Source organism: Patella vulgata, chromosome 1, assembly GCF_932274485.2.
Source record: "Patella vulgata chromosome 1, xgPatVulg1.2, whole genome shotgun sequence".
In the NCBI taxonomy this organism is placed as follows: domain Eukaryota; kingdom Metazoa; phylum Mollusca; class Gastropoda; family Patellidae; genus Patella; species Patella vulgata.
Genome location: NC_065879.2, coordinates 22,803,092 through 22,918,845, shown reverse-complemented (window position 1 = coordinate 22,918,845; position 115,754 = coordinate 22,803,092). Strand labels below are relative to the sequence as shown.

Here is a 115,754-nt window from a genome sequence, read left to right as displayed (position 1 = left end):
ATCCAAGCAACTCTTATCACTAAGAAATCCATGGTATGCGTACCAATGTCAGACATCTATAACAGATTGATTGATAATAATAATCACATCATAATAACTCCTGTTTTATATAATTTACACTGGTTACCTGTTAAATATCGAATTGATTTTAAGATTTTATTACTTACTTTTAAATGTTTAAATAATTTAGCTCCTGTTTACCTCTCAGATCTTTTAGAACTTTATACACCTGGCCGAACATTACGTACATCAGATAAACTACTTTTAAAGCCCAAAACTGTTCAACTAGTCTCCTATAGTCAGCGCTCTTTTAGTTATCAAGCACATGTTTTATGGAATAATCTACCATTTAGTTTAAGATGTTGTACATCTCTGTATTCTTTTAAAAAACAACTTAAAACACATTTATTTAATCAGGCTTTTAACTGACTCTGTATACAATCGTTAACATGCCCATAATCTTGTTGTTTATGTGTGATTTACATTGTCACTTTGTAAAGTGCCCCTGAACATGTTATATGAAAGGGTGCACTATAAATATGCTGTAATAATAATAATAATAATTGGGAGAGTCCCTTTTCAGGTCAGGGAATTTCCAACAAGCCTAGTCAGATTCTACAAGGGTTCAGGGTAGGTAATACAGACCCGAACATTACTCCCCTAATCCAGGTAGATTAATTTTCCGTATGGAAACGGTCGCCTGCAACTGGTCTGATTTGTTTCCCAACAGGCTTGAAAATAGACAACACCACTATGGCAAATGATAGTCAAAATCAAATGAAATGAAATGGGGTTTAATGTCATAGTACTCTACTCCGACAGGGCTAATGAAGTCGGGCATATGTCATACTTTGTGCTATGAGGGAAATTTTGTCCGGACAGCGGCACTACAGTCTACTTTTACATCGAATTCCTACTGTCATGGATATTTTATGTGCACACCAATGTGTACACAGGACCTTGGTTTTTCCTCCCATCCAAACAACTATACACTGTCCCTTGCCAGGACCTCCTTCCTGCACCAGTGACACGGCCAACAAATGAATCAAACACGGGACCTCCCAGTTAACTAACCAACATCTTACGCACTGAGCCACCGTGGCTCCTAAATGACAGTCAAGGGATAGTTGTGGTCTTTAGGTGATGAAATAAACAGAATTGTAGGTAAAGATTTCATAAAGAAAATATATCTTTTAAGAACCCACCAGAGGCGATATAGAAATCCTTGTCCCCCTAAGCCCGATCGTCTGTGCAAGTGCCTTAATATGCTGCAGAGGTATCGCCTCGGTGGAAGCGGACGTAAAATACAACTAACCCATCATCATACATCAAAAATACATTCAAAGGCTCTGGATTCCATGTTTTCATAATACATGTAATAAAAATGGGATGCAAAAGTCAAACCTTTTTATTTTGGAGAAGCATGCCATGTTGTCTGCGGCAATATTTATACATCACCTCTTCCCGGATTTTCTATAACCACCCCAGCATATATCTTGTTGAAACAGATGATGGCATTTTATGTAACATGGGATTATTATGTCCCCAGGCTGACATTAAATTAACCAGTGCTTAGTAGCTTTATTAGCATTAATATACACATCTACAAGATAAGATGGATTTAGATCTGCATCATAAAACCGTTTATCCTAACCCTTCTATTCATGATCGGCATCATATAACTATTTATCCTAACCCTTCTATTTACAAGATCTGCATCATATAACGGTTTATCCTAACACTTCTAGTTGCAAGATCATAACCCTGTTATCCTTCTATTAGCAAGATCAAAACCCTGTTATTAGCATATTCAAGTGTGTTTAACAACAGTTAGCATTTGTCACGCCATATTCATGTCAAATTGCAATTATTCAATACACTTTAAGTAAGATGAAAGACAATAACTAAGAGTTCATTGTGTTTGGCAGTTCGCAAGCTCTACCAAAATGTGTTAAACATAAGATCGAAATCGAAGATGAATTTGTTTTAAGATCGAAATCTGTCACAGTACTTGGAGTTATATGAATGAAATCCTTTCCCTCGAATCCCATATAGCACCAAAGGCTCGTGCTATGTTCAATATAAGGAAAATTAGGCGCTTTTTGGACATGTTTAAAACTAGCCAATGCTTTCATTTATTTTTCAAATTTAGACTACCGCAATGGTCTTTTAAATTTGCCAAAAGCTACCATAGCTCCTCTTCAGCGAGAGCATAACGTCATTGCTAAAATGATTCTTTGACAATCCAAATTCTTCAGTTCATTTGCAGGACCGGATTAGGGCACATGCCAAGCTCTCCTCTCAATAATCTGCTAGTACAGTAGAGCCCTGATATAAGCTATGGGTCAAAGCAAAGTCTAAATTACTTATTTTATGGGATTTCTTGGTAAATAAATAGAAACTTTCATAGTATGGAAGCCTAAATAAGCGTATACTTTGCTATGTGTCTTTTATTGAGTAGTATTTACAGTACAGTACGGATAAAATCAACAAGAGATAGTTGCACTTATGTAACACTTTTACTTAAAATAGCTACACTTCATGTGCTGCTTGGAGCTGTTATGTGCAGGCGTAGCCAAACAAATTTACTTATATGGATGGACGGATGCCCGTGTAATAGGCCCCATGAAATATTTTGTCCTAGGGCCCACAAAACCTTAATCCGACCTTAATCATTTGAGGCTCTCAAACAACTACATTTTCTCCGAATACATGTCCGTGCTGAATATAAAACTCTACTGAATATAAAACAGTATTGCTCCAAAGTAACTATGTGATCTTCTAACTTACAACCCTGATCAATGTTCTACACGATCATCGACCGCCCAGGGGTTTTATGTTCTCGAAACAAAACAGAAATATTTTGCTTGTAGACCAGTTAGTGTAGCTGGACCAAAACTCTGGAATAAACAACCGCGCAATCGTCAAAATAAACCCTTAAAAACCTATCTGTTTCCAATAACAGTTCGTGTCATGTTTTTATTTTATTTAATTCTATCATTTATTGTTCATGTAATAAATGAGCTCTATATTAAATTCAATAAACATAAGTTCTACAACACAGACGCGTAAATGTGGGAGGTTGTGTCACTGCAGTCAGTCTCAGAATTATGCATCGGCGACTAAATGAATTAATGAGATAAACAAACAATGCCAAAAGAGAAGGGGAAAATCACAAATACTTAAAACATACGAAAGTGAAGAAAATGGCATTTCAGCGACTCGTAATTCAATTCGGTTCGTGGCTGAGTCACTCATTATTGCTAAGCACCCATCCAAACAAAATCGAATGCACGCTCCTAATATTTAGCTAGATCTGCAAGATATCGTGGTTTATCTTAAAGATACATTCTGGGCGATTAGATAAAGGGCTGGTAGTTCCCATTATAATAGTTAAAAACTAGATAAAGTACAGGCAATTTGCTGAAAATTTCAGTCAAATTGATCGACTTTGAACCGACATTTTAGCGATTGAATTTTCGGCCTAGCCTCAATCATCATAACTAAAGTCGGTACGATAAAAAAAACCCATAGTCTCGATTATCCACTTCATGATTAAATCATGAATGGAAGTCGAACAGCAAATGGGAACCTAATCCAATAAACATCGCAGGCTAGCGATGACATCGAGAGTTGATTATGGGCTGGATAAGTTAATTAATGTCTAATCAATAATTAAGATAACATTTCAGGCCTAAGGAAAGACCTGCAATAGGCAGATTTACCTCTTGCATAATGTATATTTAATCATTCTATCAGCGAGATCTACTACTACTTGTTAGTTGTGTTTTACGGCCGCTTCCACCGAGGTGATATCAGCGAGATCTGCAACATTTATTTTTTATCCTAACCGTTCTAATAGGAAGATAGGCAACATATACCGGTTATCCTTGCCCTCTTTTAACAAACACCGTACATGTTTGGCGCAGTATAGCCTGATTGATGACTAGGTACCAAAACACCATTTCATTTCACATTTCCATGACTAACACTTTAATCAACAAGATCCACCACGTGTCAAATATTAACAAAATCTACAATGTAAATCGGTTTATACTAAAACTTCTATTTACAAGATCTATAACGTCATTCTTGAACCACTTCAAAAACAAACGATATTCTCTAAAATCGTTGCTGAATAGGACTCTTACTTCTTAGATCGAATTGATATTTGGTATAATGAATAGCAAAGCTATCCAAGTCCTGATAATACCGATTCACTCTATAACCATTTACGTTATCTATTTCCTTTTAGATGTTGTAAAGACAGAATAAACCTGAATCGGATAATGGATGGGACATAAGTACTAACCTCCACATTTTATGGCAATCGTCAGAACAGAAATGTCGAGGTTGACGCAGTACACACTTGATCTGGTCCCTTGTGCATGGGATGCGAGTGAAAAAATATCAGTTACGTACTTATTATAGAGTTCGTTTGGTTTCATATATATAATCCTTTATAACAGGCGAGGATGGGTTATTTATGGTGTTTAATTGTTTCGGTAACTGGGCCATTTATAATTAGTATAAACCCTTGATTGTGTGTTATATTTCTGATTTAGTTACGGTTTTTCTTTTGTACTTTTTATTTACAGGTTTATTTTAGGTTTTTTGTATATTATGTATGAGAAATTAGACACCGAGCCGAAGCGGGTACCGGTTCAAACCGCGACACCGGTACAATTATTGGTATTTGGTGTGTTTTCTGACGGTTCGTTCTCAAGAGAGCGTTATGTCTGTACATAATGATCAGCGTTGTATTATGCCAACCCCAAACACTTATATAAATGACCATTCTCCCAAGAGATCGTGAATTGATCATTATATGAATGGTTCGTTAATGGTCAATCTATGTCCTATCAATAAAAATATCCCATAGTCCATGTTTATCAACTTCAAACACATCAAAAACAGTTTGGAGATCCAATACAACTGATCAAATATATTTTTCTAAAGGTCTCAGGATTTCTTATCTATACGTCCACATTAGTATGTCACGATTTACTCCCCTTCCGCCGTCAAGAGTGTCTTGTGAACGCCCCAGGGAATATATTTGTAATACCACATTGCTGAATATTTAAATGCGTTGTTTATTGCGGGATGTTCAGCTTTTTTAATAGTTCATCGGTTCCTGAATACTTCCAAGGTCACCATAGGTTATTGTGAACGCAATAGCTGTTGTGAAAATTATTAGCATAACTGTCCAGTTGTCTGAAATTTATATTGTTGAGGTTAGTGCGGTGCTGGATTACCTATAGGCTTAGCAGGCTGGAGGGGGCCACCGGCCAAGGTGTATACTATTTTTAATACTATCATGAGTCCTTTCTTACATGCACTGTGGTCTTAACCATCCGTCAAAATCCCCGGCATTGCTCAGTTGTGTTGAAAGCAAACTTTCAGCTCCCTCTCAGTGTGGAGTTGGGGGATTGTAAGGGACCGCATAAGTGGGGTAGTATGGAAGCCTATAACTACCATTCGTAATTTCTATTTTTCGCCCCTTCAGAACGTAAAGGTCGAATAGTAGAAGTTACGACAAAATTTGAGGCGACAGCACGCTACACAAGTCAAAATCGACTCGAAAATAAAAAGAGGCAGGTCTTTATGTCAATATCATCGACAGAGTTCGACATTGCAAATAAGACTTATAGGTCAATTTGAATCAACAGTGATGAAAAGTTTAAAATTGTGGCACGAATCGCGTGCTAGAATGCTATCGAGCGCCATTTGTATTGAAGCGACTCGATGAATGAGGCTAAACTTACCCCACAGGAGAATACTATCGGCGTAGACTGGAATAACCAGACGCCAAAGACTGCCATTCAGTTTGGACTCTTCGCATATTTCGCCGAACGTAAATGATTAGAAAATACAATAAAAACAGAAAAGAATGAATGTAAATCACTTTATATATATATACATTCATATTATATTCTTATATGCGTTGCGACCCATCTGTGTCCATTTCTAGGTGCCAAAAAATATAGACATTTAGCTCCTTAAACCGGGCTAAGGAAGATGCACCGCAGTGTACTAGCATCCCAACGAGTAGTGGACCTCGTTTTTCACATTACCTGAAGGACTTGTGAAAATTACTTCTAAAGTTATTGGTATTTTCATAGCTTACGTTGTAAAGCATTATCAACATCTAGAGATTTTTATCGGTATAATAGTTTCCTGTTAAATTGCCTTTATGCGCTGACAGCCTATCTTTGAATAGTCTTCAAATACTATGTTCGGCTAGTTTTGGTTGAGTTGCGAGGTCCGTTCCGGTATATAGATCACCCGGGAACAGCTAGCAACTTAAACTTTTTCATTTGCATATTACGTCCATTAAAAACAGGATACAAAACATAAACATACCGGTACATCAATATACATGCATACAAGAACATGAATAATACATGTATATTGGGATAATGTGATATAATAAAATGAAAATATAATGAGATATATACATGTACCGTTGGGATAAAAATATAGCAATGAAAATCGAAATGAAAACATTAAATATAACATTGTACATACATGTATAATGATCAAATATGGAGTAAGAACATGCAGCAGAAAAATAGACCAAGCATTAACAGAATGAGATCGACAGGATGCACCACCTTCCTTAAAAGCATGGTATGTATACATTGCTACTGCTTTAGCAAGGAAATCTGGCGGATTAAAAAGAAGTTCAAAAGTTAATTGACAAGATGATATTAAAGTAGGGTAGATATATTTGAAGGGCGGGTTTTAGTATCTAGGACACTGGAACAGAAAATAGGATTCATCTTCTACGGGATTAGTGGTAAATGATAAGGCCAGCTCAGTCTTTCGTCATAGGTCTCGAGATGTAAACAGGACTGGCGCTAATCCCAACCCTAACGAACTAAATTAACATCATCCTAGGTCAGTGCTTATGTGGAGAGTCTGGAGACTTAACCTCTTCCCTACAATTCTACAATCTCGTCAACAATCAGGTGACCTGACCTTATTTACATCTCAGCGACCGTGACAAAAATTGAGCTGGCATTAACAAATAGATTTAGCCTCTTTTACCTTAGACAAAGAACATTGAGTGCATAACCTTTGGTCAGGTGGAATATTCTTCTTTGTCCTCTCTATTTCCAATTTGTGTGAATTATACCACTCTTTTTTCTACCCACAACAACAAAGATCAATGGTGTCGATGTCTGTATAATTCTGGGGCCTTGGGTGGTAGTTTTAGCTCATAAGGTCTGTCATTGAGTCCAGTGACGTGGTTTCGATTCCCAAGTCCAAACTTGTGCGTGGCAACGGGTAGGGTCACCTCTCCAACCTCATGGGTATTCTCCGATGCTTCCGGTTTTCTCCCACTGCTAAAGACCCCCTACGCGCAAGCGAATAATTGAAATATAATTAATATTCTCAGAAAAGAAATCAAATGAAATTGAAATGTGATTTAACTTCTTTAAAAAGAGACGTGACAAGGAGTAGGGTCGCCTGTCCACCCTCGTGGGTTTTCTCCGGGTCCTCCGGTTTCCTCCCACTGCTAAAGACCCCTATGCGCAAACGAATTATTGAAATAAAAAAATTAAACCATATGTTAGTCCCGAAATGACCTAGTTTGTGTCGAGTGGACGTTAAACCCCATATCTCTTTCTCTCTCTCTCTCTCTCTCCCTCTCTCTCTTTAAAAAGAGACCAAAACAATGAACAAACGGTTACAGTAATATCTACGGACAAGAGCAATGAACTGTCATGCGGTCAGATACGGAGGTGTTATACAATTGATTTTCTTAATAAGTATAGCCCGACTGCCAACAATCGTTATATTTCCCTATTGGCGTTGATTAATCTCAGCGCATCTCCTTCAAGCACATTACCACACATAGGACGCCATTTTTTACTCTGGCTGTAAATTGATCGATGCTTATTGGCTCCTTGACCAAGATCATTATATAATCAAGGTCCATTAAACTACTTAATTATAGATTACATTACGGAGCTACCAATAGAAGACTACCATTAATAAGTTTACATTTGTTATAATAATAAGTTATTTATAACGACGATTATCATGGCTGTTGACTCGAGAAGCTATTTCCAGAAGATACGCAAATAAATGTGAGGCCCAAGTTCAATAGTCTTTGATAAATCTAATGACTGCTGGCGTTTCCTAATGGCAAATCGGTGCATTGATAAGTTGAGTTTGAGTGAACGGCCGGCCTCCGGATCCATCCACTGAGTTTTTTGGACTTGTGTTGTTTATTACTAGCAATGTCCGGTTGGGCTTCTCTTTATTTATGTGTGGTGCGGTTCTCTATTATTACTATTAGGCCTAGTGGGTATAAATATCGTACATCACATAAACCTACTTTTTTAGGTTGCGCATTCATTCACCCTAAAAAAACGTACCACGATTATCCCGGCGAAAGTATGACGATTTATGTTCTCTAATTTTGTTGAGATTTTTTGACCAAGAATATTAAAGTAGAATTGACTGCTTTTCAAAACAAATATTCACCAATGATATATATAAAAAAGATTAGCCTATTAAATACAACAATCTTACCGGGTCGATTACCACTTACCAAGGACAATTTCTTAGTCCGGAAAATATGCTTATCGAGTCGAAATCCAATATACTTAGACATTGTCAATGCAAGCATACGATTGTTTTGCAGTGGAATTCAGACAGGGAATTAGACAGGGGTGTCACTTTCCCCGTGGAGAGACACCCTTAGCATTATACATGTAACATTTTATTTAATTAAAAAAAAAACAAACCCAACACAAATACCAGTCTCAATACACGCAACCTTCTTTTAAAATAATAACACAAAACACAAATGTCAGACTCAATATATGGGAAGTGCCAGTGGGAAGTTCAACTAAATTCTGCGCCGTGCCATTTATCTTTACTTTTCGTTGTTATCTTCTGATTACAAATGTCGAGATCCAATCCGATTATAACCTTGCTATTAAAGCTAGACATTATCTGACCGAGCTGTATCGATGAACAATCCTGATTTTACATCCGTCACTAAATTATTTCAACTATTATACACGGTTGCATGACCAAAAGCATTTCATTAGAAACTCATCTAACATTTCCACTTTTTACGTGATAGCTTTATAATGTAAACAAGACGTTTGGCCCAACATCACGTAATTCGTTTATTCTTGAGATCAGGGAATTGCCCGAGATCAGATCGACCAATAATTAGTTCGGTTCTTGAACTATTTCGGTCTCGGTTTTAATGGCATATATCTCTCTCTCTTCTTAAGCGACTTGAGTTCGCGGTACGTGCTGAATCCTGGTTGAAACGGTGCCACAGTGAATGCGGGAGAGCACGCATAATGACTACACTGGTTAAAAACGTCTCAGAATCCACAGAAATCAATCTGCGTCATATTTCTTAGAATCTCTTGGATAAAACGCAATATGTAATATTTTATATTATAGGTTTCTAGGGTAAGATTTGAGAAGACAATATTACTTTCGCTGTTAAATAAAACTACTGCGTGCCCATGACGATGTTTGGCATAAATTCTAGATGTCAATTACACTGAAAGAGGCCGCAGTTGTCTGTTTAGAACATGGGGCCCACAAATATGTCTCACATTAAAATTACCAGGGCGTGTGCCAGAAGAAATCTTCGATATTTTTCAAGCATGCTACCCAGTCGTTTTGCTCCTAGTCGTTTGAATGAAATGAGGTTTTACGTCCTACTGTTCTGCTCCGACCTGGGCTAATGAAGACGGGCATACGCCATACAATGTGCTATGAGGGAAATTTTGTCCGTACAGCGGCATTACGGCCTACTCTTATATCGAATTCCAACTGTCAAGGGATCTTTTACGTACACGCCAATGTATGCACGGGACCTCGGTTTGTTGCATCATCCGAACGACTAGACAGCTATCCTTGTCAGACCCTCTGTCCTGCATCATTGACAAGGGGGGACCACGCATAAGAAATCCTGTAACAATTGAACTAGTTAGTATCAGAATTACCTGAGTATGTCAGATTAAACCAGTACAGACTGCGCACTTCTTAGAATTTCTTGGCGGACAGGTATAAACGCTCCTAATTACACGGGAAAGAAAGTGTCCGTTTACTGTAGACGATTGAACTAACAATGGCGACGGAACTGGTGAGTAAAGTTTTGAAACAATGTTATGATACTATTATTGCGAGAACGTAGCGTTATACTTCCTTAAAATACAGATGTGACGTCATCCTTTGATGTCGGCGTATCATTATTTCCAATAATGGTACGGACAACTTGCCAATTGTACATTATCTATACTAGATGGAATATTGGACTCGCGTGACGTATTTCATTGAAAAGCACATGCGGGAATAGTGTCTGTATTTTAAGTTGTTTAATGGTCTCGAGCTAAAGACATTGCGTAATATATTGAAACAATTATCAATTATTACTTAATGTCTCGCTCTCGACCATTAAACCACACATAAACAGGGTCGTATATTATTCAGTATTCGAATTAACTGTATAGTCGTCCAGGTATGTATATATATGGAATCTTGTAATCAGGTAGTGAGGTAACCTATAATAGCCCAACAGCCCTAACTTAATTTTATCGCAGTGGTATTTAGTTTTCAGGAACCACCTTTCGATATCAATTATTTCAGCTCTAGCATTATTCCTTATCAAACGATTTAGATTTAGCTTGGTTTAACTTGATTGCAAATGTAAACCGTACTAAACAATACCACAATACAACAAATAGGACTCAGTACTACCAAATAGGACTTAGTACTACTAAATACCACCCAAAAGACATACCACCCAGTACTACTAAATACCACCCAATGGATTAATTCTCGGAAAGATTGTAAAATATGTATGGGAAATGTGGTGGTCGATGTCGAATGATCTGTAATTCTTTCCAATGATTAGGTATTGTGGCATTAGGGGCATTGCGTTCAGTTCTATCTTAACAGCATTATAAGCCCCCACAACCACCCATAGGAGTAAAAATGCAAATGGTTGATATATTTATTGTATTGGTACTTCCAACAAAATTCAGTGTTTAAACATTAAAAGGCATACTGTAATCAACACAAACATTTGAACAATATTACATAAGTCTTGAAAAACACAGCATATTACATAAGTCTTGAAAAACACAGCAAGTCACACAAAATGTATAGATCAGCAATAGGGTCCACATGCCCGGTGTGCCCATTTCTTAAAACGTCCCTTATTGCGTTAGTATTGGGCACATCCTCCTGCAGTCCCACAGTTTACGAACAAAGCCAGACAATTCGAAATATGATGTGATCGACAAAGAAGTACACAACGACATCAAATGAAATTAAAAATGCGCAAAGTAACAAAGTTAACACAGGTATCTAATGCGATATCACCCATGAACGAAGTTGCAAGTGGTACTATTGTGTGCTAGGCAAAGCAAGGAAGGATAATAACCGACCTCGTCCACGACACTCGTCAAAACCTGTTTAAATAAAACTGGACATTGTCGCGATGGGATGAAAAACAGAGGTCCCATGTATACGTTGACGTGCACGTAAAGGAAACCTTGGCAGTTGACAGCGGAAGGTCGTAGCGTTGCTGTACGGGAAAACTTTCCCTCATATCCTGGTTGGTGCATAAAAGCAGGACGTTAATCATTATTTAGAATGGACAGTACACAAGTGTAAATATTCAGTGATATACGCTCGTACATCGAACTAAGGCTCACGCTGTCGATTAATATTTGATTTCGGTGATAACGTTTTGGGGTACTGGCGATTCTTTTTGAGAACTGGCGGAAAATATCTTAAAATTCTAATCGTATATATCCGAGATCATTACATTGAGAGTCAATCACAACCACGTGACGGTATACTAGCTATAACTAATCAACTCGCTGATATATCCATGAATACTAACCAATATTGTCTCGGATTAAAGATTTATTGATTGAAAATTGCCAGTGATCTATATAAAACCCATCTCAAGTCATTATTTACTCCTAATAATTAATCTAAGCAGTGATTATTAAATTTTGATGTTTCGTTTCGTCTTTAAAAAAATGGAAATAATCAAAATGGCCGACAATTCTTTTCGAAGAGAAATAAATATTTTGATAGCTGAATTTCGTTTACTATGGCTTCATACGGCATTTAAAATATACAAGCATGCATAATCGGGTATTATTATTTCAAATTAAATAATCACCATTGGTCGGAAACGTAAGAACGGGTTGAATAGCGACGAATCTCGAGTGAGAAAACGATCCGCCATATCATTCATTACGGCCGCCAAAATGCTTTAAAGTGAACGATGAGTTTGATTGTAAGCATCCCTTGAAATTTCTACCGGGGATTCAGATTCTGATACCGTTACGGTACCTGAAAATAACAATAGGCTTATTTTACACGCAATATTAGCAATCCTTGGGTGATATTAGACGTGTAAATACTGAAAATATATTATTGTGCATTACGGTGTGCGAAAAGACTAAGGTCACCAATTAGTGAATCATCTGAAATCTGTGCTAATGTATTATGTAAAGACATATGTTGTAAGTTGTTGTGTATACCGGTAATTATTTTATAATAGATCTAACCGAGGAGCAAAAATTGTTACATGTCTTTTTTAATCAGACATTTTTGGCAGATATAAAAATTATTATACATAATTTTGGCAGAAAAAAATTGAAAGCCAATGTGAGCCCAGCATCCAAGCCTAGAAACATCTCATACAATCGTGTGCTTGTGCACTTTTGTAGCATAGCAAACAGTTTTCCTGCCAAATACCAGCTGACAAGGCCAAACCTTTTGCGAAGTCTAACTTCGTTGCATTTGAATTTTATATGTTAGTCTCAAACTGATCGAAGTATTTTGTTGACGAGACATCAAACGCCAATCCTTTATTTTAATAGATTATGTATTATGATAGGTATAAGTATAGCTTATATATAGCTATAAATAAAACTCTATCTTACAACAAAACAACAGAATGTTTACATCTGTTTCAGATATGTATGTATATTCAACGATGTGCAATTTGACATTTAAACGGGGCAACATTGATCGCATATTTGGATAGTTTTGATATACGCACATAGCCTGGGGGTATTTACCTGCGCGATGTACACGTTTTATTTGCATTATAGATTCTTTTAAACGAGAAGAATGTTTTGTATATAAATTTAATGACCCAAATAATATAATTATTATATTATTAAAGTACTAACATTCCAGAAGAAACAGCAAATATAACCGCCCCATACATTAAAGAATAAAAAGAATTATACAGAGGGTACGTCGGCATGGTATCTAAAATATGTTATTTGTAAGGAGTCTGTAAGTGGAGGGGGGGAGCGATGTCTTCACACCCCGGGGATGAGAAATATTATAAATTTCGGCATATTTTAGAGGAGTTTTGGGATGTGAACACCTTGTGCTTTCTGTCACAAGCGTGGCATTTACAATGCTATTTTCCATCTCTCAAATAGTACCAAAAAGCGTTTGATTTCACTTGGTATCATGAGTATTGGCTATGTGCTTTTTAATTTTTGTTTACTATACTTTTTCTTATTTTAATCGTCTATAATCATTACATTGAAAGATTCATTCCCACGAAAGGGTAGTTATCTTACTGAATTCCCCGAAAAGCCTGCATTGGGAGCGCACGGATTCTTATGTGTTAATCTAATGACTAACGAATCCCGATAATATTTTGGAGAATAAAACTGCTTAGTTTTGTGTTAAAATCCCTTATAATCCTCTACCTTAGGCCCGAGCAACTAACTCAATATATGTGATACCGGTGTCCCAAGCTGTATTATGCGGTATCTGGATAAAACCAGATTTTTATTTTATAAAAATAATGTGTAGGTGAAATTTACCTTTCGTTATCAAGTACAGCACATTGGCCATTCACTGTATAGACCCAACGAAAAAATTGATCCAAAATCTTAAAAGGGTTACGTGTCCGGTTAAGCAGTTTTGGCGTTCTCGTCCAAATGATTCAATATTTTGAGCTAAATTTTTGGGACAAGATAAATACACCATTCCTCTATATTTTGGCGCTTAACTTTTATACTTACTCGGACTTTTATTTTTGAGACTCTGTTCAAATCGGAATAGTCCCTTTAAGCGTCCAGTAGAACACCTTTCGGACCTTATGTGTTAAATTTAAGGGAAATATATATATATTTTTAACCTTTGGTGCATTGCGTCTTTAAACGCATATCTCCCTAACTGGCTAATTGTAAACATGGTACAACCCTGTATTTTATGTTTATCGACTTATTGATCAGAATGCGATCAGTGTAACCACGTGTATTTATGCAATATATCAATAATCAATCAGTGTTGAATTGTATCGCCCTAATTATAGTACCGATGAATCATAATCATATAGAGGCGGTTGGTGTATTCATGCATAACATCAAATTTTAAAAACTTGATATATATTTTTTTGATTGTTAACTGTGCCCAAAAAACAACTAGGAATGCGAAAATTGTAAATTGCAGTTACGTTTTTTTATACGCCCACATGGAAATGTGGACGTATATTGCAATGGCCCATATCCGTCCGTCTGTCGGTCCGTCCGCCGTCAATAATTTCTTGTGAACGCTTTAACTTCAAAAGTTATTATCCGATTGTTTTAAAATTAATATATACGTGGTTTACATTAGTGAGATGAAGAAGCCTAGTTAATTTCAATAATTTCTGTTCATTACGTCTAGAGTTATGGCCCTTGTTTCACTTTGTTGAACCTTGTGAACGCTATTACGACAAAAGTTATCATCCGATCTTTTTGAAATTTCTATGCATTATTTAAATTAGTAAAACGAAGACGCCTATTGAATTTCAGCAATTTATGTTTATTACGTCTAGAATTATGGCTCACTTCAATTTATTGAACCTTGTGAACGCTCTAACGCCGAAAGTTACTATCCGATCCTTGTGAAATTTATATGCATTATTTAAATTAATGAAACAACGAAGCCTATTGAATTTCAGCAATCTACAATAATTACTTCTAGAGTTATGGTCCTTGTTTCACTTTGTTCAACCTTGTTAATGCTCGATTGATGAAAGTTATCATCCGATATGTATGAAATTTATATGCATCATTTAAATTTGTGAAACAGGGGTCTATTGAATTTCAGCAATTTCCGTCAATAATTTCTAGAGTTATGACCCTTGTTTTACTTTGTGAACCTTGTGAACTTTTGAATGGCAAAAGTGATCATCCGATCTGTATGAAATTTATATGCATTATTTAAATTAGTAAAACGAAAAAGCTTGTCAAATTTCAACAATTTCTGTAGACTACTTCCTTGTTTCAGTTTGTAGAACCTTGTGAACCCTCTAACGACAAAATTATGATCTGATCTGTATGGAACTGTCTTGTAAAGGCCCCCAATTACCTACAAAGGAATAGATATGCGACAACCCTCGTATTATATGAAACACACCCCTTTGTATATTGAACTTGGTAGACGTAATGTCTCTGCCAGGGCAGAACTACCATCAATGACACTGTACAAGTAGCTGTGGAAATACAAATAACCATGAGTGTGTTTCAGAATAACTTAATATCAATAGACAACTTGGGGCAAAAGCACACCCACATCGGTAAAGTAAACCTTTTTATACGATTACAATAATAATCAACCATTTAAGGTAAGGGGGGGAACTCCATTATTCCCCGGAAATGATTTGGCACAGGAAGAAAACTAAAAATTGGTATGAAAAGGAACAGAAAACAAACATTCACATTTAGTGCCTGTATTTTGGTGTTCCAAATGTGCTTGAGTTGATACTGAACAACAAAAAATGGATGGAAATCAAAATTAATGATTTTGGAATTGGTAACTTTAGAAAATATAGGATAAACAATACAGCTGGGGAATCACAAAGTCTCACAGAGATCATCAAGACTTCATATTTTGAAAACTGTCTTAGTTTAGCATACCAAGTCCATAACAGGGGCCGCGGAACAGGGGGGGGGCTGCGGGGGCTTCGGCCCCCCCTTTTTTTTTGCAAAAAAAAAAAAAAAAAAAAAAAATTCGTTATTTCGTCCCATTCTACATTTATAATAATATAACTAGCATTATTCTCGACATGGATAACATGAGTGGTGAGTCATGGTCAGTTTTTCTTTCGTGATAGCAGGAGGGTTTTGGGTTACTTAAAAATGCAAAAAATCACATCAAAGTTTCGAAATTTTCTCGGGGCCTTTAAGCGGGCCGCAAACCGCACGCCAGAAGCTTCCAGCGCCTGCGGCGCCTCAAGCAATACGCTCTCACGTCGCTACGTGAGTCGTGACGCTTCGTTTTCGGGACTTCGTCCCTCAATTATTTTTGTCAGACCCCCCACTTCAGAAATCGCTCCGCGGCCTCTGCATAATATAATCAAACTTTCTTTTTCAAAATATCTTCCATTTCCTTGAAACTGCTTTTGTGTTCAGCTATTTCTATAATGATACACACTGTTAACATTTTATGACTTCTCAATTCAACCTTCGAAACTCGACTGTGCCTCGAAACATGTAAAGATACACTGACAATTAAACATTGGACGTATTAAGTTTTGTCATAAATTTTATCCAATATGTTTAATCTTAGATTGTACACTAACAGTCCACTGTTGAATGCGGAAATGTCCAGCTGAATGGTTGGTTGGAAAATATGATATGTTGCAAATGGAACTCCATAGAAAATGATTTGCACCACAAAAATTATATCTATTTAACAAATTCTATATCAAACCCTCAAAATGATTATTATTCGAATATAAATGAATAATAATCTATCAAAAATTTAGAAACGAGCCTTTTTGTTAACATTTACCAACACTTGACAATGGCAACCATGATAGTTTAGATTTTGACAGTTCAGTTTTCATCAATTTATAGACCGCTCCATATGAATAATGCTGATATTAAAAGATGAGACAGTTATTACAAATGAAGGTCAATAGTCTATAATATTACGATTTACCACCCGATTTATCGATTATTGTGATAGTATAAGTTAAAAAAGTATTTACCTAATCTTTATTTACCTTTCCGTGTCGAATTGCTGCTCAACGGAAGTGCTGATTACGACAACGAGTTCAGGAATAATTTATTTTTAATATCACCAATTCACGTAAATGACACCTCATTTGTATTCTGATATGAATTTATCTTATTCCGTAATTGTTGAAATTAAATATTTAAAAATTTGTATTTTGAATTAACACTGGGCTCATTTAGCATAAGTTCAAGGACGTTTTGAAATTAGGAGGCGACGATATTACGTGAAGACAATGTTTACGTTTATAAAACGGTGAAGTCTTTTATTACTAAACGGAGTCTCTAACTCAATATCATCAAAACATTTCGACATTGAAAACACGAATTATTTGTCAATTCAAATCAACATTGGTCTGGTGATCTTACAGAGAAAAGATGGGCTTCTGATATCCAATATTCAAGACAAAATAAACATTTTACCATCGTGTACCATAATGCGTTTCAGCGCCATTTGGAACAGTCAAGGGACTCAAAGAACGCGGCTAGACATATTCCACAAGTCATGTCAAATGGTGTCGCTATATTCTTATCTGGAGAGCATGCACAATGAATGACATAGGTGTAGACAGGAATAACCAGACGCTAAATATTGCCATTCATTTGAGACTTCTGGCGTATTTCGCCGAACATAACTGATTAGAAATTACAGTAAAAACAGAAACGGTTGAATGTAAATCAGTTTATATACATTCACATTACATTATTATATGCGTTGCAACCCATTTGTGTCAATTTCTAGGTCCCAAATATTAGAGATTTAGCTCCTTTAACTATTATTCGCATCGTTCGTCTAAAGATATAAAGGGTCATTTTCAAGATTGAAAAAAAAAAAAAAAATGGCGGACCCGGCCCGCGTGGTAGCAAGGATGCGGAAATCTCACACTACGTGGAAACGGGAAAGCAACTCGACAATCTAAGACTGACTACTGTAATACATGTATGAGAGTATCAAAAAGTGATCATGGCTGTCCCCATGATAACACGCCGGTGTACCATTTAAAGGGGTATATTAACAGTGAAATAGTGTATTGTGAGTAATATAGTAAATTTTAAACTTTTAAAAAATGAAATGAAATGGCGTGTGTGTGGTGGGTGGGGTGGGGGCTGTCTCTCTCCCAGAGCTTGGGGGTTATTGAAAAAATACTATAAGATAAATGGTCTCTAGCGTCATTTTGGCGTATATTTGGGGTAATTGGAGGCAAGGGCGTGGATTTGTCATAACTTTTTTTTTGGGGGGGGGGGGACGGACGAACCCTGGAACCCGGAACATTTCATTACCAAACGAAATAAATAATTACGAACAGTTTACTGTACCAGTGTTATTTCAATGAAGCCTGTAACTAGGGGTCATATGATGACAATATGGAAAATTTGACTACCTACATCAAATATATAAATATTAATTGTTCATGAAGGTAAGTGAATCGTCCAAAGACATTCATTCTACGATCAGGACTGTTCTTGTTGAATATCTTGGCGACATGAAGGGGGTCATTATGCCATCAAGTGATCCAGTCGGTTTTGCGTCATGGAGTTGCGCAGCCAAGTTTTTATACGCTGAAGGATCGCTCGACTGAGCAGGAACTAGCAGGGTTCAGCAGTGTGAGATGAGAAGAGCTTTGACGGATGGGAACATCTGCCTCACTTCAGGTAACATAATGAGGAACGCTTCGTGCACTAGTGAAATAGATTTGGCCGAAAACTGGCACTTAAAGAATGGCAATTCTTATTCCAAGTCCCGATTCTGTTCCAGATACGTAGAAACAAGCTCACCATCATGTGGATATAAACCTGAAAATCTGTCCTGGCGATCAAAATCATGGGGGGGGGGGGCAGAGACCTATTCGTCCCCCCTTCCGATTCTAAAGGCGCCCCCCACCCCTAAATCCACGCCCATGATTGGAGGTCACTTGGTTCAAACGCATTGGTCTGAAATTGGGAAGTGTATCGAAAAGACAAAAGTGAAAGTTTCGCTTTCATTTTCATTATTAAAGATAGGATACCAGTCAGCCTACCTAGAGCGACCGATAACCGTGGACGTGATCATTGTAGCGTTCTACAGGCCCGGACTTGGCCCCGAATACCTGCCGAGGCCCGGACGCCCTGTTAGTGACAACAGCCTCAAACGAAACGAAGTCGGGCCGGGGCCCACAGCGCGAAGGTCCGGAAAGGTGGCTTTTAGTTTTTAATTCACCAATTTTTCCCAAAAAGTTGACTGACAGAATTTGAGAAGATTCGGACAGGAGACTTATAGTTTTTAATTCACCAATTTTTCCAAAAAATGTGGACTGACCAAATCCGATTCTAATCCTACCCAAGCCACTGGTACCCATGCACATTCAGAAAAGTCACCGGTAATCTTCTGCTTTACGATCAAGTAACAGTTGTTGTTTTTTATTTATCAATTTCTACTAACAAATTGCTACCAAACATTACTCGGTATACCTCCGGGTCCCTCTAGGCTCCTGGACAAATATCCCAGTTGTTCAGCCGCCCCCTTCACCCGGGCTCTGTGGTCAGACACAGTGGCAGAGGGCCGAGTTGTGAAGAGACACAAATGGACTAAGACTAGTAATGTAGTGCGAGTTATAAATAGACAATTTTTCCCTTAATTTTTTTCTCCCCTCTTCCTGCATTTTGGGGTTGACTTTTTGGTCTAAAATTGGAGAAAAGGGATCAAATTTGCAATTTCATAGCAGTTTTGGGTAATACTGATGATATTACAGCGGAGGGATAGGGGGTGTAAAGTTACTTTCTGCAGAGCAATCATTGTGTCGGAAGTGAGATTTTCACCCCAGTCAACTTCAAATCCGTGTAGCAAAAAATCTAAATGGTCAACCCCCTACAAAATTATGATGAGGAGATTGCCAAATGTTGTCCCCATTGTGCCTATAAAGATTGGAACCAACGGATGTTGAGAAAAAAGCTACAGCCTGTGATGTTACAGCTATTTAACATTGAAGTCAATGGGCAAATAATTGCTAGTCTGAGACCAAATTATCCTACTTATAGTTAGCTCCCCTTGATGTTTTAAAATGTGGTTATCTCCCCTTTCACTCTCAACGAATCGGAAGAGATACGAGAATATCCGTATGACATTAATTGGCATAGTGTACAAATTAAATGCTATTCTTTCCAGAACAAAGCTGAATCAGTAGTACGACTATATGAAAGCAAAACGCCGTCGTTGGGTGAATAACAACATCAAGATGACTGTATTAAGATTTTATGAATTATAATCTTTATTATATATTACTATATAACAGGACAAAATTTTACACGTATTGGATTAGTTTCAAACATTGTATTGCTTCATCTTTAATTTGACATACATATAACCAAGGCAATGACAATACTTATTTTTTCTCATTGTCGTTTCCTTGTTATAATGAAGATGACACAAAACTGTAGACTTTATATCGTCAACACAAAATACAATATAAGTAACCATTAAAGATATATTCCTCTGGCAACCAGCATCGTAATTATGCAACAGTCCACTAAATGACGGATCGATCTTCATCTTGGTCGTACTATATGGCAAATTAAAACGCACTTGAATTGATAATGAGATTGGTTGATGTGGAGATTCGAGATAGGTATATCATGTTATTCCTTCAATTACAAGTTTACCACACTGTAGGTCATTAATAAAAATAAGTAATGGGGTTTAACTGATGACATATTTATCACTAAAGGAATATATCTTTAAAGGCCTCTGATTGCTAAACTAGGTATTTATACAAAATACAATGGCAAGTTTGTCAATAAATTACATTTATAATATATGTCAATAATTATATTTCAATAAATGTTACTCTTTAGGTGAAAGGGGAAGAGTGTGTAAATATGTATGGGATAAACACATTAATTCAATAATTATATCAGATCTTGGCCTTTCCTTCGATCCATTATTAAGGTTGGTAAAGGTGGCGATATAATTGTCGTATAACTAGATGATCGACACTGAAAACCATTTTATCAATTTGATAACTATCACAAAAAGAACGATATGTTCGGGTCTATTCAGTATTGTAGACCTACACCAATTATCCCAACCTTACCAATTGAAGCTAATGCTTACCTGAACCGCGAGAAAGGTTGTGATTCAATGGGTTTTTTTTAAATTAGCTTTAAATTTGAAAAACAATCTTAATAGCCTCACTGATATGGGTTACAATATACAGAACAATCTAGTACTATTCAGGCCCTTGGTGAAATACTAGCACTAATACCTACACATGACTAGTTCAGTAAGCAGGTCTAAAAGTACATTGTCCTTGAAAATGTGCGACTGGAACTCTGTCATCCAGTTTAAATTAAATACATTTATTTAGGGACACGACAGTGCTATTTGTGGCGAAAGCATGAGGTCTACAAATAAGACTTTCAAGTCTTACGGCACCAGAGGGTAAAATAATGAACTGTATTATATTTACAAGTCGTAATCAAACATTGTGTATAGACACGTAATTCTACAATAGATACTAAATGACGTATATGCTCAAAGGAGGAATCCCAAATATATTTTAGTGAATACAACTACTTAATTTTGTGTGACAAACTAGGAACTTTTATCCTAGTCCTGTCAACTATTTGAAATTCTGTGGTCTTTTTTCCAAGACATACCAACTTCCAATTTCTACGTGATCGAGGCGAATATCATACATTTGAACAATAAAATTCCTGAACACTTGGAGCTGAAGATTTCATACAAGGCCAATTTGGTATTTGATTTGTATTCTTGAACTCACTTTTATCAACGTATACCCTATGGTTTTGTTAACAAAATGGCCGATTCCCCACTGGATGACTTATCAATGCCATGATATCCAGTCTATCAATGAGAACATGCTGGCCATATTTGTTCAAACCAAATATAATGTAAGGCTTATTTTCATCACCAATTCCTGACACATAAATTGAAAAAAAAATCGAAATTTCTTTTTGATTGCTTGATAATTTTGTTTGCTAAACTGACAGAGACATGACCCTGCCCTGCGGACAAAAAACTTTATTTATTCGTAACCCAGATAGATTATTACAAAAAGATTACTAAAAGCAGGGAACATGTACATGCGTTCAGATATAACTTATCATGAAGCCCCGAACACTTTCTATACTTTAAAGGAGTTAAACCTCTTTCAATTAGGTCAAAACTGGGCATTGAATTGGGTTGATTTGATATGCTTGATTGAGAGTAAGTATGTTTGGTTGCCAATATTACTTCAGTTTTGAGCTTACCCTGCCTCAAAAATGGCTTTACCTGCCATCCCACCAAACAAATAAACATATAATATCCAATGAAATCGCCAAATGCATTTTTGACCCAAATCAAAAATAATTCTTAGTCAGTTTTAGAAAGGTTACAAATTTGAGTAAAAAATGTCTTGTCCTGACAATACCTCGCCAAACAGGGCTATACGACCTGATAAAATGGGAGTGGGTGCGACAAAACAAAATCTAGTCTGGGAAAAGCCTGTATCAATAATATATAGCCTTAAAGGTCCGCGAGAAGATTAACTGCAAAACATTATTTATTGTATGTCTGCAACCCGTTGTGCCAATTGTATGAAAATTCCATCTCTTAATGATCGAGCTAAAACACCGACACCTCTTATTTCACTGTATAACTACAACATGAGGTAAAATCATATTATTTCACACAACATGCAGTGTTTTTCAGCCGCGCTCGAGCTCCTTTAAACACTCATTTGACAAGTAAACAATACGTTTGGAGTTGTCACAAACCAGACAAACGTACATGATAAATTGTATTATTAAATATTACTACAATAATGTACACAAGACAACGTCGTAATCATAGATTAATCAAATAATTATACTTCAATATATATAAAGAAATAATAACAAAAGTTTCTGAGGTTCATTAGCTCTTTATCAGTCTGAGTGTCACTCCAGTTTCAAATTCACAAAAAGTCTTTTCACTCAAAGAACTCTTTGACTTACCCAACCTCATAGTCTCGATTATCAAATAATATAAGTCCATTATACACCCGACATGAACAACACCGAACTATAGGCAGTATCAAATAAATTACAGCATTAGGGGTTACCATAATATATAGTCTCTGGCACAATTTCAAAACTTTTAAGTGCGCGTTGATGTTACGTCACACAGTGACGTCACTATTTTTGTTAGTCCTCTCATTTATATTTATTTTTAATTTTATCTGCATTTGCTGAGGTTGAGCGTTTTTACACAGGTTTTACACTTCACATAACAACACCAATAATATTTACACTCGCAACGCTCCATAACCTCCATCTTAAAATTGTCATAGCCACGCCCACAACACATGACGTCACACCCGCCTGAACCTGGACTAGTGTTATCGCATAATCTGAAATGTAAAATCATTTAAATATGTATTAAAAGTGCAACAGATGTTTGTTAGATATGTGAACTCCCAAAATGATACAATAATCTTAACTGGAGTTTCAGAAGCCGAAGTTACTGAGCAGAAGAAAGCCTGGGGCCAAAGGTCATCACCCCCATGTGGTCACTTGTCCAGGGGCGCGGAGCTTAGAAGGGTCCTAAGGTATGCCGAGTAATGTTCAAATAAAAAATGTTGGTATAAATTAATCATAATAAAAAAAATATACTGTTACTTGATCGTTAAGTAGAAGAAAATCGGTGAAGAAAAATCGAAATCTTTCCCAATTGCGGACCTTTTCCCGACCAATTCATCATTAATATGTTCGGGAGAAGCTTGTTATTCGTTCGGCAATATGTAAAATCTCAGTTTCTGTGTTTTAGCAAATTGACCTCCAGTTACCCAAGATTTACGCCAAAATTACAATTGAGACCATTATCTTTCAAAACATTTCAAGCCCTGCCCCTCCCCAATGCAAATCCGTATCGTGTTTCAATCTCAAAAAAGATGACACGCTTACAAATCAATGGATAACTATTTTAATCCAAGATGTTAACTAAGGCCCCAAAGATGGAAAATATGAAACCTTCAAATGTCTTATAAGAGCTTTATGACCGCAACGAATCAAATAATAGCAGAACAGTGACAGGTAGCAGGAATTCACACATGAACTCCATTTGTCCGAACTGGAGAACGATGCATCTTTTTAAGTCAGATTGAAAAGGCATTGCTCAAAGAGTTTTCAAGTTTTGGGATCTATAGTGACTTCAATAGACAGATTGGTTAATTTATGTTAACGTTTGATCCTTCATATCACTAAATACTAGTATCGTCTAAGGACATGTCTTAAAGGTCCTTCACTTAAGTGGTCAACTAAGAGGGGATGAAATATCTTCCCTGAGGTAAGCCGTGACTTGTTGACCACACACCAACATTATTGGCTTGATTATAATAATAGCCATAAGGAAAGTTCAGTTCAATTCAAAACCCCTGTCGATAAACGATATCTATACACTCACTGGTTTTATACGTTCTGAAAAGGGAACACATTTATGTTTTGGCCAAGAAATTCTCTGAAATTTTTCTTTGCTCATCGGTTTTTGTTTTCGGCAATACTGTTCATGATATTACATTTTGGGCACAATAAGAATTAAATGTTAGTAAAATAATTAGTTCAATAATTTGTTCCATGGTTCAAAACCACTGTGTAGTTTCGCCAATCAAGGGACACATATCTACCTCTGTGACATGGTTAAAATGCACTTCCTAAAGGGAGGTTATTTGTTTTAAATAAACCCCAAATATCTCGATTTCTGATAATATTTTTGTCTTCAAACACATTATATAATAAATAAATACAAACCTATTCTGTGTTCCTATGGAACCACTTTTAGGATCCGGATTACAATAATCTGGCGACTTAGTATAATATATAAGTTCATCTGATCGAATTGATTTTTTATTTGCCATAATAGGAACTAGAACTTTTTGTTTTTTCTTTCGTTTTCTTTTCACCTCCACTGCTAAAGCGTATCTGTTTTTTAACGTTGCTCCGATAGAATCAAAATCTGGCAGTGCTTTCCAACACGTTTTTATTGAACACGATCCAGAGACACCGTGACACTTGCAAGCTGTTGTTAGACTAAATTCTACTACCTAAAACAGACAAATAAACATTTGAATTACTCCAGACACATCGTTCTAGTCTATACGACAAACAATTACCTTATTTATGTAAGATACATAAAGATGGCAGTGTGTAATGAACAGAAAACCGTGCAATCATAAGGGAAACGTTATTACATTCGTTTTTTTTTGTGTAGGATAAAGCATAACCGACATCGAGGATTTTATCTTGCCTATAACCCGTATATGCTTACATGTACGTAATATGAGAATATCCCAGAATTCCAGTATGAAAAACCATATATCATGTTTTCTTATGGGAAAAGCCCAGTTCGGAGCAGAACAGTCGGGCGTAAAACCCCATTTTATTTCTTATGGAAAAAAAACCTACCCTGGAAGAATAACCCGTTACAGGTTTAAAAAAAAACATTCAGAAGAATAACCCCAAAGTCACCTGTATATATATCCCCGCGACTTTCAGACCGCAAGTTATTCCGGGCATAGAATAACTCCAAAGATCAAAGAGATTTGCCGTTATAGGTTTATAAGTCAAGGCAAATAACCACAGAACTTTTAAAAAAGAAGAAAAAACCTTGAACAATCAATGTGTAACGCTAAACGTTTAAAGGGTTCTAGGCATTCGTAGAAACTATAAACGATCATAATGTAAGTCAGAAATGGTGGATTTTATGGTAATACTCGGACGAAGAGTACGGATAGCCTAGTAATGAGTTTTAATTAATAAGCATTTTTATTGATAAGTAAGCCAGACGACACGGGCCGTAATCACAATTTAAAACTATTCAATACAAAATGTCAATACATGAATTGGTAGTTAAACATACATAATGCAAGAGCCAAATCTGCCCATCGCAGGTCTTTCAATAGGCCTGCATTGTTATCCAAATTATTAATTAGTCATTAATTAACGTATCCAGGCCATAATCAACCCTCGATGGCATCGGATTTCTTCTATATTAAATGGATTAGAACAGTTCAGCCATATTTTGATTTGAGCGAGACTTAGCTTCGAACAACCAGTACGGTGGTTGAAATTATTGCACACGTCTTGTCAAACCTTCAAAGGCTAATGTCCTCGCTCGCAATAGAGTAATTTGAATGAAATTTTCAAATTATTCATTTTACATTATCTATTTTAGAACTATTATAGCAAGAATGGCTAGCTCTTTATCTAAATCTTACATAATGTATCTTTAATACATTTGCTTTTCAGTCGGCGAAATAAGCGAACACTGGGACCATTGGATCTATTCGTGCATTATTATTATACTGTTACCATGACACCCCTTGAATATCCTTAATTTCTGGAGACATTTCTTAGGGAATATGTTCTTTGGTCGTTATTGATTGAATAAGTATGCAATTATCATTTCCGTAAGTAGGGATGGATGTAGGCTGGTTATTGAATAATAAATCAGTCATCATTTACGTATATAAGGGTGTAGGCTGGTTATTGTATAATTATTCAATCATTATTTTCGCATGTGAGGATGTATACTTGTTATTAAATAATCTGGAAATGAAATTGGGTTTGACGTCCGATGTTTCTGCACCAACCGGGTTGATGAAGACCGTGTGCTATGAGGAAAGTTTTCCTGAACAGCCACGTTCCTGTCCACTCTTCATCGTATTCTGTGTGTGCAAGAAACTTCTGTTTGTCGTCACATAGGCACCATTATTAACCATCTCCAGTTCTACTGCATATGGGAAACCAGTCGGACAAATCCTCAGATACCATAAAATCTCGGTCAACTCCGGGACTGAACTCGGGACTGCATGGTTAGTTAATTGAGGTTTTATACTGTCAGGGTACGATCGATATACAACAAAGATCAAGGTTATGACTATAGGTTGGGAATTCAGAATTACCAGAAACGATGTCCATTCTAAAAAAAATAAAATTATCACCACTCCTGAGTGGATCCGATCGTGTCTAGAACCGATGTAGACACGTGTGAAAGGTTTACTGCCAATTCTGGAAAGCATTTTAACAATCGCCAGTACACAGAGGATCCGATCATGGTCTACTCTAAGCAATTCTGAATGTCACATATCAAATAAATATATTCTAATATCAATAAAGATAGCCAAAGAATACAAAACAATCAGATCGCAGGGATGTAACAGTAGCAAAATATTGGTCCCCTGAACATTAAAAGCACAACATGCCAACACGTTCATATTTATTACAAATGTCAAAAATAAGATTGTTATTATTATTGAATTACGTGTATACCAATTTTATACAAAAAACCTCAATGAAGAATGGATTGGTTTGTACGACAAAGGTAGCATAATTATTATAAGTTTATTTATCTAAGACACAAGAAGGTGGCGTGTACAATTAATAGAAACCAATGTGAACTTTAAATGTATGGCAAGATCTTAAAGATAGAATTAACAAATTTTAATAGAATTTACTTTGATTGTAGTGTATGGTCTGAAAGGGACAGTCCAAGATTTCATGGGCTGATTTAAATAAAGGTGGTTTAAGTATGAACAGAAATAGTAGGTTTACTTCGTCTGAAAGTTCAAATCAAAATGTTGAGCTGTTTGGAAAAGATCGCTAAATTGTTTTAGTGGGGTTACGTAACTCATTAAGGAATCTTATTAATCATTATTCAGATATTTACACAGTGTGAATATAAGTTTCTTTCACGTAGAATTAATAAGTTTCATTCACTAAAATATATTTGATATATATATATACAGTTACTTTAAAACTTCACATTCAGGCCTGGTGGGGCTCTACGGTAGTAAGAGGCAATACACAGTAAGATACTTCACTTCATATTCCCTATTATACTTACGTTAAGCAGATCAAGATTAAAGGCTGTAGAAGCTTTTTCATAACCCCACAATCAATTGACATTTATCATGTTAACGAGCAGGGGATAGTTGGTGCCCAGGTAGCGTAACTTCTCCTCTAATATCAACAAGATGTGAAAGATTAGATATAATCGCTCTGTAAGGTACTTATCTAAACTATAATACATTACCATATTTCTGCCATATAGAACACCTTGTCGTTTTCCTTAATCATATTAATATCATTTCTCCAGGCTTATCAGATGTATGTCTACAGTTAATAGTCTAACAGCCTTTTATAATCTATATCGTTAATAGTTTGTGTTAGTGAATTTTTATATAAGTTATCCTATTTTTTAAAAGATTAATAGGTTACAATCTTAAGATGTCACCCTGGAAATGCACACTTTCAATGCCTTCTTTACTGACATTATCCATTTTTAAGTATTAATTTACACACATAGTCTTGTTGAGCTTTTACAATTTTAAACTGTATAATTTAGTAATTTATTTCATTAATGGTAGGTCTTTATCCAATTTTGTAAAGTCAAAGGATCATGCGTTTAGTTTAGATCTTGAATATCTGCTGACCCCGAATACCAAATTTCAGCGCTATCTTTTATAAATAAAATTTTATAGAAAAACTACAACTAATCATTACAGTTGAATTCCTAAACGCTTTAATGTCCAATTCTTTCAATCTCTAATTGAATACGATGCCCCCATTTGAATTCCACTGTTGACACAAAAATATTCAAGTTATCAGAAAGTTTGTTTTTGAATGACAAGAAATATGTTTAGATGTTATGGTACCAACACCACACCCCCCCCCAATATTTTAATTGAACTTTGTGATGAAACATAGCTATTTTCGCGAATACATGGTGAAGAAATATACGGCGGTACTTCAATATCCAAACTGGATCCTCGTCTAAAAATATCTGAGTTTACACATCAATATATCCTCTAGCTCTAGTCAGTGTGATAAGCTACCCCCGATAACATGTCAGCTAACAATTTGTTGCAAATAATTTATAAAAATATTGGTACAAAACCAAATGTATTTTCCCATCTTCCATTCCGTGCATAGTTCTGTAGATTCCACATTTATCATGAATTCCGTTCACGGCGAGTGCAGGTGGCAGTGTTGTGAAATAGAAACTACCGTATTGTTGTGCCAGAGGCAAGCATAGTAGTAACAATCGATGAAATACTCCGCGAAAGAAAAGAAGACCAGATGTTGATCCATTTTGTTTTTGTAATAATTGAAACAAAATATCAAACCACAAGGGCAAGAATGTATCAAGCAGATACCGCAGTGCTCATTGGAACTAACAAATTACAAAGTAACGCTATCTTCCGCAATAATAATTGGAATGGTAGAAGACGCTGCTATCAAGTTAGTCCTACTCAATCTTGATTTTTTTTCTGCTAAGGCGTCACTATCGTGCCCTGCTAAATTTTCCACGACGGGACCTCTTGTTTTGGTTCCACCAGAACGAATTGACACAGGCGTTAACTGTTAGGAAACTGGCTTAAAAATCCCTACAGTCCTTCTGCAGAACGCGCGAAGATGTACCGCCAAGGTGATTGCTCAGAAGGGATACGTTTAATCGTAAAGTAGTTCTGCGAGAGTGGTTGTTGCAAGTTCTTACAAAACCTAGTTTTGTGTCGATCTAAATGGCGATATGGAGGTTGACAACGATTATTTTGATTTACTACAGAAAAAAATGAAATGGCCAATTGGGATTCAAGCCATCTTATTCAGTCGTAAGTCACGTGCCGGTTTATGACGCGATATCAAGATTTCACACCTTGGTGTTAAAATGAGGAGGATTTAAATTTACCCGAAAGGAGAACATTTTATTGGGTATAAATTCTATTTTAATGTTTCGGGTAACCAAGAAGTTAAATCCTTATATGAAATCCAGTTATAATTTTGTTTATCGGCCGTAAGGGTCAATGATCGTACTGAGTGTCATGAATGTCAGGTCAGCGTTTGGTTAGTCTGTACCTAGAGCAAACATATCCTAATGTGAACTTGCATTGTGTTCAGTATCCATGAAGTCTTTGTGGTTTCAAATAGTAAGCACAGGGGGTCAGAACCACATATAACTAGAAACGCACAAGACAAACACATTGACAAAGAAAAGTGAGTCATGGAATAATGATATATAATCAAATGAATGGGTTCCTGGTCGAACGCAATAATCCACTACCCGGACGCAAGCCTAATTGATCGTAAGCGAAATAAATGACTGAAGTCAACATTGGAAAAGGGAAATCAGGACTCCCTGACCAAACGAGAATTGATGATACCGATCCCTTACCCTGGAGTGTCACTTGTCCGTAGCAGTAACAAGTCTTTTTGACCGAAACTTCTTCTTTGGAGTACATTTGTTTTATACACCATACGTTTTCTCCAACTACAACACCCGAGGGACACGACTCGATGATAACTACGCTGTCTTGGGGAATGAGTGATATATTTTAAATATTGCCACCCATTCTATAGTCCAGACAATCCGTTTAAAGGTCTCAAAATATTGTTTGATTAAAAAATACAAAAAAATCCTTTTAGCTATATGAACTCTTCACATAACTCTGCGCGCTGTATCATTAAGTCTGTCATTGAGTCAACTGGCGTGGTTTCGAATCCCCGGTTGTACGTGACAAGGAGTAGGGTCGCCTGTCCAACCTCGTGGGTTTTCTCCGGGTCCTCCGGTTTCCTCCCACTGCTAAAGACCCCTACGCGCAAGCGAATTATGGAAATAAAATTGAACCATATGTTAGTCCCGAAATGACCTAGTTTGTGTCGAGTGGACGTTAAACCCCATTTCTCTCTCTCTTTCACATAACTTGACAGTTGGAATTCGAAAGAAGAGTAGGCCGTTATAGAATTCGATATAAGAGTGGGATGCTGTCCGTGCAAAATTTCCGTCGTAGCACACTGTATGGCGTATGCCCGTCTTCACTAGGCCAGTCGGTGCAGACATGTAGGACGTTAAACCCGATTTTATTTCATTACATAGGAGAAATGTTATCGGATGTTTAGCACGACACCCATCACCACAATTGCTAACAGGGTCGGTCGATTTCAGACCCTTCCATCATTAAAACTGATACAGGAATGTCACCAATAATATGATATTCCACGCACAAGTCAATTGCGCAGGATCACAACAACACATTCCCAATACAAAACTTTAAATTTGAGAATTACTTACTTTTCTACCCGCTGCAAAATTATGTCTGTTCATCATGGCTTTCTTTGAAGATTTGGATTTCCCTTTTTTTGATTTTAAAGAAGCATCTGTAAAAGCTTTTCCCCACCCTAAACCGAAGTGAACGTCGTCCCCACAACCACCCCATTTAAAAGCTCCATTGGGTGCTGTGTTGGGTAAAGCTCCGCAGCTACATTTAGTTGTTACACCAATACTGCATGCTCTAGCTACAGAATGAGATAATGCTGCTGATGCTATACCATAAACATAAGCTTGTTCACGAGTACCTGTTTAAATACAAATATATCATATTATTATATATTTAATCGTATAAAGGCACGCACATATTTTTGTGGACTGTCATTGGGATTCATAAATAGTATCACGTGTTTTCGGAGGAAAGATACACCAAGCATCGTGTTCTTCTGCCTAAATAATGCATTTTCTTAAGTTTCTGCAGTTTAGGAAATACTATATGTGTAGACAATCTTTCAGCTACTGATCATATGCAGAGGCTTTCCATTACTATTAAATAGGCTGCCCTGTGAACGACACTCGACAATGTTTTTTTAAAACATAAGTTTAATCGCATGGAACTCGTATCGCAGTATAACTCCAGTCTCGAGATCTTAAATGGTATCCAAGATTTGGAAACTTTGAGACCTCCACGTGTTTCATTGTGGATTATTGTGATGAGTGTGATAACTTTCGAAAGCTGAATGGTTGTTCTTTCTCGATTTTTGATTGTGCTGTATATCGTTGTTAGCTCTGTCTGGAAATTCATAAAAACTGTATATCGTGGCTTTTGAAGGGTTCAGCTATTTTGGACTTTTGAGATAGAACCAGAATGTAACATAACGATTGGTATACTTAACCACCGCCAAATTGTAACATATTGTATACATCAAGAAAAGTTGTATGATAATGTGTGTTAAGTCTTTTTCTCGTTATGTGGTTTTGAAACTTTATGAGTTGCTTTATCACATAAATAATGGTAATGGTCCGAGAAACACACAGTCCATTTTTTAACTAATCTGCTGTAGGTAACTGGATTCCCGGTTGTCGAATTTTTATATAAGTTCAGTAGAGATTCATATTATCCCTTTAACTAAGGTTACTGACTTTTTTCTCGGAAATATATGATTGTATAATTTCCACACAAACTTACTATACAGTTTTAATTAATCATTTCAGTGGATTTTCTGAAGATGAATCTAAAAGACTGTCCATTCTCGCCAGGTCGAGCAACTCACATGTTATATTCCAAATCTTCACCATTTCAACAAAACGATAATTGATCTGAAGAAAGACTTACCTCGTGACAAATCTCGTGGAATAGTTGGAACTTGAGAAATGGAGGAACAGTTCCATCTTCTGTCTGAGAATTGACTTTGACATGTTTCTATTGACAATAAAGAAGCACCTACAATCGTAGGCATTATTTCTAAGTGGTCTTTACATAAACGTCTTTGTCTGGGCAGAAGACCAGATGCTTTTACACAATGTTTTTGACTTTCCCACTCTTTATGTTTGGATTTATATAATGCCCTGAAAAAAATGCATAAAAAGAATAATTAATAATAATAATAGTGATTTTAAATTTGGAAATTAAGGTCTAAAGTCATGAAATATGGCTTGTTTCTGGTAAAATATGTGATTGGTAGTACGAGTAGTATCCACCGAGTCCGTTTTCCTCTCACTGTTAAAAGACCCCTGTATTGAAATAAAATTGAACCGTACTATTTTAGTGTGCAGTGGCGATTACCCCCCCTCTCTCTCTCCAAACCTCTCTCTCTCTCTCTCTCTCAACCTAGCTAATGTAATTATAAAATGATAAATTATGTAATTGAAAGTAGTATCAAGTAGTATGGTGCCGTTTTTTTTTTTTAACAATTCTTTTTTTATTGCATATTATGTTGTATTTTGTGTAAGTAATTACAAATTACTAAAAAAAGATGCGAAAATGTTCATTTTGGAACATCAGCTCCTATAGTGCACACATTGTTTAAGAAAATTTCTCAACGAGCAATATCATGAAGTATTTCCTTTAAACGCCCACATTTTGCAAGAGATGGATACAGAACGTGCTAAAAAAAAAGCGATTTTTCGTACAATCAGTCCATCAACCAGGAAGTTGGGGTCCAATACGTGCAAATATCGACAGGTACCCAGATCTTTGGGATATGAACATATGTTTTAAATTTAATCAAAATCGGATAAAAATTGTGATCTCTAGAGCGTTCACAACCTTCGTATTACAGACTTATACACTATTGGTCGGGCAGTTTTGGTCCGATTTTCAAGAAATTCGAACTCAAATGTCATTATATTCTAACGGTGATACATTTTAATGTTTTTTTTTTTAAATCGGATCAAAATTGTGACCTCTATACAGTCCACAAGCTAAAAAAAAAAGTGATTTTTCGTATAATCAGTTGCCATAATCCAAGCAGTTAGAGTCCGATACGCGCAAAAATCGAAAGGAAGCAAGATCGTTGGAACCGTATATTCCAAGGTTCATGAAAATCGGATTGAAATTGTGACCTCTAGGGAGTCCACAGCCTTGGAATTACATACTTTTACTTGCGTACGGGGAGCAGTCACTTTGTCGGCCAGTTTTGGTCCGATTTTCACAAAATTCGAAGTCAGCTGTCATTATGATGTAACGGTGATATACTTTAACAATTTTTCGAATCGGATAAAAAAATGTGACCTCTAGAGGATCCACAAGCTAAAGACGCGATTTTTCGCACAATCAGGGGCCATAATCGAAAGGTACGAGATCTTACGGTTATAAACGTACACTTTAAGTTTCATCAAAATCGGGTAAAAATTGTGACATCTAGAGTCTCCACAAGCTAAAAACATGATTTTTCGTATAATCAGGGGCCATAATCGACGAGATTACGATCCGATACATGCCAATATCGAAAGGGGCCGAGATCTTTGGGATATAAATTTATATTTCAAGTTTCGTAAAAATCGGAGACATACGAGTAAGTCCACATGTCTGGAATATATATATTAAGGAGCGATTTTCCTCGAGTAAAAAGCATCAGGTACGTCGTAAGAAATTGGTTCTCTGTTTCATACGGAACATATTTTATAACAGCAGGGAATTTATTTATCATGTTAGCTTACTTTGTTTGATTGCCTTTACGAAACACTCTGCTACAAAGTTTTTTTTAATAACCCAACTGTTTATTTCACGTGCGGAATTGTACGTTTTAGTGGCATGGGTGAATTTATGAAATCTGGCTTAGGCTTCCCGGTATTAAATCCTCAAACTTTATAATGGTATAGCGTTTGTAGAACCAGATTTCAGTAGACTTAGCCTTGTGGATTATGTTAATGAGAACAAAGAAAAAAAATAAACATCATTAAAACAAATAGTTTTATCAGTATAAAACTAGTAAAGTATGCACATATAATCGTCTGATATCAGGACTACAGACACATTACAAATACACAACAAAAATTGTGTCCTTTTTCCTATCTTTTTTGTTGAGAAGTTATTTGGCATTAGCTTTTATGATCGCTGCACCAAGAGTTATTTAAGAGCAGAACTAGGTACGAGGTTTAAGATTAATTGCTATACAATAGATAAAAGCAACGCAATTAAACGCAAAACGTTTTCTTAATTCACAACCCAAACTCATAACATGTGGATATTCACTAAATAACATGATTGATATAAAGTCTGATGTAAAATATGGACGAGGATCGAGTTGACTAGGTAAAACGGTACTTGTATTTTACAGTTTAATATTCCTAAAGTCAGACAGTTACTGTCCTTTTTACGATCAAATATAGAAATAAAAAGCTAAAATAATTTCCACAGTTGCTGCATTTAATGACGGAGTTTTACGACCGGAAAAGCGCCTGAGTGAATTTTCAGCAGACGATCAAAGATGGCGGCGCCTGAAATGCGAGCAAATGTGTGATATCAAACACATCCCCAGTCAGTGGAAGAGATTATTAAAAAAACGAAATGCATAAAACTTTCATAGACGACCACATTATTACGGGTGATATGAAAAATGTTTTACTGTTTCGCTGTATCAAAGCATTCTTAGATTCCTAAAATCGATTTCCGCGAATCCAGTGAATTTGAGATTATGTTAGGCAATGCCCATCTATAGACCTTCAGCCTAAACTGTCTCTAAATCCTCAATATAGTATCTCAACGGTCTTAGAATGGCGATAAGTAACAGCATACAAATAAAATAATCTATTGGAATTTCATTTTGTAAAGGGGTTCCTGGAATAGTACATCTATAAGGACGTATAGAGTTGGAAACATCTACATAATACCAAGTATTAAATCAATCCAAAGAGCTTTAATATTTCCGTTTGTTGACCAATCAACCACCAAGTGAGTCATATGTATTACAAATAGTCAATCATAAATAATACAAGTACACACAACTTTTAAAACCAAGGACATTAACATACTCCTCGCAGTGTTTCGTTTGATTAAAGCTAATCTCATTTAACACTGCTGTAATGGAAGCAAATTGCTGTTCCAAATTATGACTGGTCAATAGTCCGATTAACAATCAATAGCTAACTGCGTAACAATATCATTACGCTTTAAACAGAGCTCCATGCCCAATTTACCAGTGCATAGCGAATATTTCAGAAAAACTAATTGTGTGACAAAGGAGGCTATCAACACGCATATAATATAAACATTACTGTTTGGAGACGAACAATACTTTCACCGTTTTTAATACCTTAAATCACTGTCCAAAGTTTTAGGGAAGACCTCAGATTAAACGATGGGCTGTCATGTTGCTGTACTTGAGACAGATTTGATTGAACATGAAGAATATACACACTCCTTCAAAAGCTCAAGTATCAGAAGCCAATCCAGCAATGGCCAGAGAGTAATTTCTCGGGCTATCGTTTCGGGAATAATGAGGACTAATTACGTTCAATTGTTTTCACATGTTTTATCTGAATGTAGGTCTTTAATTTAGCTAGAGAGCATTTTAACATTAACCAGTTAGTTCACATGTTAGCATCAGTTAGACACCCATTCTGTCGTATTCTATGGTTCAAACGTCCATCCGCCAGGGTTTTCCTTAACTCCCACCACTCGCAAAATAATAGAGAATATCACAGGCACGTTCCTAAAGAGTATTTAGATATTTCTAAAAAGACCACCAACTTTCACAACTTATCGATGTGGAAGAAGGGTAGTTGGATCTCGAAAAGTAGCTTTAGAGTAATGGCCAGCAAGATAAAGTATTCTGAGCGAAGTGCTAATATAAACAATGTCTCGATTAAACAATTTTAGATTAAAGAAGTCAAAACCAAGACCTGCAATAGGCAGATTTAGCTCTTACATAATGCAACTTTTAAAAAATTCAACTTTGACACATAATCTACCTAACACAATGGATTAAAAGCAATACCTTCTCAAGAAAAAACACAAATCAATAAACGTAAACTACATAATTAGTTTCAACGTCATCTCATTTGTGCCCTTCCTGGTGAAAAATTCTCCACGAGGAGAATAAAACCTCTTCAAACAAATACATCTAAATATAATTAGGGATTTCGTAAACATTTAAAAAATTATCGATAAATTTAAAGTGTCCATTGATGCATAAAATACCCTGTTAACTTCAGAATGGTCTACATATGGACAGTTCACAAATCACGACATATATTTCATTTACCTAAAACGTAAGCGCCACATTTTGTTATATATTAATGCGACTTTTGAGCACTGAGATTCGTTATAGATGTGGATCATTTTTTAGAAAGCGCAAAGTTTAGATCTTAAGGATTATTTCTGCAATGAAAATAAATAATAAACAAAAACCGACTTGAATCTATTTAAATACAAGATATTTAAATATAAACAACAACAATATGATTTACAAAACAAAAATAGTCGCCAATACGTTTAAAATTATCGTCCGAATCGTGTACTCAGTCGAAATATTTGAATTTATTGTTCCGATATGATATTTTGACCTGACGCTTCGGTTTCTTACCAAAAAGTTTATATCGAACTATTCTATAGAAATCAAGGATTCATTTGTACTTTTCATTTGATCAAACAGAATTAGTTTTAAAGCAACTAGTATTTCCAGATTTAGCAAATCTTCCAGTAATCTATATATATTATTTTTATCGTCCGTGTACTGAACGATTTATTTTAAAATAATTGAAACGAAAGGTTATATTTTAAAATAGTTGGCAAATATTTCAATAAATTTGTGTTAAAAGAAATTAATTCAGGAAAAATAAATTAAAAATAGGTTTAATTCTATTCTTTGAATGGCATTTAGTAATTGGAACATAATCAAAAACACACTTTTATGGATAACAATTACTATGGTTTAATTCTCTAAAACTGATTGGCATTATTTATATTTAGAAAAATGACAATTTAGAATCTAAGAACATATAATAAAATATAATTTGCTTATAGGTCCGCTGTAATAAAAAAATTAAAATATATAATATATAATATAAATATACACGTCATTAGTAGCTTCATAAAAAAAAGGAAGAACACATCCTTAAGTATTTGTAAATGGACATCTAAAACACGTTTACATTTTTAAAATTTTTTTAGCCTATTCATTTCAAAACATAATTTAAATTAGCTTATTCTTTTTAAAATAAAATTTAAATTAGCTTATCGTTTTTTAAAACAAATTTAAATTAGCGTATTCTTTTTAAAACAAAATGTAAATTAGCTCATTCTTTTTAAAACAAAATTTAAATTAGCTTATTCTTTTTAAAACAGATTATAAATTAGCGTATTCTTTTTAAAACAAAATTTAAATTGACTTACCGGTATTCTCTTTAAAATAAAATTTAAATTAGCTTATTCTTTTTAAAACAACATTTATATTGGCTTATTCTTTTTAAAACCATAAAACTCTGCCAATTGTCATATTGTTAATTAAATGAATATAAAAAAGTGCGTGTCAAAATTTTAATGTTATTCTTTAATTGAAATGTTACAAAAAGAGAAGAAAATACCTAAAACAATGTTATCTATTATTCGCGAAAGTATAAACCTATTAATATATAAATAACAAAATTATACGGGAAAGAAGGTTTTAAATTAATCTGTTTCATTTTATTAATCTTAAAGTTTATCTTCTAAAATTTTATTTTCGTTATTATTTACTTCAACCATTTTAATTCTATGTATCTAAAACGAATCATTTTCTATTTGCAAACAAAATATTATTCTTACCGAATGTTTACAATTTTTTCAAAGCAATAAAGATTCACCTTTTTTTTCAAAATATGTAAAAAGGTTGACGAGTAAACATCGGGAATTTTAAAATATATGTATTGTTTCGTATTTACCAATAAGTTATCAACACTTTGATAATGAAGGCCTACTTAAGTTGTACCCTTTTTATGAAATAATAATTTAAATATGTATGATGGGAAACTACGCAAAAAAAACCACCCCCCCTCCCCCCAAAAAACAAACAAAACAAAACAAAACGAAACAAAAAAAAACTATCATAATTACCGAAAAATATTTAAATTAAGACTTCTGTCTCCAGGAACTATGTTTTCAATTAACACAAAACCTACAGGGCTTCAAAATCGTAAATCAAAAACTTTACGAAGTACATTATCGTGCGGAAAAATAATCCACATTAAAAAAGATTAAAATATAATTAAATGGATTAGAAAGTTAAAAATGGCTGCTTCTTTTTTTAAATAGCCTATCTAGCAAGAATAACGGTATTAAAAACTGGCTATTTCAAATGTATTTATAATATGTTTATAACTTATTTTAAATTCAGAAATATTCCGGACTTTATTAGAAAAGAATACTTTTCCAACTTCATTCAAAAGTCGGAACTTACACATTTACTGAACTTACCTTAATTAAGAGGAATAATTAGCATTTCGATCGAAGTTAAGGAGATTTTCCTAAATTATTAATATAATTTAACTTATAATTGGACCCGGATCAGTATTAATCTCTAAACTTTTCTTATATAGTCTTTACACTTTTCTCATTTATATTTAGTATCGATGCGGTTTTGCTTATCCTAAATTGCGTAAGATTTTAATGCACGATTATTCATTCGTCTGTTTGTTTTGCATATCTTATTCATGTTCCAACGATTTTAATTGATTTAATCCGTCGACCTAAACGAGATAATCTGTCATTCTAATAGAGAAACATCCACAATTAAGGCGAAAATCCTTTAGAAGAATGTGGTTCGGAGGTTATGTGGGTAGGTTGGAGTGGAGAGTATGACTGATGATGCTGCGTGACTTTCACCCCTTGGTTTCCGTTTAAAATATGTAGATTATCGATGCCGACCTAACTGACCCCCTGTCAGATTCTTGTACGACACCGCCTGTTGTCAGCCAAACATAAATCAAATGAAAAGTATTCAGGAAAAACAGCTATTCTGAAACTTTATCCTAATTATAGACCACCAAGTTGAACGAAATTCATATTTTATATATGTAGGCCTATTCCCGTTGCCCACATAACATTTCAAGCAATTTCCTGTACATTTTTATGAATTCTGATTATCCTACAACTAAAGGGTGTTGGACTGAAAACAAGGCAGCAACTTTTAATCTTAATATCATATATTCAATTGTTTCTCTTTATCAAATGCCAACTGTCAAGGGTTTTTCAACGCGCACGGGCGGACCTCGGTTTTTCGCCCATCCAAACGATTAGTCAACACATTCCTTGTGAGGTCTTCGATTCCTCGGTTGTACGTGACAACGAGTAGGGTCGCCTGTCCAACCTCGTGGGATTTCTCTGGGTCCTCCGATTTTCCTCTCACTGCTAAAGACCCTACGCGCAAGCGAATTATTGAAATAAAAATTGAACCATCTGTTAATCCGGAAATGACCTAGTTTGTGTCGAGTGGACGTTAAACCCCATCTCTCCCTCTCTCTCCTTGTGACCTCAACATGCGCTACTATAAACCTCTCTGATATAAGTGAAAACCCGGCTTGACTAATCCCAAATTCTTCACAGCCTACGCCAGGATTCAAACCCCCGAACATGGCCTTTACCACTCCAAAATGTTTATTACAAATAAATCTATATTTTTAGATCAAAAATTCATGGCAAAAACAGAAAACAAACTCCCGAACTCTTTATCACTGATTCTTTTCTGTGTCAAAAATGCGAAGCATTTGAATAAATGGTTGAGAAAAGCTGCTTATCTGTAGATTAAGTGTTTATTGAACGTGAGTTAGTGTTTGATCACAATACTAGTGACTGACAGTTGATGACTGGGGTCGTTTTCTCTATCATAGAAAATTAAAGAGGCTGTGAAATCAACTGGTCTAGATAAGACTGTTATTAGCGGCTGTCAATAAACAACATCACCTAGCCGATATTAATATGCTGCGACAAGATGTAAATATATGCAAATAACCAGGGCCCTGTTTCTCGAAATCTTAACTATAGATAAAATCCAAATTTTTTACAGATACTTCAATTTTGATTGGCTAAGCACTAAAACCAATCTAATATTATCCAATCAAATTACTAAAATTTAGATATTTATCTTAGTTCAAATTTCGTGAAACAGGCCCCTGCTTGTTAATTTGCTGCGACATCAGAATCAGCTTTATCAAATAACAAATTGTAAATTCATTTCCGTCCATCAGTCTATCTACCTTTGACCTGCATTAGAAATTAAACTACCAAACACATATCCAATTCTCAAAAGAGGAAACACAAAAATCCCCATCAAATTAATTAAATCAACAAAATCAATGGGGTGTAGCCCATTTAAGCTCTTAAAAAATCTTTATTCGCACGGCTTCTGAAAACAAATCCAAACAATCGCTTTAAATTAGTTCGAAGTAATAAAAGTATATCTTGCGTGAGGACGAATATTCTTGAACATGTGATGCCACTTCTCATTTATTTGGCAATCTTACATTTCTCACATAATCGTTCTGATGGGACAAATACCGAGGCCCCGTTGAATTGACAGTTATGATTCCATACAGACTAGGCTTAAACGCCTAGGTCAGGGCAAAATTTGCCCCATACACACTGTCTGTCGTATAGCCGTGTGCGTTATCCCTGTTGGCGTAGAAAGTAAGACGTTAAACCCCATTTCAAACTAAATGGAGCAATGATTCAGGGAAAGTAATATAACACAGATCATGTACTGTTTTTGTATGCAGTAAAAACGTACTGAACTATTACCAAAAGCTATTGAAAAAAATACAATGGTTATTTCTTTTATATATTATATTATATTATATTATATTATATTATATTATATTATATTATATTATATTATCACGAGCCTCTTTTGTCCCAAAATCAGAGAGGGTCTGAAAACTTCAATTAGACCTTCCAAAATGTAATTTGTTTACAGTAAGCGGCTTTTTCGTGAAATAAACACGGGGGCTGACAGAACTTAATTAATATGTCTGTTTAACATTGGTATAATTCATATGTCTATTTAAACATTGGTATAATTAATACGTCTATTTAAACATTGGTATAATTCATATGTCTATTTAATATTAGTATAATTCATATGTTATATGTCATTAATAATATGATGACTTGCACGGAATAATTGCTATTTAAACATTGTTCAATTTTTTGTTTTATATTTTTAGTGCGTTCCAGATAATAATTTATATGAGGTTGTTTTTCTATTTTATGGTGGGGTGGATGACTGTTAAATCTGTACAACCTGTAACTGTTGTATCATGTCAATAAACATGTGTAGAACAACCTCTCTCTTTCTTTTATTGTCTTTGTGATTCAATGACTATGAGTCAAGTTTGATTCATCTTTTTTATCACCGTTATTCATTGTCTTTGATACTGAACTATGGAGTAACTATTACGCCAAAATGTAAAGATATGTTGCCATATAACCAAATGAAATCAGATGATAAGATATGAGGTGAATTAACGCCCGATCAACTGGGCTAATGAAGATGGGTAAACGCCATACAGTGTACTATGAGGGACATTTTCCCCGGACATTAAGGCCTACTCTTATTTCAAATTCCAACTGTCAAGGATTATTTTTCGTGAATGCCAATGTGCACAGGACCTCGGGTTTTCATACCATCCGAACGATTAGACCCTGTCCTTGCCACCCCCAATCCCGTGGCCATGGGAAACCACTCTGGAAAATCCAGGGAAAATTTCTGGGCCATTACCGAGATAGTACCCCGGACCTGATAGTTAGTGAGTCAGCGCCTTACTCATTGAATCGCCGCGGCTCAATGCCAAACACAATCAGAAGCTAAGTCCTCCGAGGAATCTATACAGATTGTTGCATTGTGTTTCTTTAGGTAAATTAAACTAAAAACCTTTATTTCAGTATGTAATCGAAACTAAGGATATAAGTAGATCAAATGATTCATTTGAAGGTTTGCCTTAACAACACATATACATGTCAAGTAGATCGGATAACTTTTTGTCACTAGAATTACAGCTAGGGCAACCAATAATTTTTGAAGTAATTTACTCAAATTGTTGAAATTCAATATGCTTCGTCATCTCACAATGTGAAATGTATACGTCAGATGTTGTCTGTAGAGCGATCACAAAATTTTACAAAGTGAACAAGGGTAATATCTCTGGAAGTAATTATCAGAATAAACTGTTGATCACTGATCTGAACATTTCATCGGATGATAACATATGCCGCTTGCGCTTTCACAAATCAGTAATTATCGGAAAACGCTGAAAATTAACAGCCTTCTTTGCCTTACTAATGACATCAACACACATAAATTTAAAACAATCGGTGATTAAGAAGAATAACTAAACAATTAGTGAAATTCAATAGGTTTCTTCATCCTATCAATATACAACATGCGCTAATTTTATAATGATCGTATGAAAGATGTTGTCTATAAAGTGGTCACAAGATGGACGGACGGACAGGAGCAATGGCAATATACCACCATATTTCAGTGTGGGGTAAAAAGAAAGGCCACAACGAACCCAGCGAAAAAGTTAATAAGATCTACCCATAAATCATTTAATACTTTGAACTGAATGTTAGATTTAAGCCAAGAATAATTATTATGTTGAAAATTAAAAATATAAACGTCTCCTACATCATATTTTGACAAGAGACCCTTAACCTTAAATCACATCAGAAACGCTATATTATATATCTGCTTCATCAATATTCAATTTTTGTAAGAATGGTCACACTTAGGTTATAAAACATGGCTATTTTTAGCTAAAGTTGTCCATAAATGTAATATTTTCAAAGATAAACCAAGATTTTAAACTACAATTTTTAACATTTTCACCACGTTTTCATGGGTTATAATGATTGTAAGGGAAAAAATGAAGAATTATTTTACGACTGCATAACATTAGCTAATGGATTTACCACTTTCAAAACATTATGTAACGTAATTTTTGTAAATCAAGACAACTACTTGATGGTTTTAAGGTGAAAATTAGAAATACTAAAGTAAAGGTTATCTTTTCACTCTGCCAGTTGATAAATTTTTTAATGTTGATGCAAATACCCATTCCCATGTATGACCAGGGGAGAAATCATGCATCTGATATTAACCCATAAAATAAAAAGTCAAATGCAACGAGTCATCTGGGGATATTAATGAATAATAACAATGAAAAATTTGGTTTGATGTTTCTAGAACGTTATGTTTCATTGATATTAAAAATCATTGATTGTGTCTTGTCATTAGCGTCTTAATGAAAATGTAATGGGTTTCAAGACAAAGCACACATTTTTAGGAAACAGCTTTGACAATGACAAATAAAAAATACTTCAGAAATCCATATTTTCCGGAGATTTGAGAATTTGTGTTGTAATCATTGGGCATTCTTACAACGAATACAATTTTAAGCATTAACAACAGTTATCTTCAGTTATTGTGAAGTTGTATTATTACAAAGGTACAATTGCTATAAGAGATAAGTTTATATTTTTAAACACGATCCTCGGCTCTATGTCAAGTCGAGACAGCGCATAGGAACTTTACCTCTTCATTTATTTTGGTACCAATCATGGACAATTTTCATAAGGTATTCTATTATAGAATTGCAGGACAATTTTTTTAAATACTACCATCCTTTGTTATTAGACGACACTAAAAATGTAGTCTCTTGTCAGAACAGTTCACAATTTTCATAATGCTCGGTACCAGAGGTAATGTGTAAAGTTGGGAGGTAGGGGTGGGGTGGGGCATCAACTGATCTGCCCCGTTCAGATTCTGCATTAAGGTCGTACCTCCAGTCTGAGATAAGCTTACAACATAATTGTATTAATGGTCCGAGTTGGTTTGGAGTCATCCTCCATATATACATCAACTACAGGGTTGATCAAACTAGATAAAAAGCACACTTAAGCTATAAGTCTTTCTAGTAATCGTTGTGAAGACCCACAAGGTTTGCAGGCGATATTACGTTTGCGCCACGTACACGGTTGGGGTCGAAACCACGCCACTTGACTCATTGACAGACCTTTTGATCTGTTAGGTCATCCGATCCCTACCTCTTTGCGAAATTGAATATCAGGTGAATTTCAAACCCCAAATGAAACTATTACATGTTTTAACGTATTAGATATTTCACACTTGCGTGTGATTGTCGTGCTCACGACCCATCGATACCGGAGATGGACTTCAGTTCTGCAAATAGTTGAAGAATTGCATATTGACTCTCTACTCTATCAAAGCTGAATTTGAACATTTATGAAAGGAGCTAAATCGCTAATATTTGGGACCTACAAATTGACACAAATGGGTCGCAACGTATATAATAATGTAATATGAATGTAAATAAACTGATTTACATTCAATCGTTTCCGTTTTTACTCTAATTTTAAAGCAGTTATGTTCGGCGAAATACGCCAGAAGTCTCAATCGAATGGCAATCTCTAGCGACTGGTTATTCCAGTCTACACAGAGAGTATTTTTTGCGCATGCTCTCCAGATAAGAACATAAGGTCACCGTTTGACATGGCTTGTTGAATATGTCTAACCTCGTTCTTCCGAGTCGCTTGTTACAAATTGCGCTGAAACGCATTATGGTCCACGATTCGTGTACCAATCGTAAAATGTTTATTTTGTCTTAAATATTGGATATTAGAAGCCCATATTTTCCCAGTAAGATTATAACATCAATGTGGATTAAAACTGACAAATAATTAGTGTTTTCATTGTCGACGGTTTTGGATGATATTGAGTTTTGAAACCATACCATTATTGCGGAAAGTAGAGTTTTAGAATAGCGAACAATAACAATCATAGTATGTCTCTCCTCAAACTTTTAAATCTGGATTTACTAAACTTTGAGATAACGAGGTTGAAGTGTTTAAAAAGTTAACCCTATTTCTATCTCTATAATGTATTTATAGTAATAGCAACTAAACGTTTTAAATGAACTTATCTTAACTATTATTGTGAGATCTGAACAGACACTGATATCTACCTTATAATATCAACACAGAATTTAGTTGAAGAGCCGTGGGGGACTTGCACAACTTGACAGCTCGGCTTAAGTGTTTGGAGAATGTTATCATTGATTTTGACGGGTGGAGATTTTATCAGTTATACCATGTTTTTCAACAAGGTGTTTCTATTAAAGCCGAGTATTAAAGGTAATGTATCAGATACGGTTTACCGTTACAAATTGTTCAGGGTTTCCGTTACTTATTTTGAATACAAGTCGAAATTACTATCAATTGCAGTAACGGCTTCTAAAATTCGGGGCAAATGCATCTTTTCGGGATATCACATCTCATTTGAGGTGTTCACACAGCTAACCTAGAGTTTCCGTTACTTAATTTTAATATAAATCGCAACTCTTTGAGTTCCCTTTTCACAAGCAAAAGTTATTTTAAGTAACGCTATTCTTTATGAAAACGGGAGAAAGCCATCAGAAGAACGCAATTCCGTAACCTCAGTCACGAAATCTGAAATCTCTTAAATGTTTACTGTTGTAACTGAGGGTTTGTGCATTTGGGTGATCTGGAAAGATAAAGCCGAAGAACAGTACTTTTCAAAAGTATCAACGCATAAGACGGGTATCGGGGTGGCCATAATACACCACTGATACTTGACAATGAACGTGTACATTTCCGTGAAAAATGTTTATTAAACATTTAAAATGTGCCAGAATTCCGTGTGTCAAATCACCACGGCATTGTAAATATCGACTAGAAATAACCAAAAATATCATCTAGAACTTAATCTTAGACAAATGTTCACATTTAAGTTGTAGAAACCTTATTGTAATAACACCCTCTTCAATAACTGTGGTAACTTTGACTGGAAATGCAGTTATTGCGCTGTTGGGTTGTAGAAACCTCAACTTTGACTGGAAAACCAAAATAAAGGAACACAGTTATTGCGCTGTTCTGTTTTGTCTTTTTTTTTAAACGCGAACACTTTTGTCAGGGGCGGGCATGTGCCTGATAGTTTGAATATATTTTACAATAAATGGATATGTATTTATCATTTCGAGTATTGAGAAAATATATCTTTAATTATTATTGCACTAATTATATTCATTTAAAATGAATTAACAAATACATGTTTGTGTTTTTCTCCACAACAACGGAGCCACGATGATGAAGGTTGACTAGTCAAAGGGTCCAAGATTTGAATTCAGTGTTGGCCAAGAGAGTTTCTCGGGATTGCGAAGCCAGGTTTTCCCCATTCAGTGTTGCAGAAAGGCCTGGCAAGGTAGAATGTCTAGTCGATCGAATAGGGCGTGTATGTAAAAATGTCTAGTCGATCGGATGGGGCGTGTATGTAAAAGAACCCTTGAATTCGGTGAAACGTAGGCGGGTGAGTTTCCCTCGTCGCACATTACATGACGTATGTCCGTCCTCATTATCCCAGTAGCATGGTACACCCTATTTCACGTCGTTTCTGAAAAATCAGACACCGCCTGTTTAAAGGTAGTCTATTATTACCATTGACTGATTTCAACATGTTGTTTCTACCTCACTATCTAAGTTAACAGTTATGATAAAATAATCACCTGAATTCTATTATAATGGACATCTTTATCTGAATAAGTAATAAGCACGTGTTATTAACATAACTAACATGGTTACTCTCCTTACTACCTACCTCTACACCCATTCTCTTGACCGTATAAAGATCGAATCTCTATATTTACGGAAATAACACGAGAAAACACTTATTTTGTAATAAACAGATTTGAAGAAAGTTTTGTTTTAATCTGTTATGTAATTCTGTAATTTTTTGATATGTAAACATGTTTAACTGTTTGACCAGATTTGTAAATATTCAGAAAGTTTGCAATTATTGGGTTTTGTTAATTTGATGAACATGTAGCTCTACCTATTTCCTTAAAGCGATAATTTCATATTTTCTAAGAAAGTCAAGACATAATTATATCTATGTCTTTTGCTCAGTAGGATGTCAACATACTATTATACGATTATAGGTATTATTCTCCCTCTTAAAAATCCTTTGACCCCGGAAATAATAAATACCATCTATTTTAGGGCTTTATTTTAATAAATTTTAAAAATATAACTTAAAAATATGAAATTGCAGCTTTAAAAGATAACCCCAGCCGTGGAGAGATTTTATATTTGACTTATTGTCTAATATTGAAATAGTTTCAACAATACTCAGCCCAGAGTACAAATGGCTTTAACTTTAACCCTTGTGTGGATATAAAGGGTAAGTCGGGACCCCACGACCATATCCTTAACATTTCGGAGGAACTGGTTCATAATTCTCTAGCGAGAATTGTATACATTGTCAGCTACTTAACGTCGGGTATAATGCTGCAAACGGAACGGAAGTGGGGCAATGGCAACATTTACCATTTGGCAAGAAACTAATATCATTACATTATTGGAAACAAGGGCTCTACAGGACCCCCTTCCCCCTCCTTTAAACATTTTGCTGGTTACAAGTGCCTAATCTGTTCTGGGCTCCGTACCTGCTTTGGATTTGGACTCATTCTTACTGATGATATTGTGTTGATCATTCTAGTAATATAGATCTGAAAACAAATCTAGGTACTCTACCAACCCCGTCAAAATACGATTCTACATAAAAATGACAATTAAGCTATTTGCATATTTTGATACCTTATAATTCATATCTTCACTATAAATACCTCAAATATTTTGTTACTGTGATTGATTATTCTTCAGTCTTTATATGAAGCATAGTTTGATCGTGTTTGAATAAAACTATGCATACAAAAACCCATTTAAGTCTGGGGTCTTAGATTACCCATTGTTGCCGACAACGTTTTTCGTGCGACGTGTCCGCACAAGGGTTAATTTACCAAATTAACATATCGGCTGTGACGTTATTGACAGTTACCCCAATGACCTCACATCCGGTGTCAAAAGATGGTCAGTACAGGTGAAATGACCGGTACTGAGTATTGTGATAGATGATAATGACATTTTTAAAAATAACCTGCAACGACCAAACTGATCATTTAGTTCTTTGATATGTTTGACGCCTGATTTAAACCATTGTTATCAGTTAAAACCATTTTGCTAAGAAAGAAATCAACTTTTCATTTGTTAGATGAGAGGTCAACTATAAGGACAGCAGAACAAAAAAAAGAAGAAAAAACAAGGTCGTAGTGTTTGTAAGCAATCTTTCTAAACTTTACAAAGATGAATCCATCCAAACATTAATTAGCAACATTTCTGGATGGATTCTAATCATTTTACGTTGCCTTTAATTTTAAAATAAAAAAAAATCTTGCACTAGAAATGTCAATAATTTGCACGTACATGTAATTGTTTATGTGGATCTTTACGACCGTGTTGGTTCCAATCTACCTTCTAGATAGACTGATTACCTTTAACGTACACATAAAAACCTCAAAACAGTGGAAGAAGTTGACTTTCTTTAACCAGTTGTTAGTGATAAATAAGAATGAGAAGTTTAAAAGAAAACTTTATCAGTGAACGTTGACTTATTGAGTGTAGAGAGGATTTTTTTTCTGAGTTCTGGCAAACATCGACAGTCTACCAACTATCACCATCAAAGAGTTTGGTTCCCATTAAAACATGTTTCCACTCGATTCCAGTACTTCAGTCTGTACAGACAATAGATGGCATTGAAACAATGGGATTATTGTTTTATCTTTTCTTATTCTATTTTATTTACATTAAGGATAATTTGCTTCTTAATAGCAGATATATCTTTATATCATTTTGGCACCATATGTTTTATCTTCATATTTAAAGATCTGTTCCTGTGGGGTTCATTGGGTCATCTAGTGCCACCTGAAAACATATTTCGAACTAATAATTCTTATGATCCGGAAGAATAAAACTGTAAGCAGTGTAGCGTATGGCCATAGACTACAACATCTTCACCTATCGCCAAGTGCCATTTTGGATTTTTCCTTCATATCTCGTTCGAAATGGTTTTCGCTGTAAGTATGGTCTCTAAACAATTGATATATAAAAAAGGAATCGAACATTAAAGGAATGTATCTTTAAAATTGTATAGTAAATGAGAAAGATAGGCTGCTACACAATTACGCTCACGGCAGCTAAGACGTCCGTGCGGTCTATATATATCTTCGCATTATGATTCCTTTGGTAAACAAAGCAAGTTAAACAAGGGCAACAACCCTAGAAGTAAATAACAGAAAAGGATGTAATTTGATGTAACTTATTCACCACATTAATATACCGATCGTCCGTCAGAATGTAAATTCCGGCTAGACATGAGTTACACGATGATAACACTAATATAATATTAAAATGAGCTCATGTAACACTCACTGTACTCTAAATGATTTATCTTTTTTAAATAATGTATTAAAATGTATTAAATGTATGGTATTTCAGCTATTCGTCATTAATAAACATTTATTCTGTTTACTCGGTTCGATCTGTGACACCCCTACAGGTATAGAGATAATATCATTAGATATAAGAGATTATATAAATAAATAAATTAGATATGAATAAATCATAAACAGTATATCATAATCAACTCTTTATCGATTATAATAAAACCACAAAACATATTAATGCAAATAAATTTATAAAGATGCATTATTTAGGAACTAAATCTGTCTATTGCAGATCTTATATCTGGCTTTAAAAATATTTAGACATTTATTTACATAATCAACTCAAGATGGCTTAGGTATTAAGTGAATTAGACAATGTCTGCCATATTTTCGTTAAACGCTAAAATGGAAAACTGAGCCGTCGTTTATGTTCGTAGCATGGTTCTTGACAATCGAGATTATTTACGATATTTCATTTAAAAACTTCAAACACTAATATTTTGTTAGTTACTATAGCAAAAACGGCCAGTCCTCTATCCAAACCTTACAGAATGCATCTTATAAACTTATAAACAACCGAGTTCATCTTTTAAATGTTTTTAGAATCATTACTAAGGCCGCAGTGAAAAATTTCGTTTGGTAAATCAATGCATTACATTGTCTCACTTTAACGTTTATAATGAGAAATTTTATTTTGAGTAGAACTTTATAAAAGGTTTTTGTTATTCCTTTACAGCTGTCTATAGATCTGAACTCATGGCATGTGGGTGAGACGTTTGACCAGGCGGTCAACAACAGTAAGTACATTTATATGATATAGTAAAGTTAGGTTATCAATCTAACCTCAATGATTACAATCATACTAATTGAACACGTGTAACCCACAATCTGTAATCACAACCATTATACGGTACCAACTACCATCATAGAAACAACTTGCCACAGAGGCATGAAATAGATAAATAACCCGTGATCGTCTGGAATTAGACAAAGCTATTTCAATCGGGAGCATCTAGAACAATCGCCTGAAGTTAATTAAGACATCCTACAGACTTTAAGAGGCTGTAGATAGCCGCCATATTTCCTGGAAATTGGAAACCATCAGAGGAGTTGATTTTACATCTGTACCCATTAATCGGTCAAATCCCTCGCTTCTTCTTCGTTCACAATTGAGGCGTTCGGAATTTCTTGAATCAAAATACGTTCGTTTATAAATGTTTATACAGATGGAAACAACTTATTTTACCAACTTACCGCCGATCATAAAACATCAGACACGTTTAACAGCCCATAGTACATAAAAACGACTGCACTCCTATAATTACATATCAGTAACAAATATGGCGGACAGCCCAGGGAGAACTTCCGTTCAAAATAGAAGTCGTAAATACTGAAAGCAGATTTAATAGCCGAAGATATAACTTTACCAAATTTACGACAATATCAATGGCATGCGACCTAGTATTTTTTACACGAATCTGCATAGAGCTGATACAGCTATAAATGATAATGATCTCGGCACTTAGCATGAACACTCCCCTTACAAACTGGTATATCAATCAGAGACAATCCACTCTGACATTGCACTAACTCTCATAGATTAACAGAATAGAAAGGGGACCGAGTTAGTCCCGGGTTACAATTCCCGCGTGGACCCAGAACCTTGACAGGGGTTCATGGCGATGTGTCCTATAAAGCCATTATCTTGCCACCCTGGTCAACCGCATTTCGTTACCGAAAGTCCTGTAATTCTGGAGTAAGGCTACGATAAAAAGTACTAAAATCTTATTTTCCATAATTCATTAGAAGTAACAGAAATATAAGTGTTTATGCTCAATAGGTTAGTATTTTATGACATGCTTAGTCCAGTTGTTCTGGAATATTACATCCATGTCGGCGGCATCGTCATAGCTTACTTCATAATATTATTTTACTTACATTAAACATGGTGGATAGAACGCGTTATGGATTAAGTTCATTGACTGCGAGGAAAAAACAAAGTGGTCAAATGAATTATGTTACAGGGTAAACGGACCCCAAAAAGGGCCTTTTAGTTTAAAGGGTAAAGTTACAGTTTTCGTACCCGACTCCAAATTTAGCCAGTCCACCCCACCTCTATCAGCTATGGATGCAATGGCATAATGGCGTCAGAGAAGGAGACAGCGAAACATGCTACTGTTTACCTCGTCAATTTGACAAGTGTGTATAATAGTTTAGAAGTGACTGAAGAAAAAGAAAAATCTGAGTGAACTTTAAACTATATACCTTTCTTAACGCCATTGATAATAAATATATCGGAAACCTGACCAAGACAACACAACTAATATAACGTTTTAACCGCGTTATGAACCGTGAAACTATAAAATCGTAAATCTTAGGAGTGGGCCTCTGGTATTTTATCCTAACAGTTACTTGCTTTTAACGTTTACCTGAAATTTTGCAGAGTCTTTTTCTCTTCAACAAAAATATTCCAGTATGCAAAACCATAAACAGAATGCCTCATGATTGATTTCCGAACATTATAAAAACAGCCCAACAAGTGTGCGTATTTTCCATCCATATATGCGGGATAGCTGAGTGTAATATGGATATCATGCCTTTGATAGTTTTTAAATTCACATATTTTACGAAATCGTTTATATATAAAATCTAGATCAAGAATAAATTAATACCTGATACACGAGGACCAGGTATCCTTGCTTTTATCAAAACATCTGACGCGGCTTCACGTCCGGAATACAAAGGTACATGCATGTGATAACTTATAATTTACAATGCTACTGGATTAGAAGATAAAATTATTGTTATATTGCCACCAATGGTTTGACTGTTATTAAATCTTTAAATCTAGATCAACAAGAAAATATCGGTTTTATTGTTGATTTGTTTTGTAGAAGGACAATCAATATGTCTTATTGCAAAGGTCAATATCGAGGTACAAACATTCAGTATTCCTGTATCAACGCTGATGAAACTAAAATTATTACATAAATGTCTTTTAGTATACCCTGCCCATCAGTCGAAGTATTTCCCATACAAAACAAACATTTTCTTATGGATCAAGTAATGTAAACAATAACTATCAGAAAACAAAGAAATGCATGATGGTTAAAATACAAAGAAATACGTGATGCATAATTATTTCATTCAAAGTGGATTGAATGCATTAGATCAATGTTGGTATATGTTTTCTTCTTCAAATCTTATTATTGCAATTTGAACGTCGTCTATAGTATAATGTGACTGTCGCTTTAATAGAGTGCGAATACCTACCATGTAGTAAGATCATAAATAATACCTTTCTTTAAACTACATGTATTCAATTACACAAACTACAAAGTCTTAATCTTTTTCTTCTCTTTACAACATAAAGGTAGAATACTTAAACCCACAATAAATCTAGGCTTTCATTGTTTCTATGAATGTGTGGTAATAAAACGGGACCGTGTTCAGTTGAGGTTTTTTATGAGGGAAAATACTGGGATGAGACAGCACATAGCGTTTTGCCTTCCAACTGTAAATTACAATCAAATAGAGGAAAAATTGGCAGACATGCTCCATTAAAGCCATAAACAATTCTATGGTGACATGTTATGTCTGGGAGAAAAATTCATTTGGTGTTAACAGTAGGAAGGATGGCGGACGTACTGAGTATTATGGGTAATGGCCATGTTAAAAGCTAAACGTTATACAGAACCAAGAGAAATGTAAATTGGTTTAATTCAAGTTCTATGTATTATAATGATATAAACCCCAGTCTTTCAAGATCATTATTTATTTGTCCGTATAGAGGGAAATTTCTTTATTAGTTGGTATGTGTCATCATTGTTGGGAGCCACGGTGACTAAGTGGGTAAGACGCTGGCTCGCTAGCATGGAAGTCGCGTGTTCGATCCCTGCATTGGACGAGAAAATTCATCGAGATTTTTCGTCGTGGTTTTCCCTTGTCAGTGGTGCAAGACGGAAGGCCCGACAAGGAAAGCTGTCTTGTCGTTCGGATGAGACGAAAAATCGAGGTCCCGTTTATACATTGGCATGCACGTTAAAGATCCGTTGCCAGTTGAAATTCGATATAAGAGTAGGCCATAGTGCCGTTGCCCGGGCAAAATTTCCCTCATAGCGTATGCCCGTTTTCATTGGCCCAGTCGGAGCAGAAACAATCGATATTTTCAAAAATATAACTTTTCACTATTTAAAAAACCCTATTACGTAGAGTTATCGCAAATTAAATCTACGTTCCTTGTGCAAATTGTGGGAGTGTGATTAGACTAGTTGCTACTTCTCATTATTACGATTTTTCCAAATACCCCAAACCCCACCAACATTCGACCGACACAAACTAGGCCATTTCGGGACTATAATTCGCTTGCGCGTAGGGGTCTTTAGCAGTGAGAGGAAACCGGAGGACCCGGGGAAAACCTACAAAGTTGAACAGGCTACCCTACGCCTTATCACGCACAAGCGGGGAATCGAAACCACGCCACTCGACTCGACTCAATGACAGATCTTCTGATCCAATACGCACGCGTTAACCATTTGGCCGCCTAACCCCCCAGTTGAAAGAGAAATGATTTGTCTATTTTCCCAATATCTGGTAACGAAAAAATAGTTCAAATCGTATTGTATATATTGGAATCTGGTTCGTTTGTACAAGATGATACCATTATGCTACCACCAATCGCAACGCCAAGTCATTGTACGTTGAATAATTCACAGAGGTAATTTAGACCAAGCATGACAGCAAAACGAAGATTTATAAAATACCAAACTAAACTGTGAAAATAGGTGTCTTTTTTCTAGTAGTATAATTGGAAGCCGTGAATAAACTCACTCGTGTGAATAGTTAAGAGAGAACTGATTTGTATGTTTTTGTATCTGATCTGAAGGTAGGACCTGTGTTTGGTTACAATAAATGTAACTATTTGACACCCACCCATTGTATTTACACACAACTGTTTCATCTGTATAACTAGACAAATACTTAAAATAAACATTACTCATCAACGAGTTTTCACGTGAACGTGTTGGCTGTTTCTTCAAGACAAGTAAACTGTTACTTAACAATGCTAACTAGAGATGAGCGGGAAGCACCTTTATTCAGTGACAATAGTTTGTCTTAGACTAGCAACAAACCTGTATGATAATATAGACTGTTGATGTTCTTCTAGGACAATAAATTGTGAAGAGAGATAAGGATTACACCCCTGATTAGCATGTACCGTCTATATAACCTTTACTCTATACATTATACCCTATACAAACAACTTACATCAAAGCTTCCTGTGACGTAGTACACATATATAAGGTACACAGCTCCTGCTACTGAATTTTGGGAGGCTCCCAATCTTGTTAACCAATAGTAGATTTATATTAATTTATATTAAGTATTTCAGAGAGATTTCTGGAAATAAAACGAGGTTTAACGTCCAACTTTCTGCATCAAACTGGGGCAATTAAAACCGTCATACGCCATGCAATGTTCTGTGAGTGAAATTTTGCCCCGACAGCGGCGCTACGACCTACTCTTGTTTTGAATTCCAACTGTCAAAGGTTCTAGGATCTTAGGAATCTTTCGAGATAGTGTCAACCGTAAATAGTATAGGTAACTAGGAGACATCCTAATTGATATTCATTTTCAACATGTTGCATACAATTGTATTAATTATCTCGTACAACTTTTGTTGTAGTTTTGTATTGCTGCCTCACGTCTTCATCAGCCCAGTATAGGAGCAGAACAGTAGGACGTTAAATCCCATTTCATTTCATTTCATATTGCTGCCAATAGCAAAGGACATTTAAAGTTTGTTTTGTTTAATGCTGTCGCATGTTTCATGTAAGAGTTATATAATTTTAATTCACTGTTATCGATTTCTTTTAATTTTTATCAAGTTTCTGAAATATCAAAATGAAGATCAAATTTGATTCTTCGTGTAAGATGTATTGTTTAATTAGCTAAAGTGAATATCATTAGATGGATTTCAAATATTTGCACGCTGTAGATGTTGCTTATGACAAAAAAAACCCTGATTTTGTTAGATGTTGACGATATTCATGAACAAGTCGTATTGCTCTTGGTTGTATATAAATCTTCAAAACGTTAAGTAATTCAATGTTTAGTGTATTATCATTTATCATGAAAAGAAATGGAAGTTCTATTTCCAAAATGGCATCAATTAGAATGCTCAATTTCCTCAATAGTACCAGTTAGAAATGCTCAATTTTCACAACATTGTTAATTAGAAATGTTCAATTTCCACCAATCTATCAATTAAGAAATGCTATCAAGAAAAGATTGTCTTTTCATTTTCGAATGTTTTATATTTTACGTTGCTACGATTTGTAAAACTTTTTTCAACCAACTACCACACCAACAAAATGCTATAGTTTGATTAAACAGTATAAACCTCTTACATACCATACAAAAATTGAAACCACTTAGCAAAACTGTCTACGTATCAGTTACATACAATTCATAAAAAATAATAATACAAATATCATATGTATCGACCTTTTCCTGCTTTAAAGAGACGGTACACGTTCGACAACTTGTGAAAATAAACCCTCGATTAATGTATCATTCTGTTCTTCAAAGTTTGGGCTGCTATTTTATTTAAAGGGAATATTCTCGTTTGTAAATCGCTGTGAGAGAGAATACCCAATCCACTGGCTTGTTAATCTAAAAGATCTGTATCTAAACACTTTCGACATTCCCGGATACTGCAAAGCAGTGGGGACCCCTTTTATCCACACACTCCAAGAAATGTTTATGGCCGACATCCCCATTTCTCTTCCGCGACAGTGTGTCGGGCAAAACATTCAGATCACGCCATACGGATTTCTGGTCATCGTCGTTTCGTCGGCGATGGTAGGTCGTGCACTCGAATTCCCCACCGTTCTGAGGTAACATAGTGGTATCCATTAAATGTTTAAACAAACAAACAATATCTCTTATAAAAGCGAGTATTTGAAAATAAATTTGATTTACCCTGATGGTTTGTAGCCAATTGATTCTCTGACAATAACTACATTATTTCATCAAGTAACCCCACTTTAAGACAGACAGCACCCAACACGCATGAAATTCGTTCTACATGAAAGTGTTGTTTTCTTACCGTTATAAGTAAATACAGAAAATTCCGGTAAGCTTTTATATATGTTAAAGCCACCTGTTAAAATTAGAAAATATTCTTACATTAAGGCGTTCAACATACTACAACATCTAAAGATTCTACTCAATACCCATGTTAAAATATAAATGTTCACGTTCACCGTTGCAGTAAAAAGACATTTTTTTCTTCTGAAAACGGGGCGTTTGAAGTCAAATCCAAGTACTAAAAGACACGAGGTGCTTGAAAAGAAAGAAAAGTTAAACTAAAACCATATATTTAAAGTAAGAATAAAGAATGGATAAAGGACTTGACAGATATTAAATCCATATGTGATAACATATTCTATAGGCTGGCACCAAATACAAATATTTTACAAGTAAAGGATATGATAATATATTTTGTTCTATGACCCTAGTGACTCACATCACTGCTATATGCATATTTTATCATGAATTTGAACATAAGTTTAGACATCTGCTGTTACCATATAATGTTCGTTAAGCATATCTATGATCCAACAACTACGAGCGTATTTTTTGAGGCCATGTGATATATAGAACAATAGTATTTGATAGAGTATGAATATCCTCCTTATGCACGACACCTTTCATCATGTAACCAGTCACACAGTTCGTAGTTGGATTTAGTTCGGTCAATGTCCAATTACGCCACGATTACCTTCTAGCTTCCTATCATTTAACTAATATACACATAGCTATTCGGAAACGGCGCTGCCCGGGCAACATTCTCCAACCTCGTAATGCACACGTAACCAAAGGAATAAAAAATACCATATGATTATGTTTGTCTTACGTTTTGTGTTGACCAGACATTAAACCTCATTTTATTCAGACAGCAATTAGTCTATTCGTTCGTATATACAAATCTGCTACACAAAAGTTAAATAATAAAGTGTGGACCTGTCAACGAAGACCCAATATCACTGACAGCCAGGCAGTCCCAGAAACTTCTCTCAACATTTACTTTTCAAACTGGCTACAATTAAATTTGTATTTTTAAAATATTTTATAACCTGTTAAAGATATACGACCGTCTTATCGCAATTAAAATAAGACTCATATTATAATTATAGTCACCTTAACACCTTATGATGTATTAAATGTCAAACCTCTTAATGATGAATAATACTCTTAACTTCTGAATACGTCTTATCTTTCATTTAAAATGTACCGTTATAATACAACTGTCCTCAAATCACGGTGCATGGAGCAGATTGTTCGCGGATATACGTGCAATCTAGACCAAAACACCCGAAAAACATCCTTCTCGAGCAACTCCAAATTGTTTGAGTTCACGAAATACCGGAAAACAATACGAAACTAATCGAATTTAACCGAAACCAGAATTATTGAAAAATGTAACGCTATAAAATATGGTATTCCAGTAACGTCCCATGTCACTTTTTCAATGTTAGGCTATAGAGAAAAAAAAAAGCGACGCTTTTTAAAATTGTATATTATTTATAGAGTGACTTCCCTTTGGCAGACTTCATTATTTTACATTTTACAATTTATTATAAGTGGCTAATAAACCGTTTTTTTTTTATTTAGCTGCACGTATATATATAACTATAATTCACCATTCACAAACGCCATCAAATGAAATAAATATACAATGCAAATACCTTCCCTGTGTCCAATAATTACTGCATTGTAGAAACAGTGCTAAACGGCAAATGAATTCTCCTGGTACATGCGCATTTCATCACCAAAACTATAAACTATAGCCATTTAGAAAATGCGACGCGAAGGGCGACGTCGTGTTAAAAGATCGACGTCGCTTTTTTTCACTTTAGATTACAAAAGACAAACCATCAGACTAATTGTGATTTGCACCATTTCCTTGCATCCAAAATTTTTCTGTGTATATTTTATACGTCCCTCTTAACAATGTTGTCTTTAATAAGTAATTTGTTAATTATTTGTACCTCATCAACAATGATATAGTAATTTGTTATTTGTTGTGTAAAAACAAGACTGCTCTTAAAACATGTTGTCCTTACAAATACTAGTATCCTTTCAATTGGCATTAAAATTTGTTTTTACTTATGGTATTAACGAGATTTTCTCCGCATTAATGAAAAGCTTTTTTTTAGCGTGCAGATCGTGTGAGAAAACTACTATTTTAAAGAAGCATTGCCTTATTTTAGAGTTAAGAATATTTCTCGGACATATGTATATACTATACCTTGAGGTTATGGAACTAGAAGACGTCATATTTTCGCCAAAATTATGTTTTCCAAGCAAATCCCAAAATGTATCTCCCCATTTCTGTATTAGCTTACGCCCCCCTGAACGGGGGTTGAAATATATCACCCATCTGAATAAAAGCATTAAAACGAGCGCCGTGATTCGTGCAACCGGTGAACTTCAAGCTCCATTCATGAGCTTTATTCGTGTAACTCAGTAAAATCTAGGTATGGGACGTATTCCCCGAAACGAATATTGCGACAAATGAATTGTCCATTTATGACTAACGTCTTCAATAGGTTAGTTGGGACAGAAAAGTAGGACGTTAAACCCCATTTCATTTGAGTCTGCCAATCTGGTTTTCTCTTGGGAGTATTGGATGCTTCCGGACCGTGCACAGTTTTGTGTTGTACTTTGAAAATCTATTGAATCTTTTACTAATGCATCTCTTACAATGTGTCATTTGCCTTTAAATCTGGCCGAACGACTTCAGTCGTTCAACATCAAAAGCATATCTACATGTAAAGGGGTCAATAGAGCACAGTAGACAAGCGCCTTGTTACTGTGGGCTCGTGTGCTTTGAGTGCAGAATCATCAAATACCCAAATACAAAACGTGCAATGAATTCTTACAAATTAGCATTCTTTGTCGGAAATACTTTACACGAACTCTAAAACTTTGATGTCCATTTCTCCGTTGTCCAGTGAAAGGGTCAAGCAACTAAGACACACCCCTGCCAAAATACTTATGTTCTTCGTGGTGTGGACTTGTAAAAAAGGTAAATGTACATAGATACAGACATTATTCTGTTTTTATTGTTGTAAACACGTATATAGATAAAGCGCCTAATCTGGAACATTCCATGCAATAATGTACGTATACACAACATCTGGAACATTTCATGCAATGATGTACGTATACACAACATCTGGAACATTTCATGCAATGATGTACGTATACACATCTGGAACATTCCATGCAATGATGTACGTATACACAACATCTGGAACATTCCATGCAATGGTGAACGTATACACAACATAATGGAACATTCCATGCAATAATGTAGCCTATATATACACAACATCTGAAATTGAAAATCGCTGTGACGGTATTGCTCACGTTGAATGAAACACTACAAGCAAATGTTAGCTAAACTATGTGAAGACATCAAACAGATAAGGGGTGGGGGGGGGGAGGTTGGATGGCTGAATGGTTAGCACGTGCGCGTTGTCATTGAGTCAACTGGCGTGGTTTCGATTCCCCGGTTGTACGTGACAAGGAGTAGGGTCGCCTGTCCAACCTCGTGAGTTTTCTCCGGGCCCTCCGGTTTCCTCCCTCTGCTAAAGACCCCTACGCGCAAGCGAATTATGGAATAAAATTGAACCAAATGTTAGTCTCGAAATGACCTAGTTTGTGTCAAGTTGGCGTTAAACTCCATCTCTCTCTCCAAACAGATAAGAAGTGGAATTCGATGTTTTTGAAAGAGAACCACGCTCCATGCACGACGGTCGTTTCTAAGAGGTAAAGGGGGATGATTTAGACTTTATATTCACGGAAGATACCCGGTAGATGGTCATGTCGGAACAATGACATTTGTTTATAGAGCTAAGTATTTACTATCAATTAATCAAATGCGAGATGGTATTAGGTATTCTCAGTGTGTGATAAACCTTGTTGGGCCCCGGGATATGTCAGTGGGAGCGGGGCGGGGGATGAATTAAGAAAAAACGCGTAGGGTCCAGGGCGGCACAAAGTCCCAAAGAAAGTTTTTAACTTGGTGTTGGTGCATTCGGGGGAATGGTCTGGGGGAGTAACACAAGTTAAATAAAATAGAAATAGTGAACATTTTTTTTTGTATTAGAACACTAGTTCTAAGCGTCGATCAATGTACGAATCCCAGTCAGACCCTTTTAAAAGCAAACCGTCACTAATGTATGAATGATCTCACAGTTCAGACCAAAGTCAAAATTACCAATGGAGCCCTTTTTGTTGCAAATGCAACAGCCTGGAGTTAAAACGCTCCCCCACCCATTGTGGACCGAATGAAGGCACATAAAATATTTTCAAATTTAAATTAGAATCGCTCGGTCATCCATTGGAACTTTTGGTCTTGTATTCAACCCATAATGTGGAGAATCCGCGACATTTGTCCCACTTTTGCCTCCCGAGATCCAGTACTGAAAACAATCCAGGCAAAGGCCCAATTTACGACAATTAACGAAAAGTGAAAACCGAACTTAAGAAACCCCGAAGGTTTGGCTCGAATCTACATGGCATTACAGGATAATAAAGGGAGGTTAACTTGGGGCTAACATACGAGCACGTCACCAGTCAAGTAGTTTAAATAGGGTTCAGGTAGTGTTGTATTTATAACAATATCATTTATTATAATAATGAACATGACGCTCACTGTGTTAACCGCTGGTGTATTTACATGCAAAATATACATACGTAATTTGAAACAATATGTCGTGACCTGAAAATGATCTACTCCTTGCATTTTCTTTCAAATAAAATCTACACATCCTACCGTTTATTTTAATACTGGCGTGAAATGACGTTATGATAACATATCAGATTGCCAAAATCAAAACATATCATCTATTGAGAACACGGCTTAAATTTTGAGGTGGACATTTTGAATCTTAGTTATAGGTAGATATATGATATTTTCAGTTTATATTATATTTGTATTAAACAAACGTTATTAAAGAGCTAAATTTGCCTATTGCAGGTCTTTCTTTAGGCCTGAAATGCTATCTAAATTATTAATTAGACATAAATTAACTTATCCAGACCATAATCAACTCTCGATGTCATCGCTAGCCTGCGATATTTATTGCATTAGGTTCCAAATTGCTGTTCGACTTCCATTCATGATTTAATCATGAAAAGGATTATCGAAATGGGTTATGTTTTTTTTATCGTACCGACTTTATTAATGATGATCAAGGCTAGGCCGAAAATTAAATCGCTAAAACCTCGGTTCAGAGTGGATCAATTCGACTGAAGTTTTCAGCAAATTCCTTTTACATTATCTAGGTTTTAACTATTATAGTGAGAACTGTCCGCTCTTTAATCTCCCATAATGTATCTGTAAGTGTAGCTGAAGGCGATGATTCGCAATGGCTAATAATACAAATAATCCTAATCATTGGACAATGATGTAAATTCAAATAATAAATATCCAAGAAAATAAATAGAAAGGCTAGCAATATAATGTAGTGTAGTTCCTGTCAGTTTTAATTATGGCCACTGTAACGTACTACAGAATCCTGTATCAAATATACCCCACTCCATCGAAATATCTGCTTCCATTTAGATACCATCTCAAGCCACTAGGACACCTAAAGCTGAAACTTATGTCATGTTTTGTCTCGATGATAGATCATCAGTTGGGTATCTACGTGGTTCCCTGATGGAACTCATCTGAAAATGTATGATGTTGTTTAATGTAGTATTCATTGTCTTTAGGAAACACTGTGCTTGAAAGCTTTTCAATAACCCAATTGTTTATTTTAGTATAAATCTTTGATTTGGTGTATTCTTATCAGGTGTATCACCGTCTTTAAAATATTGTACTCTAAATCATGTTGGGCTACCATTTTAATTACAAACTGGCATTGCTTGTTTTAAAATTTAAACAAATAAGGTACCGAATGAAACCCTTAAACGTGTGTAATGTTACGATTTATTAGTACATTCCAGTGTTAACTTCCTTGGTTCAAAACAAGTAAGAACTAGAATTTATATAATATGGATGCACTCAACTTCCTCTACAAACTTAAAACGTGTGGGAAAACTTGACCTATCCTTCATATGTCAGCTTTACCTACCATAAACCTAAACATAGGTAATATATAGGTAATAAAATTAATAAATAATGTTAGGCGGACAATGGCTAGTTATTAAATTATGTCATAAACCATCAGAGTCAAATTTTACAAATGACAAGACTCAAGATGAAATAAAGTTTGAGCTAACTCTAATGAGTGGGATCATGCGTATTACAGTAAAAGTCTACTTTATTTGATAATAGACCATTTATTAAATATAAATTTGCTTAAATCGGTTCATATGTAAAGTCTATTTATTGGTGTATTACTTTATCGTGTTAGTATATTGCCAATAAACTGTGTTTTATATCGAGTTAGGTTAGAAAATTGCGATAAAATGGTTTTAAAATAACAAACCTGTAAATACAAATCATATCTGACGATGAATCCATAAACGTTTTGTTTTAATTCAGTTTCTGATAATTTTATTTCTACTCAAATTGTACATCCGATTCTGGTTCTGAGCCAGCAATCAGATCCCCGGTAACTAATTTTGGTATCTGTAAAATTTCGATCATTGTCGACTTTAAGATGCTCTTCGAGCGAGAGAAATGAAAAGTCGACATGCAACAGGGTGGGTGTAGCACCGAGGTCGACCACGAGCCCAAACACGAGCAACGACTGCGGTTGCGACCACTGTTGAAATAATAGTGGGCTAGTTTCTCGAATGAGAGGTGGTATCACACTATTTATATCTAACCTAACTAAACACAGATTTCATCAGCCCAAACTACCCAAATGACCAAAGACCGAACAAAGCTACTACCCCAGTGGTTTAAATACAAATCTCAAGTGAATGCAGAATGGAAAGGAGTTTAACGTCTCGTCAATAGAATACTTAGGTCACAATGAGGATTCTGCTCGGATAGCGGCGTTTCCGCCTACCTTTGTTCGAATTCCAACTGCCAAGGCCTCTTTTATGTGCATGCCGATGTGAATGTATAGGCACATTTTCTGTTTCAGCCACACCCACCCTTCCTCTCCTCCCCGGTGAAAGTGAAAATAAAAGCCTGTTATTAGCAGTAATACTGATCTGGATTTTAATAGTAGAACAAAGTTTAAAGTAATTGTCTTGTATCCAAGGTCACTAATAAAATTAAACAGATATAATTCAACGAAAGCTGCCAGAGTATAAAAACCTGACTGAAGCGAAAGGTTCACACATATGGCATACCTAATCTGACATTATCTTACTATACAAATGTATCTATTATGTCAATAGCAGATCTGACACGATGAAAAACAACAACAGAAAGGGAAAACCACAAAAAACACCACAACAAAAAATTTAACTTCTATCTTCAAAGGTTCACTAACTAGGTGAACACGAGAAAGATATCCCCATACATATTCATAAAACCAAACAAGCTTTTTAACTATATAGAACAGTTCTACCTGTTTTAATGCTATACCTTTTATCTTTAGTCTTTCCGGGTCAAATTAAAATCCGGTCAACGAGAGCATCAATCTAATTCGCGATATTAACATATTAGGGGGCAGATACATATCTCAAATATTCTGAGACGCAATATTCTGATTTGACTGGAAGTGCAGTCGAAACAAAATGCAACTGAAATGTGATTTTAGAATGATTGTAGGCTGGACAGTTACCGACACCGGGAAATCAACAACCAACGAAAGCCAGGACAAATGTACTTTAGAGTGAAAAGTTGGCACAGGCGATAAAATATATCAAAAGTCAGAATTGGTCCAACGGGCACGCAGTCCAGAAGAACGTAATCGGTGATGAACAGTTTCAGCACTGAAGCACCTATGTGGAACCTTCACAGTTGCCGCATTTGCTGGGTGATGTGCCGGTCTCGTTGCAGCGTTGTCATACGGCCTTGGCTGATCTCTAATGACTGACTGTTGGTGCTCATGGCACGGCTTCCTTCTAGCCCACCTTCCCTTAGGTCATTTAGCTACTTGATGATCAAATCTCCAGCCCTTAGCCTTGAATTTCAATGGCCCACAGCCTAGAAGGCTGGTAGAGGTCAGGCAGGCTGTATAAAGACCAACAGACAATTCAAGATTGACCTACAGGCGAAACCAGGGTTCTGAAGTAAAGACCACCGGTATATTATGGGAAGAAGAAAAATACCAACATTTAAACATGATTTAATTACCACTTCGAAATGCTATCATTATCAGAGTTCACGCTTTTCTCTAGACTACACCTTTTCAAAAGTACCCGTTGACATAGTTGGTGCATAATATTTATGATATATCATCGCACACGATTAAATCATATTTATATAAGCCATCCGGTATAATTAAATGTATGCCTAAAATCTAGCATTAAATGTCCCAGACTTGCCAAATATTCCACAATAATTTGCCTTTAACAGGTAACTGTAAACAATATAAAATGTGCATGGAGAATGCTTTGTGTATTTCTATATGATATTCAGTGTACATGTGTTTGTAAGAAAAAAAATTAAAAAACTTTGTTTAGGGAAGAACGCTTATTTGTTGAGTTTATATGATTTGAGTCAACACATGCCCGGGGTAGTATTACCATCTATAGAAAGACAAGAAAAGGGTAAACAGTTCTTTCAGTTTACTATAAAATGGTGACGGGGCCGGATTTTTTTTTTTACTTTAAACTATTTCCATCCACGTTCACTATTATTAAAAGCATTGGGCCTAATCGGTTTCACGTTCATTGGTTCTTTAATATGGAGAGAAACAGATAATATTTATTTTTCTATTATAGACGCTAAATTAAATCGCTTTAAGATGTTTATAAAACTCTTGAGCGTGATAAATAAAACTTGTCAATTGACCCACCTAGTTTTTACACCAATTCATAAATTAAATGAGACGATTATGTACGTTTTTTTTTCGAGAAAGAGAAAAATGCGAAACTATTGCCGTGTAGTTATAACACGTTAAGTATGAATGAATCGGTTTGTTTATTTCCACAATAAATAGAGAAGATTGAAGGAGAGACGATATAAAAGAAGATAAGTTGTATGAAGAGCTAAGAGATGTTCACAAACACACACAATTAGAATTTCTACAAAACTGAACATGGAGGTCGCCGGTACAATGACACTAACGACTGTTTGTAGCATCTGATCCATACAACAATGGTGAAATGAATATTATATGAAAATAGTTTTTTTCATATTTAAAAAACAATCCAAACAACTTTGACAACTTAATCCAACTGTGTATGTATTTCAAAGGGACATTTTGATAATAGTTTAATGCTTTATAGTGGTTTTACAATCTTTAAGGGTAAATAATCCTATTGCAAGAAACTTTCTTATTGGAAATTATTTAAGACAACAGTTTTTTGTTAATGATATTAATTTATTTCGAAGTTAATCTCATAGTTTGAATTCATCGAGCTATTTATTTGTGTAAAACTAATCTATTCATACATTACACTTCGCCCTTTTACAAGTATTTGGTGATAAACCTACAAGTAACATTTGAATGTAGAATATGTTTACTAATATATTTGTATTGCATATGCGAAGCTCCTCCTCTCTCAAGTAGAAACTCCGCCTCTTTTTATGCAATAAATCCGTTTTCTTTTCCTGGCTAATCAAAACCTTGCCTGCATTCTTAAAATTCAAGTGCCAACGACACTGTTGACGCCATTTTATGTACTGCATTCATAATTCGTCTACGTTTGGAATGTGTAATGATACCCAACCCAATCTATTATACAATTAATACATGAAGTATGTGTTTCATTTTGATAATTTCAGTTATAAGTTTTACTACATACACATAATACATGTACCTATTATTCATCATGCCGAGGTTTAATATTTTGATAAAATTTTGTTGGTTCTATTGTGATATCACTTCATGTCCTTAATATTTGTCATTCTGCCTTACAGAGGACCATTAATTACATAATGAGATAAATATTAATAAAATCATGTTGTTATTATGATGTTATATTAATATCTTCGGTGGTTTATTATATAATGGTGAACATCAGAGTACGAAACCATGAGCTTATAACTAATAGCTTTTATATATACAGTAATAAATATTCAAGCGAAGATAAAACAAATCCTAGTGGTTATTACTTAATCCTTTCACCTGACAGCACAGCTTATTGTTAAGATTTGTGACTTTCAACAACAAAGAATAAGTTAGGCGACATATAAAAGACTGTCACACGATGACCTTAAATTGGATAACACAACAATTTATAAGGATAATATAGGAACCATTTAGATTTAATATTTATTTGTATATCACAACGGTTGTTTAGTAAAGCATCTATCAGTCATCCAATTAGATATGTTGTCAAAGAAGTAACACTTGATTATGGGTTTTAATTACAATTTCATATAAATAATTGTGTCTGAGTCCATTTGCTGATTACACTATTTTGCTTGAATACACTATTTTGCCTATAACGTTTTTTAGGACTTTGAATTCTGTCTTATGGTTTGGATTGTTCGTACTTGGTTTTATTTTATTTGTATATAAAATACAGCAAAGATTTGCTAACCAAATGTGATGTTGTTAAAAGTGTGTAGATCTCAATATAAATCTATGCTAAATATTTTGCCAGGCATCCACAATCGCATTTAATTAGGGACATAGTCAAGGTTGGGGCACTTGCCCATATGTTTTACTTAATTTTACAAATGAACATTCAGATCAAAACATATAATACAAGGGTAACGTGAATGAGCTGGCATGGTTCATTATACATGGTAATAAATATAGATGTAATTGAGATACCTTAGTTAAACGTTATACTTTTTTTTTCAGTTATCTAATTAATTGTCAATTATTCATATTCCATCTATATAGGAGCCGGTATAAATCAACATATTGCTTAAGATAGAGCCTCTTAATAAATGTCATTATCAATAACTTTAGATACCTTTCGATACAAACTGTCTTTAATTAAAGCTTTCAGATAAAAATTATAACAGTTTCGTAAATAGTATGAGCCGGTTAGCGAGATATTAACATTAATGTAGAGTTAAGAGATTCACCTTTTTGATGAGGGTCATTTATCATCTGGCCCAACAGGTAAAGAGAAGAAAGATATTTATCTCACTATTCTCTCGATGTGGACCTTTTAGATGTTTTAGCTACAAACTTGAACCCGTGTCAACCGCTTCATTTAAACCGTCTTTACTCTTCTATTAAACAATGATGGATGTGCTGACATTTATAAGTCCCAATAAATTTTAATACATATTAAACTATAATATATACATTCTCCAAGTTTTTTTCTGTCTCTATCTTTAGAGAAAATCTCGTACAAGGTACTATGGATTTTATAATTGAATACAATTGAATAAAATATTTAAATTGATTTTTTTATAATGACAGAGTATCATAATGTGTCAAATTCACATAGACACATACTGTGTGTAAACGATCCTATGAGTTACTGAGGTACAAGTAAAATCAAGACAAAAGTATATAGAGAGAAATGAGGTTTAACGTCCACTCGACACAAACTAGGTCATTTCGAGACTAACACATGGTACAGTTTTATTTCAATAATTCGCTTGCGCGTAGGGTTCTTTAGCAGTGGGAGGAAACCGGAGGACCCGGAGAAAACCCACGAGGCTGGACAGGCGACCCTACTCCTTGTCACGTACAACTGGGAAATCGAAACCACGCCAGTTAGCTCAATGACAGACCTTATGATATAGCGCGCACGTGCTAACCATTCGGCCATTCCCCCAAAGAAAGTAAGTGGAGTTTCTATATACCAAAATAATTAATAACCCATACAAATTCATTTCTCTTGGCTACCAAAAGATTAAAGATTGTCATTTTAATAACCCTTCAGCGGAAAACAAATCGTTATGGTCCACAAAACCGTTGTAAAATTCGCCAGGGCAACCATCCTTGTAGTAAGTTAGTAAGGTCTTTAAAAAGCATCCATGGACAAAACTTCATTCTTAAATTATACCAGCGTCAATCTGATGTTAGTAAAACGTGGTACTGTGATTCGAATTAAAGTCACGGTTTTTGGGGTCCTTGTCTGTGACGACACTTAACTGTGAAAGCAAACATTAAATAAAGGCCTTTCAAACTCATAAACTTGAATGGTTATTGTTTAAAACTAATATCAAAGTTAAACATATTCAAACGCAAAAAAACGTTCTTGTTATTTTAAATTGGAAGAACGGCAACCTTAAAGATACCTTATGGAAGATTAGATAAAGAGCTGGCAGTTCTCACTATAATAGTTAAAAACTAGATAGGGAATTTGCTGAAAATTTCAGTCAAATTGATCCACTCTGAGTCGAGAATTTAGCGATTGAATTTTAGGCCTAGCCTTGATCATCATTACCAAAGTCGGTACGATAGAAAACATAGTCTCGACTATCCATTTGTTTTATTTAATCAGTAAGCGTTGAGCAGCAGATCGGATTCAAATCCAGTAAATATCGCAAGCTAGCGATGACATCGAGAGTTGATTATGGTCTGGATAAGTTAATTAATGTCTAATTAATAATTTAAATAACATTTCAGGCCTAAAGAAAGACCTGTTATAGGCAGATTTAGCTATTGCATAATGTATGTTTAATCTATAAAATAACCTTCTATTTTCAACTTTTAAATATTGGTATCCAATCCACACCGTAATATAACAATCCTGGGCTAATTCTTTATCATATTCTTTCTTCAAGTTATATCTTTTGACTAAAATACAACATATGTCCTGCATTAGACCTAGTGTAAAGCCACTCTTCAATCGCTTGCTTGCCGTAGGCGGAAATTTGGTAGGAAAGGTGCCCCGCCTTCTCTTGCGATCAAGAAAACAAGCTTATAGGTAAATAAAACGGGTTTTGTACGGGGGAACTGAGTAGACTTAAAGCCACAAACTGCCATTCACTACTTGAATGTAAATTACTAGAAAGAAGCCACCGACGAGAATATCTTACAGACATTCATGATGGGAGGATCGGTTTTTTCTTTACTTCATTATGACGTATATGTAGGCCTATATGTCACGCAGACTTTTATCCCGAGATTTCTATAATGTTAAAATGAAAGTATATCACCACATTTTTAAACATTTTAAAACAGTATGCACCAAAACAAATTGTACATCATTATCTCAGTTCTGATTAAATAAGACTTTGTCAGCTATATGGCTATGTCTTATGAAAATTATGCTAAAACCTAAATGCATGCTACATATATTTTCATACCGAGTACAGATCTCCCTCGATTACGAGTTTTCTGTTAAGACGATTTTGTCAATAATGGTCACACCGCAGCTTTTATTTCTGTAATAAACTTTGTCATATGAAAGATATGAAAGATATAACAAAACCTCTACACACAAAATATATAAAATCCCCCCTCTATGTATAGTACCTTTAAGATATGTTGGTATACGGATGAATGTACGAATGTTTACATGTTTGTATATCAAGAGATAGATAGACAGATCTACAAATAAATACTGTAAATAAGTAGTAAACATTCTACCGAAATAGAATACATAATAAAAGTATCTATACATGCGTAAAAATAGTTCTCAGTCACTTCATGCCACAAGAACTTGAGAAAGAATAATTAAAAAACTGAAACACGATCCAAACACGAGACTGATTTACAAGCAAGTTTCTTGACTTGAAAACATTATGCCCTGTATATGTTTTATTTTTTTTTTTTCGATTTTTTTTTTGTTCAGAAAAAAAAAGAAAAGTATGTTTGATATATAGGTTGTTGGGTCAAACACCAATGTGTATGTGTGTATATACCCTCGATGAAAACATATAGGTATTAGATACATCATACTGTTTATCTTATACATTTCTTGATTATTAGGTTTTGCTTTTTGAGGAGAGTATTACATTGAGAATTCCAAATATACGTTGTGGAAATTTCCAGAAAATGACCATGCACCAATTTGAAACATTCAGCACTTTCAGGTTGCAAATAATTGATAAGAATCTGGTTAAAATGATAGATGTTTATAAAGCAACTATCGTCTGTCTGAAATATTATTGAAATTTTAGTATGACGAATTGAGCTAAACAAAACGGCCTCCATTTTGGAAATTTTAATGAAATATTGAAATTTTAGAATTAAGCTAACATAAAAAGGCTGCATTTTAAAAGATTTATGGTAGCCATTATCTTATTGTTGATGAGTATAATATGTATGTGGCTAACAGTCTTTCTATTTTTCTTAAATATAGAACTGCTTTAAGTGTGCAATATATAGAAGTGACAACTGTCGTATACTAGACAGTGCAGTTTTATCCTGGTTGAGACATAGGACTTTATTTTCATTAGAAAGTTTCAGCAACTGTGCCATTATTTTAATCGATTCGTTCACTGATGAGAGTATACCATACTTCTAGGTTTTTATTATTATTACAGTTTTAAATCTGTTTCATATCAAACTTTTTATGTTACGTATTATTATTATTAATATAAACCGAAGCTATAAACACAGCAATAATATAAATTTTCAAATTATGTGCAGCTATCATCCAAAATGGCCGTTTGAAACACATTTCAAAAGTTAATTTCTGATTAGCTGAATACTCAAAGCTAATCACACGAAACAGATCAATTTACAGGCATGTGTCATAGGACAGTTATATTGATTAAAACTATTGTTCATTGGAAAACAAAATATTTTTATAAAATTAATAAATGACTGAAACTATCAAACGACATTCTTCAAAAACATCTCTTTTGATTTATAATCCAGTTTCACCAATAAAATGCTTTAATTTGAGAAAAAAATTGTACTCTTGAACGAAATGATCACCCAAACCATGCTTAAATTATAAATGAACTTTGAACTCCTTAGATGTCTTTGTTTATGCGCGATTTCTATATTTAATGCATATTTCTAATGAAGGGAATGTGTTCTTGATAGGTGTCTTATACGGTTATTAGTAATAACTGTAGTGGTCTTAAAACTGTGACTTCACTGTATATGTATATATACACCCCATCATAAACCCATACCTTTGTAGTTTAAATAACACGCTGGTGAGAACTGGTGGACACCATGACAGAAGAAAAGACAGAGAAAATATAACAAGTATATATTATCAATAACCGTGGTTGTAAATACGTAGAATCCACCACTTTTACGATGCCACTCAAATATTTACTAATCGGCGAAATCTTTTGAAATGTTCTCCCACCAAACAGAAATATGAATTATCACTTTACCCACAATAAATGATCAAACAAATTTAAACATGAAAATAAACAAAATGACTGAATGAGGTACATCAATTTCTGGTATTAAGTCAACAATTTTTCTACCAAAGCATTTTGCAAAATTGTGTATACGATACATTAAAGTATGGATACAAAATTAGAACAAATTTATCTCTGATTAAGAAAGAATACGAAAGTGTCTTCTGTTGATCATTTAATTTATATTTTAAAAACTCCCGTTTCTCTCAAAATAAATTGCTTGCATCAAGCCATTCTAATTCAGTTAGAAGGTGCCAAGTTTAGTTATAAATATTTATGAAATTATTCATTTAAAACTGTATTATTCTTTATAAGGAATATATTTCGATATAAGTGTCAAAAAGTTTACCACAGTCTGGTGATCCATTTTCTGATTGCTAATGAGTATTTCTTTGAACACTATGATTAAATAAAACTTAGCATTAATCAAATTAATTAAGGGCATGTATAAAATGATTAGAAAACAAAAGTAATTTTGTCCATGCTGAATATTTTAAAAAATATAAGCAAACTATGATAAACAGATATATATTGTCAGCTACTATTATTAAAATGTATCTCAGAAAGTTATGATAATGAAGATGAAGACTTCGAATTTATATATGGCTATTGATTTGATGTAAGTCATAATATATTGTTCTAAGCAAGCCCATTTCGTGGTGCATAATATATTGAAATATACATCAGAAATCTATATGGATATGACAAAGATTATGATGATGAAGATGAAGTTTTTCAAATAATATGAATAATAGGTATGACGTAATTAATCACCCTTAAATCAGAATTTGCATTGTTCTAAGCATGTCAATTTCCAGGGTGAAAAAGATATTGAAATGTTCATCAGAAATCTATGGACATGACATTGATTATGATGCTCGTCATTTTACTGATGGATATAAGTATAAATAAGTATTATATAAGATAGTATGTAGGTATATACTTACAACCATCGAATTGTTGTGCATCTCTGAAAGCATAGTAAAGTTATCACAAGTTGTAACAGCCAAGACGTTCTCAATCTCCTCATAATGCTTAATATACTCCGTGAGAAAACAAACACTCTTTTGTAACGTATAGATCCACTCGCGTAACACACGGGCTTTTTACGCCATTCACATAATAAAACATCCAAATTCTTTTCAAAAGTTTTCAAACTCTAACTACCTGAGAAAAAAGAGGACAATTTCCTCGCCTCACATTCTGTATATTTAAAAAGATTATCACATATATATTTTGTAGGTAGATATCTGTATATACATATATATACTACCACACATGTATTACATACATACACAATCGTGTATACTTATATCAGACGTCGTATTCAAAAACTTCACGAAATAAACCAAAATGACGGAGCATGCATAGTTTCAAAATAGTCAGGTGCTTCTATTCTTCTGTTATAACTCCCAACCATTTTCTTTCTGTCGAAATAATCAGAGAATTAAAATCAAAAGATGTATGAAAAAATTCCCAAAACCTTTCCGGTGCGACAAATGTTATCTCCAGCGATGCCCAGAGTAATAGTCCTGTGTATGCACGGGAAGACGTTATTTGATAAAATGAAGTGTGGTATGAAGTCGTCTATGTTTATAAGCCACGGTTAGACTCACAACATGTTTCCCACACGGTTCGTCACACTTAAAGGCAAACCGACGTTTCCAGCCTCTTACACCCCTTACATTATATATGTATATCCACATTTATTTGAACATACAGACACATATATACAAATTATGTGCGCGTGTATATATATAATATACGCACTGGTTGTGCGAGTCATTGTAGTCATGATCGTGCATTACGTCATTTCATTGTTTGAAGAGAGATTTTTGGGCTGTAGTTTTGATTTTTTTTTGGAATCAGTAAGATCAGACGATGTTCGTGAGTTGAAGACGAGAAAATGAATGGCGTGCGTATTTCTATGATTTTTTTCCTCTGCACCTTGCATTCTCAACTTTCTGGTAACGTTGTAAGTAAATTGTATTTATTTGTTTTAACATAAGTTCAAATTGATGAAGTAATCGGAGGTATTTGTACAAAAATAAACAAAACATATTTCATATTAAGAGAGAGGGGTAGAGGGAGGCGGAGACGACGAAAGACCTTTGCAACTGCTCTTTGGAACGTCAAAACAGAAAAGAATTGAAATAAAAAAAAAAGGTAAACGTTTGAAGATATTCTACATCTAAAAGATATTTATTTATGACCAGTGATTATTTCGAGATAATATGCAAAGTTATATCAATTATATCCTATTCATTCCTATATTTATTACTTCTAACAAAAAATTATATATTCTTTTATATATTGTTCAAACATATCTAGATTCTAGGCTAAACGTCACTGCATGTGTCCCGTCAAAGCTAGACAATAAATATTTATGACTGGGATAGTACAATTGACGGCAACAACTCAGGGGGGTTGCATATTCTAGATTTTAAATTGTGTTTAGAAGAGTTGAAATGTCGCTAAGTTTATAGTAGACAGTATTTATCTTTAGTTTGTACACTTGACCCACTATTTCAAATGACGTTTAACAGATTTTTTTGTCTGTTTAAAACAGAAGGAACAGTCCTAACAGTTGATAATGATACGCCCATTACTGTCTCTTCGAAATGGATACCCTTTAACATAAACGCGTACGAAAACCAACCCTACCAGAATCGAAGACACTTCAGTTGGAAATATATTGAATTTACAGAAAATTTGTAATAGAAAAACTATAGAAATTCATAATGAAAGTTAAATTATAGATAACTCGGTGTATATTAATGTAATAAGGGTTAGATGCTAGTATTATAGAAACAAATTATGTAATAATGGGTTAAATGTTAGTATTTTAAGAATAAAGTCATGTAATACTGGGTTAGATGCTAGTATTATAGAAACAAATTATGTAATAATGGGTTAGATGTTAGGATTATAGAATAAAGTCATGTAATAATGAGTTAGATGCTAGTATAATACAAACAAATTATGTGATACTGGGTTAGATGCTAGTATTATAGAAAAAAATTATGTAATAATGGGTTAGATGTTAGTATTATAGAATAAAGTCATGTAATAATGAGTTAGATGCTAGTATTTCAAACAAATTATGTAATAATGGGTTAGATGCTAGTATTATAGAATTATAGAATAAAGTTATGTAATAATGGGTTAGATGTTAGTATTATAGTCATGTAATAATTGATAAGATGCGAGTATTATAGAACAATATTATGTAATAATGGGTTGGATGTTAGTATTATAGAATAAAGTCATGTAATAATGGGTTAGATGTTAGTATTATACAATAAAGTTATGTAATAATGGGTTAGATGTTAGTATTATAGAATAAAGTCATGTAATAATGGGTTAGATGTGAGTATCATAGAATAAAGGTTAATTATAATGGGTTAGATGCTAGTGTTATAGACTAAAGTTATGTAATAATAGGTTAGATTCTAGTATTATAGAACAAGATTATGTAATAATTGGTTAGATGCTAGTATTACACAATAAAGTTATGTAATAATGGGTTAGATATTAGTATTATAGAATAAAGTTATTATGTAATAATGGGTTAGATGCTAGTATTATAGAACAAGATTATGTAATAACTGGTTAGATCCTAGTATTATAGAATAAAGTCATGTAATAATTAATTAGTAAGATGCTAGTATTATAGAATAAAGTTATGTAATAATGGGTTAGATTCTAGTATCATAGATTGAAGTTACGTAATAATGGGTTAGATGCTAGTATTATGGAAAAAGATTATGTAATAATTGGTTATATGTTAATATCATAGAATACAGTTATGTAATAATGGGTTAGACGATAGTATTATAGAATAAAGTCATATAATAATGGGTTAGATAGCATTATATAATAAAGTTATGTAATAATGGGTTAGATGATAGTGTTATAGAATGAAATATGGACAAAATAAACTTCTAAGTAACTTGTATACCATATAATTGTGTCATGTGTTATTATAGAATAAAGTCGTGTAATAATTGGTTAGATGTTAATATTATAGAATGGGGGAATATAATAATGGACTATGTTAGGGTAAGGTACACATTATGGTATAGAATAATGTACACAATAAGATTATGGTATAAGTTATATTATAGAGTATTAGTAAGAAATTAAATTCGAATTCAGTATCATATTATAAGATAAATGAAATAAAGGTTAAATAATTACGTATACCGCTTCTCATTAACGAATTATTTTTTCGATCACTTACATGGAGAAATACACTGTAAAAAGAACGTTGTCAGTTTTTCAAGTTATGTTTTAAACTTTTGTGTAAACGATTGTTTGTCATTTTAAACTATTGTACAATAATTAACTTTTGATCTACTGTTTAATAACTAACTATTGTGTAATACTTGTAATTAAATTTGAACTACTTTGTACTACCATAATAGTGAACATTTTTGTTATACTTTTCAAACTGTATTGTTTTAACAGAATTGAAAGAATTAAATTTTAACCAACTGCCAAAAATATAGTGTTATAGTTAAAGTTAAAATTGGTGTATAATAGCTATATGTTACAGCAATTAGAATATTGTCAAATAGTTGGCGGTAAGATTATTTGTATTCAAGATATTGTATAAAGATATTGTATAATAGGTAAACTGTCCATAATATTTTGTTGAAAGTTAATATATACATCTACATCATAAAAATGTAATAGGTTAATTGCAATATATACATAATCATTTAAAAATCCATCGCATACATGTAGCAATTAACTTATAAAATAAAGTATTGTGTCGCAAGTTGCCTTATTAAACATATTAAAAAACTAACTGCACAATAGCTTACGTTAAACTAGTAAAAATGGAAACTTTTTATAGGAATATGCATTTTCGAAAAAATACTTTTTAAAATATTAATTTTCGTAAATAATCATCTCTGCATCATCTGGTGTGTAAAGTTTACACTTTTATGAAGATGTTAGTGAAAAGGGATATATGTATGTAATGTTATGTAAAGTAATAATTCTTGTAAAATATCTATGTTAAAGATATACATGCTAACATTAAAGAATTACTTTTATATATAAAACATATTTATTAAATATATGAATTATAAACACCATCTGGTCTAAACATAAACATCAGATAATTTCATAAAATAATCCAATATATAACATGAAAATCCACTTTATCTTCAGTTAAAAAGCAAAAGGACATTTTGCTTACTGAAAAGATTTAGCAAATCGACATACGAAAAACTGTAGTTAGAATAACAATTAAATTGTCGATGTTCAACGATATTAAAATCGGATTATCACGATTCAGAAATAAATGACGGCTTTTGTGGAATAACAGTTTAATCGAAATTGATCATTAGTTGTAAGATGGCATAAATGATCGTCAAAACAATTTATATAAACTTTTTGAGAGTGCTCGCCCCCAATGTGTAATTGAGTGAACTGATTAACGCGTCTACTGGGTGTAATGTAAATGCTCAACAATAACCCATGCCATATCTAACACTCCGCATACAGAATTGGTGGAGTTGGGTGGGGGTATGGTGGTTTTGGGGTTGATATGGAGTAAGGCAGCTGATTTTTCCGGAAGTGACAAAGCTCTCATGTTTCTGGATTGTTTTGATCTTGGCCAGGGTAAAAGTCTTATTGCCCTTGGTTTGATTTAGGCTGTTTTGTTTTCGTTTCTATGGTTCAATGTCGTGAGACATAAAACAGATTTTAAATAAACTGCATTCATATTTAAGTAGATGTCGAGTCAAAGAAATATCGGGCTCTACGTGGATTGTGCACGGAATTGTGGGATAACACACAGAGCGGTAGACAACAAAATCAAATAAAATTTCAAAATAAACTGGTTACGTCATTAAGACACACTTCACTTACATGAACCTCCCATGTGTATGGCACGTATTAGACCACTCGGCAGCCCAAGCCCCCACCCCTCCACTATTTTAGTCACGATTTTAAGATTTGAGGGCGACAATAGTGTTTCCGCAAACTCTTCTTCAAAATCTAACTATCAGGGGTCCTGTCAGGTACACTACCAATACATATATATTAGGTAATGAATCCTAAGCATAAATATATTTGTATCCCGGGATCTTTTCGTCTTTCGTCATATTTGAATGACAACACATTTCCTTTGTTAGTCTTGCAGACGAGAGCCCATGGGAGGATTCGAACCCGGGACACATGAAATGGGTTTAACCGCCTACTGTTGAGCTGCACCAACTGGCCTAATGAAGAGTGTAGTCTGTAAGGTAAGAAAGAGACACACAGATCCGATTTTTACTTAGCGTGTTTAACTTCCTGGAAATGTGATCTGTAAAAATAGTTGTATCTTTAAGGAATGCAGTTCAATTTCACTCATGTCATTTTTTTTAAATACTATTCATGCAGTAGGCCAACATAAGAAAAGGGTGTAAAAAGAGAGAAAAATGTGTTTTTGAATCGTTGATTATAATACCAGGCCAAGTCTACAGTTAGTTGCTTTTATGAGAGTGGTTATTGCAGTTTAGATACACATAAACATATATAAATCTACATATATTTGATTAACAGTGGGGAATAATTGAAATGCAATACAGTTGGGTCATAAAACAGCCATACCAAATACATTTGGTTCACAGTCTACGTAAGATGGCTTAAACAAAAAAAACCGATCTGAAGCATTTTCTAAGCTTGGCGATACAATAATAAAAGAATCTGATATCCTATGATCTCTGAGTGCACTACAATAAATTAGTAATTATTTTGATAAAAAATCGTCAAAGATATTAATCAGGAATGGTTAAAGATAGAGAGAGAGAGAGAGAGAGAGAGAGAGAGGAGGAGGAAGAAGAAGGCACAAAAAAAATCAAGCTATGACTTGTGTGTGTGTGTGTGTGCATGATCCTAAGTTCCAGTAAAATGCTATTATTTTAATGCTAAAAACAGCTGTGTTATGTAATAATTTATTACATTCAACACCATATGTGTTTGTAAAACCCCTTCCTCCTCTATAAATCCTCTCCTTCTGTAACAAAGGCTCATGTGTGAAGTCTTTAAAACACAATATTAGCATTTTTATTTAACAATTTTTTAACGCTCACACAACATAAAAGAAGGTTGGGCAATAAGACGATCGTAAAATTGTTTCAATTATGCGTACCAGTAAAAAACGCCTTTAATGTTTCTCCATGATTCCCCTTTGCATTCTTTACTCCTGTTTTAAAACCCTCAACGGGCAAAATAAAGGACGAATTCATAAAACGGGCACGTCGTATGATATTTGCGATATTTTTTTTTATGACGTTAGAATTTTTCTTGTGTGTGGCCCACGATTTTACCCACAGCTGAGGTGCTGGGAGTTTTTTTTATATACATTTGAGAACCATAGTTAGGATTGAACTTCGTTTATGATAAAACCATTATTTCGCCCTCATACTGTGTTTATTAACATAGAATATACAAGAAAAACAGCAGATATAATTTGGATAGAAAACTGTTTTTCTTTTCCTTTTTATTGTTTCGTTTGTGTATGTGATCCCTGGTGAGATGATGTAATACAATATATAAACAAAGAACATATATTATAATATAAAATGTCAATGAAGATAATGTGAAGATTATTGCAAAAATTGTAATACCGGTGTCTGTATGCTATAGAAATATATTGGTGAAAGAAAACTGCTATTAATTAATTAATTGGTCCCTCGTTAATTGGTTGTCTCAACATAATTGGGGTTAAAAAATTGTTTGGGCATCGTCATCGTGTTCGTAAAGTACATAACACGATTTTAAAGGCATAACTAGTCCGACATGTATTTCAAAAAAATAAAAAAATTATACTATTTAAAGTAAAGGCTGTTAGTAAATAATTTAGTATTAATTAATTAGGATATCGTTGGACAAGAATGTGTTTTTAAAAAAGTAAAGATGCATTAAACTGTGTTGTTTACTTCTATATTGAACTTTTATTCCGGCATGTTGGGGCTTTAAAGGTAATGGTTAACTTGCCAACAAGGAACCGAACCTGACTAGTCAGGTCCTACCCAGAACACGCTGGATTTGACCTCAGGTTCTTCTTGACAAAGGTGAAAACGTAGTGGACATTAAGCTAGTAGGGTATTTATCTATGAATTTGTGGCGGGGGGGGGGGGGGCGTCTAAAAATAACATTCTGGGTTTTTCAAACCTTGTTCTCACCTGTCAGGGGTAGCACCTGCGGGGCAGACAAGGGCAGTGTCCCTAGTCTTTCGGATTCAACAAAAAGCCGAGGTCTCAAAATGACCGAAATATAGCGTTGACGAGACGATATATTTCACTCATAAATGGACTATCTAAAATAAAGAATGTGGACACCAGAGACACACATCATTTACATAAACCATTAGAGAAAAATTATAAATGTGTAGATCTTGAATCCGTTTAGGAGGCTATCTTTTTTCAATTATATATCTGATAATATGGTAAGGTGTTATCAGACAAGCAGGGTGAACGACTACATTGACATCCTTCTTTGTCTTCTTCAGATGAATTATCTGTCTTCTGTCGCTCATACACATTGTGTCTCTTGTAGCTGCCATGGGCGGTAAACGAGTACCAACTCCTGTCAGTCTCGACTATATTCAGGCATGCATAAATTTGTTTGTTAAACTAATATGGTTGGTTTATACATACTTATGGACATATACTTAGATTATGTACTAGGAATATAAATGAAGGTGGTAGAAGCTTAGATTAGAGTTTTAATGCTATATCTTCTACTTCTCCTAGGGGAGGAAGGCCGCTTCTACCTTCAGGAAATGAAATGAAATGAAATGAAATGGGGTTTAACGTCCTACTGTTCTGCTCCTATACTGGGCTAATGAAGACGGGCATACGCCATACAGTGTGCTACTCTTATATCGAATTCCAACTGCCAAGGGATCTTTTACGTGCATTCCAATGTTTACACGGGACCTCGGTTTTTCGTCTCATCCGAAGGACTAGACAGCTGTCCTTGTCAGGCCCCCCGTCCTGCATCACTGACAAGGGGAAACCACGTCGGAAAATCGGGATGAATTTTCTCGGCCAACGCAGGGATCGAACACCCGACCTCCAGGCTAACGAGCCAGCGCCTGGTTTTCAGGAAAAATCAATCCTAAAGTCTAGCACGGGGTCAAGCATTTTCTTGGTAAAAGGTGCAATCGTGTCTTCTTAAATGGCATCTCTTTTTATATGTCTCCAAATCCATTGACGAAATTGTTTAACATTATAAAAGGACATAATTTACATTGTGAGAGCGAAATTCACAGGAGAACACGATAATTTGAAGAATTATGAAAAAGCTTCTACTCCCTTCATTGTACCTCCCTGATATATACATAAAAATGTCACTTATAATCTTGGCATAATTCATACATCATATTTGCATGACTGTTTTATAATCGTAATTTGAGAAGAGGTGTGAAGAAATAATCAAGATTAAGTAGTCAGATTAGACTCGGTTAAATAGCCTTAATGATGTTTGGGTCAACCACTATAGTTGACACGGTCTCACTTTTTTATCGTCTTAATCTCACGTAAATGACCATTAGTCGACTCATTTTATTATACTTTAATTAGTAACTCTGTCTTGCTCGGATTAATGAACGAACAGTAATGACATTTTGATTTTCTATACTAAACGTAATATCCAGCAAAACTGAACTGGGAGTACGTGTTGAATAGTCTTAGTTTGTTTCAAAGCAATGCATTCCGGCAGACTAACCTAAAATATCTCCCATATTTTGTTATGTGGGTGTGTGTGGGGGGGGGGGGGGGAGGGGGTTGGGCTGAGTGTGTGTGTTTTGGGGCGGGGGTAATAATTGACATTTTCATTTCAAGCCTATGCCCAAATGACCTTTATGTGGGCTAGGGTGATTGTGGTTACAAACAGTTATAGCCATTCACACTATTGTAACGCAAACTATTAATACTACGTCTCTGACCACTTTTCAAGTTTTCAGGTGGATATACGCCCAAAGTATTTATTCCACTGTGGATTTACTATAGGACGACATTGTGATGTACATGTAAACAAAATGAAATGAAATGAAATGGGTTTAACGTCCTACTTTTCTGCTCCGAACTGGGCTAATGAAGACGGGCATACGCCATACAGTGTGCTATGAGGGAAATTTAGCCCGGACAGCGGCACTACGGCCTACTCTTATAACGAATTCCAACTGTCACGGGATCTTTTATGTGCACGTCAATGTGTACACGGGACCTTGGTTTATCGTCCCATCCGAACGACTAGACGGCTGTTCTTGGCAGGCCCTCCGTCCTGCATCAATGGGGAACCACGCCGGAAAATCTGGATGAACGTTCTCGGCCAATGCAGGGATCAAACATCCGACCTCCAGGCTAGCGAGCCAGCGTTTTACCCACTTAGCCACCGTCCCCCCCCCCCCCCCGTGTAAACAAACTGTAAGAATATTATACTTCAACCAAAACACAAAACATGCATGATGCATAATACCCATGGTCTTTTAAAGGGAAACCAAATCTACCTGAGACATTTGGTAGGTTCAGGAGAAAACTTTCTAAAACTGTCTTTGAGAAAATCTCACAAAAAGATAGAAAGAGGAATAAAGTATGGTATTGATGGACGTGTTTAAGTTGATAGAAGAAGCACTAACTAGTATGGGAGAGATGTTTGTGGTATGTTACTAGTTGGAATTCATGGCGTTGTTGAGTGGTGTCTAGTTAACTCCAGGTAAAAGTAGAATACTACAAGTTATTCAGACATCTCCAGCTGCTATATTTAAAGTACTACAAGCTTTTCGATTATTTTCATTCCGAGTTAAACTGCAGGTGAACCGACATGTTTCATTATGTTTCATTTAGCACAACGTCTTTAGAAGCGGAAGGGAACCGAAGAAAACCCAATGTCACGTAAACAAAATGAAATGAAGTTTGGATTATTGACGCGTCAATCTTAATGGAGTTATATCTTTATAAGCCAAACACAAAGTTGTCCCAAAAATTTATATCACATTTTAAATATATAAAACTATGTTTATGTAATAAATATACAATTAAGTCCGAATAACAAATTCAACATTTATCCTTTGCTGTCAGTTTGCCTGTCCACGATATAATTTTCCTGATAAGTGAAAAATTCCTATTTTTTTTATGATAACCGACCATAACTGTTCGAGTTATACCCATCTTAGTAGAGAAATATTTTTTTACACTCCAATTTTTATTCTAAACTTTGGTAAGTTGTATAGGTATCTGGCTATATAGAGTTATGCCTTTTTGAAACGTAAACTGTATTACCATCATTAAGCGATAATTACCATCCTACCGTTTGTAAAATTATATGGCTATAATAAGAGGAAGAGTAGTCTGTATATTGATTTCTTATGTTTCATTGCCTGGCAAATTTTGTTTCCTTAAACTCAGTTGGGTATAATCTGAAATATAAACAACTAGTCTTAAGACTATATTATGTACGTGAACTTCGGTACTGAAGAGTGTCATTGCCTGGCGTCTTAACCTCCGTATAGTATCGGGTTTTGCAGAAACAGTTAAGCAAAAGGGTCATAACTGTTATTTTTGCTTCATTGATAAAAAAAAGTATACCAGTATGTCCACAAAGTACATGTTCATTGTATTGTTTATAACAGAAAAGTAACTGATTTTGGTGGAGGGATAATACGTTTCAAAACACAAATAGGCTCGACATCTTCTTCTCTATTCATTTCTAGTTAGAATTTTTTAACGATATGTATTGCTTGTATGGTTTGAGCTGAATAAAGTGATTTAAAACACAAAGGTTGTTGTAAATTAGTTGTTAGCAAGTATAGGGTAATGACAGTTTTGTTTGTCGACGTGTTTCTATAAATCAGAGGGAACTATCAAATATCACACCGACTATATCACATTAACGAAATCAAGAGAAACTGGGTGTTATGATGGTGGGAGGTTGGGAATATGGACGGACATCTTTTAATCCCTATATATTTAGCTCGGATTATTTTACTGTTGTATACAATCCCGGGTTCGCGGTTTGGCTCGGTACCCGATTTGGTTAGGTAGTGAATTATATTTTGTAAGTTTATTATATACGTTACTACAGTACTCATGATCAGTAGACCTAAGAATAATAAGTTGAAAAGAAAAATATATATATAAGTAAATGCCAAATTAAAGATGGGTACTAATAATAAACAGTTGGGTTACTAAAAATACCCAAGTGTGTTTCATAAAGACAATAAATTGTGAAGCAACATGATCAATCAATTCACGGTTGTTATATAAACAGGTTCCATATAAAAATAGGGAACCAAACAGATACGTACTTAATACGGGTTCACGATACACATGGAACGGAATCAAACCGGGTACCGAGACGATCTGTGAATAAATGTATGTTCTACGTTATCTCTATATTAAACACAGGCAATTGGTTCTATATTTTTTTAAAAAAAAAAAAAGGGACGAGAAATGGGAAAAAAGAGCCCATAATCTGTTTGATTTAGGTCAGATTTAAAGATGCATTATTATTGGCCTCAAATGTTATATAAATCATTAATTAGACTTGTCAGGCTCATAATCAACTCTCTAGAACTTCGGATGGTTTTGATTTTCAACAGATTTAATTATGAATGGTAGTTAATGATTTAATTTATAAATGGATAATCGAGACTTTGTTTATTACGGTACAATGTGAATGGTAGACTAGGAATGGCAATCGAGACTAGGCTGTTCTGCAAACGACGATAACTCCGTTCATAATGAAGTAATTTGACTGACAATTGAATCAATTCTTGTCGAAATAGGCGATTAGGAGAATGATCTGGACAAGGAACGCAATTAACAGAAATAATTCCATCTTAGCATTGATTAGAAAGTGGGAAAATTGCCATATGGCTAGCTTCGAATGAAAAAGGTACACACATTAATTTTTGAATTTGTTATGTACGCTTCCCACCGCCACTTTTCATCTTTATTGGAATAACTGTCGCTAGATGTATCTACCAAGACGGGATGAATTAAGAAAACCTTGTTATTCCAGAATTCCCTTCGCCCCGTCTTAACAACAAATCAGTTTATATGGTTTAACAGACTCCCCGAATTTTCACTTTAGATTATGGCATAAACATGGCGAATACTACAGGAATACCATTTAGAAAATTTGTTTAAACGACTTGCTTTCTAAAATATACAAATGTTAAAACCAGATAGGTTTTTATTTATTCAGTGAGAAAAACTATGAATTTATCAGGTTATTAATCAAATAAATAAATCGAGACCAGGGTCTTGGTGAAATGGTGTGTTCAGAGGTTAGCTTTGAACTGCGAATAACTAAAAAACATTCTAGAAACCTCATCCTCATCATTAACAGACGTTTAAACAACATTTTTACCTATGTATAATGGCCAATTACGTCCAGGTTTAAAAGTCTTAATTGCAGGATGTGTGTTATAACTGTGGGTTATTTGTGTCTGCTGTTCAAATTGCATATAGCATTCACAAAATGTAAATTGTGGTATTTCTTTTATTAGAAAATTTTAATGTATAGACAGGGGTGTCTTGAAATATTTATATAGAATGCTAACACGTCGATAATTAAAGAATGCGATAATGAACGGGGTAGGGTGTTATGACATTCTAAATCGGCCTCATTTCTACCCCCCCCCCCCACACACACACACCTCCATCCCCCGATAAGGTTTCAAGGTTTATGTCTAATAAAAAATATATATAAAACAATCAGATTTACACAGTTATAAAATATAAACATACATTTTCCAACCATTTTTAAATTACCGAGGGTTGGCCCCGAAACGATGCGCTTATTGTTACTGGCGGTGGGTAGCGGTGGCATGCGATAACGTAACAACTTCCCACTGCAAAAATACAAAATTTACAAACTCAAGGTCATCAAATATTTGAAGGAAAAAGAGGGATTGGTTAGTTTATCATAATAAGATCTACGTTGGTAACTTACATGGGTAGACTGATATTAGTACAGTCCATTATAACCACTTTATATTATTTGTAATGCAATTAATCAATGGATTATATTGACAGGTTGCTCATAAAACATGGCCACACGAATTTAAATATATAGCTACAAAATGTCGGCTCATGACCGAAGGGGTGAGGTTTCGGTTATTTATTGGGGTAGGGACACCATGGTAAGCAGAAAAGGTCTAATTTCTGTTATAAAGAGTCGAATGAGTGCACTATCGTGCCCCCTCCCCCATCCCTCCCTAATTTATATCATCAATTACATATGCTGCTGGATTTAGATGAGGGAGAACCTTAATGGACAGGGTGTGATTTTCCATAATGAGTGGAATCAGATCTCCCATAAGTCACCATAGATTGTTTGTTTATTAACCAAAGATGGTGCCATCCGGTACTAATCACATATAATTTTGCACTAATACCACGAACCGCCGGCTAACTCAATAAAATAGCATAGCCCCGCCCCTCCCCTCCACTCTTTTTAAGCAGCATAAAAGTAGTCCATATTGACACGTGCCTATCGATGAGAACTGGCATTAACAACATCCTTGAGGCTACCCCACAAGCTATTCAAGAAGTTATTGCGATATTCATTTGTACACAAAGTTTTTAATAATCCCACCACGTTTCATTTTGTGCCATGCACTACCGGAGGGAGTTGGGTAGATGTAGATCAGATAGCTGCTACTTAAGGGTTCGAATCGACGCTTGTACGCGAACAGCAGTATAGTCGGCTGCCTAACCCCGTGTTATTTTTTTCTTCGAGTACACTAGTTTCCTCCTTCTTTTACGCCTACCTTCTTGAATTCAAAAGCACGAAACTTAAAGACGATTTGTCAGGTTAGCCGATATCCACGTGGTGCCTCTTCTGCCCTAGTCAACAGCATATCAATGACCGTGCGGAAGAGAATTATTGAAATAAATTAAAAATATGATTGTCTTTATAATTCGTATTCTGAAATAATTTCTGAAATCAATAACCAATCCATTACTTATAACCTTTAATGATCAAGTTAATAGTTGATGTGATTGATTGTATTTAGAAAGGAAGTGCGCTAGATATATAAACAAATTATTGAAATAAGCTGTGGATATACTGACTTTATTTACTGAACGGGATTCCTGTGTCATGTCTTGTCAACCCGTTCGCTGACCACCTGCAGTCAAATATGGCGAGGTTATGACCTCAAATACCCTCCGTCATATTCACCTGGTGGTTCAACTCCAGCCTTGATAAGGTTTCTACTTTGAAAAAAATTCTTAACATTGCAAATCAACATGGGGAAGAATTTTGATGGACACGTTAGTACTGTTGACACTTACAACGTTTACATGTTGTAAAAACATCCAAATCTTGACTTAATTTCCACGGTACTTAAAAAAACAAAATGGCCACCCATGGCTGTTATCGTATCAATAATGCAAAAATATGCTGATTGCTTGTGCTCTTCGCTTGTCTCAGAAAATAACAAACGGAAATCCCATTGAATACATTTCTTAAACAAATATGTATGTAGTTTGTATTTAATGACCTGTCCATTAAATAGATAAATAGTTTAATCTAATTCACAAAACCCATCCCAACTGAATAATATAGATTAGACACCAATGTCATCAGTCATCAGTGGTCCGACTACAGCCAGATCATCTTGACAATATCATCATCGCAATCCAGTGGCGGATCCATTTGGGTTCAGGCCTCTCTTACATAACAGTATAAAATACCCACTTATTATTCCATTTAGGTGAGACGTGTATATTTGAGCTTTTTGTTGGTTGGGGTGATACAGCTCATGAATTTGAATATCATATTCAGGTCCAAATATGTGCAATATCTAGATTTTTCAAATTTTTGTCAGAGGAGAACATCACCCTAAACCAAATAACCTGCGTACGCCACTGCGTCAATCCATATTATTATAATGTTCGCTCAATGAATCAGGTACTATTCAGCTTTTAATACTGAATGTTTATGGTAATATTATTTGTATTAAGTTACTTGCTATAAACATCACACCAAATTTAACGTGGGCCGCTGTTTTACTGGTTTGGTCAGGCAGTAAATTTTAACAAGATGAGTTCAGTTTTTTCTAGGTCGTGTAACAGTTAAAGTACATGCTCACGAACTGACACAGAAATTCAACACATTTTGAAACATTTTTTTTATGTTCATCTTTAATTCCAGGTCATTTAGATACTAATGTGACGTCAAGTGTGCAATGTTAGGGAAGAAATTGTGTGTTTCATCCTACTCCCAACAGTCTATGTTTCTTTCAGTTTTTATGTCGGAACTAAGTCCATTAAAGCCTACCCTACCCCACACATCCACATACACACCACATACACACCCAAACAACCAAACCACCACATACACACCCAAACAACCAAACCAAAAAAAACAATAACAACAAAAAAAAAAAAAAAAAAAAAAAAAAAAAAAAAAACCAAAAAGAACAACTACCCAAAAAACCCAAAACAACAACAATACAAAACCAACACCCCCCCCCCCCCCCAAAAATAAACCAAACAAAACAAAACAAAAAACAAAAACAAACAAACCAAAAAACAACCAACTACCAAAAATCCCCAAAACAACAACAATAAAAAAAACCAACAACTACCCCACCCAACATGCATGATAGATCAGAAACATATACTTAAACGTATATACAATTCCACAAATTAACATTGGATGGGTAATCCATTCCCCAACATTAGCCATGCGTTTAAATGAGACACATTGGTCAAAACACAGCTAAGCAAACAATTTTAACTTTAAATTGGTACGTGCCATATGCATCTATCTTTTAAACAATGGCAGATATATTTAGCTTTAAATTTGGTACACACCACAACATTCATTTTCATAAAAAATGCGATTGTACGTTTCTGAAACAAACAACTCAGGGCTCCATAGCAACATAGACCAACCCATTTTATGCAATTCTGGTAACGTTTAGTCTATTAACGTAGGGGAAAGTCATTTTATGCTTATCACCAGGATTGCTCTTTACCTGCAACCACATAGTCAACTAATGTATTAAGTGCACAAGAACCCCACCCCACCCCCACAAAAAAGCTAAGATTTCGTATTCTATAAACTCCATGTATAACCTCCAATATATTCCGATACAAACAAAAATCTATGAAATAAAACAAAGAAAGTAGAATGTCTACTATTTTTAGTGTAGATATGGTAGTCTGAAGATGAGTTTGTCCTGACTGACATGAACAGATAATCGTTTAACTTACCCCTGATAACAAGTGTACTACGTATATCTATAACGGTGATCTGTCAAATCAGAGAAAAACTATTATTTTAATGTATTACTTGAAATATTCACATGTAGTAAGTTATGATTGATAGAATTCTGTCCTGAAACGTCGAACCAAGTTAAAGTTACTTTCTCTTCAAATTTCTGTTTCATGGTATATTACACGTGCCTAGATTGTTAACTGCAGTCTGATCCCGTAAAAGGGGGGTAACTCTTGATTTTTAATATTCTGGTGTTTTATGCTTTCCATGAACAAATTTTTCTGTTGCCATATGCTGAATGAATCAATCGTTACTCGACTGTTTCAACACATACTGACAACGGGCAGACAAATTAAAGGAGAATTCTTTTATTTTATAACGCGTGCACCTAATTCATGGAACACGTACGATACTACTATATGGACCAACATCCGAGCACGACGTCATATCTTAGTTGCATGTTAATCGTACTTGAATTTCTTGAGCCTTAGGTTAAAGCGTTGCCACCAAAACAAAAAGAGGGTGCACCGGTAGCTTGGGCCCAAGAAATGAAATGTACTGATTCGAAAATATACAAAATACATGCCTGATTTAATTTAGAAGTGTACTGTTTTAATAAGAAAGGGAACATGTGAGTATCACTGGTATTATAACTGACAAAGCTACTCTATACTGTTCTTGGTCAGAGTGCATTAATTTGAGCAACAGGTCCACAAGCACTAAAGCTGGCCCATTTATACTGATTTTCAAAGTATATGTTATTCGATTAACCAGACACAGCTTGTTTATCAGTTTAGTTAAAGAATATTGTTTTATGTTTTCCTGAAGAAGAGAATACATGTATTTCTTTTATTCTTATCCGAGAAAGAGCTTATGTGTATATGCCGAAAACGATTGTTGAATTATCTTTTTCACCAAGCTTCCTAAGTATTGTAATTGTTGAATCGTACTGACTGGCATCCCAATTATGGTCACATATGACAGTAAAGCTTTATTGGTTCCTACTTTAAAGTCTGTTAAAACAATATTTATTCCTCAGCTAGAAATAAAAGAAATGTGCGTTTACAGATCCCGCCTTAGATATTAACCAAAACTATATAATAATATCTATTTATAGAAACAATCTCCGTATATGGCCACACAGTTATTTGGCAACTTCAAAAGAAAGTATATTATTTGCAATAAAAAGCAATCCATTCCATCAAAACACACCCAAAGACACGGCCGAACGAGCTAGACGGCCATAAACACGCAATGTTGAAGCTGATATAAGACCATAAAGATTACCCGGTAGTGATATGCATCTTGGGAATAACAACTTGATTTTATGTGGTGCAGAAGATTAGTCACAGAATACTCCAAATTCCGATATGGTCCAACCATCAAAAAGGCAAATTAAAACAAACGACTAATTTCAGATAATATTTGTCCTATCGTAAAAGCCAAGTCATAATTCTCCAAAAACTAATGGATAAAACGACCGTCGACAGCAATGCAATTAAAAAGCGAAGTGCCAAAATTGGCACGAAAACTTGTCTTTTTGTACGTTGTCGTAGATTTTATAGGCGCTGTAACTGTGGAGTGTATAAAAGAAAGTTTTTGTATCTTTGTGAAGAAGATTAAGTTTGTTGATATGATATGAAATCTCGTATTACTTGTTTGGTGGTTGTTTAATGTTTATTGATACAATAAAGCAACAACGGTTTTATGTTTTGTTACGAAACTTCGGAATAGTAAAATAAAAATCATACTTAAGAAAATGTGTGTTATCGTAATCTATTCATCACAGCTAAACATAAACGTCTGCTGCTAAAGACAATATTACTGTGTTTAATTGTTTCTCGAAAGGATATAAATATTCATTATAGATAAGAAAAAAGGAATGTATACATTAACTAACTAATTATTTTGGAAAACATCTTCAGTCTTAGCTAACGGCATCATCACCTTTAGCCATATCCCACTGCTTTATCACCTTCAGCCCTATCCAACTGCATCTTCAGGTTTAGACCTATCCCAACCACATCATCTCGCAATATTACCTTTAGTCCAAATCCCACTAGATGCTGGCTCACTGACCAGGATGCCCATGTCAAATCGCTGTGTTGGCCCGTGTTGGACTCTTGATAGATTGAATTCACTGCCCAGACAAAATTTACCTCATAGCACACTGCATTGTATATGCTCGTCTTCATTATCCCAGTTGTTGCCGAAAAGTAGGACGCTACGTTTTTGAATCAATCTCAATATTCCACTTGATAATAGTGTTAGATTATTATAAACTAGCAGGATACCCGGCTTCGCTCGGGAGTCATAACTTCGAAACCGGAAGTGGTAGACTAACGCCACCTGACCTAGCTACTGCCCGGTCCGAGCTACCCCTATACCCCAAATTTCAGACTCGGGGCAGACCTAGTGTAGCCGCCAACCCCGAACAGACCGGCTTCGCTCGGGGGTTATAACTCCGAAACCAGAAGGGGTAGACTAACGCCACCTGGCCTATGTTACTTCCCGGTCCGAGCTACCCCTATACCCCAAATTTCAGACTCGGGGCAGACCCACTGTAGCCGCCAACCCCGAACAGACAGACAGATACCCGGCTTCGCTCGGGGGTTATAACTCCGAAACCGGAAGTGGTAGACTAACGCCACCTGCCCTATGTTACTCCCCTGTCCGAGCTACCCCTATACCCCAAATTTCAGACTCGGGGCAGACCTAGTGTACCCGCCGACCCCGAACAGAGCTCGGGGGTCATAACTCAAAAACCGGAATGGTAGACTAACGCCACCTGGCCTATGTTACTCCCCGGTCCGAGCTACCCCTATACCCCAAATTTCAGACACGGGGCAGATGTAGCCGCCAACCCCGAACAGACAGACTTCGCTCGGGGGTCATAACTCCGAAACCGGAAGTGGTAGACTAACGCCACCTGGCCTATGCTACTCCCCGGTCCGAGCTACCCCTATACCTCAAATTTCAGACTCGGTGCAGACCTAGTGTAGCCGCCAACCCCGAACAGACCGGCTTTGCTCGGGGGTCATAACTCCGAAACCGGAAGTGGTAGACTAACGCCACCTGGCCTATGTTACTCCCCGGTCCAAGCTAACCTTATACCCCAAATTTCAGATTCGGGGCAGACCTAGTGTAGCCGCCAACCCCGAACAGACAGACAGACAGACAGAAAGACAGACAGACAAACGACATTCAAAAATATATATATAGATAGATTTGTGTCAGTAGCCGAACAATGGAAGAATTATGGTTAAAATAGAAGGTAAGGACTCCAAATTATTAAAACAGAGGTAGGGATAGAGCGGTATTTTCCTATTGAGAGAGGGAGAAATGGGGTTTAACGTCCACTCGACACAAACTAGGTCATTTCGGGACTAACATATTCTTTAATTTTATTTCAATAATTCGCTTGCTCGTAGGGGTCTTTAGCAATGGGAGGAAACCGGAGGACCCGGAGAAAACCCACGAGGTTGGACAGGCGACCCTACTCCTTGCATTTTCCTATTGTAGCTTAAAATGATGAACAGGGGCGATAAGAGGACTTCTTGTTCACAGATCGTTCCGAAGGGAACTACTGTAGGCATTATAATATAAAACATGGTCAAAGACAATTATCTAAATCAGACTTTCTTTGATCAGATTACAAATGGACATGAGATGGATATGGTACTAAATAGTGCAAGGTACATGGTTGCATCCATTAATTGGTTATCAGTATGACAGTAAAAAATTAACGCCTAGTTGATTTGCCTGAACTCCGGTAGGATTGATATGAGAATCCTGATTGAAGTATACGTTTATTTAGTTCATTATAATATAAACCAGTAAAATGGGGGGCTTATTTAATTTACCTAAGACATTATCTGAAATTTGATACAAATTGACCGGATTTCTGTAACCAGGTCTCCGCCCATATCGAAAATATGCGTGTTCTTGTTTAGATAGGTTTTATATAGTGTGATATCTCGAGTCACTAATTCAAAAATAAAATAGCAATAAATACAATTTTTTGTCATGTTTATTATTATTGTCTTCATTCTTTGTGCTTAGCTAAACATCACATGAACTCGCATTAATTACAATTTTTGTGTGCTTCGTTTCCTGTTCAGACCCGCCTTATGTCTAATAAGGGTGGTAATAAAAGAGACCTTAATAAGATGTACTATGATAACTCGTGTTCTAAAGGTAGGTATGTTTAAACTACCTAATATCATTAGTTCTCATTCACTGACTGGAAAGTTAGGAGACAGTTTTATGCCGATTTATATCCCCTCCTTTCATTTGTTTTGGCAAGCTGCTCGGAGCTCGATTTACTCGGCGCGGGAGAATTCTGGGCAATGATGTATGTTTTTTCAAAATCTGTCAGAATATAAAACCCAAGTTTCGTATTTTCACTGATCTAGACTGAAGTAATCAAGATTGCAGTCATCCTCCCTGCATCACTTCCAAACGCTTTTGGAAAAAACAAACTTAATAATGTCTGATGTTACATTTTATGACAATTCGTCTAATACAATCTGTAGTTAATTGTTCGTCTTGTTAACGCCAAATTTGAGAAGAGACCCATTTCCTCTGTTAAAAGATAACAATCCAAGTGCAGTAGTAATAAAGACGTGAATTCTAATTATAAATAACTAGCGCTAAATCCTCTCATCTCATTCAAATCTTGGTTCATCTTACACACTAAATTATACACATAAAATGCTCTGTCAACAACATTTAATGATTACGTCATGAGAATGTAAAATATACTAAATTTAAATGTTAGTAACTGGAAAGAAAATAAAACGGATTTGAATTTAGTTATACATTAAATTCAGATAGGATTATTGGTCAGATATGTAAAATCTGACCAGAACCGATACGTTGGTGCGGATCTTCAGGTTTTATTCCCACTCAGAAATGGTTTTGATGATTATTCCATGTGGAAACTTATGAGAGAGAGAGAGAGAGGGAGAGAGAGAGAGAGGGGTGTGTGTGTGTGTGTGGTTTATTCTAAAAATGCAAACGATGATCAATGGCTTTAATTTCACATTTCTCCGAACTCCCTATAACACAATTGGATCACCTTTACATACTGGTAATATAACTAAATAATGGCTAAAGTAAATGGCCACTGATTGCATTGAGCAGGTGACTATTATATTATGGTATTTATTATCGGGTGCCCCCCCCCCCCAAAAAAAAAAAAATGTACAGTTTGACAACTTCACTTCAAATTGCAAATCCACCGCTCAAATAATGTTAACATAGTACATGTGTGAGTTTTTAGAATAGAATATCAAATCAAGTTTTGTCGGACTGAGAAGTCACATCACACTTTGTTCTGAACCAGCCAATAGAGGTAAATTTCAGTTAAAAACTCATGGATGTGAGCAGCTGGTAACTCTTAAATACAGTTTGATGCATTATGTGAGACCTAAATCTTCCTATTGCAGGTCTTTATTTTGGTTTTAAAAGTTATATAAACTATTATTTAGATATTTATTCACATGACAAGCCTATAATCAACACTCTAGCCCATCGGATGGCGGAGATTTAAATGGATTGAAAGACGGTCGCCATTTAATGATTTAATTTAAAACTGGCGAAGCGAGACTAAGTTACGAATAACAAGTACTGTTGTTCCGACAATAAACAATCCATGCCACATCTTGTCAAAACTTCACAGGGTGATAACTTCGCTCAGAATAAAGTAATTTTAATGAAATTTTCAAAATATTCATTTTGCATTATCTATTTTTGAACTATTATAGCATGAACGGCTCGCTCTTTATCTAAATCCTACATAGTGAGTCTTTAACGTAAAGTTTAACGATTCACATCCTTTAATAAATTATATTTGACTACGATCTGGTATGTTCAAATCTAAACTACTGGGGAAATCTATCTCTTACCAAAACCATTATATCTTTCATTATGCTTCGGATGACAATATTCAAATTTTAACATAAATTACCCGAATTTGGTTTGAAGCCTTGGAGTCGGAGAGGATGAACCCTCGAAGACCTTTTGTTCAGGATATTATAAAAGCTAATCAAAACAACATCGGATCAGAGTTCTTGCTAACATAAAGAAGTAATAGAGTCGGATAAGCTGCTGTCTATGGCCATCTTTCTTTCGAGACATAGCCGCTGTGTGGTATGTATTTCCACGCTTGCCTATCGTTTTAATCATCATTAGAAATATAATTCAAATAATAAAATAAACATTAATAGGGTTGAACAGGTGAATTAATTACATTCGAGAAAGTTGTGGTAGAGAAAGTTGAATCTATTCAGAAATAAATTAGTACATCACCTCTTTCTGAAAGAAGCGTCTGTCATCATCATAGGTCGATTACGTCATGTAAATATGATGAAACAAGTGCATAATGCTTATTATCAAAAACAATTTGTCATCACCATAAATATGTGCAGATTACGTCATCAAAATGTGTTGGCCTCCAATTATTCTCAGTACAAGCACATTAACCGAATGATTCTCTGAACTGTCAACATGTTGATGTTGATAACGTCACACAGTGAGTTTAAATCTTAAAGATTAACCGGTTTTTGACGTTACCCAGGAAACACCTTGGTGTGTTAACTATTACTAAATAATGATAAGCTTCAAGTGCTGAATGTATCTTTATATCCTTCATCTTTGACAAAAATAAATTCTGTTGACGATTCAAGCTAAGGGTCGACTCGTTTGCGGGTTAACGCTGAAACGAGATTAAGGTGTTTTGGATGCGCCGTTCAGGAATTCAAATTTTGGCCCTGAATCAGAACCCAGTATTGCCTGGGAAACACAAATTCCACAACCTCAGCAATGATAGTACGGAATGTCCGACTTTCCGAATGCCATATTTTATGATTATTTACAGGGCTGACAGGGGAGATTCCGATAAGGCCATATTTTTTGTCAGTTTCCGAACCTGCGAAGATCTGAAGGTTCTTACGAATTTTCAAATAGATTCTCTCCCAGAAGCACCTTACATATAGATTCTCGCCCCCCATTATTTCTGTTTGTTTCGTAACGATTTTCAAGTTGGAATTCACCGATTTGAATGATTTTAGGATCAAAATGCCCCTTAATAAAAAGTAATTTTGATTGTGTATGGCCATAAACTTTATATTTAACCGTTAGTCTGGTATGATGGGGCTTAATACATCAGTATTCTTAATTCATTTAAAGAATTGTATTGAAAATAATATGTGGATGTGGGGCGGGACAACGACTTGGTGGGTTATGATAGGTTTGGCCTTTTTAAAAAAATCGTAACGTATAGCCTAACCATGACTCTTTCTTGTTGCTAAGAAATATACCCCATGAACCCGAGTTATGCTTTAGATATCCTACAATAGAAAGTTTCCCAAATTTGACATTTTTAAACATTTGAAACAATTCCTTTCTTTATTAAAAGTTATGCATGAATCTAATATTTTTTAGAAATATTTGACTTCTTTATAGAACTGTTTTAAAATTTTGCAACAATTTCTTTTAATTTCCGAAGATATGTTGTTCCAGTCTTGTACTATTTAGTCTTGTGTTTTTGTTTTGCGGTTGAGTGCAGGAATATTGGCGCCAACTAAAGTTTGAAGAAATGACCTAAATCTTTGACAACAAATTCACCAAAGTTCGCCCTTGATGCCTTCCGGAAACCCACCCAATTAAACTATTTTTAGACCACACACAAACTAACTGTTTTTGTTTTGTTTTTTAAAATGAAGTTTGCGGTGTTCGCTGTGGGTAGTTTTTAACCCTTGTAATGCTTGAAGTTAATTACAACAATTCGATCTAAAGGGTTGGGGTTAAAGGCCCTCTGATCTTTACCTCCTTACACCCCACCCTTGTGCATCAATGAGTGTCCTAGGGTCACATGCACACCAATGTACATACGGGATCTCTTTTATTGTTCAATTCGAACAACAAGATACTATTCCTCGCTAGGTCCTGCGTTCTATACCTCTGATAAGAAGATAGCAGGCATGAACATCCCGAGGAACTTTCTGGGCCTGGGCCAACACCAGAATCGATCCCGGAACCTCCTAGTTTCCGGTAATGTCATATTCAGCCCCAAACTACAAAATCCACTACATATCCAATCCCATTTATTTAAACTTAATAATCCAATCTGGTGTCCTCCCAATATCAGTGCTTTACACTAGAAAATAAATCTGTTCATTGTTGTAACCTCTATCAGTTACAGTGTTGTCGGAAAGGGGAATGACTCTAGAAGAGAAGGTCATGGAACGCTGAAAGCTGGTAGCCTTTGAAACAAATCTGTCAAAATATGTAGCCTCTATCGCGTTCATAAAACCAGTTGTTGACGGGCGGACGGACGGACTATGGATCATTCTGAAATGTCCGTATAAATATCACCGTATCTTAGTAACAAAATGACCTATGTATGGAGTAAATGGTGAGACGTTAAAACTCTATCCCATTCTTTGTCATTGAAAACATGTTTAACTAATGGAGCAGGCAAGGTAATCCTAGTCATTTCGACGTGTTAGAAAAAGTTTTATGATATTTTGATATGCGTCTTAAATCTCCCGAGTTTATCGTCGAAGGCACCAGAATTTTTTATGTCTGTATGATATAAACGATGATTATGTTTTGTTGTGGAGTAATAACTATGTTTATATGCTGTAAGATGTTAATCAATTAATATAACGGAGAAACTTTATTACAGTTGGCTCCCTTTGATCTTCTGGCGTTGTAATAAATAGAAATAGTTTTTATTATTCAGAGGAAAACGTAAAGAAGCATCAACGAATTTAGAGCTATTCTCAAGTAGATTAAAAAAAATAATAGATTAACGAGCCCATGCTTTGACTATACAGTTTTTGTGTAGATTAGACTCTTGTGCAAAATCTGAGACAAATCTAGGAATCCACTAGGTACCGATATTTACGGGAGCCGCGGAGGCTCAGCGAAGAAGACACTGGTTCGCTAGACTGTAGGTCTTGGTCGAGAAAGGTCTTCTGGATTTTCCGGCGTGGTCGCGTGTACACATTGGCGTTTACGTAAAGGAACCTCGACTGTTGGAATTCGATATAATTCCCCGGGCACAATTTCCCTTATAGCACACTTCGTAGGCCTGTTTTAGTTTTCGGGGGGTTGGATGGCCGAATGGTTAGCACGCGCGCGCTGTATCATACGGTCTGTCATTGAGTCAACTGGCGGGGTTTCGATTCCCCGGTTGTACGTGACAAGGAGTAGGGTCGCCTGTCCAACCTCGTGGGTTTTCTCCGGGTCCTCCGGTTTCCTCCCACAGCTAAAGACCCCTACGCGCAAGCGAATTATGGAAATAAAATTGAAGCCATATGTTAGTCCCGAAATTACCTAGTTTGTGTCGAGTGGACGTTAAACCCCATTTCCCTCCATCCCTGTTTTCGTTTTCACAGTTGGTGCAGAAAATTAGGACGTTAAACTCCATTTTTTTGTAGAAGTAAGTCATGGATTTTACAAAATAAATTATTCTAGTATACCAGTGCTTGTATTTTTGATAATTAGTCGAGATCTTGTATTAACGATTAGACATAGTTTCCTTGTGAATCCTCACGTCTTTACCCCTGACAAATACAAACAAGATTTGAACATTCTCAAAGGTTCTGGGCGACACCGGAATTCAAACGATGACTGTTCTTTATATACACAAACGTATAAAAATATTGTTAGTTATGGGAACTCCTCAAATGAGAAGTATGACCAGGTGTAGAGAGAAAGATTACACTGCACTGTATGTAAAACCCGTCACTATACTTATAGCTAACTGGAACGAAGGTTTGAATCTGGATGTCAGAAACTGAAGCTAGCCCGGGTAGAGAAATCAGCTGAGTTGATAGTCAGGAGCTAAGTGAAGGGGGCTCAATGACTCGCTTTGGTCGTGGGTTTAGAGTTTTTGTCCCCCCTCCCCGGCCAAATAAAAAAGAAATCACATTGTTTCAATTCGGCTTACAACTTTCATTGCATATCCCACACAGCCCAACATATCTCGGGACCGGGGTGGGTGGTGTGTTAATGCCCAGCCCGCCTTCGCGATATATATATTGAGTTTTTGAGCCCCCATGGGATCTTGTATCTCATACAAGGTCAGCGGTCACAAGGCCCCTGTTGCCAGCCCATAACAATTTAAACATTGTAATCGCAAAACAGACCCCACTTGGGAGTGGTCCAACTTATTAATTAACATTGCGTCTTACTCATTGTGGCGTATTAGTAAGATCAGACACTTGTTAGATCGTGCCAGTACAGAAAGACTTATTCATGCCTTTGTGTCATGTAGACTAGATTATTGCAATGGTGTGTTATCTGGTGTCCATGAGTTTCAGTTCAAGAAACTGCAAGCGATTCAAAACTCTGCAGCAAGAATTGTATGTAAAGTAGGTCGCAGAGAACGTATTACTCCGATCCTACGAAATCTTCATTGGTTACCGGTTAAATTGAGGGTCGATTTCAAAGTATTATGTATAGTTTTTAAATGCATCCATCTAACAACAGCACCTTTGTACTTGAAAGATTTAAATATTGTAAATCCAAAAACATATATAAGTCTTAGAAGTGACAATTCAATTTCCTTAAAAAGACCTCAACCCCCGAAAACAAAAACATATGGGGAGAAGGCATTTTCCATTAGGGCTCCAGCTCTTTGGAACAAGTTACCTGCAGAATTAAGAAATTTGTCTGAATTTAACCACTGTAAATCAAAATTGAAGAGTTATCTTTTTGTGTCATACTTTGGTTGATGTATATGCTGTGATACTGTTCTTTTATGTAATGTGCTGTGATGAAATGTACTGTGATATTGTTTAGCTAAGTCAATTGTTTTTATTTCAGGGTTCTATTTCTATTTTTACTGATACATTGTTGTTAACGCATTGAGATGTATATGTAATGCGTATAAGAAATAATAAATTAAATTAAATTGTTTAGTTTTCATATTTTTATTCAGATCCACGCTATGTGTTTGATAACAAAACCTACAAAATTAAAACAACAATTGAAAACCCGTTTATCGTGATAAACAAAGTATCTTGCTTTAAAGGGGGAGATGGATGGCCGAATAGTTAGCACGTGCGCGCTGTATCATAAGGCCTGTCATTGAGTCAACTGGCGTGGTTTCGAATCCCCGGTTGTACGTGACAAGGAGTTGGGTCGTTTGTCCAACCTCGTGGGTTTTCTCCGGGACCTCCGGTTTCCTCCCACTGCTAAAGACCCCTACGCGCAAGCGAGTTATTGAATTAAAATTAAACCATATGTTAGTCCCGAAATGACCTAGTCTGTGTCGAGTGGACGTTAAACCCCATTTCTTTCTTTCTTTTACTTGCTTTGAAGGGGCAGTCTCGGTAAACACAGGATACCATAAATAAAAGTATGCGTAAGTACATGTATATCAATCGGAAGTCAAAGTGCGACGATGTAGCCCATTTATCTCAAATGAACAGAGATTTTAAGCAAATTGGATATTTTATCATTCAATCGAACATCAAAACCAACATTTTGTTTTATGACGCGAGGCATAAAAATATAACACAATACAACGAAATATAGTTGTTTTATTTCAGATTATAATCATTACATCGGCAATAATATTGACTAGTGTTAGACCAGTTATCTCCCTTATCCCCCTTAATTGTTGAAAGCAAACAATTCATTATGAGTAATCGTTTTTTCTGATTGGTGATATTGTCTTAATTATACAGTGTTCTTTCCAACAGGTAGTAGACTGAGTCAAAATCTAAGTTCAATCGACGAGTTCCAGACTTTTCGTAGTATAATCAACGTATACACACCGGGGTATTGTAGCAGACTTGTACGTGGCGATAAAAGAGCCGGGCGAAACGTTCATATTTTTACCATAAAATAATACAATATCGTAAATGGAATTTAAGATTTCTTGGTGTTAGTAATATTTCCCCTTTAATGTTCATCAAAACTGTGGAATTAATTGTAATACAGGAAATAATTAAAGTGTTTCTTGTTACTTCACGAGACTTTAAACTCGATTTTCCACTTCGATTTAGGTCAAAATCAAATAATATTAAATTATGCTTATCCAATGCGTTATCTAAATTAGTTATATGATAATACAATACTCGAGGAAGCAGAGTTGGATTGTATGTTAAGCACAGTTTCTGTATTGAACTGTCAAACTCAAACTCGGTTATATTTCAACAATGGCTTAACCCACACATGTAGGTTGAAATAAGGGAGTAACAATTCGAATTATTCCATCTCCAAATGGTATATTTGAAACCAGTAGTAATGTAATACAGTTGTTATTTTTAGTCCGGCATGGCATGTATATCAATATTCACAGACAACAATATGGAAATTCGGAATTTTTCAAACAACTATTACTAAGTTATCTTCCCTTTACTGTAGATTAATCGAAATTTATATTACTAGACTACCTCAATTCTTTTTAATCGAACAATTTGAATTCTACTGCCTTGAGCACCCCCCCCCCCCCCCGCCCCATTCCTTATTCCTTATTCAACACTTTCCATTTGTAAATTGTAACTATTCCTTTGTATTCTTTTGTTTATTTGTATATACATGTATGCTTGTTTTTGTTTTTTATAATCATATCTACATTGTAAAGCGCCACAGAGCAGTCAGACTGACTGAATGTTCAGCGCTATAGAAAACGATTATTATTATTATTATTATTAACAACACAATAACCTACATTTATTTATTTCAAAAAGCAATAATTGTCATCTTTCTCACATGATAGGCTAATGATAAACATTACCTGGAATTGGTGCAAACATACCATTTGGAGCTTAAAAAGGGGAACGAAAGATTCGAATTATAATCAGGTTTCTAGTGCCAGATCAAAAGACGTTAATTATGTTGTTTGTTTTGAATTTTAATGTAGAAGGATACCCACCCCACCCAAAAGAATTAACACATAAATTTAAGTAAAGCACCAGTTCCTAAACTAAACCAAGAGTTGTATAATAGTTTCAATAAGTCTTTATCACAATTTCTTCCCACACATCCAATGTCCGATTTAACCATATCGAAAAACAGGGGATCCCGCACTTGAGTCGTTATCTGGTTCTTTTGCATTGGGTTCCGTAATTCTAATGTGAGCCGGGAGATATCCAAGTGGACGCCACGACATCCTTCTTTTGCTCAATCTTGAAGAAAATTCCGGATTGTCCCTAGGATGTTCCTTGGATAACAGGGAAAAGAGGTAACTGAACGTAGGTTCTGTATCCATCAAAGAATCCAGATCCTCTCTTACATCATTGCGAGCACAGCATCGATCTGTTAACGTTAGAATCAGTCCAAAACACAAGAGTTTATCAATCACCATTTTCTTTTATCTAAAACGAAATAAAACAAAAGTAGAAAACTATGAAAAACGTATATATATACATTCAAACGGATAACTTGGTAAACAATTTTTGCTCAGCCATAACGTCTTAAGTTATTCTGAATCTTCAGATGCCTTTCCTGGCTTCTGATAGTCAGAAACCAATGGCACTGTTTTAGGATATTCCACGGATTTAAGTCACTTCAATACCCAAGAAAAAATAAACCAGCACATACGAGAGAAAGCCAAGTGTTTGCGATTTTTATACCCTAACTCATTTATTAAAGGTATGTCAACTGGAAGACAAGTTTACATGGATTTATACCACAGGACAAATAATTTCTTTGCGCTGTTAGATCTTCTAAAAATATTCAAATTTTTTTATGAGTTTTCATGAATTTTGACGGAACATGGACACAGATAAAACCAACGGATGCATTGCACACAATATCTCACAGGATATAAATCCCGTATTGGTAAATGTTTTTGTATTTTACTCTGACATTTATTGCTTTAAATCTTATTAGTGCAAAAACGGACAATTTTACCGTTTGACCTCCGAGGTCACAAAGAACAAAGGTGGATTTAGCAAGTTAACATTTTTATTGAAAGGCTGGTTACTTTCGATCATTTTCTGCATGTTTTCGTGATATAAGAATGGTTGCGCAATCACTTTCAGTGTAAATGACCTCATTTGACCTTTGACCCCGAATATCTCGAAAACGCCCCAAGGGCGGACTGATTACCACTCGGCATCGTATTCTACACAAAATTGTACCTAAATAAATTTGGGGGGGGGGGGGTCACGGTGGCTAGGTGGGTTAGACGCTTGCTCTCTAGCCTGGAGGTCGGGTGTTCGATCCGCATTGGCCGAGAAAGTTCATCCAGATTTTCCGGCGTGATTCCCCCTTGTCAGTGATGCAGGACGGACGCCCTGGCAAGGACATCTGTCTAGTCGTTCAGATGGGATGAAAAACCAAGGTCCCGTGTACCCATTGACATGCACGTAAAAAATCTATTGATAGTTGGAATTCGATATAAGAGTAGGCAGTAGTGCCCTGTCCGGGCAAAATTTCCACTCATAGCACACTGTATGGCGTATACCCGTCATTATAAGTTCAGTTCGGAGCAGAAGAGTAGGACGTTAAACCCCATTTCATTTCACCCAATTAATGTAGAATACAGAATTCCATAGAAATGATAATGGTTCGGTAATTCTAAACAGTTGATAATATGTAACATATAGAGGTGATCTATCTTGTTATAAAAGTTACAAAAATGAACATATTGAAAATTTCAGAACGAAGGTATGTGTGTTTGAATATTTGACAAGAAGTGAAGTATGACTATCAGTCCTTTTCTTGGGTGACGCCCAATTTAACGTTAACTGGTTATATTACGCGGATAACTAGAGGAGTGGAAATGGGGATGGAATGGTTTAACACGAGGCTAAATGTCTGCCACTGAGTGGTTTCGATTTCCCGCTTGTACGTGATGGTCCAGGAGAGGGGTTTATATTATAGGCTTTGCCTGTTCCCCAATCCGCTCAGTTTCTGAATAAATATTGTTTATAAAAAAGGAGTATGGTGGCCTGTCCAGCCTTGTGGATTTTCGGCAGGTCCTTCGGTTTCTCCAACAACAGCTATATCGTCCGGCAGTCGATAGGAGTTTTTACTTTTTTCGGTAATGAAACATTTATAATACATTAAAATCTGATTAAGAGTAACAACTCATTAAGTAATTATCAGAAAACCATTAGAATTTGTTTGGTTTTTATAAAGTTCTGTCCCATGCTTACGTTTAGTATACGAAACTTTTAACATCATGGATTTAGATGTTTCAAGTCATAAAGATTCATGGAAAATCAATATACTTGTTCATCTCAAGACCTTAAACTCTGTGTATCAATCTGAAGTCACAAGATTTTACAAAGTGATCAAGGGCCATAACTCTGGCAGTAATTTTCCGAAATCAATATGATTCTTCATCTTATGGCCTCAAACACTGTGTATAAATTTAAAGTCAATCGGATATTAACTTTAGCCTCTAGAGCGTCCACAAGATTTTTCAAAGTGATCAAGGGCCATAACTCTGGGAGTAATTATCGGAAATCGCTGAAAATCAATAGGCTTCTTAAAGTCAATCGGATATTAACTTTAGCCTCTAGAGCGTCCACAAGATATTTCAAAGTGATCAAGGGCCATAACTCTGGTAGTATTTATTGGAAATCGCTGAAAATCAATAGGATTCTTCGTCTCATGACCTTAAACACTGTGTATAAATTTCAAGTCAAACGGATATTAACTTTAGCCTCTAGAGCGTCCACAAGATTTTTCAAAGTGATCAAGGGCCATAACTCTGGCAGTAATTATCGGAAATCGCTGAAAATCAATAGGCTTCTTCGACTCATGACCTTAAACACTGTGTATAAATTTAAAGTCCATTGAATATTAACTTTGACCTGTAGAGCGTCCACAAGATTTTTTGAAGTGATCAAGGGCCATAACTCTGGCAGTTATTATCGGAAATCGCTGAAAACCAATAGGCTTTTTCGTCTCATGACCGTAAACACTGTGTATAAATTTAAAGTCAATCGGATATTAACTGTAGCCTCCAAAGCGTCCACAAGATTTTTCAAAGTGATCAAGGGCCATAACTCTGACAGTAATTATCGGAAATCGCTGAAAATCACTGTGTATAAATTTAAAGTCAATCGGATATTAACTTGAGCCTCTAGTAGAGCGTCCACAAGCAATTGTGGACGCCGGGCCGACGGATGGACGGACGGACGGGGGCGACAACAATATACGACCACATTTCAATGTGGGCGTATAAAAACCACCACTATGCGTGAGAGATTCATTGAAATAAAATTGAACCAAGTTAACCACGAAATGATATAGTTTGTTTTGAGTGGACGTTAAACCCCATTATCTTTTTTTTCTGCAGTAACCGGACTAATGAAGACGAGCATACATCATACAGTGTGCTATGAGATCGATTTTGCCAGGACAGCAATTGAATTACAACTGCCAAGGGTTATTTTACATGCACGACAACGTACACACGGGACCTCGGTTTTTCGTACCACCCGATCGACTACTGGAAAATCTCGGAGTACTTTCTCAACAGCACCGGGATTGTAATTCGGGCCTCCTGGTTAGTGATCAAATGCCTTACTAACTGAACCACCGTAGCTCCCCGGACGTAAAATCCCCAAGTATCGCCTGATAAATTAAGTGAATTAATAAGTTAGTAGCAAGTAATCAAAAAGTGATAGTCATTGTTCATTTAAAGAACATTTTAAATGCAGAAAATGTTAATAAAATCAAAGATTAAAGACACATTATGGGAGATTAGATAATTGATCGACTCTGATCCGAGAATTTAGCGATTGAATTTTCGATCATCATTACTAAAGTCGGTACGATAAAAAACATAGTCTCGATTATCCATTTCATGATTAAATCATGAATGAAAGTTGAGCAGCAAATCGGATCCTAATCCAGTAAATATCGCAGGCTAGCGATGACATCGAGAGTTGATTATGGTCTGGATAAGTTAATTAAACATGCATTACGCAAGAGCTAAATTTGCCTATTGCAGGTCTTTCTTTAGGCCTGAAATGTTATCTAATACCTGGTGTTATTTTGACTTATAACGTGGTTATGAGTCGCCTAAATGGATATTGTTGCCTACCATACCGGGATCAGGCTGTAACGGGTTGAAATATTGAAGTGCCGGGGCCCAAAGCCGGACCTGGCCATTGGTTTATACGACTCTCTGTTCGTATCCTTTATACCAATTGGCTAAGAGAGAGAGAGAGAGAAATGGGGTTTAACGTCCACCCGACACAAACTAGGTCATTTCGGGACTAACATATGGTTTAATTTTATTTCAATAATTCGCATGCGCGTAGAGGTCTTTAGCAGTGGGAGGAAACCGGAGGACCCGGAGAAAACCCACGAGGTTGGACAGGCGACCCTACCGGGGATTCGAAACCACGCCAGTTGACTCAATGACAGGCTTTATGATACAGCACGCACGTGCTAACCATTCGACCATCCAACCCCCCACCAATTGGCTAAGATGGGCCATTACCGTATATTAGTCTCAAAATTAACTAACTAAATTCTCGACGAGATATTAAACCCCATTCCAGTCGTCAAAGTTAAATAATCCCCTTACCTTTTTTGTTTTCTATTCAACTGTAGTATAAACTTAAAACCGTTACAGATCCTTCCAGCTTCTCTAATCAAATAAGTAACACGAGCTTCTTAAACGTCAATTTCCTTTTATATATAGCAGTCTATCATCCCCTTATATTAATCTCCCAATAACTTTAGTTTAATGATTTTGGTGAAAATCTTTATTTAGATCCAATTCATTGCTTCTTATATATCACGCGTTTTAAACAATTAAAATACACTAAAATCAATATGAGTGATGAGCACCTTGCAACATTTAATAAAAATTAAATTGCTTTTATGATCATACAACAATGAGGAAAGAGGAACAAGAAAAGTTGATGCTGTTTTGAATATTTTCATTAATGGAAAAGCTTAAACTTGTTAAACGATTTTTTCTTCAAGATTTACAGCGTAGCGTTCTTTTGTTTCCGTTTATTTGTAAAGTTTGAGTCGTTCCAGAATGCAATCATTATTCAGCCTGATGTCAAACACGCACGCTATATTTTAATGATAGTAAATGTATTGTTATCTAACAAAATTAATCTTCCATTTACACTAACTAATGAGTCAAGCCGGTATTAAAACCTTGCGACCCGTGTCGTACATGAATATAATAGTACAGAAAACATACAACCAAAGTAATTATTACATTATAATTTCGTTCTGTTTATACCTTTTATTAGTTTGCTAGGAAGTGTTTCGTTTATCTCAGACAGTATTATTCGAAATTGTTATAACCCTTAAACCACTTAGCAATGCAGACAATTTCATTGGTGTAGAAGATCTGAATATCAACTTCAAACTAATTCAGAGAGAGAGAGAGAGAGATAGAGATAGAGAGAGAGAGAGAGAGGGGGCTTAATTCCAAACAGTGGGAAGAAACCATGGAGTTGGTGCTTTACAGTTGTTTTTATTTTCGTTTTTAACGTGATTAGACCATGTATGTTACATCCGCCTTTTTTTCAAAATAGATTGCATCCGCTGATATACTGTTTAAATATCAAACATTTATTTTTTCTGGTGACGATGACAACCATCTTTAAGTAAAGATGATTTTGTGATTATTATGGCGATCCTAGCTACACTCAAAAAATTTTTTCAGCGATTGTATGACTAAACTAGACGCAAAATAAATCATAAAGCATATGGATTTTTTTTTTGTTTAAAAAAGTTATTCTGGACCATTTAGCCGAGTGGGAATATAAGATTCATTACTTAATGGTGCACACATTGTAGCATGAAGGATATCCCACTCAAAAGGCAGGCCGTTGAGAATGATTTTGTAAATGTGTAGGCCGGTTGATTCGCGTGGTGGGGTATAAAGAACATGGTTGCAAAAAAAAAAAAAAGAAAGGAAAATCATCCTCTAGAAAAGTACTTACTAAATGGATCAAAGCAATTTTTTGTGAACAGTATTTTGACACATTAGTGATTAATTCATCACAATTCCAAGACATTACGACAAGGTTTAGAGTCTGTACACAGTCTATACATCAGTATCTGATGTGTCCACCGCGAGTGTAAAACAGAAACGCAGCGTCTGTACATGGAGTGGACCAGACGATTGATGAACGCCACACTCCCAGAAAAGCCTGGCGCCATCCATCGGCTGTTCATCCCGGTGAACAGCACGTGCAGCATGAGTTACATGAAAATCATGGAGAACACATTTCCTGGGTTCAATTCTGTGTTTGGGAATGAGCCTTATTGCTCAGGTAAAGTTGGAGATGTGGTCACAAATATACAATAAAAACATTTGGCAAGTTTTATGCAATGCGTCTATTCAGAGTAACATACCAACCTGACGTTTCCTTTGCTGCTTAGTATAATATAATGTTGAATTATCAGCGCCCTGCGTAACGCGAAACTGAACGTTGCGGTGACTGTGAAGGTTACCTCGTCATTAATGCAGATTAATCAAAAAGTACAGAGCACCAAATTATACGTTTTGGCGTAAAATCTCAAAATTGGAAAATATGCAGATCCGACGGTTCGCCAGAAACGTGACGTCTGGTCATGTTCATATTCTTCAACACAGTGTAAAATTGTGCCGGTCCGTGTTTACACATTGAGCACAAAAATGGGAAATTATTTGTAGATAGGGGAACCTAATTTTTATGCGCCTACACTGTAACGTCGCCGTCGCCCATGTCATTCGTCGGTCCGTCCAAAATTTTGGTGAACATTCTACATTTCTTGTCATGTTCGGTTTTAAAATGTGAGGGGATAATTCAAAGAGTCACAAGGAAGAAAACTATCGAAGTTATCTTACCCTTTAAACATAGTCTTTTGAACAGGTTTCTTAAAGGAGCGTTTTATTTAAACCTCGGCGATGGTATATTGTTCATCAGGATGTAAGGAAGAATCGTGTCAAAGTTAGTAGGTGTAGCTTTCTATTCATATTTTGACATAGAGCAATAGAAATTTAAAAATCTATGTGGGGTGCAGGACAGGGGTTCTTTCAAGTAACAGTGTCTAATCTTTCGGAGGTTTGGGCTTTTTTTTACGGATGGATTGAAAACCAGAGGTCCCGTATATACATTGACGTGCACGTAAAAGACCCCTTTGCAGTAGGAATTCGAAATGAGTCTGTAGCGCCGCTAACCGAGCACAATTTCCCTCAGCATACTGCATGACGTACGCCTGACTTCATTCTGGATGGAGCAGAAAAGTAAGGCGTTAAACCCCATTTAATTTAATTTCATCTCATGTCTGTACAAACTGTTCCATATTGTCAGGGGGATCACGTGGCTAAGTGGGTAAGACGCTAGCTCGGCTCGCTAGCCTGGAGGTCGGGTGTTCGATCCCTGCATTGGCCGAGAAAGTTCATCCAGATTTTCCGGCGTGGTTCTCCCTTGTCAGTGATGCAGGACGGAGGGGCTGACAAGGAAAGCTGTCTAGTCGTTCGGATGGGACGAAAAACCGAGGTCCCGTGTACACATTGGCGTGCACGTAAAAGATCCCTTGGCAGTTGGAATTCGATATAAGAGTAGGCCGTAGTGCCGCTGTCCGGGCAAAATTTCCCTCATAGCACACTGTATGGCGTATGCCCGTCTTCATTAGCCCAGGTTAGGAGCAGAACAGTAGGACGTTAAACTCCATTTCATTTCATAATTTCAGGTTTAACACCCACGTGTCTTTCTAAACTGATAGAACTTTATACCCCAGGTAGATAAAATCTTAGGTCATCGAATACAAATCTTTGTCTTCTTCAGAGACAGGATATCAAACATACCAATAAAACATAAGGATAGCGTGCTTTATTTATGGAATAACCTCCCCTCGCAAGTCCTACGGTGTGCCCTCTTTTATAAGTAACTTAAAAACTTATTTATTCAAAATACATTTAAACTTTTTTTCCTGTATCCAATGGAGATCAATTTGAGTGAAGTTAAATAGTTTAATTTTAAACAACAGCGTGAAGTTGTTTTTATGTTAATGTATTTGATATTTAATTCTGTTGTTTAATTCTTAACCTTTTTTTTATATTTCCACCTTGGGTTAATTTTTAACTTTTATTTTATATTTTACGCATCATTCTTGGTTAATGTTTCAATATGCCAGTGTACAGTACAGCGCTTCTTGAACGTTTTATAAAAATAAAATGTTGTTAGTATTATTAAAGCGTAAATTATCTGTGGACCAGTTTCTTGTCTGCAGTCGGTGCATAGTAATTATAAATAGATGTGCGTGTTGACTAATTTCATATTAAACCATCTCGTGTAGGGATCGAAGCGGAAGGAAATAGCGATATAACGTGGATGATAGAATATATTTGTTCAATCATTTTAAGAAATAATTATAGGATTAGCCTGAATTAATCCCTTTAAAATCTTTACTAATTATAATTACTGGTTTATTTAATTACACTTTATAGAAATATTTTAATCTAAATTATCAGTTAGAGTGGAGTGGGGGAGGCCGACATATTATATTGTAAAGACTGTCTTGAATAGGCTACATGGCCTATAAGATACACAAATATTATTCGGACTAATAGGTTAGTACCATCTGCGTGTATACAAGTTTACCAGACCGTAATAATAAAATTGAGTTGAACGCTGTATTGTTCGTACCACAATACATAGCGGAAGGCAAACAGCTCAAACATTTTAACTTGTAAAACGTTTACCAGGTTCAATAATGCCATGTAACATTAGAGCACTCGATAAGGTTCCTGCCCATGCAAAACTCTGACCCTTAGAGCGCACACAAGGTTTAGGTAACAGGGGCGGTAGCTCTGCGAACAATAGTTGCAAGACTTTGAATTTCGATAGGGTTCTACCTTATGTCTGGCCTCCTAGCAAGATATTTCTTTAATTTTAAAAGATAGTCACGTGGAAATACTTATGGGAAATTCGCTTGCGCGTAGGGGTCTTTAGCAGTGGGGGGAAACCGGAAGGACCCGAAGAAAACCCACGAGGTTGGACAGTCGACCCTACTCCTTGTCACGTACAACCGGGGAATCGAAACCACTCCAGTTGACTCAATCGCAGACCGCTTGATGCAGCGCGTACGTGCTAACTATTCGCCCCACCCAAATAGAAATAATTGGTAATAAAATATACTAAGATACGCGGGTTTTAATATTCTATTAGTGATTGTTTGGGTCAATGGTTTTTAGTAAAGTAGTAGAGATTGTTTAGGTCAATGTTTTAATATATTATTAATGATTCGTAAGGTCAGTCGTGTTTAATACAGTGATTGGTAAGTGTAGGAGTAATTCATACACTAATTAGGGTTGGTAGGTGTAGATGTAGATTGTAAGTATAGATGTGTTTATAAACTAGTTAGGGTTGGTAAGCGGGCCCGTAGTCACGGGATGGCTATGGGGTGGCTAAGCCCCCCTCCCCCCTCAAAAAAAAAATCGAATTAGCCCCCCGCCCCCCAATATTTCGCCGACAATAATGATTGTTTTTTAGGAGTGTTCAAATTGGTAGGCGATCCGTAGGCTTGTAGCATGGTCCACCGAGGCCTGCCTGTCATCATCACCTGATCATCTTGTCTTCAACGCCGGATTAACCATGGTGGGGGCCCTGGGGCCTGGAACACGTGGGGGCCCCTCATCACCGACCGCGGAGCTGTGGCCGCCAAAGCCGGCCACCGCTCGCGCCGAAGGCTCGAAGCCCCACAAGGGGGGTCCGGGGAGGGGGGGGGGTGTTCTCACCTCAGGAAATTTTCAGAAATTTGAGGCCGGAAACGTGATTTCCTGGCATTTCAGGCCATAAAATTAGCGCATTCTGGCGTTATTTCAGTGGACCAATCCATGCGAGTGCTATGAAATAATGGCATTTCTAGAGGAGGGGCTGGAGCCCATTGAGTCCGTTAAATCCGCCACTGTAAGTGAGCAGAGCTACATCAAACCTAATTTTGAAGTTGCTCGGTGATAAATAACGGGGTCACTTGATTCGGAATCGTATTATATCCCCCACGATGATTTGATGAATGGAGGCCGTAACGTTACGACCAAGCCGGACTCGATTTTTGACGAAAGTCTAATACTGTAAGTACCAAATGGTAATACGAGATTTAATCAAGAAATCTGAATATTTAGTGTGATCATGATGTGCATCTCATCAAATTCAGTTTATACCCAAAACAAATATCAACAACAACAACAACTACAGCTTATACAATCGTACGTCAATCTGAGGCAAAATTCGCGCTACTCGAATATTTAGTGTGATCATTATGTGCATCTCATCAAATTCAGTTTATACCCACAACAAATATCAACAACCACAACAACAACTACAGCTTATACTATCGTACGTCAATCTGAGGCAAAATTCGCGCTACTCGAAATGATGGGGACGGGTAATTTGATCGAGTTATACGATAATTCGAGTTAGACGATGTTCGGTCCGATAGAAGATCCTGTGTAACGGGTCCTATGTAACGACTGCACACCCACCATGTGTCGAGACAGTCCCGGTGCAGCGCGCTACACATAGACTAAGTGTTCAGACGGAAAATTATTCTCTTTGTAGCGCTCGACACTGGGAATCAGTGCTGACATGTACTCAACACAGGCTGTTCGACACAGGGAGCCTGTGTCGTGACATCTGAGCAAAGGCTCCCTGTGCTACGGTTACACATGGGTTCTGGCTGTGTACATATAATTTGAAGAAACTATTGAAACAAAATGAGAGCAGAAATTCAACCACGTACAAGGCAGTACTCTCATTAGAATTTGACAATTCGCCTGTAACTAGCGTTGAATTCCGGCGATCCACTCAGAAAAACATCTCGGAGCATCGGACGGGCCCCGTCACTAGGTCACCGGCCGTTGGAGTCCGCGGTCCGACCATGCTCGAGGCGCGCAACTGAGATTTTTGTGGGGGGCCCTCTAATGTGGGGGGCCATGGGGCTTCATGGTGCCCCGTGGTTAATCCGGCGTTACTTGTCTTGATACCATACTGCGAGGCGTGTTGGTCTCTTGTCACTGAACACGTGTACTCGCTCATCACACCCACGTACTCGCGGCTCCTCTCGTCTCGCGTAGTCCCACCGGCCTAGCATCCGACTCGTGCTACAGTTCTCCGCGTAAATCAAAAGACACTCTCTATTACCCTCAAGATGATATCGGCGGGAGGGGTCAAAGAAGGAAATTTCAGAAAATTCAGCCATAAAACCCTGCCTCAGGTATTTTAATTTGAGGCCCTGGGGCCTGTTTCACGAAATTTTAACTAAGATAAAAATCCAAATTTTAGTAATTTGATTGGATAATATTAGATTGATTTTAGTGCTTAGCCAATCAAAATTGAAGTATCTACTAAAATTTGGATTTTATCTTTAGTTAAAATTTCGTGAACCAGGGCCCAGGAATGATTTATTTAAAAACAAATGTGAGGGATTTTTCATGCGTGTTCTGTCGCCCACCCCACTTTTATGAGAAAAGTGTCAGGGCCGTGTGCTTTATCCTTTATCATCATATGGTGGGATGGGGTGGGCATTCAAAGCGCGAGATAATGATATGGACATTATTATTAAAATGTGATATAATTATCACAATTAATGTTTTAATGCATCGAAACTAAATCACAGTATGATGCTATTAAATCATAATAAAAATTGCCGTCAAACGGGGTGTCGGATTTCTCTCTTTAAAAAACTCAGTGTGTTTGCATGAATACGTAATTTGGAGACGATGGTGGCATCATGCATTGTCAACTGTCAACTTTCCTTAACAGGAACCAGGCAAACCCCCTCCTGCAAAAATTCCTAGATCCGCCCCTGGTTATATCTATAAATATTGCAGTATTGGATCCGTAACGTAAACACTTCATTTGAAAACCTTGTTTCTGATTTTATCGGTAGACAAGTCGTGGGCGTTAATCCTACATTTCACACTGATCAGCAGTGAATATTTGCTAGCCTACATTTAACAAAGAATAGCGTGGAGACTGTCAGGGGGCGTACAAGACAAGCTTGTGAGATTACCCTTTTACTGTAAAAAGAAACTATTTAAATATAAAACAGCCGATTCAATCGGTTAACTTGAAAACCTAGACCTCACCGGTCTACAAATTATCTGTCCAAGTTATGTACAAAACAAGCCAACAGTGAGGTTAATGTCCCCCGCCAAATCCGAAAATAAATAGATGTCACATATACTCTTCAAAAAAAGTAGGGGACATAAGGGACATTCAGAAACAATACATAACTACGAAAATGCACTGCTGTTTTTTTAGAGGTAACTAGTGTATGTTAAAGGACAATATTGGTGTCAGTCATTATAAAATATGTGATAGAACTGGTTAAATACATCCCAAATATAATTTTAACACAGAGATCATTGCTACGGGAGATGTGTAACAAGCACGTGAAGAAACACGAGGTATCCTTCTATATAACTGATTGAATTAACGAGCGATAACAGACACGCGATCGAATTTCATTTCACTGATAATTCAGTTGAAGATGAAAAGTTATTATATGAGACGGTGAGAGGATATCTATCAATTCAAATATAGAATTGGCTGTCAGTAGATAAACGATAACGAACAAATTAGAAAAATTCCGTGCATTACCATGTTTTTATTAAGAACAGAATGAATAAAAACGGGGGAATGCACGGGATTTCTGTTTAGCTTGTTCTCTATCCATCTCTTGACAAATGTGGGCGTATTATGCCTGGCAACCGCTGGTTGCAATAAACAGTAGAACACAAGAATTTTGGAATGGTAAAATATTAAGCATGAAGAGAAAGCTCTTGAAACAATTTTTGGAACGGTAGATATTCATTCTGTCCTTTTTATACGCACACATTTTCATGAGGACGTATATTGTCGTCGCCCCTACCCGTCCGTCCACAATTGTTTGTGAACACTCACAGGTCACAATTTTTATCCGACTTCAATGAAACTTGAAATATAGGTTTATCACCCTAAGATCTTGGTTCCTTTCGGACTATAATTTCATGGATTATGTCCCCTGATTGTACGAAAAATCACGTTTTTAGCTTATGAACACTGCAGAGATCACAATTTTTATCCAATTTGGATGAAACTTTAAATATATGTTTTTATCATAAAGATCTTGGTTCTTTTTGATAATCACACATATCTGAACATAACTTCCTGGATTATGGCCCGTGATTGTTCGAAAAATCGCATTTTTAGCTTGTGGATTCTCTAGAGGTCACAATTTTTTTTACGATTTTAAAAAACGTTTAGATATATCACCATTCCACCATAATGAAGGTTGAATTGGAATTTCGGGAAAATTAAAATGAAACTTTGTACAATTTTTA

General features: G+C 35.6%; 1 protein-coding gene across 1 annotated transcript; it reads right to left on the bottom strand.

The window, feature by feature from the left end:
- Positions 1–20,263: 20,263 nt before the first annotated feature.
- LOC126826527 (protein Wnt-11b-2) lies at positions 20,264–73,965 on the bottom strand. The gene is made up of 5 exons (XM_050555586.2): positions 73,183–73,965; positions 32,438–32,670; positions 31,126–31,409; positions 24,807–25,099; positions 20,264–23,410 (listed from the first exon to the last, which is right to left on the bottom strand). Exons 1-5 carry the CDS (start codon positions 73,263–73,265, stop codon positions 23,236–23,238), a joined length of 1,068 nt encoding a protein of 355 aa, XP_050411543.1. The 5' UTR covers positions 73,266–73,965; the 3' UTR covers positions 20,264–23,235.
- Positions 73,966–115,754: the final 41,789 nt, after the last annotated feature.

Excerpts from the sequence above, each read along its gene's own strand:
- LOC126826527 (XM_050555586.2), bottom strand. The coding sequence starts at position 73,265 with ATGAGGAGATTGAGAACGTCTTGGCTGTTACAACTTGTGATAACTTTA. Across the intron at positions 32,671-73,182 it reads TGCACAACAATTCGATGGTT|GGCATTATATAAATCCAAAC; the intron begins GTAAGTATATAC and ends CATTTTTTTCAG. Across the intron at positions 25,100-31,125 it reads ATTTTGCAGCGGGTAGAAAA|GTAGTAGAATTTAGTCTAAC; the intron begins GTAAGTAATTCT and ends TGTCTGTTTTAG.